We start from the raw sequence: 140,674 nt of genomic DNA, 5'->3' as shown, positions 1-140,674 counted from the left end.
CTTCAAATAACAGCAGGGGACGGTGCTCAGAATTTCAGGACCCTGGACAGAGGCCCCGGCCAACCAGATTGGGGCTATACAAGGTTCCCTTAAAATGGAGAACCAAATTCCTCTCCTCCTAAATTCTCTCTCCTACCTCCTCCTTTTTTAAAACTAAATCCTACAAATCCACCACATCCTCCATCTCCTTTGATTCCATTTCCTTCCAAAGCACACTCTAGCTCCTGACCACACTACTTCCACCATTAATTCAGTAATAGACTCCCCACCCCCACCCCCCAGCAGCCTCTTGGTTTGACAAATTGCTCAGAAAGACATTCTTCTCTTTCTTTTGCCCCCCCTCCATCTCCTCCCTTCCCCCCTCCCCTGGGGACCTTTAACATGGGTATGATTTCCATCCTGAATAATTAACAACAGACAAAAGATCTGGGTGCAAAGGACCAGAAAACTCAAGGGGACAGCTAATTCCGATTATCCACAGCACGTGCTTGTCTCCATTTCAACCAATCAAACTGACAGATCTATTTCTTCGTCTTGGATAGCCACATTCGTCGCCTGCCAAATAGGACAGGACAGACTCGGGACCTTATAATAAACACTACAAAGAAGAATCTTACTCTAGTCATTGCTCCTGTAAAAGTAGGAACAGATCAGCAGTATTTCAACTTGAGGCACTTGGCTTCCTTTTAACTTCTCTCAGCATCTCCTCCATCCCTAAATTCTGTCTAGGGTCAAAGGAGGCTGTGGATGAAGGCTATGATCTGTCTCTCAGCACCTATCACTTGACTTGCTCTCTATCTGCATTGATGGCAGATGCTGCTGATCCATTGATTGATTGATTTTTGCAAATGTGATTGTATTTATATGCTACATCCTGTTTCATATAAAAAAACACACCTCCCAGACAAATTCAAAGCCAATAAATAAATAATGAAACAGGATTTATTTCCTGAGAGCTCCATTGTTGATGCTTCCAAATACAGGTAGTCCTTGACTTACAGCAGTTTGTTTAATGATCAGTCAAAGTTACAACAGTACTAAAAAATGTGACTTATGGCCATTTTTGTCACTTTGAAAAGCAAACATACAAGGAAGATGGCATAGAACAAGACAGGAGCACCAAAGCCCATGCTGAAGTTGTAGCAGCTGCCCCCTTTTGCAGTCAGTTCCACTTGGTTCTCTCAATTTGATATTTCTAGGGCAGTGATGGTGAACCTTTTAGAGACCGAGTGCCCAAACTGCAACCCCAAACCCACTTATGTATCATTGGGTGCCAGGTGGGTGTGGCCCATTGGGGGGACGTGGCCTATTGGGTGGGTTTGTGTGTGGCCCATTGGGTGGGTTTGGCCCATTGGGTGGACGTGGCCTATTGGGTGGGTTTGGCCCATTGGGTGGACGTGGCCTATTGGGTGGGCATGGCTGTGGTGGTAACGGCAGACAGGGTGGGACTAAAAAGTTCAAACCATCAATTCCAACTTTGCGAGATCTTTTTTCCCCTGCAAGAACTTGAAATTGATTGATTGATTGAACCTTTTTTTTTTGCACATGGCAGCGGAGGCCTAAAGCGAAAAGGTTTTGTAAAACCCAGCTGAAGGCCTAGAACTGGGGCGATGGCGCATGTGCCCACAGAGAGGGCTCTGTGTGCCACCTGTGGCACACGTGCCATAGGTTCGCCACCATGGTCCCATGGGCATAATGGTGGCCATAGAACTACTACCAGTTTGTAGTAGTTATGAACTATTAGATGAAATAAAACCAGACTGCTTGTTGGAAACAAAGTTAAAGCATAGTAGCAGAGTGAGCGCCTGTTACTCTTCCCAGCTTCTGCCAACCTAGCAGTTCAAAAGCACGTAAAAAAAATGCAAGTAGAAAAATAGGGACCACTACGGTGGGAAGGTAACAGCGTTCCGTGCGCCTTTGGCGTCTAGTCATGCCGGCCACATGACCACGGAGACGTCCTCGGACAAGCGCTGGCTCTTCGGCTTTGAAACGGAGATGAGCACCGGCCCCTAGAGTCGGAAACGACTAGCACGCATGTGCGGGGGAACTTTTACCTTTACCTTTAAATGTTTTAGACACACAATGTGAAGGCAAAAATAATACTGGAAAAGCTTAATACAGTACTTGGAAACGTCAGTATAAGAATGGTGTCTCAGTATTCTTTGAAACTCTTTGAATTTGGTACTATTTGGTATTTGGTACACATTTTGACATGAACATTTTGTCCCAGCGTTCATTGTTTGTTTTGGTACTAAAAACACAAGCTAGAACTTGTCAGTGTTGGCTGCCTCTGACTCATTAGTCTTTCCAAACAAAACAAAGGGTCATGTGTTAGTCATGTGGTTTGTTTGGTACTCATTTTTAGTATTCACACCTCCTGGAACCAATTAATGATGAGTTCTGAAAAATACATTGAAAAATACATCATTGATGACACAAACAGAAAAGGCAACTAGGGACAAACTTAGCAAAATGATGACGAAGGGTCAGAAGTGACAATTATAAATTTGCTATTCCATATTCACAGGATCGGTGTATTATTGTAAAGTTAAACTAAGCTACAACAAGACATAATTAGACTTTGCGGTCAAGCTAAATCACAATGTGTTCTATGTTTAAACTGCTCTTTGGGCTTGAATGAATACAGATAGTCCTCATTTGTTTAGCCACTGTTCAAAGTTACAACAGCACTGAAAAAAGTGACTTATGACCGGTCCTTGTACTTCGGACCATTGCAGCCTCCCCATAGTCGTGCGATCAAAATTCAGTGTTTGGCAATTGCCATATATTTATGACAGTTCCACCATCCCAGGGTCATGTGATCAAACATTTCTGACCTTCCCAGCTGATTTCCAACAAGCAAAGTCAAGTTGGGAAGGCTGTATTTGCTTAGCAACCATGTGATTCACTTAACAACTGCAGTGATTAACAACCCTGGCAAAGAAGGTCATAAAATCAGGCATGACATACTTAACAAGCGCCTTGCTTACCAACAGAAATTCTGGTCCCAATTGTGGCTGTAAGTCAAGGATTACCTGTAATGAGCTGAACTAAAATTTAGCTTATTGTGTCAAGTAAATATACTCATAGTGGCAGTATCTCTACCTGAGAATCAAACTTTTTCCTATGAAGAACGATTGGGTCAGAAGAGAAATGAGGTTTCTGGGAATCTCTAGGGAAGAATAAAATCTTAGGTGAGGACCTGTAAGATTGAGTGACAGTCTCCCTCCCTCACCTTGGGGGAAGTGGGTTGATGAGACATTAAATCAAATCAGTATTTCCTATTACAGAATGAAAGTTTCTTAGAATAGCCATTCATTTATTGCAGGGCAGACAGTGTTGTAACCAGAAATAAACATCCTTTAAGGTACTGCTGGACAGTAATCTTTAACTGATTTTTTTTTCTTTATTTATAATCTTCCAATTCTTTCCATCTTTTGTAATTTCAAAGAAGGAGGAAAAAAAGCAACTTTGTATAGAAATTTGAACAGGAACAGCTTTTAAAAATCAAAGCGTACTTGTTAGTTCACCTCATTGATGCATGCTGTTTTGTGAGTGCCACTGTTAATAAGACAATTGTCATCATTTATTCTTTCCACACTTTATTTCCCTTTGAGCTCATGGTTAACTGTTGTCCTCCCACTCAACGATGGATGGATGGATGGGTGGATGGATACATACGTTCCATCTAAGTAGTAGGCTATAGTCTGTTAAGGCTTATGCACTGTAAATATATTTATCACCACAGGTTTTCTTGCTGCTTGTTGCAAATTAGCCCATCTATCATTCTGTATTCTGAAAGGTTATATAAATATCCTTCTGATCATGCCTCAGCAGTTCACAGAATATGATGGCTCTTGCTACACAGAGTTTAGACGTATGCAGGATTAAATTTAGGTCTTACATGCATGGGAGATTACCAGATCTGTAGGCTAGAATGGGAAGTCAGAAAATCATCCCTGAAAAAACAACAGCATACGGCTTCATACCGTTGCATGCCTCTGAAGTCACTGAGACTAGAAGACTTTAAGCAAGTATTCAATCTTCTCACCCTATTAGAACTGCAACATCTACCAGGGGTAGGTGCTGGTTCAGGAATTCTGGGAGTTGAAGTCCACGAGTCATAAAAGAGCCAAGGTTGCCTACCCCTGACCTAGACTATCTGTCTTTTGTGAACAGATGAAGTGGCTCCGAAATAGATACAAATCTTAGCAAATATTGCAACGGGCTTTGGGGAGAAAGCCCCAGAGGTTGGTGCAGCAGGAGTTGGTACAACTCTCTGCCTAACTGGCTTTTTCTGACTGATGAAGCTGCTTGAATAAGCAGCAAAACATCTCAAGCTTACAACAAAAATTAGTTTGAGTGCAACGACTCAGCCTTCAGACAACTCTACCTGGATGACTGGAGAATCTTCATTGACATAATAGAATAGAATAACAGAGTTGGAAGGCACCTTGGAGGTCATCTAGTCCAACCCCCTGCTCAGGCAGGAAACCTTATACCATTTCAGACAAACGGTTGTCCAATCTATTCTTAAAAACTTCCAGTGTCGAAGCATTCACAACTTCTGGAGGCAGGTTGTTCCACTGATTAATTGTTCTAACAGGAAGTTTCTCCTTAGCTCTAGGTTGCTTCTCTCCTTGATTAGTTTCCATCCGTTGCTTCTTGTCCTGCCTCCAGGTACTTTGGAGAACAGCTTGACTCCCTCTTCTTTGGGGCAGCCCTTGAGATATTGGAACACTGCTATCATGTCACCCCTAAGTCCTTCTCTTCATTAAACTAGACATACCCAATTCCAGCCACGATCCTTTATACGTTTTAGCCTCCAGTCCCCTGATCATCTTTGTTGCTCTTCTCTGCACTCTTTCTGAAAACTTCTATTCTTAGGAATTAATTAGTGTCTATGCTTATTCTACCTGGACATCATTCGTATTTATAGTTTGGTTTGGTTGGTTAAATAGCTTTCAAAGTTGATAACATAAAACTGACGACTGCTCATTACAATACTGAGGCTGCACCCAGACATATGATTGTATTGTTTCAGATGGAAAGAAGAAGAAAAAGTCTTAAGGTTTTCCATGAAACCAAGGAAAATTTTAGTTCAGCCTGCTGATTAATGTCCTCATGTTCTATTCATAGAATTATTTTTTTTAATTGATCCAGAGGAATGCTTGCAAGTTACATTGCAAAAGTACAGCCTGAACTAGCACATGAAGATTAGGCTTAGAATGTTTATTTTATTAATTGATGGTACATTTACTATATCAATAATACAGTCATAGTCTACAGTCATAGATCTGGAAGGTGTTAGCCTACAATGTTGGGTTGAAAATATATTAACCATAATGCTATGGCTTTAAGAAGTTAATTGGCCAATGGGTGTGTAAGTGTTCTCATGGCCATAAGAGGAAGCTAGGAAAGTAGCTTCTCTCTCTCTCTGAATTCACTGCTTTCTACTGTTACTGTTTTTGCTCTGCTGTTGGTTTACTACTGTTGTAAGCTGAACTGTGTATTGACCTCTGGACCGGTAAGAAGACTTTGTAGCTTGGACTGTTGCTATTGTTTATGACCTGGACTGTTTATTTTTGACTGTGCATTTTTGTTCTTACACCACCTCAAAGTAAAATACTTTTTGCTTTTAGATCTCAGTGTATTTCTGTGTGTGACTTTTACTGCTCTCAGTGCCCTTCCTTGTCTGTGCAACTCTTTGGTAGCACAAGGAGACCTCTGCACAACAAATTCCTTAACACTGGTTATGGGCCCAGGCCTGTACTGAGAGTAAGTACACACAGTATTCCTAGCTGAGTTTGTATTTGGTGTAAAATGGCACAGGAACTGTTGTCAGGCAGCTCCTGGATAACCCGGTTGGATGGGACAAACTATGTTTCCTGGTCCACAAAATGCTGCTTGCTTTTGCGCAAGGAAGGACTATGGGCTGTTGTAAATAACCCACCAGATACTACTGCTTGGGATCCAGATGATGAAGAGGATGCAAAGAAGTTAGACGACTTTAAACGAAGCAACGAGAAAGCTCTTTGCATTATTGGACTAACACTGAATGACCAGCAGCTTGTCCATATTCGTGGTGAGGAGTCTGCTGCTAGGTGTTGGGATGTTTTGCGAAGGCTTTATGTTCGTGACAGTGTGGGTGCACATATACACCTTACACGTAAGCTGTTTAGGGCTCGTCTGCAGAAGAATGGAGATATGCTGACCCATTTAAATTACATGAAGGCAACTTTTCAAGAGCTTCATGAAAAGGAGCTGATTTTTTCAGAGTTGCATCAGGTCTACATTATTCTGTCATCTTTGGATGAGAGTTATGATGAGTATGTTTCTTCTTTGGAAGTCCTGACCAGAGAGGAACTGACATTGACTAACATTACTGGGAGACTGCTGGAAGAGTCCAGAAGGAGGCGTGACAGAGACCAGCTGAGAGAGACACAGCCACAAGAGGAGCAGCAATTCACCACTGCTTACAACGTCAAGAAATGTTATTCTTGTGGGGCTAGAGGGCATATAGCCAAATTCTGTAGAAAGGGTAAAAAACAGAATGTGAATAGCAGTGGGAAGGCTAAGAAGGGCATTGGTTTGGCTATTTCTGGTGAACCAACATCCAGAAACAATGAATTGTGGGTTGTTGATAGTGGGGCTTCACAATGCATTACTAAAGTGAAAGAGAGGTTTATTAATATGAAAAACAGCAACCAATATGTTTCACTGGCCAATGGTTGGAAGATGAAGGCCTCTGGTGAAGGTAATTCCTATTGTCCATGCATTGATGAACAGTTACCTATGTTATATATACCTAAACTAAGATTCAACTTGTTATCTGTAAGGGAATTGGTTAAGGTTGGGTTTGTGGTAACATTCAGAGGGGAGCAATGCACTATTGAGAGGAATGGAACCTGTGTAACTGCTAATTTGAAAAATGGTTTATTCGTTCTCACAAGTAACCAGGTTAGTACAGTTAAAGCTAACTCAATATGTGAGAATAAGAAGCCACATGATGAATGTATACATTTATTGCATAGGCGGTTAGGGCATGTAAACTTTAACTCACTACGTAAAACAGTGGAATTAGTAGAAGGAGTTAAACTGAAGCCATGTAGTAAGTATTTGAATTGCAATGCCTGTAATCAGGAAAAGAGCAAGGCAACTCCTGCAAACAGGATAAACAGCTTCAAAACAACTGTACCTTTGGAAGTTGTGTTTGCTGATTTAATTGGACCCATGAAACCAAGTTTAGGAGGGTCATGTTATATTTTAAGTATATTGGACCACTACTCTAGATATGGTTTTTGTTATCTGCTTAAGTCAAAGGCAGATACTTTCCAACAATTTGCAAACTGGCTGAAGTTCGTGGAGAGAAAAACAAAGAGAAAGGTTCAGTGCATAATTACTGATAATGGTACTGAATTTACAAATAAGCGTTTTGTTGATATGTTACAATCAGCTGGTATTGAGCATAAACGTTCAGCCCCATATAGGCCTCAACATAATGCTTTTGTTGAGAGACGTGGGCAAACGTTACAAGCCATGATGAGAACTATGTTAAGAGATTCTGGCTTAACAGATAGACTGTGGGGGGAGGCAGCAAAATGTGCAAACCATGTTCTGAATTTAGTTGTTAATACTTCTACTGGTAAAATACCATATACAATATGGCATGGTAGAAGACCAAACCTTGATTACCTGCACACGTTTGGCACCCCAGCTTGGGTCCACATTCCTGCACAACTCAGGAGTAAAGGCCAACATAGGGCTAGGCAATTATACTTCGTAGGTTACGAAGCTAACCACAGATCCTAACGTTTCTGGGAACGAGGCACAACTAATGTATATAACAGTGCTAGTGCAAAATTCCTTGAGCACGTTGGTTGGGATAGGTTAGAGCAAGTAACTGTTAATACTGATCCTCTAGTGTTTGAGGACTCCTCTGATAACGTAACTAGTAATGATAATACATCTCCTGTAAATATAAAAGATGAAGAGGAGATAGGGGAGATAAAAGAGGAATCAGAGGAAGGAAAGGAGACAGAAACTCAAAGCCCTGTAATTCCTTGGCGTTCAATGCGTATCAGACATCCACCTGATCGCTATGAAGCTAGTATAATATGTCAAGTTAGTGTAGAGCCATCTAACTATGATGAGATCAGGATGTATCCTGAAAAGGAACAGGCATCATGGAAAGCTGCAATGAACAGGGAGTTGAATTCTTTGCAGGATCTTAAGGTTTATGTGAAAGCAAAACTGCCACCTGGTGAGCAAGCTATAGGTTGTAAATGGATATATAAAATAAAGAAGGGTGTAGACGGGACTGTAACCCATAAGGCACGTTTGGTTGCACAAGGTTTTGCCCAAACTACTGAGGATTATGACGAGGTGTTTGCACCCAGTCTAAGGGCAACTACTTTAAGAGCAGCTTTAGTATGGGCAGCTAAAAACCAACATATGGTTACCCATGTAGATGTTGAAACTGCATATCTACATGCTCCATTGCAACATACTATTTATTTAAGAATACCACCAGGATTGACCAGTGATAGAGACCATGATTGTTGGGAATTAAAGAAAAGCCTCTATGGATTGAAACAATCAGGCTATGAGTGGAACAAATGTATAGTAAATGAGTTAAGTGCATTAGGTTTTGTAGCCAGTAATGCTGATCCTTGTTTGTTTAGAAGAGAACACAACGGAGCATTATCTTTTATTTTATTATTCACAGATGATATTGCAATAATAACAAAAACTGAGTTAGAAGCACAAACTATCATTTCAAGATTGCAAAATAAATTCACAATTAGAAATCTTGGAGAAATTAGCCACTATTTGGGGTTAGATATTGTGAAAACGAATAGGGGTTTTAAGGTGTCGCAAGCCAGTAAAATATCTCAGTTATTAAAGAGATACAATATGGAAATGTGTAAACCAGCAAAAACTCCGATGGCTATGGATTTTAAGGACACTAATGTGGAGAGTCCTGTATTTGATAAGACTATGTACCAATCTTTGATAGGAAGTCTTATGTATCTGAGTAATTGGACTAGACCTGATATTTCTTACTGTGTAAATCAATTAGCTAGGTACAACAATAATCCAACTGTTAGACACTGGCAATCAGCTAAACGAGTATTAAGGTATTTGAAACAGACTATTCACTACTCGTTATATCTAGAGCCAAATCGTGAGTTAATCCTTACTGCATATGCAGATGCGAGTTTTGCCTCTGATACAAACACTCGTAAATCTACCTCAGGGTTGGCTATAATGTTGGGTGATTCTTTGATTGGATGGAAGTCCATTAGGCAAAAACACATAAGCTTGTCTACAATGGAGGCTGAATTTTCATGTCTATCAGTGTTATGTACAGAACTGCTAGTGTACAAACAACTATTGTTAGATATGGGTTTAAATGTAAATGATCCATTTATTGTGTATGAGGACAATCAAGCTGCGATAAAGATGGCTAATAATGCTGCAGTAAGAACAAGATCTAAACATACTGATCTTCGTTATTTAAATGTCAGACAATGTGTCAAAGATAAATTAATACAGTTAGAGTATTGTCCATCTGATGTAAATATTGCAGACCATTTTACGAAGGTACAAAGTGCTGTGAAACACAATGTTAATTGTGAAAGAATGTGCATAAGATTGTAAGAGTTATATATTATTCTACCCAAAGGGGAGAATGTTAGGCATATGGTGTTAGCCTACAATGTTGGGTTGAAAATATATTAACCATAATGCTATGGCTTTAAGAAGTTAATTGGCCAATGGGTGTGTAAGTGTTCTCATGGCCATAAGAGGAAGCTAGGAAAGTAGCTTCTCTCTCTCTCTGAATTCACTGCTTTCTACTGTTACTGTTTTTGCTCTGCTGTTGGTTTACTACTGTTGTAAGCTGAACTGTGTATTGACCTCTGGACCGGTAAGAAGACTTTGTAGCTTGGACTGTTGCTATTGTTTATGACCTGGACTGTTTATTTTTGACTGTGCATTTTTGTTCTTACACCACCTCAAAGTAAAATACTTTTTGCTTTTAGATCTCAGTGTATTTCTGTGTGTGACTTTTACTGCTCTCAGTGCCCTTCCTTGTCTGTGCAACTCTTTGGTAGCACAAGGAGACCTCTGCACAACAAATTCCTTAACATTACTGAGGCCATTTGAATCCACGAAGTTGAAAAGAGCAATGTTAGGCCACCCCGAGGGCAACATTTTGTTAGATTCATCTCTTGCTGGGGACAACTTTCCTTTCCCTAACACCAGCTTAAAGAGCCAAATCTGCCAAATTAGAGGTAGTCCTCATCTTACAACAGTTCATTTAGTGACCCATTCGAAGTTATCACGGCTCTGAAAAAAGTGACAGATGACTGTTTTTCACACGACCGTTGCAACATCCCCGTGGTCACATGATCAAAATTCAGATGCTTGACAACTGACTCGTATTTGTGACGGTTGCAGTGTCCCTGGGCTCATACGATCCCCTTTTGCGACCTTCTGACAAGCATTGTCAATGAGGAAGCCAGATTCACTTAACAACCGTGTTATTAAGTTAACAACTGCACTTAACAGCTGTGGCGAAAAAGGTTGTACAATGGGGCAAAACTCACTTAACAAATGCCTCATTTAGCAACAGAAATTTGGGGCTCAAATGTGGTCATAAGTCGAGGCCTACTACTTGTACCGAACCGAGATTTTTAAAACCACTGTAACTTGTCCTTGACTTCAAACCATTCTTTTTAGCAACCATTCAAAGTTATTCCCGGCACTGAAAAAAAAGTGACTTACATCTGGATCTTGCCTTTAACAACCATTGCAATACACCCATGATCGCATGATCAAAATTTGGGTGCTTGGCAACTGGAATGTATTTACAATGGATGCAACATCCCAGGGTCATGTGATTGCCATTTCCAACTTTCCCCCCAGTCAGTGGGGGAAGCCAGCTTTGCTTAACAACTGCATGATTCACTTAACAACTGCGCTGGTTTGCTTAACAACCAGGGCAAAAAAAGGTTGTGACTCACTTAATAACCGCCATACTGACCAATGGAAATTCAAGTCCCAATTGTAGACATTAAGTTAAGGACCAACTGTACGAAGATTTCCAAGTCCTCTGTGATTGGTGCTATGTCCCAAAATCACCCTTTCCCCCTGGACACATTTCCCCCCTCCCCGCTCTGGTTTCCTAGATGAATGCACAGTGACACCATCCATTTTCCTACAGTTTCCAGAGATGCCTTTTCAACCCTGGGGTCTATTTCTGTCAGCATAACCTCTGTGCCTCCCTTCCCATTGGCTCAGCTGTTATTTAAGCATTGTCAGTGTGGAGACAAACAGAAGGGTGCAAAAACCTCCTTGGATGGCGATAGAAGTGAAAAACCGAGCATTCGTTGTAGCATCCGTTCATTTGGGAAGGACAGAATAACAGAACAGAATAACAGATTTGGAAGGGACCTTGGAGGTTTTGTAGTCCAACCCCACTGCTCAGGCTAGAAACAATTCAGACAAACGGTTGTCCAATCTCTTCTTAAAAACATCCAGTGTAGGAGCATTCACAAACTCTAGAGGCAAGTTGTTCTAACTGTCAGGAAATTTCTCCTTAGATCTAGGTTGCTTCCCTTCTTGATTAGTTTCCATCTCTTGCTTCTTGTCCTGATATTATTATTATTATTATTATTATTATTATTATTATTATTATTATTATTATTATTATTATTATTATTATTATTATTATTATTATTATTATTATTATTTAGATTTCTATACCGCCCTATTCCCGAAGGACTCAGGGCGGTTTACAGGGCAAGGTTAAAAACAGTTAAAACAGTACAAAAATTAAGATAAAATTAAGATTAAAATAGGATTAAATAACAATAGCCCAAATATAAAATTTAAATTTAAAAATTTAAAACCCCTCAGTCCAGGCCAGATAAATCAAACAACCAGGTTTTTAGGTCCCGGTGAAACGAACGAAGGTCGGGGGCGGTCCGGAGTTCCACAGGCAGGTCGTTCCACAGGGCAGGCACGCCCACAGAGAATGCCCTACCCCTAGGGATCACCCGCCGGCACTCAGTGACCGGTGGCACCCTAAGGAGGCCCTCCCTGTGGGAGCGCACAGGACGATGGGAGATTGATGCTGGCAGCAGGTGCTCCCTAAGATAACCCGGACCCATGCCATTTAGGGCTTTATAGGTCATCACCAGCACCTTGAATCTCACCCGGAGGGCAACCGGAAGCCAATGCAGCTTGCGGAGAAGAGGTGTTACATGGGAGTATTGGGAAACTCCCATCACAACTTGCGCGGCCGCATTCTGCACCAGCTGAAGCCTCCGAGTGGTCCTCAAGGGCAGCCCCATGTAGAGAGCATTGCAGTAGTCTAACCGGGAGGTCACGAGCACATGAGTGACTGTGCGTAAGGCATCTCGGTCCAGATAGGGCCGCAACTGGCAGACCAGGCGAACCTGGGCAAAAGCCCCCTTGGTCACGGCTCCTACATGATCCTCCAAAGTGAGCCGTGAATCCAGGAGGACGCCCAAGTTGCGAGCCCTATCAACGGGGGGTAACACCTCACCCCCCATAGTTAAAGATGGACAAAACTGGTTCATCCGAGATGCCGGTATGCACAGCCACTCAGTCTTGGCAGGATTGAGTCGAAGTTTGTTTCTCCCATCCAAACCCGGACCGCCTCTAGGCAACGGGACATCACGTCGAGGGCATCGCTGGGTTGACTCGGGGTGGAAAGAAAAAGTTGGGTATCATCAGCGTACTGATGATACCCCACCCCAAAACCATGAATGAGCTCGCCCAGCGGCTTCATATAGATGTTGAACAGGAGGGGGGAGAGGACTGACCCCTGAGGAACTCCACAAACAAGAGACCTCGGGGCCAACCTCTGCCCTCCTGTCAACACCAACTGCGAGCGGCCCAGGAGGTAGGAGGAGAACCACTGTATAACAGTGCCCCCCACTCCCAACCCCCTGAGACGCCACAGTAGGATACCATGGTCGATGGTATGAAAAGCCGCCGAGAGATCTAACAGGACTAGGACAGAGGAGCAACCCCTGTCCCGAGCCCGCCAGAGATCATTCACCAGCACGACCAATGCTGTATCCGTGCTGTACCGGGGCCTAAAGCCCGATTGGTACGGGTCTAGATAATCAGTTTCCTCCAGGAACAGGGGAAGCTTGTGCGCCACCACGCTCTCAACAACCTTCGCTAAAAAGCGAAGGTTGGAGACCGGACGATAGTTATTTAAAATAGCCGGGTCCAGGACAGGCTTCTTGAGGAGGGGCCTCACCACCACCTCCTTCAAGCCGGCGGGGAAGATACCCTCCCTCAAAGAAGTAGTTATTACTGCCTGGAACCAGCCTCGTGTCTCCTCCCGAGCTGCATACACCAGCCAGGAGGGGCACGGGTCCAATAAACACGTGGTGGAACTCAGTCTCCTCATGAACCTGTCCACTTCATCTGGGGTCACAGGATCGAATTCAGTCCAAATGGCATTCTCAAGACTGCTCAATTCCTCCCTGTCAGTCTCTGCCCAGTCAGAGTCCAAACTGGCCCGAATCTGAGCGATCTTGTCCACAAGATGATGACTAAATTCCTTGGCCCGCCCCTGCAAGGGCTCCCCCCTCACCTCCTGATTAAGGAGGGAGCGGGTCACCCTAAACAGGGCGGCCGGGCGATTATCTGCAGACACGATGAGGGCAGCGAAGTAATTAGACTTCGCTGTCCTCATTGCCGCGAGGTAAAGCCTCGTAGCGGTTCTCAACCGCAATCGGTCAGATTCAGACCGGCTCGATCTCCAACTGCTCTCCAGACCCCGTCTCCGACGCTTCATCTCCCGGAGCTCCACAGAAAACCATGGGGCCCAACAGGATCTGCGCCGGATCAGGAGTTGCAAGGGTACAACACGGTCGAGCGCTTCGGTGGCAGCCCTTTCCCAGGCATCCACCAAGGCGTCGGCCGAGCTGTGAGTGGGGGAGATAGGTATAGACCCAAGCACTGTCTGGAACCGTTCCGGATCCATCAGGCGCCTGGGGCGGAACCACCTGGTCGGTTTCGCAGCCCAGCAGCAAGGGGCGGCAAACCGGAAGACCAACCGTAGGAGATGATGATCGGACCATGACAGGGGAGTATATAAAGATTTGTCCCATGTTTGGGGCCTAGCATGGTATTCTAAAATACTTAACAAACACTTAACATAGATAGATAGATAGATAGATAGATAGATAGATAGATAGATAGATAGATAGATAGATAGATAGATAGATAGATAGATAGATAGATAGATAGATAGATAGATAGATAGATAGATAGATAGACAGACAAACAGATAGATAGACAGATAGACAGATAGACATAGATATAGATATAGATATAGATATAGATATAGGTATAGGTATAGGTATAGGTATAGATATAGATATAGATATAGATATAGATATAGATATAGATATAGATATAGATATAGATATAGATATAGATATATAGTGTTAAGTGTTTGTTAAGTATTTTAGAATACCTTGCTAGGCCCCAAACACGGGACAAAACTTATTGCCTGTTTCAGCACTAACCCAAGACCATCCACAGGCTGTAGTCGCAACAGTGACAGCTCATATTTTGTAAATTTTTGGATTGCTAACAATGTCCCTTTAATTCTTTGTTATCAATCCAAAAATTTACACACACACACACACACACACACACAGATATATATATATATATATATATATATATATATATATATATATATATATATATATATATATATATATATATATAGAGAGAGAGAGAGAGAGAGAGAGAGAGAGAGAGAGAGAGAGAGAGATTATAGATATAGATATAGAGATAGATAGATAGATATAGATGATAGATAGATAGATATAGATATAGATATAGATATAGATATAGATATAGATATAGATATAGATATAGATATATAGATATATAGAGATAGAGATAGATAGATAGATAGATAGATAGATAGATAGATAGATAGATAGATAGATAGATAGATAGATAGAGATAGATAGATAGATAGAGATAGAGATAGAGATAGAGATAGAGATAGAGATAGAGATAGAGATAGAGATAGAGATAGAGATAGAGATAGAGATAGAGATAGAGATATATATAAGCATGTCGAGACCCTAGAAAATGTGAGAAAAGAGCAAGAAGATGATAAAAGGTCTGGAGGCTAAATTGTGTGACAAGTGGTTGATGGCACTAAATATGGCGCTAAATATGTCTAGCCTATCAAAGAGAAAGATTAGGGGGGACATGATAGCTGTCTACCAGTACTTGAGGGGCTGTCACAAAGAAGAGACTCATTTTCCAAGGCACCAGAGGGCAGGAGAAGAAGCCATGGGTGGAAGCTTGTCAAAGAGAGACCCAACCTAGAAGTAAGGAGACATTTTCTGACTGTGAGAGCAATTAATCAGTGGAATATCTTGCCTCCTGGGGTTGTGGGGGCTCCATCACTGGAGGTTTTCAAAAATAGACTGGACAGCCATTTGAGAGTGTAAGGTCTCCTGCCTGGAGCAAGGGGTTGGACTAGAAGACCTCTGAGGTCCCTTCCAGCCCTATGGTTCTAGCTTTTGCACCTTCGTGATTAGATCAAACTTTGTGTCTACATATTGTTATCCCGAGTGCTGCGTAACAAAGTGAGCGCCTGTTACTCGTCCCAGCTTCTGCCAACCTAGCAGTTCGAAAGCACGTAAAAAAAATGCAAGTAGAAAAATAGGGACCACTCCCGTGGGAAGGTAACAGCGTTCCGTGCGCCTTTGGCATCTAGTCATGCCGGCCACATGACCACAGAGACGTCCCCGGACAAGTGCTGGCTCTTCAGCTTTGAAACGGAGATGAGCACCGGCCCCTAGAGTTGGAAACGACTAGGACGCATGTGCAGGGGAATCTTTACCTTTACCTTTATTATTATGCAGAATATCACCTGGGGACTCTTTAAGCTGCTTAACTCCTCTTGGGCATTCTTTCTGCCTAGAAAGCCTCATTGCATTTTATAAATTACTTCCTTCACTGTACAATGTATTGTCCCCACACAAGGGAAAAAAAAATCAGTAACGTGACTTTCTTTAAAAAGAGGAAGTGCTAAGACGGCCAGCTTCCATGGCTCATAAAGGCATTGTCTACAAACTTCTATTCATATGCATATTTTAATAATCATTTAATCAGTTAAAATACAGTCACGTACAGGTAGTCCTCCCCTTGCAACCATTCATTTAGCGACCACTCAGAGAGATGACGGCACTGAAAAAAGTGACTTACAACTGATCCTTGTACTTACAACCACTGCAGCATCCTCATGGTCACATGATCAAAGATTTGGGCGCTTGGCAACTGGCGTGTATTCCAACATGCCAGGGTCATGTGATCCCCATTTGTGACCTTCCTAGCTGGCTTCCAATAAGCAAGATCAAAGGGGGGGGGTTGGGGAAGCTGGATTCGCTTAATGACCACCGATCTGGGATTTGGAAGCAGTTGGTTTCTCCTACGTGTGATTCTTTTCAGAATTCTGAAAGTTGATTTTTCATAGTAGAAATGTCACAACAAATTTGCTTATTAGTCACGACAAATTTGTTTACATTGTGAGCTTAACAAATGCTGCTTTAGGAATGCTTTGCTCACCGGACCCCAGTAGGGGCATGAAAGAGAATAAACATAAAAACCAAACAGGGAAGAGTCACTCAGGTGAAATGGGCAGTATAAAAATGTGACGAATAATAATAATAAAAAAATATAGTAAATAGCCTCCTGTATCTCTCCAAAAATACTCTCCAAATTTTCTGGGTTCCCAAGATAGGTAGAGAAAATGTAAAGGGCACGACAGGCTTTTGCCCAACAACAGAAACATGAATTTCATTACACTGATGAAAAATTTGATTTGACTGGGCATATAGCCAAATTATGATAGCAGTGCTAAAAAATGAAACAGAAACGTAGGAGAAATGCCTTAACCATAATCTGTATTTAGGCCTTGATTTGGTTAGCTTACTTTAACCGTGGTTGATTCAACCCTAATGGCTAACTTAGGGATACTTCTGCTTGTTCAGAGACAAACAAATCTTTTTCCAGGAATGATCTACCATGTCTTTTACGGCATGGACCTCTGGTAAAACTTTTCTCCGTGACGAACACTAAGCATGCCTTAATGTGTGGTACAAAAGGGATGCAGGTAGTCCTCGACTTACAACCACGATTGAGCCCAAAATTTATGTTGTTGAGTGAGAGATCTGTTAAGTCAGCTTCGTCCCATTTTGCGACTTTTCTTGCCACAGTGAATAAGTTAGTAACTCAGTTGTTAAGCGAGTCCGGTTTCCTCATTGACTTGTGAGAAGGCCACTAGTGAGAAGGCCGCAAAAGGGGATCACATGACCCTGGGACACAGCAGCGGTCGAAAGTACGAACCAGTTGCCAAGCGTCTGAATTTTTAGCACGTGATCGGGGGAAGCTGCAAAGGTTTTAACTGGGAAAACCAGTCATAAGTCACATTTTTGAGTGGGCATTATAACTTTAAACGGGTCACCAAATGAATTGTTGTAAGTTGAGGACTACCTGTAATTCAGTGTGATTAATTTTGAAATGGAAGAAAAGGGGATTGAGGCTAGCCAAACTCTCTCTGTGTGTGTGTGTGTGTGTGTGTGTATGTGTGTGTATTGAGAGAAATAGTCGAGCACCAGGATAAATATAAAACAAACAACTGCTTAGTAAACTAAGCTTTTGTCAGCCAACTCCCGACCTCGACAGAGTGGAATGCTGGAGGTTCGAAAGCCTGCTTATAAGACCGGATGTTTTTATCCTGGTTTTCGACTATTTCTCTCAATATGAATGTACCCTGGTAAGCAGGTCATCACGTCACTGAACCCAATTTTACACACTTTTTGTGGTGGTTTTTAAGCAAATTAAATGAATCCAGCAAAAAAACAGCAAAAATAGTGGTCCCATGACTGTGGGAAGCTACAAATGGGTTGTAAATACATCAAAATCTCTATTCTATGTAGTGTTCCACTTTGGGAAGCACCTCGTGAAGCCCTACATAGAACAGAGATGGCATCGGAATGTAAATGGATGACCGATAGGGACTTATTGATCTTTGGAAAAGAGGGGCTCAGGATAAAGACAAGAGAACAACTAGTAAGTGAAGGATTTGTTTGTGATTGGTTTAACTATTGCAGGATTTTTGAAAGATTTAAACTTGATTAAAAAAAATTGTTGTTTTCGCAGGAGCTAATTCTCAACCGGATGTCAACATACGTTCTGGAGTTGTCAGAATTTCAAAAGCAGGCTCTGAGTAGCTCTGGGGTGGTCCATCGTAACTTCAAATGGTTGCTGAGTAACTGGTTGTAACTCGAGGACCAAATGTATAATCAAACAGTGATACATGATCTAAGCAAAAGTTGCAGGAAAGCTGACAACATTCAACAAACCTATTGCTGTCTGGGAGACAATTCCATTGATCACTGTGGGAAACCTTTGTTTTTCTGCAAAAACTGAAGCAAACCTTAGGGATGAATGCAATACATTGATTTTTTCATATATGAATTTAGTGAGGAGCCACTAACCGAGGTTATGCAAGTTGTTTCCTTCCCAGCAAAATCCAAGAGCATAGCCACAAATAGCATAGCAATAGGATGTAGTCTTATATATCACCCCATAATGCTTTTACAGCACTCCTGGGTGGTTTACAATGTAGAAGCATTATTTGCATATTGCCCCCAACAATCTGTCCTCATTTTACTGACCTTGGAAGGATGGAAGGCTGAGTCAACCTTGAGCCAGTCAGAATCGAACTTCAGGCTGTGGGCAGAGTTAGCCTGCAATACTGCACTTTAACCACTGCACCACCAGAGGAAACCTGAAACAGCCATTTTCCTAATACTTAGTAAATCTTAGCCTGGAGAATCCCATTTCCACTTCAAATATGGAAGGAATATTGAATATAGAAAAAAAAGCAAAAGTTCATATGGACATTATTCTAGTTTCACTTGTATGAATACTGAAGGTTAAAAAAAACCAATTTCCTTCATGCCGGTGAACTGAATTCATTGGCATGAAGTATCTATATTCTCTGTAATAAAATTACCGCTTTTTATGAACTTGGGAAACCTTTCCGACTACAACTGCCAAAAATTAGCCACATGGTTTCCTGCCATTTTAAGGTAGAGACTTCCAAACATTGAAGTTTAAACCCCAATAAAGATTTGTTTGTTTATCAAATTTATTTGCCACCTATCTCACAGTTCAGGATGACTCAGAGGCTTACAAGAGAAAACACACAAACATTATTACAATTTAAAAACTTAACACAATCTAAAAATGCCACTTTCCCAAACAGATAATTCCCATTCCACCTACTTCCTTCTTCACACCCCCTCCAAGTATTTAACTGTGACCTTAGCCATTAAAACATTCGCTCGCCTGTAGATTAAAATAATCCATATCCACTTCTTATTTAACACTATGAGAAGTTTTATGTCAAAATATTTTAATATTTTATTAAATATTATTTTATTATTAAATAATATTTTATTCCTTATACTGTTTCCATTTTCCCTTAAAACATTAACAGAATGCATCATGGACTAAGAATCAGTGTCTCAATTGAATAATTGACAGTCAAGCTGAAACTAAGTTCATCAAATAAAAATAGCAAATGGAGGAAAATCTTTTACTCAAACTTCCTCAAATCCCCAACTAAATTACCCAGACCTAATCCACGTATCAAAAGTTAAGGTCTGTAAACCCAGATAGGGTTAATTAAATTAGGTCTCCCAGTGGAACTGCATGTTCACAGGCATAAACATCATATATGACATATCTACACACACACACACACACACACACACACACCCCTGAAGTGTCACCCTAGAACAGTGATGGCGAACCTTTTAGAGACCGAGTGCCCAAAGTACAACCCAAAACCCATTTATGTATCGTTGGGTGCCGGGTGGGCGTGGCCCATTGGGTGGCTGTGGCCCATTGGGTGGGCGTGGTTGCAGTGGTAACGGCAGACTGGGTGGGACTAAAAAGTTCAATCAATCAATTCCAACTTTTCAAGATCTTTTTTTTTCCTGCGAGAAGTTGAAATTGATTGATTGAACCTCTTTTTTTTTTCCACACGGCAGCGGAGGCCTAAAGCAAAAAGGTTTTATAAAACCCAGCTGAAGGCCTAGGACTGGGACGATGTCATACGTGCCCACAGAGAGGGCTCTGCGTGCCACCTGTGGCATGCGTGCCATAGGTTTGCCACCACGGCCCTAGAATCAGCACATAAACACTTCCACCCCCACGACAAGCTCCCCTGTAAAACTGTCACTGCATCCCATTTCTCTGTGGCTGCCCCCAAAGCAAACCCCTCTGCTTTGGGGAATAAATATTTCTCCTTTCCTCACAGCCGTCTGGATCTCATTTTTTTTTTACTCTTGTGCAACCCCAAATTATTCTTCTGGCAACTCTCTCTTACACACTTTCACATTGGAAGAGGAGAGCTACATTAGTCCGTGGGAGCCAAAAATAAAAAAATAAAAAATCAGGAGGAGATTGATAGCACCTTTTTCATCCAACAGATCTTACTAGAAAGCACAAGCTTTTATGAGCAACCGCTGAGTTTTTGTCTTTTAATAAAATCTGTGAATTGGAATAGGCGCCACCAGACTCTTTGTGACACTTACTTAGACGTAAGCTACGTTGACTCCGGTGGATGTTACTTCTACATTGACGTAGAAAATGTTACTCTCCTAAGTTAATCATATATTGCAATGCATGTCTTCAGATTTTTTTTAGCAGCTTCCAGAGAGGTAAGAATATTATTTTACTGCACAAGGAGAACAACCAGAAAAGGTGGGCCCAAGAAAAATTGTGCTGCCATTAGCCTGCTGGTGCCCAAACTAGAAAACTTCCAGTGTCTTGGATCAACCTTCTTTTTGGCCAGGATCATGATACAGGTATGAAATAATGGTCGAAGCAGGCTGAGCACAAAGTCTCTAATTCAGAAATCCTTTCCTAATCCACAATCCTCTGTGCATGACTCGCCTTCTTTTTCGGCAACCTCATTTAGAAGGAAGATGAAGTGTGTATAAGGGAGTGCTTTAAACTCCTAGACGCCCCATGCATGCACATGATTATGGTTGAGAACATGATTAAATACATAATCCCCAAAGATCCTTAAAAACAACTGCTTGGATGGGAGTTAAGCTCATGTTAACCTTCCCTCTGCCATTTCTTCCTCCAGCAAGCAATTGAAGAATTCAGTGTAAACGTCAATCTCCTCTCTCTACTCTAATCCAGTCAGCTCCTGTGTAACAGGCCCAGTTGTCAGATACATTTATTGAGAGAGAGAGAGAGAGAGAGAGAGAGAGAGAGAGAGAGAGAGAGAGAGAGAGAGAGGGAGGGAGGGAGGGAGGGAGGGAGGGAGAGAGAGAGAGAGAGAGAGAGAGAGAGAGAGAGAGAGAGAGAATTTACACCCCAATTTTATTTATAGCACTCAAGGAGCCTCTGAACTGTGGTCTGTTTAAATTCATCTGTAAACTGCCCGGGTGCATTTTACTACTGAATAATAATAATAATAATAATAATAATAATAATAATAATAATAATAATAATAATAATAATAATAATAATAATAATAATAATAATAGAAGAAGAAGAAGAAGAAGAAGAAGAAGAAGAAGAAGAAGAAGAAGAAGAAGAAGAAGAAGAAGAAATACTGTGTGAACATTTGGATAGGCAGAACACAACTGACATAACCAAATAGCTCTGTCACTTAACACATAAATGAAAATGTTTCTATCTGTGCCTCTATTTCTATCTCTACTAATTTTTATCTCCATCTATCTCTATCTCTCTATCATCTCTCTCCAATCTTTCTGTCATCTATCAATCTCTATCTCTGTCTCCCTGTCTCTGTATCTATCTGTCTGTCTGTCTGTCATCTATCTATCTCTTCTATCTGATTATATATCTATCATCTATCCTTGCATTTATTAATGATAATTTTCAACCAGTTGTAGAAATTGCGGTTTTAATTCTTTATAGCCTTACTTCTAATTCTAGATGTTCTGCATCGGAACAGAGAGAGAGAGGGAAAAAAACCCTCTATATGCATACGTAGGGGCAATGCACAGGCTTCTTTTACTGCAGTCTCAGCATAAATACAGATTAAAAACTGGATTTTTGATTGCATTTAGATGAATTCCGGATTAAATTCAAACTATCTTGAGGGGGGAAAAAACAACAACAACGGTCCCTCAAAGCCTAAAAGCTTGCTCAGAAATTAAGCTGGGTCACAGGAGTCACTTCCTGTGAAAGAACTGAGATGCCTGTCTGACTTCACCCTTTCTTTAGATTCACACAATGGTGCACTTTTGTGGAAGCCGCTTTGGAGATGAAGCCTGATTTTGAAACCAGGGCTACTGCTGCAGGATCCAATTGATGGCTGGCTATTAAGTCATTGGCTGTTGTTTCTTTGTGCCACACACAACAGCCATCGTATAAATACCACATGCAAAACAGCCCAGAGCACACAGAGAAGTCCCCTTATATGCTCCAGCATAAGTCCGAGAGCTTGGAAGACAAATCCTCTGATCCCGGTGACCCACCCAGATTGGATCCTGCAACATTATCCTGGGACATGTATCCTAGGGCCTAGGGCTGCCCTTCATTCCTTGTTAGTTGCGAAGTCGTGTCCGACCCATCGTGACCCCATGGACAACGTTCCTCCAGGGCCTTCCTGTCCTCTACCATCTTCTGGAGTCCATTTAGGCTCATGCCTACTGCTTCAGTGACTCCACCCAGCCACCTCATTCTCTGTCCTCCCCTTCTTCTCTTGCCCTCAACCTTTCCCAGCATTGACCCATTCCTAGGGCTACTGTATTTGGGCTGCAAAAATTCAGATAGCCACTAGAAGGCAGCAAAGGCTAGGTTTGCCTCTCTCTAGTGGTCACTTGGGATTTCTGCAGCTCAGATTTGGTCAGTTTAATTAAGCATAAAGTACAGTCTTCCAAAAATGGCCACTAGTGGGTAGACACTGACCATCTGGACAGAATCCAGAATCTAAGCAAACTACAGCAGTGAGAGACATGAATGGTCTCTCTCTTTCTCTCTAAATGCCTAAACAGGCATGGGTAGGCTGACTTGATGACGTAGGCGCACTCACACAACGCTACCCATCTCCTTAGGAAAACCATGGCAACCGATCCAAGCCTCACATAGCCAGGCAGGAGGAAGAAGGAAATCCACAGACTTAGCACGCTTCAATCTGCTCTTTGCCAAAGCAGTGTCTGTATTTCTCCATCCAACCCTCTTTGGAAGATATCTCGAAAGTGGAAGGGAGCAGGTACATCCAGCAGATACTACTCCATGCAGGATGCAGTGGGGGTGGGGGTGGGGCTTGCTTTTGAGGAATTTTGCATGGAGGTATTTATAGAAGGTATTTAAATACGATCAAAATGTATTACCTTTATCAAGTGATGGGCTAAGACAGGGGTAGGCAACCTTGGCTCTTTTATGACTCGTGGACTTCAACTCCCAGAATTCCTGAGCCAAGGTTGCCTACCGCTGGAGTTCAGTATGATCACACCCACGTGTGCTTGTTGTCCATTTTACAGAGCAGGAGCCAAGCGACAAACTCTTTTCTCACTGGGTCATTCTGAGGCTCCCACTCAGACAGAAGGTTGCTGCTGAGTTGCTGTCTCCAAAAATCAACTCATTCCATAATAAGAAAAAGTCTGTACGGGTAGTCCTCAACTTACAACCACAACTGAGCCCCACATTTCTGTGGCTATGCAAAACGGGGCAACAGTTAAGTTAGTAACACCGTTGTCAAGTGAATCTGGTTTCCCCCTTGACTTTGCTAGTGAGAAGGTCGCAAAAGGTGGTCACGTGACCCCGGGACCCTGCAACCATCATAAATATGAACCACTTGATAAGCCTCCGAACCACATGACCGTGGGGATACTGCAATGGTTATACAGTAAGTGTGAAAAATGGTCATATGTCACTTTTTTCAGTGCCCTTGTAACTTCAAATGGCCACTAAATAAACTGTTGTAAGTTGAGGACTGCTTGCAGTTGACTTCTGGGTAGCAAACCTCTTAAGTAACAAAATCCTTGGAGCCTTTTCTTGATATCAACCTAGCAGAGGGGTTGGTGGTGATGAAATGCTTCTGTGTGAGTGGCAGGTGTGCATGCCAGCGCACACAGCTCCATTTGTGCAAGCGGCGGGTGCTTGTGCGGCCCGGTTCTGAGCGGGCCATGGTCTGGAGGGTTGGGGACCCATGCTTTATACAAAAGGATTTCCTAAATTGCTTTATCAGCTTGACTGGAAATGATTCGCCTGCTTAATTTCTGCATATCGTACCATTAAAGGCTACAGAGGAAAGCCAGACTGACGAAGAAGCAAGTGATAAACTAGACCCTCCATTACCTTCGTAGCCCTTCTCACCCTTTAGCAGCAGAACCTAAGGCACAAAGTAAAACTTTTCCTAACGTGCAGACCCAATGCAACGATGGCAGAGGATTCACCTACTGAATTTCTACGTGCAATAGAGGAGCTCAGCCTTCAGGTCCCCTACGAAACATTCAGCATTGAAACAAAGATTGGGAAATCCTGTTCTCTTTTTAAAAAATATTATATATTATGTTTCCCTCCCCTGGTCAGGAAGAGTCATTCCACAGAGCCAGTGCAGTGGAGAGATTAAGAAATTGAGCTTAGATCTCCTGGTCAATCCCTTGAATTTGGGCCAGTGACTTCACAAACCCTTCAGAGGATGTTGGTGAGGATCAAATGAGGGAGACTTTCCAGAAAGTTGCATAGCGCTCTTAAAGGAGGTAGGATCGGCATACAATAAATATCTTTACAATATTGACCCACGGATTGTGGTAAAACATGGTTTGTTTAAACGGGTTTATTAAGTAACCCGTAATCAGCAGGGTTCACCTGATGTGCCAAGCAGTAAGACCATAATTTCTGAGCTTCCCCAGCAAGATAAGCCAAAAGGAAGCAAACACAGCCACAACGATTCCAAAAGTATCTTTTAGTGAAATCCTGGAGACGTCATCTCTTTAAATTAAATTCTCCTAACCATCCTTTGTAGAATGCTGATTATACTTGGAGGTGTGCCAAAAAATATACAGGAAGTATATGACCATTCATTTAGCAACCGTTTGAAGTTATGCTGCTACTGCAAAAAAAAAGTTTAGTCCTTGCATGTATGACTGGTCTTCACACTTAGGACTGTCGTAGCGTCCCTGCAATCATGCAATCAAAATTTGGGTGCTTGTTAATTGGCATGTATTTACGACAGCATCCCAGGTCACGTGATTGCCATTTGCAACCTTTCCAGCTGGCTTCCAACAAGCAAAGTCAATGAGGAAAGTCAAATTTGCTTAATCTGTGTGATTTACAGATTAATGACCATGGTGATTAGCTTAACAGCCATCACAAAAAAAAACTTTTAAAAATGGGCGCAATTCACTCATCTTACTTAGCAATTTAGGTTCTGGACACAATTGTGCTCATCGGTTGAGAACGACCTGTACATGTGGAAGAGAGCTCTGACTTAATATTAAATTCTACACCAGGGGTCTTCAGACTTAGCCCTTTTATGACTTGTGGACTTCAACTCCCAGAATTCCTCAGCCAGCATGCCTGGCTGAGGAATTCTGGGAGTTGAAGTCCACAAGTCATAAAAGGGCTAAGCCTGAAGACCCCTGGTCTACACCGAACTCTAAAGTCTTAAAGTTTTAAATGCTTAAGTGCTAGAAAGAGAAACGGGGATCACAAACCAATCACAGATCCTTTTTTGGGCTAGCTGCAGTTAGAAGGCCAGTGTGGTGTTGTGGTTACAGGTAGTCTTCCACTGACAGTCGTTTCTTTAATGACCGTTCAAAGTTACAACAGCATTGAAAAAAGTGACTTATGACCGTTTTTCATACTGACGATGGTTGCAGCATCCCCATTTGGTCCTGTGATCTAAATTCAGATGCTTGGCAAACTGGTCCCTATTTATGACAGTTGCAGTGTGTCCCGGGGTCGTGTGATCCCCTTTTGCGACCTTCCGACAAGCAAAGTCAATGGGGAACCCAGATTCGCTTAACTACACCCCCCCCCCCCCGTGCGAACTAACTTAACAACTGCAGTGATTCACTGAACAACCGCGGCAAGAAAGGTCATCAGAGGGGGAAAAATTCACTTTGAACGAATGTCTCACTTAGCAACAGAAATGCTGCACGTTGAGGACTAATCTGTACTCTGTTCAGCTGAATTCAGATGCGATCTCCATCCCCAAAGTCAGCGGGCCTTGCCTTTCGCTTCTCCAGGTTCACTCCGGTCGCAGTGTAAAAAGAGAAGGGATGCACCCCGTGCTTTCTCGAATCTCTCGGAGAAAGGGGATGGGGGGGCGAATAAAATCGTTCATGACCCCCCCAAAAAAACCCTGCCTGGTGACGAGGTGAGGCATTCAAGTTCAAGCTATTCAAATGCACTTTGTGGAGTTCCACTGAAACCTGCCCATCCAAACCGAGTCCCAGCCTTAAGCCTGGCCTGCTTAGAGAGGAAGGCAAAGGGTTGGCTGCCTTCATTAGCTTGAGAGAGGAAGAGAGAAGTTACGCCCCACCCTCGAAGCCACAATTTGCTTCCATCTGAATTATTGATGGCTGAGAAGGGACAACTCCCTTCAGTTTCAGGCTTCGCCATGGCAAAATAAATAAATAAATAAAAAAAATAAAAAAATCCTAAATAAACTCCTCCTGTTTTATAGGGGCGCCCACGCGTAGAGCCGAACAAGCGCTCTAAATCGGTCCTTTACAGGCGGCTGGCTTCCTTTCTGAATCCAGGGAAGCCACATCCCTGCGTAGAGTACATTACAAAAGACAAGACAAGAGAAGAAAAGAAAATAAAGAATTTAAAGGAAACCAGAGCTGCGGCAGAGAAAGAAAAGAAACGGGATTCAGATAGTTATTCCGATTGAAGAACCTGACTCGGGCGCTGCCAATTCTCCGTTGTGCCCCTCCGCCACCCACCCCCCCTTCAGTGCAAGCCTGATTCCACCTGGGGCACCAAAATGATGCACCTTTGAGGTGCCCTTTCCACTAGGCACCGCTTGTGCAAGAGAAGCAGCAGACACGCGACCAACACTCACAAGTTAAAAAGCCCACCCGGGATTATTATTTCTTTTTTCTTTTTTTCCCCCTCCTCCTTCTTGAAGCTTTGTACGACGGAGCAGAAGACCTGCCTTTGTTTCCTGAGCTCCCAGGGATCGTCCTCCCCTGCAAGGGAAGGGGGTCCGGCGATCTCCCGGTCTTCCCTTTCTTCCTCCCAAGCCAACAAACGCATCGGTTCTATCCCGCAACGCAAAAAACGTGGAGGTTGAATACCCAAGTCAACCCTGGCAAACCCACCCATTTGCTCGCGGCAGATCTTTCCCCCCCTCCCCAAAAAAAAATCCGAAGTCCCCAAAGGGCGCTTCTTACCCATTTTTCCCCCCTTCCCAGAAGGAGTGGCGATTGTCCTGGACAGATCAAAAAGCAGGGCGAGACGAAAGCGAAATCAAAGAGGAGCAGCGGGCGAGAAACAAGAATGTTGGCTTATTTTTATTGTCGTTGCCTTTAAAAAAAAAAAAGCTCTCCGACGGAGCTGTCCACGGTTCGTGGTTCTGAAATGTTGCTGGCTGAGGGGTGGAGCTAGGAAGGAAAAGGTGGGGTTAGAGAGAAAGCAAAAGAAAGGCAGGGGTGGAGGGGTGTGTGTCTGTGTCTCTGTTGTGTGGAGATGTGGGGGGAAAAGGTCTATGAATTGCAAGTTAGGTTGAAGACACCTCCATCCTGGAAGAGGGCATGGAAGTCATGTAAAGCTTTGTACACAGAGGCATGACTTAACGGAACATCTCTGCATCTTTCTCTTTGTCCGTCTTAAAGAAAGGTGGGCTGCATGTACTATCTTGATGCATTCTGTATTTCCCTTCCTGCAACACCGTTGAGTACTAATATCTGCATAACTCCCACACACTTATCTATGTCCTTATCACAAGGGTCAAAGGTCTCACAGCCTCACAAGCATTCATACTGCATGTCTGTGATTACAAAGCACGATCTTCCCTTGATAGGGATGCTCTAAGAAATTGAGGGCTTGGGGTTATATATTCTTTTGGCCAACCCAATCTAGATCTCAGTGACAAAAGAGCGAACAGGAAAAAATGGTGACCTTGCTAGGGAAAAGAAGCAAATCCACCCAGAGCCCAAACTTCCAATAATTTCAATTTCCATTCTCAATCACTTGGCTTCTTCCAGACGGTGGTCTTGAGAATCTCATTGGAGAATTGTGGATATCTGCCATCTCCCAAAAATGTATCCTGTAGGAGAACTCCTTATGTAGAGAAAGCAAGGACACTAAAACTGGCAAAAATTATGTGTGCATGATAGTGGTGGGAGAGCTGCATGGACCACAGTCATGCTATATAGACCGACTGTCCAAACACTTGGAATTCAATGACAGCAATCCAGAACCCCACAAAACTGAATGAGGAACGGATATATTATACCCACTTATCAGACTTGCACGGTGCACTTGTGTGAGTGAACAAATCTGCATGCTTGTCTGTGGTTAAGTGTGTGAATATTAGAGAGGAAAGAATGTATGTATAAGAGTTCATATATGAAACTCTTGATCCAGTTTTCATAATTGGCCGAGCAGTCAGAAGTACTGGAAATGAGAGCCAGAGTAACAGAATAGGAGAATAACCGAGTTGGAAGGGACTCTGGAGGTCTTCTAGTCCCACCCCCTGCTGAAGCAGGAAACCCTATACCATTGCAGACAAATGGTTGTCCAATCTCTTCTTAAAAACCTCCAGTGATGAAGCACCCACAGCTTCTGGAAGCAAGTTGTTCCACTGAATAATTGTTCTACCTGTCAGGGAATTTCTCCTTAGTTCTAGGTTGCTTCTCTCCTTGATTAGTTTCCATCCGTTGCTTCTTGTCCTGCCTTCAGGTGCTTTGGAGCAGGGGTCCCCAACCCCCAGGCCGCGGCATGCCAACAACCGGTCCACACAAACAAGCAAAGCCCCATCTGTGGGATGCAGGCAGCACATAAAACCACGCACTCTCTGGTCCGTGGAAAAACCTTTCTCCACGGAACCAGTCCCTGGTGCCCAAAAGGTTGGGGACCTCTACTTTGGAGAAGAGGTTGATTCCCTCTTCTTTCTGGCAGCCCCTTAGACATTGGAACACTGCTGTCATGTCACCCCTAGTCCTTCTTTTCACTAGACTAGGCATGCCCAATTCCAGTCAAGCACTATTTGCTGGTCATAGGCTGTCAAACACTGAAAACAGAGAGCAATTGCCTCATTGAATCAGCATTTGTAGTTATGACAGTGATGAAAAACTAACTTTATAGCCAATGCTTTACAGATCTGTGAATGTCTGTAAAGCATTGGCTATAAAAGGTCTGCAAAGCAAAGGAAAGCTGAAGTAAGATCCTAAGCACAGTCACAGCTTCACTTAGCAACCCCTTTGCTTAACAATGGAGCTCCCGGTCCCAATTCTGGTTGCTAAACAAGGACTACCTTTATACAAAAACAACGGAGGGGATGTTCCCCACCTCTGCACTCTATGTATTCTTTGAAGCATTTTTTTGATGTTTTGGAATCTACTTCCAGCAGATTTTGGATTCCTCTGTCTGTCTTCCTTTGCTTTTTGTGCTTTTAAGATTCTGATCTTTGCAGCAGATGTACAGTATTAATGCAAAGTACCAGAAGACGGAACAGGTGACACTTTATGGGGCGTTCTCAGCAAGGCAATTAGAAAAGAAGATGTTGTCACAAATGCATGAAATGTATAGAGCAGGGCTTTTCAACCAGTGGTACGGGTACCACCTGTGGTACATTGGCCCCTGGCAGGTGGTACGCAGCCATCCTAGAAAAGTGGTAGAGGGGGAGGGGAATGAGCTGAACCGGTGGCAGCACCGCACAAGCCTGAGCGAGAGACGGCTGGAGCTGCAGGGCTGTCAGGGCTCAGCAGAAGCGCCAGGATCAGCGCCAGGCTCCAGTTGGAGCTCGGCGCTGATCCTGGCGCTTCTGTTGAGCCCAGAAGAAGCGCCAATCAGCTGGAATGTGGCAGGATCTCCAGGGTCTTGTGATTTACATTCAGATGCTTGGCAACTGATTCATATTTATGACGGTCACAGTGTCCCAGGGTCATGTGAAGTGACCAAAACCTGCTGCAACCACCCAGCAGGGGGGGGAAATAAAAAGCAAACACCCCACCCCACCCCCGCTTCCAATCCTCAACAGAAATGCTCACAACAATGAAAACCTCGGACAGGAGGAAGAGCACCGCCGGGCGGGCAGGCAGGTGTCTTATTCAGCTGTGGCTCGGGGGACACTTTTTTCAATGCCATTGTAACTTCGAACAGTCACTAAGCAAACTGTTGTAAGTCGAGGACTATCTGTACTTCCTCACTTTTTTCCTTTTTTTCTTTTTTTGGTCATCAAGTTTTTGATACCTTGCTAGGCGACTGGTGGTACTCGGATGTTGCCCTATCCTAAAAGTGGTACAATGGATGAAAAGGTTGAAAAGCCCTGGTATAGAGGAGGCAAGTGAATGAATGTAAGGCATTTAGAACAAGCTGAATGACCGAAATAAGATTTTGTGGGTTTTTTTGTAGAATGGTGGGAAGGCTCATCTCAAGTCTGGTGGGTGTATGCTTTCACAATAGAATGGATTGTGTGCTAGTGAAGAGGAAAGGTACAGGTATTCACACCTGTAGAAATAAAAAGAAGTGTGGGTCATTCTGTGCAAGAGGCAGAACATTAAGGAGAAGAGGGTGTCTTTTGAACTGGATGGGAATGATAACTTATGAGGAAGAATGGTGTGTACTGTTGCTAATGGGCTTGTGCAGCAGCGGGAGACGGAGCCAAGATGGACACAATTGCGGGGTGGGCTAAAAGAGGGCTGCATGTATCTATCTATGTTGTGGGTGGGTGTGAGTGAGTGAGTGAGTGAGAGAGACAGAGAGAGGCATTGCTGCCCTCCTGTGGAGTAAGGAACTCCTCCAGCAAATATTTCTGTCTCGCTGCATAATAAAATTAAAGTTAGGTGGGTTTTTGGCATTTAGTTTTGTCCGCAGCATACACACAGAGACCCATCTTTCTAGTAAACCGCTAAACCGCATTTCCTTTCGAAAACCCAGAAGGAAAATGCAGAAGAATATGGCTCTGCCCTTCACGCATGTACAGTGTAAGTCTGTGTAAGGGAACCTTGGATTCCTCAGCCAGTTCCCCCCTCCCTTTCGAAGCTTGTCGTTCAGTCATCTCCACCCATTCATCATTTGGGTTAGGGCTGATGAAAATGGAAGTTTAATACCATCTGAAAACGGACAGCTCTCTATTATTCATTTATAAGGGTGAGAGCCTGGCATCCCGATAGATGAATGCCACCGTTCTCCCAAAGAACCCAATGCTTAGGGCTACCTTCCAGCCTTCTACTTTCTCATCTCTTGAGCACATCTAAGAAGTCTGGATCCCAAGCAGAAACTGCCATAGTGCGGAAATAACACTAGTGAGGAGGAGGAGGATGAGAAGGAGGGGGAGGAGGGGGATGAAGAATCAGGGCTTTTTTTGTCATAGAACGCTCAGAACGGAGTTCCGGCACCTCTTTTGGATGGAACCTTGTAGGGTAAGCAAGGCGGGTTGTATGACATGTGTGAGTTCTGGCACCTTTTTTTTTTAACAAAAAAAAGCACTGAGAAGAAGGAAGAAGAATCCTGAATCCCAGCACCAAACTCAAGGGCATCCAGACCTCTTTGATTTATCAGCACTGGGATCTAAATTCATCTCAGTTTCTTTCCTGTCCCACCATTCTTACCTGCAGTTTACCCTCCTTTCAACGGCAAGGCCTCAGTAGCTTTCTCTCCTCTCCTCCCAAAAAGAGCATCTTGGACTTCATCCCACCCACCCGTGTTCCAGAATCCATCCAGTCTTAATCTCTTTTAGGGCCCAACTTTCACACAGCACCCGCAGCTTCTGGAAGCAAGTTGTTCCACTGAATTATTGTTCTACCTGTCAGGGAATTTCTCCTTATTTCCAGGTTGATTCTCTCCTTGATTAGTTTCCATCCTAGTTTCCATCTGTTGCTTCTTGTCCTGCCTTCAGGTGCTTTGGAGCAGGGGTCCCCAACCCCCAGGCTGCCAACAACAAAAAAGGTGCCGGAACTCCGTTCTGAGCGTTCTATGAGAAAAAAAGCCCTGTATATATGTATGCATTTATATATGTATCTATGTACACACATACACGTACACACATGCATTCAAATCTGCCTTTTAGAACTGTCAAGAAGCTATCACTACACACACACACACACACATATGCATGCATGCATGCATGCATATATATGAATGCAGTAGGCATATATGCTGATATATGAATGCAGCATGTAATATATTCACATGCATATATACTGTATATATAGGAGGGAGATTATTTATTATATATAGATTTGTGTATGTGTGTTTGTGGGTGTGGAAGAAAGGAAGGAAGGCAAGCTTTTCTTCTGTCTATACACTTCCATACATTCACACCTGAATGTAAGTGCATATGTGTGTATGTCTGTGTGTTTGTGGTGTGTGTATATACATACACACATACACACGTGTGTGTGTGTGTGTGTGTATGTGTGTGTATAGGTATAGGTATGTATATACATATACGTATATGTATATAGTGTGTGTGTGTGAGTTCTCCATGGCAACATTGTGGAGCTGACACTCAGGTTGCTGAGGCAACCAAATAATTCAGCCAGGCTGTGTGCTTCAGTCTTAATCTCTTTTAGGGCCCAACTTTCACACAGTATATAATTGGAGGAAGAACTCTGCTGTTGTGCCACAATTGCTACCCTCCCCCCTCCTCCCCTCCCAATTCCCAGAACAGTGGTGTGAGAGAAGAGGATGGCTGGGGCAAAGGAGTAGACAAACTGTTGTGTACATCAAGAACGTGAATTCATTGTCAACAGGAAAGAATGTTTCTTGCGCACAACTTGGTAAAGTAAGACATTCATACTTCGGTTCTCTGTGATTCAAAGGTTACTTAGTGTGTTTGATTCAGTTTTGTATCATGGCTTTGCCTTAGTCATCTTGTATGCCAACAATTTTTTTTAAAGGCGGTCATGTTTACTTAATTAATTGACGAAACGATTATTTGAGGCTAAAAGGGAGGCTCTGAATCACTGGGAATCTTTTTATTTCGATAATTAATTATTTCAGAGAAGAAAACTACCTATACAGTCTGGGAAGTTTGCTTCTGCAAATTTACTCCATTTAAAACATGGAAGTTAAATTCGGTGAGGGGGGCGAAATGCCTCAATCTTTTTTTGGGAGGGGCAATTGTTTTGCAAAAAATAGAACAGGGCTTTTCAACCTTTTCACCCATTGTGCCACTTTTAGGATAGGGCAACATCCGAGTACCACCAGTCGCCTAGCAAGGTGTCAAAACCTTGATGACCCCCCCCCAAAAAAGAAAAAAGTGATGAAGTACAGGTAGTCCTCAACTTACAACAGTTCGCTTAGTGACTGTTCGAAGTTACAATGGCACTGGAAAAAAGTGCCCCCCAAGCCACAGCCGAGCAAGACAACTGCCTGCCCGCCCAGCGGCGCTCTTCCTCCTGTCCGAGGTTTTCATTGTTGTGAGCATTTCTGTTGAGGATTGGCAGCGGGTGGGGGGGTAGGGTGGAGGAGTGTTTGGTTTTTATTCCCCCCATCTGCTGGGTGGTTGCAGCAGGGTTTGGTCACTTCACAAGACCCTGGGACACTGTGACCATCATAAATATGAATCAGTTGCCAAGCATTTGAATGTAAATTACAAGACCCTGGAGATGCTGCAACTTTCCAGCTGATCGGTGCTTCTTCTAAGCTCAGCAGAAGTGCCAGGATCAGTGCTGAGCTCCAGCTGGAGCCTGGCGCTGATCCTGGCGCTTCCACTCAGCCCTGACAGCCCTGCAGCTCCAGCCATCTCTCACTCAGGCTTGTGCGGTGCTGCCACTGGTTCAGCTCATTCCCCTCCCCCGCTACCACTTCTCTAGGATGGTCATGTACCACCTGCCAGGTGCCAATGTACCACAAGTGGTACCCGTACTACTGGTTGAAAAGCCCTGCTATAGAGGGATCTTCTTGCCTGGGCAAAAGCCAAGCCTCTCACACTCGGGAGACCTCATAGGTTTGCATAGCCATAATGTTTTCATAGACAGCAGGATGTTCCTGGATCACCCGGGCATTCGTTGGGGCAGACTGGATCCCATCCAGCAGACACTGGTGCAAAAAGACATACTGATCCTGTGGAAAGAGAGAGAGAGGAGCAGGGGAGGGTTAGATAGCTGAACATGGCATAAACAATTGATTTGAGTTGCCCCACAGGGACATCAGCGGTGGTCAGAGGTATTGGCCAATTCGTTAAACACACACACACACACACACGCACGCACACCCAAAACCCAGTGATGCAGAAATCATACTGGGAAATGTGGCTGTTTGTATAGCTATATGCACGTGGCAAGCTCAGTTGGGAGTTGATTCAAACGTACCCCAGTTCCTTCCAGAGCATATACCCAGGGCTTTTTTTCTCATAGAACGCTCAGAACGGAGTTCCGGCACCTTTTTTGGATGGAACCTTGTAGGGTAGGCAAGGCAGGTTGTATGAGATATGTGAGTTCCGGCACCTTTTTCTTTTACAAAAAAAAGCACTGCAGATACCCATTTGCCCAGCTTTGGGGTGGGGGTGGGGGGAATGCCCAGCTGACTTGGCCTGATTTCAGAAAGCTAAGCTAGATCAGACCTGGAAGTAGTAATTGGTCCTGGAAGATCACCAGAAAAATCCATGGCTGTAACTTAGCTTGGGAGGTCAAAACAAAAACTCTTGGCACCGGGAGATCGACAGGGAATTGCAGGGCAGCAGGCGTAGCCTTTGAGGGTTGAAAAATTAATACTGCAGGAAGACAATGGCAAACGGTTTCCTTCCTGTTGCCAGGAAAACTAAATAGATGTATTGATTGCAGTCGCCAGGACTAGAGCTCAACTCCAAGGCAGCTTTATCTTTTTCACAGTAAGTGTGAGCACCAACTGAGTGGCTTGGGAGTTAAAAAAAAAAGACTAATCCTATCAATCAGAATAGAGATGGAAGGGACTTGGAGGTCATCTAGTCCAACCCCTTGCTCAAACAGGAGACCCTATACCAGTGATGGTGAACCTTTTAGAGACCGAGTGCCCAAACTCCAACCCAAAACACACTTATGTATTGTCAGGTGCCGGGTGGGCGTGGTCCATTGGGTGGGCGTTGCCCATTGGGTGGGCGTGGCTGCGGTGGTAACAGCAGACTGGGTGGAACTAAAAGGTTCAATCAATCAATTCCAACTTTCCGAGATCTTTTTTTTTCCTGCAAGAAATTGAAATTGATTGATTGAACCTTTTTTTTTTTGCACACGTCGGAGGCCTAAAGCGAAAAGGTTTTATAAAACCCAGCTGAAGGCCTAGGACTGGGGCGATGGCGCGGGTTCCCACAGAGAGGGCTCTGCATGCCACCTATGGCATGCGTGCCATAGGTTCGCCACCATGGCCCTATACCATTTCAGACAATTGGCTCTCCAGTGTCTTCTTAAAAACCTTCAGTGATGGAGCACCTACAACTCCTGAAGGCAGGCCTGGTTTATTGTTCTAACTGTCAGGAAGTTTCTCCTTAGTTCCAGGTTGCTTCTCTCCTTGATTAGTTTCCATCCATTGCTTCTTGTCCTGCCCTCTGGAGCTTTGGAAAATAAGTTGACCCCCTTCTCTTTGTGGCAACCTCTCAAATACTGGAATACTGCTATCATGTTCCCCTTAGTTCTTCTTTTCTCTAGATTGGCCGTACCCAGATCCTACAACTGTCCTTCGTATGTTTTAGTCTCCAGGCCTTTAATCATCTTAGTTGCTCTTCTTTGCACTTTTTCCCCAAAGTCTCAACATCTTTTTCGTAATGTGGTGACCAAAACTGAATGCAGTATTCCAGGTGTTAAAGCCTTAGTTAATAGTTAGACAGAAAATGACCAGGAAGCTCTTGATGGAAAATAAAAGCACCCCATAGAAAAAAAGACAATAGCAGTCCCTCGGGTACCGTCCCAAAAATGCTTTTCTAAAAGGCAATTGGACTTTCTGGTGTGTGCGGTTTTTTCCCCTCGAAAAATGTTTCACTTCTCATTCAAAACGTTTCTTCAGTTCTAACTGACTGGTGGGGAACGGAAGGATTTATATTCTTTGCAGTCATCCTGTCGTTAGCACTCTGAAGGTCAGTCCTTAGTTCTGAAGATCGTTGAGGCCAGTTGCGGATTTATCTGTGCCCTCAGGGTCACCTGAATCAAAGTGCAAGCGGGTGTGGAAGCTTCATGGGACGAAGGACTGTGTTGTGGACGGGAGAGAGGTGGGCTCCTATCCTTCCCTTTCTGTTGAGGCCTGCAGGGTTGTTCAATTTAACGTAGATGGCCTCTTTGACTCCCCCTTCTTCAAATACCTTTGGACCATTTTTCACACTGACAACCATTGCCGCATCCCCGGGGTCACATGATCAGGGTCCGGAGTACCTCAGGGATCACCTGTTGCCGGCATCAACTTCCCTCCGCCCTGTGCATTCCCACAGAGAGGGCCTCCTCAGGGTGCCACCGGTCAGAGAATGTCGTCTGGTGGCCCCCAGGGGGAGGGCCTTCTCTGTGGGCGCCCCGGATTTATGGAATCGGTTGCCGGTTGAGCTCCGGATGGCGCCCGACCTTCGCTCCTTCCGACGCGATCTGAAGACTCACTTATTCGAACAAGCCGGCCTGGCCTGATGGGGGATGGGTTGGGATTTTACTGTTGTTTTTAATATATGTATTTATTGTTTTAGCTTGGGCATTGTGTTTAATTCTTTTTTAACTTTTGTATTTTTGTATTTTTATATGTTTGCCCTGTTCACCGCCCTGAGTCCTTCGGGAGAAGGGCGGTATATAAATAAAAAATTTTTTAAAAAATTCAGGCGCTTGGCAGCTGACTCGTATTTATGATGGTTGCCGTGTTCCCCGAGTCACATGGTCACTTTTTTTGCAACCTTCTGACCAACACAGTCAGGTGGAAAAACCTGACTCACTTGACAACCCTGTGGCTAATTTCACAACTGCCGCGATTCGCTTAACAACTGTGGCAAGAAAGGTCGTACAGTGGGACGAAACTCACTTAACAAATGTCCTGCTTAGCAACAGAAATTCTGGGCTCAGTGGTAGTCGTAAGTTGAGGACTACTTGTACCTGCCAACTGTACAACCTGAGAAGGGATATGGGTCAAATCCAGAGGAACTCTCAAAATGAGCGGTGGAGCATGTATGTAATTCTTCCCCCGCCACTTCTCCCTGACAAATTCTCTAAATAATTCAGAGATGTTTGCCCATAGACCAGATCTGCTTCTCCATGTCACTGTTTTCCATTCTCTCACCTCATTCTGGATCATGAGTGGACGGTTCCTTCTCAGTTTCTCAACAAATGAAAAGACACCAATCTCTCCTCGGTCCTGGGCTTCACACAGGAGTGAATCTAGAGAAATAAACGTGCCTGTCCGGCCCACCCCAGCACTGGAAAGGTGGAAAAATGAAGAAGAAGAAGAAAAAAAAAGAGGCAATCAGGCATGGAGAACCTCAACTATGCTCTAGATCAGGGGTCCTCAACCTTGGCAACTCTAAGATTTGTGGACTTCAACTCCCAGCTTTGCTGGCTGAGGAATTCTGGGAGTTGAAGCCTACAAGTCTTAAAGTTGCCAAGGGTTGAGGACTCCTGCTCTAGATGTATGTTATGACTAAGGAAGACGACTTTGACAGAAATAGGCAAGAACGTTACATAAGCAGAGAGGGCTAAAATAGTCCTGGGAAGCAAAATAGTCTTTGGAAGTCACTCAGGCTGATTTGTTCCCGATTCATTGGAGCATAAGAAGAAGGTAAAGTAAAGCACACACAAGCTTGCAAGATTCTGTTATCATAGCCTATGAGGGTGAAAGTTCCTTCTCCAAGCTTGTGGGTTGGTTTCCAAACGTTTCGTTACCAGGCTAGGTAACACCTTTAGCGGAGTTTAGGGGACGTCAGTGTCAATGTTCTCCTGTTTATAAGGGCTTCAGGTGTGGGTGTGTCAAGTGAGGGTCTTCTGATGGGTCTTGTGATGGGTCAGGTGTGAGTCATCAGTGAGAGGCTTGTGATGGGTCTTGTTATGGGGAGGTTACCTCAGGCCAGGGTCATTAGGAGGTGAACTGCTGGTGGGGGGGAGGAGGGGGGTTTGCGTGGGTCGTTTGAGGGTCGGTGCTGTCTCTGGTTGGCTGTGTGGTTGATTTGGATCCTGAGGGGTTCGTAGGCTGGCTGTAGGTCAAGGTGTCTGCTGATGGAATTGCTTGCGATTGGCCGGGCTTCGATGAACTCACGAGCCTGGCAGGTGGTAGCATGGCCGATGATTTCGGTGTTGCTCCAATGGAACTGGTGTTGTTTGGTGTCAGTAGGGGTAGAGATTATAGCCTATCTCAATAAAGTATAGCTCTAGTTTTGGGTGGCGTTGATTTCCCAGCCTGGTCTATCTAGTGAGGCAGACACCATGGGAGATATTCTAGATCAGCCTTATTCAGCCTGGGGCCCTCTAGATATCTTGAACTTCAACATCCATCATCCCCAACCAGCATGACCTATATGACTTTCTCGGTGCTTGATTTATTGGAAAGTGAAGGGAGACTGAAGCCCTCAGCGGAGAAGATCCTAATCAATAGTGCCACCTTGCTTAGAAAGAAGAGTCACTCTGAGCAGATCCATTGGAGAAGATCTCAGTAATGAGTGTCCCACCTTCCCTTGGTTTTTTTCTTGCCCCGGACCTTCTCACTCCCACTTGATGTACCTGCAGTGAACCAGAACTGGCCCATTATCCTTCATTTTGTCCAAGTCCTGCCTGACAAGATCTCGGAAACGAAGAATGGTGTCTGTGGTTTGGGGCACACCATGATCTGGCCATGATGTGTAGTGATAATGCCTAGCATGGCGAACTTCAAACGTGCTCACCTGTTAATAATAATAATAATAATAATAATAATAATAATAATAATAATAATAATAATAATAATAATAATAATAATAATAATAATAAAGTTGGAAGGGATCTTGGAGGTCACCTAGTCCTGACCTTCCTTCTCAGGCAGGAAACCCTAAGTATACCATTTCAGACAACTGGCTGTCCAGTCTCTTCTTAAAAACTTCCAGCTTCTGGAGGCAGGTTGTTCCACTGGTTAATTGTTCTAACTGTCAGGAAGTTTCTCCTTAGTTCTAGGTTGCTTCTCTCCTTGACTAGTTTCCATCCGTTGCTTCTTGTCCTGCCTTCAGGCGCTTTGGAGAATAGCTTGACTCCCTCTTCTTTGTGGCAGCCCCTGAGATATTGGAACACTGCTATCATGTCACCCCTCGCCCTTCTCTTCGTTAAACTAGACATATCCAATTCCAGCAACCATTCCTGGAATTATGTGTTGAGAAACACATAATTCAGATATTCCCCAAACCAAGACACAAATTTGGGGGAGTACGATTTTCCCCCCCTTGTACTTGGGAACTCTTGATATTCACCCATGCCTACTCCCCTTTCTTTTTCCCCTACATCCCTTTTTGGCTCCCATAGGTACCTGAGCATGGGAAATGATGGTGTATTTTTCCCTTGGGCTGTCAAGGTGGAAGTCACTTGAAAAGGATTGAGCCAGGTAGCACTTCTTGCGGCATGTTAAGCTCAGAAGGAGAAGGCAGCTTTGAGTCTCAATCACTCACCTGCTTGATGCAGAAGTCACGGACAGACCAATCAGGGAGTATGGTTTCTGTCATAACAGACACAGTAATGTTATCATAGGTGCAGGGGGTGTAGTCCAAGGGCCAATAGTGTTCACATTTCACCTGGTCAGGAGAAAAATTGGAAGGACATTTGATGGGATTTGTAGCACTGGGGACAAGTGGTAAAGTTATGAGATGCCTGTCAAATTGGGTGTCAACCACCCCACTCAGTCATCTAGCACAGGGCTTTTCAACCAGCGGTATGGGTACCACCTGTGGTACATTGGCACCTGGCAGGTGGTATGCAACCATCCTAGAAAAGTGGTAGCGGGGGAGAGGAATGAGCTGAAGCGGTGGCAGCACAGCACAAGCCTGAGCGAGAGACGACTGGAGCTGCAGGGCTGTCAGGGCTCAGCAGAAGCGCCAGGATCAGCACCAGGCTCCAGCTGAAGCTCGGCGCTGATCCTGGCGCTTCTGCTGAGCCCAGAAGAAGCACCAATCAGCTGGAATGTTGCAGCATCTCCAGGGTTTTGTGATTTACATTCAGATGCTTGGCAACTGATTCATATTTATGACGGTCACGGTGTCCCAGGGTCATGTGAAGTGACCGAAACATGCTGCAACCACCCAGCAGACGGGGGGGGGGGTAAAAACCGAACATACCCCCACCCCACCCCCGCTGCCAATCCTCAACAGAAATGCTCACAACAATGAAAATCTCGGACAGGAGGAAGAGTGCCGCTGGGTGGGCAGGCAGGTGTCTTGCTCGGCTGTGGCTTGGGGGGCACTTTTTTCCAGTGCCATTGTAACTTCGAACAGTCACTAAGCGAACTGTTGTAAGTTGAGGACTACCTGTACTTCATCACTTTTTTCCTTTTTTTTTTTTGGTCATCAAGTTTTTGACACCTTGCTAGGCGACTGGTGGTACTCGGATGTTGCCCTATCCTAAAAGTGGCACAATGGGTGAAAAGGTTGAAAAGCCCTGCTCTAGCAAAGAAACACTCCTGGCCATTTGTTTTACCGAGACTGTACTTTAAATGATTGCAGAAGTGGTGTAAGCTAAACCTGAGGAAAGGAAAGTTCATTTTCACTCCCCCCACCCCCTCTGGCCATCCCCCACCCCCCCAGTTATCTGCAAATGTCCAATCAGTTGCTTGCAGGGCTTTTTATGTCATAGAACGCTCAGAACGGAGTTCCGGCACCTTTTTTGGACGGAACCTTGTAGGGTAGGCAAGGCGGGTTGTATGACGTGTGTGTTCTGGCACCTTTTTCTTTTACAAAAAAGCACTGGTTGCTTGTATATTGTTTAGGAAACAGGTGCTGGGTTTCCAGCTCTGCATATCCTTACTTGACCTTGGCTGGCTGGAGCTTCTCACGTGACTCAGCTGAGCTTCCATTCTCACCTTCTCCCTTTCATTCCAAAATTTCCCTTCCCATCCCCTCCCCCCCCAACAATGGCTGCCAGCTCATGAAGCCTGGATGGCTGAGATGTAGCCATGGCATTTGGATTCTGAGATTAAAAAGAGCAAAACCTTTCAAAGCCCAGCACTGCATCCCTCCAGCACATGCTTGGTGCTGAAGCAAAGGGCCATCCTCACCCTTCCGTTCTCAACGCAATTTGTGAGCATGACTATGGTGGTGATCCGCTGCTCCCATATCATGCGCCAGAAGTCACGGAGCGTGGCAGGCAGCGGTCCCTGTGCTGCGATGAACTCCTTCTCCTTCTTGCAGCCCTTGGGAGGGGAGAGGTGTTACATCAGTTTATATCTACATACACACAAAAACATTTGCTCATTTTTTTAAAAAAATCATTGTTGTATTTCTAAAAAAGCGTTGCATGTTGTGCTCAAGGCTGCCTTGGTCAAAACGAAGCGTTGCTCTGAGACTCGGGAGAAGTCAACAAAACAATTGTTTCCGAAAGGCAGAGCGATGTCTCCTTATGCCCCTGCACGTGGACTGAAATTGCATTACTTTCCATTAAGTCATTAGGAGCACATAGGCTCCCAGACTAATAGATCCCAAAGAGGAGAACACAATTTAGAGATGACCGTCTACGGGAGCTGGCCTAAAAGCAAGCACTTTGATATGTGGTGCTCATTTATGACGGGCGAAGCCGAAGCAGACTCTCAAAGTGGCCTTTGTTAAGTGAAGATGAAAGGTTTGGAGGGGGAAAAAAATAGAGTCCAAATTACATTAGACGTCAAAGGGCAAACATATATTGCATCAAATGGAAATAATACTTCCAGTTAGCTGTATCAGTGGCAGAAGATGGGGAGAGGCAACCATTTTCAGGGTGGAGATCATATTTGGCTTTTGGGCTGCGGGGCTGAAATCCAAAAAAAAAAAAGGTGTATCAAAATAACAGGATCCAGGACACCCGCATTTGTTGTCATTAGCACCGTATGTTCAAATGTAGTGAAATGTATGATCAAATATGGTGAAATTGCTGCAGCTGCCAAAAAAGCCTACACGGTCCTAGGTTGCATTAATAGAGGGATAGAATTAAGATCACGTGAAGTGTTAATACCACTTTACAATGCCTTGGTAAGGCCACACTTGGAATACTGCATCCAGTTTTGGTCGCCACGATGTAAAAAAGATGTTGAGACTCTAGAAAGAGTGTAGAGAAGAGCAAGAAAGACGATGAGGGGGCTGGAGGCTAAAATATATGGAGAACGTTTGCTGGAATTGGATATGCCTAGTCTAGTGAAAAGGACTAGGGGATGATGACATGATACACGTGTTCCAATATCTCAGGGGCTGCCACAAGGAAGACGGAGTCAAGCTCTTCTCCAAAGCAACTGAAGTCAGGACAAGAAGCAACGGATGGAAACTAACCAAGGAGAGAAGCAACCTGGAACTAAGGAGAAATTTTCCTGATACTTAGAACAATTAATCAGTGGAATCAGAAGTTGTAGGTGCTCCAACACCGGAGGTTTTTAAGAATGGATTGGACAACAATTTATCTGAAATAGTATAGGGTTTCCTGCCTGAGAAGGGGGTTTGACTAGAAGACCTCCAAGGTCCCTTCCGTTGTTCTGTTCTGTTCTGAATATGGCTATGATCCATTACTTAATCATTTCTCTCTTCTGTTGCACTAAAAATAGCAATTCACTAGCAACTATGAAAGGCTTCTGGATATAACATCCAGTATCAGGGTTGCACATTATTCATCTTGGCATTTGGAATTAATTTGGAATGCTTTAAACATGTCCCAGCATGAGCAGTTCAGGGAGTCAAACTGGCTTCCATCTACTTTTTCAGCACTCTTAGCCAACATCGCATCCCAAAAAGGCAGTAGCGAAGACATACAGGCATGTAGCTAGCATTGATGTAGTCTGAATAGGGATCTTCTTGCTTGAGGGTGAGATGGACTCGTGCATGGTCATCTGTGGAGAAAGAACCAAAAATGGCACTCAGGAGAAGATTGAGAGCAAAAGAATAGTAGTGAAGATAAGAAACACATAGGACCTCAGTCTTTCTGGTTGAAATCCAGCATTGTCTCCATTATATTACATTGACCCAGAATTCTAGATAAAAATTCTAGTGATTCTCAAGCACTAGTGTAGAGCATTAAAGTGTCCTCTGTGGAATGGTGACTGTTGAGTTGCACCAAAACCAATTAGACTTGAATCAGACTTCTACAGTGGGATGTTCAAAGTTCAAGCAGGATCTTTTACATTGAGTGTAATGGGTGAAATTCTGGAACAAAAATATAGGCAAAGCTTGCCAAACACAGCTTTTGGAATGCTATTCAATTCTTTTACCATTACTGGCCATAAGAGGCACTTGTATTTTCTTCTAGGTAATGACACAACATGTCCTCTGTCCAGTTGGTGAAAAAGAAAACTCATAGGACATTATTTTACCAAGAGTATAAACTTTACTGAATATACCATATTGGCACAATCAAAGCGAAACCAGCTCTGGGTTTCCCATGCAAAAGCTAGCATAGTTAATTCCCCCTTTTCCCTATGGGCCACCCATAATCCATTACATCCACCAATCACTTCTTTCCACATTGTTATGGGTACCAGCGGCCATGCTAATCCACCTGCTCAAAATGTCCTTGGGTTGGAGCACTGTCTGACGGGAACTGGTGATGCCCAGATGCAATTCCCTCTGCCCATGCATTTCATCCCACCCTCCTCCCTTTTCTTTGTCAAGCTGCGAGCAAAGCAGAATATAGGTGAGAGTGCAAATTAGTCTTGACAGTGTGTATATGTCAGAGATGTCCACAGGGTGGTCAAAAATATCGGGCTGGGGGAAAGGGCTTGGATCACACAACTGCCAGTTTGACTTTTTGACCCTTTTGCAGATGCTCCTGGAGTGTGTTGAGTTTCTGTCTTCCCCCTTTTTGTGTGTGTGTCTATGTGTTTTTGTGTGTGTCTATGTGTCTATGTGTGGTAGGGATACGGTGGCTCAGTGCTTCCCAGAGGACAAAGAATCAGTGGAGCTTGGAATATCTAATAGGTAGGAAGTGGGCAAAGATGGGGCCTCCCTATCAGTTTACAGAGTATATCTATATTTATGCATAATTGTTTTAATCTGGCAAGATTCTGTCTGTTGGGTAACAACAATAAATCGCGATAGCGCTTAGATTTACATACTTCTCCATAGTGCTTTCCACCAGTCTCTGAGCGATTTATAATGTCAGCCTATTGGCCCCAACAATCTGGGTCCTCATTTGGCCGATCTCAGAAGAATGAAAGGCTGAGTCAACCTTGAGCTCATTCAAGATCAAACTCTGGACTGTGGGCAGAGTTAGCCCGCAATACTGCATTCTAGCCACTGCCCCACCAGGGTTTTATATGCCACCAGTATAAAGGTAGTCCTCAAAAGCAACTCAATGTGTCATTATTTGTTCATGGGGCCTGACGTTGTTGTGATTCAGCATCAGCCTGTGGTTTCGGCAGCTGAGTCGGACAATTCTGAAGAGGAGGAGGAGGAGGGGTTTGGAGAGCCTTTGGTGTCAGAGGAAAGTTCTGATGCACCACAGAACTCTCAGCCAGGCCCCTCCATCTTGTTCCTCCTCAGACCCAGCTGTGTGAGCCTGAAAGATTGGAAGAAGACGATCTACAGCTGGCTCTGTTCAGGGATGCTAGGAGCAGGAGGCAATCTAGCAGAACTGAGCAAAGGAAAGCAATGAGGCAACTCGGGAGAAGGCAATGAGAAGCCATGCCTTGAGACTGCTGTTTAAAAGGGGAATGTGTGGGAGGTGCTGGTTGCTGAAGGCAACCGTTTGAAAAGCTTCTGATAAAGTCTTGGTCTGTATTTGTTTAACTTTTGTTTGAACTTTTTCGTTTAGCTTTTGCAAATAAATTTGGGTGGATTAGTTCCAGCCTATTGAATATAAAAAGGGGTTGTCCCTGACATTCCAACAGGGCCGGTCGTAGGCTGGAACAGAACAATTGTGTTTGTGTAGTAGTGCACAGGGAAGCATAGGGCACACTGCATATACCCTATTCTGGGTCTTCTAAGCTGGAGGCAGGAGGGTGTAGAATGGAACTATGCATCCGTTCAATTGGAGGCCATTGGGCAGCTCGCGATTCACAGTTCAAGAGGCTGCTTGACTGTATCTGCCCTAAAGATGCTTTCAGTAGTCCAATGGCCTCTTCAAGCCCAGTTTTAAAGTCAACCCTTCTTTTGCTGACTTCATCCTCCACCCCAGACTGGATCTCATTCTGGTTATTTTCCTGCAGATGGACAGAGAGAGAGAGAGCCCCTTCCGAAGGGGTTCATTCCGATGGGATGGAAAAAAAATAAAATAATGAAAAGGCTTGCGAGGTAAGGGAACGGAACTTACATGGCAGAACGTTGCTATAGCGATTCTTAGCTTGATTTTCATGCTGCTGGGCGACACTCTGGAGCTGAGCTGTCCCCGTGTCCTGCAGTTGCTTTTATGCAGACAAGGAAAGAAGAAATATTGACTCAGTAAAGCAGGGCACAGAGGGCTTCCAAAATAAGACAAAGCAAAAGCAAATGGCGAAAACAAGCTGTCAAGCAAGAGTGTTACTATATTGGAAATCGTCTTCCTTTCAATAACGGAATAACAGAGTTGGAAGGGACCTTGGAGGTCTTCTAGACCAAGGCTTTTCAACCTTTTCACCCATTGTGCCACTTTTAGGATAGGGCAACATCCGAGTACCACCAGCCGCCTAGCAAGGTGTCAAAAACTTGATGACCAAAAAAAAAAAAGAAAAAGAAAAAAGTAAAAAAGTGATGAAGTACAGGTAGTCCTCGACTTACAACAGTTCGCTTAGTGACTGTTCGAAGTTACAATGGCACTGAAAAAAGTGTCCCCCAAGCCACAGCCGAGCAAGACAACTGCCTGCCCGCTTGGCAGCGCTCTTCCTGCTGTCCGAGGTTTTCATTGTTGTGAGCATTTCTGTTGAGGATTGGCATCGGGTGTGTGTGTGTGTGTGTGTTTGGTTTTTATTCCCTCCGTCTGCTGGGTGGTTGCAGCAGGTTTTGGTCACTTCACATGACACTGGGACACTGTGACCGTCATAAATATGAATCAGTTGCCAAGCATCTGAATGTAAATCATAAGATCCTGGAGATGCTGCAACATTCCAGCTGATCGGTGCTTCTTCTGGGCTCAGCAGAAGCGCCAGGATCAACGCGAGCTCCAGCTGGAGCCAGGCGCTGATTCTGGTGCTTCCGCTGAGCCCTGACAGCCAATGAAGAAGATCATGGCGCTTCCACTAAGCCCTGACAACCCTGCAGCTCCAGCCATCTCTCGCTCAGGCTTGTGCAGTGCCACCGGTTCAGCTCATTCCCCTCCCCAGCTACCACTTTTCTAGGATGGTCGTGTACCACCTGCCAGGTGCCAATGTACCACAGGTGGTACCCGTACCATTGGTTGAAAAGTCCTGCTCTAGTCCAACCCCTTGAGCAAGCAGGAGACCTGTCCAATCCCTTCTTAAAAGCCTCCAGTGTTGGAGCACCTACAACTTCTGGAGGCAAGTTGTTTCACTGGTTGATTGTTCTTACTGTCAGGAAGTTTCTCCTTAGTTCTAGGTGGCTTCTCTTTTTGTTCAGTTTCCATCTGTTGCTTCTTCTTGTCCTGCCTTCAGGTGCTTTGGAGAATAGCTTGACTCCCTCTTCTTTGTGGCAGCCCCTCAAATATTGGAACACTGCTATCATGTCACCCCAGTTCTTCTTTTCACTAGGCTAGACATACACCATTCCTGCAAACATTCTTCACATGTTTTAGCCTCCAGCTCCCCCGCCCCCCAATCATCTTTATTGCTCTTGTCCACACTTTTTCCAGCATCTCAACATTTTTTTTGATATTGTGGTGACCAAAACTGGATGCAGTATTCCAAGTGTGGTCTTACCAAGGTGTTATAAAGCAGTAGTATCACTTCTTGTGATCTTGATTCTGTCCACACCTTCGCTCCTTGTTCTCAACCTTTTTCTGATGTGTCAGTTTAGAATAAGTCCCACGAAGTCTATTGACATTTAATGCTAACAGGATGAGGATAGACATCCTCCCAACCAGTTGCTTCGCAGTTGTGCTAGGTTACAAATCCCAACATCCTCAGCCATCATGCCTTGGGATTGATGGTCGCCTCAATTGTTGAAGATGCAGAGATTTCTTAAAAATTGGAGAGGTCTGAGGCGATTTTATCTGAAATCCACCCACAACAACTCTGTTCCTTTGCATCCTAGATCAAAGGAATTGTAGGAAGTCCTCGTCTTACAAGAGTTCCTTTAGTGACCATTCAGAGTGTTATGTACTGGGTTCGTTGCTTGATGACGAAGACGAGGCGAGTGAGTTCAGCAAAGATCATTGTTTATTGCTTGCAGGATCTGAACTGAGGAACAGGGCTGCGAATGCAGCAATTTATACCCTGGACTCTAGGCGGTGGCCAATAGGTTTACAGCAACCTATTGCCGCCCTAGAGGCAACCAATAGCAGCGCTGGAGACGGGTTGTCTGAGGAGCTGGGAGCCGTTAGCCAGCTTCCTTGCTCAAGCAACCTTCCAGCAATTACCCACGTGGTGTTCCCTTAACAAAACAAGCCCAATACATTACACAAAGTTACAAGAGCACTGAAAAGTGTGACTTATGACCGTTTTTCATAGTTACAACCTTTGCAGCATCCCCATGGCCACGTGATCAAAATTCAGACACTGGGCAACTGGAATGAATTTTGCCCCAGGGTTATGTGATCATCACCTAACAACAGTGGCAAGAAAAATTGTAAACTGGGGCAAATGCCACACTTAACAAATAAAATTTTGGCCTCAATTGCAGTCGTAGGTCTACATGTGCTTTTTGTCCACCGAAGCCAATGATTCCATGCATGAAAATTGGGGGAGAAAGACAAAATACTGAAAAGTGATTTCCTTGAATGAAATTCTGAACCATATTTTGACTGGATCCAGCTCGGGTGTGGAGTTGGACAATTGTTTCCCTTCCTCACCCCACAACCCATGCTCCCCCTGGGGGAAAAAAAGGCCTTCCTTAAGTGAACGCGGTGGCTCAGTGGGTTAGGACGCTGAGCTTGTCGATCAGATGGTCGGCAGTTTGGCGGGTCAAATCCCGAGTGCCGCGTAACAGAGTGAGCGCCTGTTACTTGTCCCAGCTTCTGCCAACCTAGCAGTTTAAAAGCACGTAAAAATGCAAGTAAAAAAATAGGGACCACTACGGTGGGAAGGTAACAGCGTTCCATGCGCCTTTGGCGTCTAGTCATGCCGGCCACACGACCACGGAGACATCCTCGGACAAGCGCTGGCTCTTCGGCTTTGAAACGGAGATGAGCACTGGCCCCTAGAGTTGGAAACGACTAGCACGCATGTGCGGGGGAACCTTTACCTTTACCTTTTTAAGTGAACCTATTAAGTGAAGCCAGACTGATAATATCTGGGAATCCATGATTCATACCTGGTGCCAGACAAACCAGACATTTCAGCAGATACGGTGAAAAAGTCATACAAGAATACAACACACTACAGAGGACCACTGAGCTCTGATGCTGTTGCCAAATCTTCCCCATGGCAGCCACAAGATGTGTGGGCTTAAACTGCAAGAAATCCCAGGAAGCATTGCTATTGCTGAGGATTCCTAAAATCCATAAATGTGAAAGGTACTGGGAGAAGGCTAACGGGTGTTTTCATCTGGATAGGTGAGAAAATCTGTTGCTTAGTGTCTGTTTATTTAAAATGTGCCTTTCTGAAGCTTCTGAGGTCTTAAAAAAAACAAACCAACAGCTATTACGCCAGAATTTTTAACAACCCTCAAAAATGGAAAGCGACTCTTTCCCAAACATTATTGTTGCAGACTTCTCTTTCATAAGATGTATTGAGATGAATAAGATGAAATTATAAACATTCCAGCAATCTGAATTGCTGATAATGGGGATATTTGCAGTGGGTTGCTTATATAACAAACTCCTGAGTTGTCATCAGTCTGGAAACTCTTATACCCAGCCATAACAGAGGTGCTAACAAATGGAAGAAAACTGAGGACATATTAATATAAAAAGCTGAATACGATGCAGGGTAGTTGAGATATGGAGCACTCCTTTTTAACAAATATATTTCAAGGTAGGACGAGGAAAGGGATCAATCAGATTAGAGCTTACTATGACAATTGATGTTTACTTGTTCATATTTGCAATGCGTGCCCCCAATCCAATTGAACCAAGTGGAAATTCAAGCTTTGCAGAAGTAAAATTGAAAACCACAATAGCTTCTAAGAACAGTGAACGCGGTGGTTGCAAGTTAATTTAGGAAGTATCAACAACTCAGGTGCTAACACTTGCTTTGCCTACTCTTTCTGCATAACTGATGTTTGCACTGTTGGAAACAATGTATTTATAGATATTTCACAAAAATATGAAGACAAACAAGAGATAGCTAGGTGGGGATCTGCAAACTGCCCCTCCCTCCAAGGAAAGCAGATTGCTGGTGTAATCAAAGAATGCTTCCAACTGGGAACATATATAAATAAGTATACAGGTAGTCCTTGACTTACGACCACAATACAGCCACTGATTTTGTTTGTCAGAAGGTTGCAAAAGGTGATCACATGACCCTGGGACACTGCAAACATCATAAATATGAGCCAGTTGCCAAGGGCCTGAATTGTGATCACATGACTATGGGGATGCTGCAAGGGTCACAAGTGTGAAAAAAGGTCACAAGTCACTTTTGTTTTTGTGCCGTTGTAACTTTGAACGGTGACTAAATGAAGTGTTGTAAGTCGAGGACAACCTGTACAATTCAAACATTAGATCATACTGGGCTAGCTTTCCCTCATCTTGCCCCTTCCCTGCTTGGTCTACCTCAGGACTTGAGATTCCCAAAAGGCATAGTCCCGTGGTGGCGAACCTATGGCACGCATGCCACAGGTGGCACGCAGAGCCCTCCCTGTGGGCACGCATGCCATCGCCCCAGTCCTAGGCCTTCAAGCTGGGTTTTATAAAACCTTTTCGCTTTAGGCCATTGCTGCCATGTGAAAAAAAAAAGTTTCAATCAATCAATTTCAACTTATCACGGGGAAAAAAAAGATCTCGCAAAGTGGGAATTGATTGATTGAACCTTTTAGTCCCACCCGGTCTGCCATTATCACCGCAGGCACGCCCACCCAATAGGCCACGCCTACCCAGTGGGCCACACCCACCCGGCACCCGACGATACACAAGTGGGTTTGGGGTTGCAGTTTGGGCATTCAGTCTCTAAAAGGTTCGCCATCACTGGCATAGTCATTCTTTTGGGGAACTCTAGGAGTTGCAGACTCTATCCTCCTGGGGAATGTCAGGTTAATAGTACTCCAGGCAGTGCTTTCTTACCATTGTCTTGAGGGAGACCATAGAAGTCTAAATCTATTATTTGAAGACCCATGGGGGAAGTTTAGATCTTGTGGAGATTCTCAGTCATCCTGGTCGTAATTGTCTCGAAGGTGGTTTTGTTTTTTCCTTCAAAAGGCAACTGGACTTTTTTTTTCCTGAGGAAGAAGAAGAATGCAAGTCCTTGCAGCAGTCCCAAGAAGATTCCACATCCATTTGCACTCTATTTCAAGTGATCCTGGGGGCACAGATCAACCCCCAAGTGGCCTCAATAACTCTCAGAGAGAGTGTGCTAATGACCAGATTACTGCAAAGGAAAAAATATATTTCTATTTCCACCACCCTTATCCTATCAGAACCTATCCTTCCATCCCCACCACCGCCATCATCAGAACTGATGAAGCTTCTTGGATGAGAAGTGAAATGTTTCCTCCTTCTTCCTCCTCAAGGAAAATAATGGAATAACAGAACAACAGAGTTGGAAGGGACCGTGGAGGTCTTCTAGTCCACCTCAGGCAGAAAACTCTGTATCATTTCAAAGAAATGGTTGTCCAATCTCTTCTTAAAAACCTCCAGTGTTGGAGCACCTACAACTCCGGTCGTTCCATTCTTTTAATTGTTCTCACTCTCCTTAGTTCTAGGTTGCTTCTTTCCTTGATTCGTTTCCATCCATTGCTTTTGGTCCTGCCTTCAGGCGCTTTGGAGAATAGCTTGACCTACTCTTTGATATTGGAACAGTGCAAACAACAACAACAACAACCCCAGTCCAGTTGCCTTTTAAAGGAAAAAAAAGCACCTTCCTTTCAGATAAGTTTAGATGTTTTATTTTATTTTTTATTTTAATTCCATTTATATCCCGCCCTTCTCCGAAGACTCGGCTTACAAGCTTAGCAGTAGCCTTCATTCTATGTATATGCCTGCTTATTAGGGCTTTCATACACCCCCCAAGTGGCATTATTACAAAGTCAGCTTATTGCCCCCAACAATCTGGGTCCTCATTTTACCTACCTTGGAAGGATGGAAGGCTGAGTCAACCTTGAGCCTGGTGGGACTCGAACCTGCGCTAATTGCAGGCAGCTGGTGTTACTTAAGGAGGCATTAGCCCACTGCTCCACCAAGGCTCTTGTTCTTCTGTGGGACATCCCAGTGAGTATTTGAAGAATGTAATTAGAGCTTCTGTTCCAATTTCTTTGATTCCTGGGCCCCTAAAGTGCGGGGTTCAGAACTTGACACCATAGGCAGAGTGGAGTCTAACCAATGTAGACCACACTGGAACATACAATCCTTTTATAGAGAACTCGCACATTCATGCAGAATAAAAGGATGACTTAAAATGGAAAACATCGGGATTCTCCCTTGGGCAACATTTTCACTGAAGGGAAAACTATCACCGTGACATGACATTTTCTGTCCAAAGTCCCAGGGCAAGAACTAAAGCACACATTTTTTTTTAAAAAAAAAAGAGAAAATGAGAGGGGGGGGGAACCTCTAATGGTAAATATCACTGATTCAATGTCAGTGCACTTTATTTTTCTAATGTTTTGCAATAGCACAACAGCGAGCAACAGGAATTGAATCCATTTTTTTATATTGCATCCATTTATATGCATTAAGATATATGGAGCATAGAGCAATAGCAGCATTCGTGGTGGCCCTTGGAGGTCATCTAGTCCAACCCCTTGCTCAACCAGGAAACCCTATACCAGGGATGGCAAACCTTTTAGAGACTGAGTGCCCAAACTGCAACCCAAAACCCACTTATGTATTGTTGGGTGCCAGGGGGCGTGGCCAATTGGGTGGGCGTGGCCCATTCAGTGGGCGTGGCTGTGGTGGTAACAGCAGACTGGGGGAGGGACTAAAAAGTTCAATCAATCAATTCCAACTTTGTGAGATCTTTTTTCCCCCCGTGATAAGTCGAAATTGATTGTTTGAACTTTTTTTTTTTGCACAGAGCAGTGGAGGCCTAAAGCAAAAAGGTTTTATAAAACCCAGCTGAAGGCCTAGGACTGGGGCAATGGCGCATGTGCCGACAGAGAGGGCTCTGCGTGCCACCTATGGCACGTGTGCCATAGTTCGCCACCACAGCCCTATACCATTTGAGACAAATGGTTGTCCAATCTCTTAAAAACTTCCGGTATTGGAGCATTCACAGCTTCTGGAAGCAGGTTGTTCCACTGATTAATTGTTCTCACTGTCAGGAAATTTCTCCTCAGTTCTAGCTTGCTTCTCTCTTGGATTCGTTTCCATCCTTTGCTTCTTGTTCTGCCTTCAGCTTTTCTCCAGAAATGTTCGATCGAAAGGAATGTCTGATCCATTGAAACTCACCCATATACAAAGAGAAAGCTCAGTGGAGCAAAATCCTTGTTTCCCAGGATGCTTTGTCCTGGGGCAAACCAGGAGCCCAGGAGCCTCTGACTGTCAATGCTGGGAATCGTTGGATTTGGGGCACTGCAGACAGAGTGGTTTCTAAGCTCTGCCTAGAGACACAGGATTTGCATGATAGGTTCTTCTCTATGACATTCGTGTGTTTCTCAACCAACCCTGCCTGCAACATCTTACCTGGTATTCAACAGCAAAGCCGAAGGCGCTGTCTGACAGCTTCTCGTAGCAATGGCCTGGGAAAGCCGACACAGGCACTGTACCAAGGACTCTATGACAGATAAAAAGTAGAGAAATTGGATCGTTTCGATACCAAAGGGTGCAGGTCAGGTGAGGCTACTCCAAGTAGTTTGGTGGGAATCCTTCAAGGCAGGCCAGAGTAGGAAACCAATGACCTGTAGGCCGCTACTCCTTTTATTGTAAAGCTACAATAACAGAATCTTGCAAGTCTGGATGGGCTTCTCTGCACCCACTTTATTTTCACCTGAACTAAGGAGGGGCTTGACTGAGACCATTTTTTTTCCTTGGCCCAGGCTCAAGCCCCTCTTATCTGCCCATTGCCTTAGTAGCAACTGTTCTCCTGTCCTTCAAGGCCATTCCATCATCTCCCTACATCTGGCCTACATTGCACCTCTCTCTCCCTCTCTCCGTCCCGCTTCTCTCCCTCCCTCCCTCTCCCATTCTCTTTCTCCTTCTCCACATCCCTCCCTCTTTGCCTCTCTCTCTCTTCCCTCTCTCCCTCACCCTCTCCCTCCCTCCTTCCCCTTCCTTCCCTCTCTGTCTCTCTCTCACCCTCTCCTTTCCTTCTTCCCTCTCCCTTTCTCCCTCCCTCTCTGTCCTTCCCTCCCTCTCTCCCTCTCTCCTCCCCTCCCTCCCTCTCCCTTTCTCCCTCCTCTCTCTCTGTCCTTCCCTCCCTCTCTCCCTCTCCACTTCCCTCCCTCCCTCTCCCTTTCTCCCTCCCTCCCTCTCTCTGTCCTTCCCTCCCTCTCTCCCCCTCTCTCTCTCCCTCACTCCCTCCCTCTCTCTCCCTCTCTCCTTCCCTCCTTCTCTCCCTCTCCCATTCTCTTTCTCCTTCTCCACTTCCCTCCCTCTCTCTCTCTCTCTTCCCTCTCTCCCTCACCCTCTCCCTCCCTCCTTCCCCTTCCTTCCCTCTCTCTCTCTCACTCTCCCTCTCTCCTTCCCTCCCTCCCTCTCCCTTTCTCCCTCCTCTCTCTGTCCTTCCCTCCCTCTCTCCCCCTCTCTCCGTCTCCCTCTCCCTTTCTCCCTCCCTCCCTCTCTCTGTCCTTCCCTCCCTCTCTCCCCCTCTCTCTCCCTCTCTCTCCTTCTCTCCTTCCCTCCTTCTCTCCCTCTCCCTCCCATTCTCTTTCTCCTTCTCCACTTCCCTCCCTCTCTGTCTCTCTCTCTTCCCTCTCTCCCTCACCCTCTCCCTCCCTCCTTCCCCTTCCTTCCCTCTCTCTGTCTCTCTCTCCCTCTCCTTCCCTCCCTCCCTCTCCCTTTCTCCCTTTTCTCTCTCTCTGTCCTTCCCTCCCTCTCTCCCCTTCTCTCTCCCTGTCTCCCTCCCTCTCTCCTTCCCTCCTTCTCTCCCCCCTCTTATCTCCCTCCCTCCCTTCTACTTCTAATCCTAGGGAGCGCTTGCCTTCACCACTGCTCGGCCTCAAACAAGATAATATGGTGCTTCTCTTCTAAAAATCTCAAAATTTATTCTCACCCAGACAATCCCACGTCTGGATTCTGCTCCTCCGAGGCATCTGTCCTTCTGAAAGCAAAGGAGGAAAATTGGAAGTGACACTTGGGCAGCATTTGTTAGTGCTCCCATCCTCCTCGGTACAGAGAATGCCAAACAGGACCCTGCTGAACCAAAGTCAACAACGCAAGACCCATTTCCAGGAACTCTGGAACTCAGTGGTCCTTCAGCATGACCTGTGCATTACTCAGATTCCAAGATGCTCTCCGTGCCTGGTTGTTTTCTTACAGACATTTCATTACTCAACTAGGTAACGTCATCTGTACTAGTGGTGCTAGCTAGCTCAGGATGTTACCTAGTTGGATATTGGAATGCCTGCAGAGCACCAAAGACCCCTCAGAGAACAATCCCAAGGTTCAATCCTGAGCTACCAATCTTCTCTTCTATTGGTGCTCACAATCTCAAACATGCTTACCTTGGTCTCCTGAAGTAAAAGAACAGGAAGCCAAGGATGACCAATAGAAGCAGCGCCGCAAAAAGGGATCCAAGCAGAGCCACTGAACACAGAAAGAAAACATAAGATCTTTGGACAAACAGTCGGGGCCAAAAATGTGTGAAACAATTGGTACCGTCCCAATGGAATGGGCTTTTTCAGAAACCATGACTTCATTTGCTATGGCCCAATTAACACCTAATTTACACCGAGATGGTCTTAGATCTCACCTGTAGTACTGATGGAGCACTCCACAGTGTCTGAGACTGCGTATTGGTTGTACCAAAAAGTTTTTATTTTAATTTGGTAGACTTTGGCAGGCTGAAGTTCTTGAATCACCACTGATTCGCTGCAGTTCGGCTCATTTTTCCAGGCTTGATCTGACACGAGGACCACAATTTTACTAACAGCGCTCGCTGGACATGTCCAGGATAATTTCAGACTCCAGCTATCTTGCAAAGGGAGGCATATCAAATCACTTACTTGTTCCGGCTCTGTACAAGCAAGAAGGAAAGAGGATTAGGCAGGCGCCTTCTCACAATCTCGCCAGCTCATTCTACCAACCTTACCCACCCCAGTGTGTCTAGAGGGCTGCTCACATCAGAGAAAATGAAGCAGTCACCTTGAGAAAATGGCAAAAAAAGGAACCAAGCTCCCACCAGGTCCCCTTTTGATTAGAGCTACATTTGGGTTGTGAAACTCTATTTGACTATTATGCTAGTCGTTTCCAACTCTAGGGGCTGGTGGTCATCTCCGTTTCAAAGCCGAAGAGCCAGCGCTTGTCCGAGGACGTCTCCGTGGTCACGTGGCCGGCATGACTAGACGCCAAAGGCGCACGGAACGCTGTTACCTTCTCACCGTAGTGGTCCCTATTTTTCTATTTGCATTTTTACGTGCTTTCGAACTGCTAGGTTGGCAGAAGCTGGGACGAGTAACAGACGCTCACTCTGCTATGCTGCACTCAGGATTCGACCCGCCAAACTGCCGACCTTCTGATTGACAAGCTCAGCGTCCTAACCCACTGAGACACATGGCAGCTAATATGTCTCTGCTGCCAACTGGTGGACATCAGGAGTTTCCAAGCAAGCTATCATATCATATCAACCATGTCCCCTTGGGCTGCTCCTGGGTGCCCGCTTTCCTTAAACATCTCTGCCCCTTCTCCTCTATGCAAGCACCTAGCTTTCCGGGGAAGGCTCCAATGTTGGGAAAGGTGGAAGGAAAGAGGCCAGGATGATGAACAACAAGGTGGATGGACTCTGTTGTAGTGGTGAGGGGTGCACTGTTGGAAGACCTGAAAGACTAGGTGAGGGATAGACATCACGGACAAAATCTGTCTAGGTCAGGGATAGGCAACCTTGGCTCTTTTATGACTCATGGACTTCAACTCCCAGAATTCCTGAGCTAGCCATGCTGAGGGGAAAGGGAGAGGTTTCCAAGCTGAGCCATGCTGGCTCAGGAATTCTGGGAGTTGAAGTCCACGAGTCATAAAAGAGCCAAGGTTGCCTACCTCTGATCTAGGTGATCACTAGGAGTCAAAAACTTGATGGTACAAAATCAATCAATCCTTTGTTGGGCTAGCTAGCTAGCCCTCCCATTTGTTTCCTTTCTACCTAATGTTGCTTCCTATTCTACATGCAGCCTTCTGTAGGTTGGTAGCTCTCAAGTGTACTTTAAGCTTAATGGACAGTTCAGATAAAGGGTGGAACAATTGTCCTCTTCCAGTTATAATCTGAGAACAACCAGAAAAAGTCTTCTACACCGATGCAGAATGGCAGGATATGCCCAGCCATAACGGTGAGCTTCCCCCATTCAGGCAGGGGTTACCATTGCTTAGCGGTCAAGCTTTTCTTGCATGTCGAACATTCCTGCTTCAAATTCCCAAGCATCTAGTTCTCTCTCAAATTTTGCTCTTTTCTGCACTTCACCAGTGGGGGTGGGGATGGGGGGGGAGAGAAATGGGAGGTGGACAGTTCAAGGCTGGCTTTAGTATCAGGCAAAATGGAGGAGGATCTGAGGAGGCAGGTGCAGAGAAACTCCAGTGACAGAGGAGAGAATTATATCACAGGTCTTGCCCACCCACTGATGTCTGAGACTTCATATTGGGTGCACCCAAAAGTTTTTGTTTTAATTTGCTACTTTGGTAGGCTGATGTTCTTGAATCACCACTGATTCGCTGCCATTCGGCTCATTTTTCCAGGCTTGATCTGACCCGAGGACCACAATTTTACTAACAGAGCTCGCCGGACATGTCCGCCGACTGTGCTAAATTAAAATTCAATCACCAGCCTACAGTAGTTTGCTTATGCTCAGGAACTGGTCTTATCATTCTAGCTCAGGGTTTGAGGCAAGACATTGTGGGCCAGCTCTGAAGTCAGATTGTCATAGGCAAAATCTATCTATGTACAGGTACTCTTTGACTTATGAGCACAGCTGAGTCCCAAAATTTTGTTGCTAGCTGAGACGGCTGTTAAAGTGAATTTTGCCCCATTTTACAACTGAATCACTGCAGTTGTTAAGTTACTAACAGGGTAAGTGAATCTGGCTTCCCCATTGACTTTGCCTGTCAGAAAGTCACAAAAGGAGATCACGTGGCCCCAGGACGCTGCAACCATCATAAATATGAACCAGTTGCCAAGCATCTGAATTTTGATCACATGACTGTGGGGACGCTGCAACAGTCGTTTAAGTGTGAAAAATGGTCATAAGTCACTTTTTTCCAGGGACGTAACTTCGAACGGTCATTGTTGTAAGTTGAGGGCTATCTGTAGTAGGAGTAAAAAAAATAACTTGATGGCACATAGTCAACTGATCATTCATAGCCTAATTCTTTCCATAAATCTATTATTCTTTATAAAGGTTGGTTTCTCCCCCGCCCCCACTTCTCTAGCTCTTGTTTTCTCTGTAAAATGAGGATTAAGTACCTGTGGCCTCGTGCTGCTGTAGGCCAATGCTGTCTCTGGACAGGGAACCATTTCCAGCTGTGCTGAAGAGAGTGAAGGTATAATTGGTGCTGGGAGTGAGACCATGCAGAACAGCTTGGTTCAAAGGCTTGGGGTATGTTTCGTTTCCTCTGGATCCACCTGAAGGGCTCCACTGGAGTCGGATGGCACTGAATGGCGAGTTCGGGTTCACCCAGGCAAAATGAGCCGTGGTTTGATTGATCATCCGGATGTGGAAATGGGTCGGGGACAGTGGGGCTGAAAGAGAGAGGTAGAGTGATAGAACAGCAACCCCAGAAAGCAACAACCCTGGTTGTGTTTGAGAGGCAGTTTGGTCTAGTGGTTAAAGCACCAGGCTAAAAACCAGGAGACTGGGAGTTCCAATCCCTCTTTAGGCATCAAAGCCAGCTGGATGATTTTGGGCCAATCACCAGGAGACTGTGAGTTCTAGTCCCGCCTTAGGCATGAAGGCTGCCTGGGTAACTGGGCCTATCACCAGGAAACTGTGAGTTCTAGTCCCGCTTTAGGCATGAAGGCTGCCTGGGTAACTTTGGGCCTATCACCAGGAGACTGTGAGTTCTAGTCCCGCCTTAGGCATGAGAGCTGACAGGGTGACTTTGGGCCAATCACTTTCTCTCAGCACATTGCACATGACAGGTTGATGTGGGGGAAAAGGAGGAGGAAAGGGTATAAGTTAAGTTTGCTATCTTGAATTATATATAGAAAAAAATAATAAAGGCAGGATTAAAAAGGAACAAAATAAAATATAAAAGGGAGAGCTCTCTTTTAAAGGCATTTTTGGCTTCCTGATTTCTTTATGCATGAGGAGACAGCTCCCATCACTCCCAACCACTGGTTCCACATGCTGGGGATGATGGCAGTTGCATCTGACATAACTTGCAGCCAGCTAGAAAAGGCCTGTTGATATGAAGGACTTGGAAATGAGAAGCAGATCTGAACTGAAGGCTGGGAAGCCTCTAGGATTCCTTCATTTATATACAAAATCACATTTTGTGTAGTGCTTGAGCATCCACAACAACCCTGTGAGAAAAGCCAGATAGAGCAAGGTTTCTCAGAAAGATTCACAGCTAAGCAAGGATTGGAAATCTAGCTCTCTTCAGTGCTAGGATAACAATCAAACAAGGTTCTTGAACCCTTTTCAGAGTTGCACTCACATGTTAGAGTCCACAGCTTTGTGGCTTCACTCAAAATCTCATTAAAATCTGAGATCACCTTCACCAGGTACACAAGTCCTGGCTTCAAACTGGAAATGGTGTAATTGAAACCCAGAATGGAGGAGCTGCCCACTTGTGTCCCGTCTTCTCGCCACCAACTGATTCTGTATAAATAATCCGTTGCATTCGGGTCTTTGGGAGGGTTCCAGGCAATGGAAAGGTAATAAGGACTGTAACTTTCCACAGTGATATTCTCAGGACTGTTGGGAGCTGAGGGAAGAGCAGATTTCGTTAGCCTGGTGTCCCAATACCAGGTGGTCAAATATCCTTACAACTCAGAAAAGATTTGGGCTCATTCAAGTCTCTGTTCGAGTTGGTCAAAAGAATTCTGGGAGTTGAAGTCCACACATCTTACAAGTTGCCAAGGTTGAGAAACTCTGCTCTGGCCTGTTCTGTAAATATAGGGGGAAATTGGAACATTTTTCTCTGCAATGAGCAGGGTTGCCACCAATATTTCTCATGCTATGGCAACCACCAGGGCCCCAGTATCTGGGAAGGACCCATCAAAGCCCTCCTCTGATATTTTGTTTCTGGCCTAGAGCTTTGAGCGTCAACCAGCAGCCATTTTGAATTTATCCTGTGTTGTTACATAAACCCCAGTGACAAATCAAATTGGTAGCTAAAATCCATTGCTGGTAGTCCTCACTTAACAAACGCAAATGGGACTGGCAACTCCATCTTTAAGCAAATCAGTCACTAAGAGGGAAATCATATGATCGCAAAGGGCTTGCAGCCTCACTTTGTACATGGCTGCTAAGCAAATCACTTGCGGTCATTAAGTGAGATATCGAATGACTGTAATGGACTTATGATTTCACTTCTGCTGTCATGTGACCACGACTTGCAAGTTTACTATCTGCTTCTCCCTGACTCTGCTTGTTGGAAGTGTGCAAATGGCAACCACACGAACACGGGATGCTGTGGTCATAGCTTTTGGTTTTGCGTCACAGCGAAACGGATGTAAAAAGGCAGGGCTCTGCCTTCCACACCCGATTTCACCCTGCTGGTGGTCCTAAAAAGGGCCTAAAGTCGCCACAAAGAGGTGATGAACAAGGAGGGGTGCCTCGTCAATCACAGAGAAAGGCGGTCTTTCCTTTCGATCTGAGAAAAGCCCTCCAAACCAGCAGGGAAAAAACTGGCTACATTCCTGTGGTCAGCCATTATCTCTGACAACAGAAGAAGAAAAGCACCAATTAACACATTGTAAACAGCATGTTTGGAACTGGGTGAGAACATTGAACCTTTCTTTACTATTTTACAATTGAATTTCCCGGGAAAGGCTCCCAAGAAGCTAAAAACTTCCGAATGTGAACAGAAGCGGCATTTTAATTTCTATGGGGGACAGAAATACACAGTATTGAAGTGGAAGTAACATAAAGCTACAGTTTTGATAAATTTGAGAACTGAGATAATTGTTAAGATTTTCTCTTTGGGGGAAAAAACATTGAGGTGAAATATAAGAAATCAATCCTTTGTCTACCTTTGTCTACCTAAATTGTCTTCCTCATGCCAAGCAACTTTCACAAAAGTAGAAAGAAAATTCCTGGGCGATTCAATTGCCTTGGCTTGGAAAGCTACTTGGCAAAGAAAGAAAATGAGAGTTAGATTTTTAAAAAAATAGAAGATTTGACCTATTAGAGGGGGCCTTATATGTTTAAATACTTGTTTGAATATGATTAAAAGAATGGATGACCCTTAAATAAAATTAGACTTTTATAATGAAATATATGATTTAGAATTAAGATAGCAGGTTTTTTTTTCTTTTTTTGATATAGGAAATATGAAAATAAGAGGAGGATGGATAGGAATAAAATTTTTAGCAATATAAATGTAATTAATACTGAGAAAGTCATAACTGACAAAGATACTTCAAATATTGATGGGAAGTCAAACTTTAACAAGAGCACGAAAAACAGGAGATTGATTTAGGAATTGATACTATTGTTATTTGTATAATAGTAAAATATGATGAAGCTGTTTATATCCAACTTTGTATACATCAACAGTACCAAGAATTGTAATTGTGTAATGATGGGGAAATGGAAAAAATATGGGGAAGAAAGCAGGATTAGGGAAAAAATACTGGATTGTGCAGTATTGAACAGATTTATATTGAAGAAGTTAATGTTAAATATGTGAACTCAGACAACATGTTGCTTACTAAGCACTAAATATTGTAATTCTTAAAAATTAATAAAACATTTTCTTTAAAAAAAGAACTGGTCATAAAGTTACTTTCCCAGTGCTGTCATAACTTCAAATGGTCATTAAACAGAGCAGTCATTAAGCAAGGACTGCCTCTGATGGCCCACAAGACACATTGACTTATTTTATGGATCCTTAGCCATCATTTTAATTACCTTTCCCCCCCACTCCCCAGTCACTAAATCCATGGTACCTGTGATGACATTTATGGTCATTGTGTCACCATAAATGTTGCTCTTCGTGACGGCCCTGACTTCAATTGTGTACATTGTTCCTCCTTTCAATCCTTTTGCAAGAAATGGGCTTTCATTGGCAGTGGCGCAGTCAATCAAGCAGACACAATAGGTGTAGGTGTAGTTTTGAGGGTCTCTGGGTGGCTTCCATCCAATCTGAAGGGAATCTACTGTACGATTTTCTATTGTAAGGTTCTGGACTGACGAAGGCCCTGAAACAAACAGAAGACATTTTTCACAGCTTTCTATACTGAGTAGCTCAGCTTAATGGGACAACTCATCACAATCAACTCGCCACGGCCAATACACCGTGAGACCACTCTCTGTGGGACAATTTAACACAGGGGTCTTCAGACTTGGCTCTTTTATGACTTGTGGACTTCAACTCCCAGAATTCCTTAGCCAGCATGCCTGGCTGAGGAATTAAGTCCACAAGTCATAAAAGGGCCAAGTTTGAAGACCCCTGATTTAACAATTCAATTATTTAAAATAAATTTAAAAATATTTAAAAATTTTTGTCATTCACATTTCATTCTAATAATAATAATAATAATAAGTTGGAAGGGACCTTGGAGGTCATCTAGTCCAACCCCCTGCTCAGGCAGGAAACCCTATTATTTCTGTCCCTCCTTTTTCAACCTTTCTTAATGATTCTATTCCACCATTTCTTTGATATTAGTGTAACTCTTGTCCTGCAATGAATTAGCCGTGGTGAGTTGTCCCACAGCGAGTGGGCTGTGGTGAGTTGGCTGTGGCAAATTGTCATAGACCCTAACCAATCCTTGTTGATTTGGCATCACCGCTAAGCACTGCAACCAAATGGTACAACATGGATGTCCTGATGTCCAGGATGTAGAAATTGAAATAATAAATAAAGAACCAAGCCAGCTGTTCTGCTTCCCTTCCCTCTCATTTGTTCCACTTTAATCTTTTCCCAGAATAATCAGCTAAGCATTCCTTGGCACACAGCTAAAGGTTTAGTAGGCTATTTAACTACCCCTAATTAGATTTATTGTTTAAAACTATATATTTCAAATTGTTGGAATTGGGTTTCTTTTTGCAAACTTTGGACTACCCTTAAGTCTCCTCGTTCATTGCTCTTGAGCATGACGGCGCCATTTTGCCAAGTTAAAGATGAATATTCAGAAAACAAAGCTGGGCCCTGTATTAGAAAACAGTATTGGTTCTCAGTTTGGAACTTTGCTCAGAAATTTAATAGGGTTCATTATGCAAATTATTGATTCATCAGTGTGTAAATACTTGCACACAACTTTGTATATCACTGTCTTTATCCTTTCAGCATGTTTGTACTCCTGTGCCAGCATCTTCACTGATGCCTTTTGTCTTCCTATTGGCCAATGGGGAGATGTCCAAAATGGCAACCAACCAATCCCTCTTTCCCTGTCTTCATTCTCACCTCTTTGCCTGTGGCTTTTAAAACAAAGCATAACGGTGGCCATTGCAAGGGAAGAGTAGCAAAACTGATAAATGGACTTCGCTAAGATGTCATAGAAGGAGGAAAAGAAATCCCTAAAGCTGAGGTGAGACGAGCAGGGAATTCCTGATATTGACAAACTGTCCACTGCACAACTCCAGATGTTTCCTCTGGAGCAGGGGTCCCCAACACCCAGGCTGTGGCCCACTACAGACCGTGTCCCATTTGAAACTGGGCCGCACAAGAGGTGGGCCAATGTGTGCATGAGGTTCCACTTGTGCAAGCGGCACCCGAGGCTTCTCTTCTCTCTTGCATAAGTGGAGCTGGCCACCCATGCGCACTGGCCTACCAGTCTCATGGCCCGGTTCACCTCTCACTCACTGCAGCCGGGCTGCCAAGCTGCCTGCTCCCAATGCTCCAAAAGCGGTGAGAACAGAGGGCTGAGTGGAATACGAGTGCCATGCTCAGTTTTGCTGACTCACCAAGGCTGACTGTGCAGGACCCTGGATCTGCTTTTGGAGTGTCAGGCAGCCTCGGTGAGTCTGAAGGAGCACGAGACCATGCCCCCAAAGGCTTCTCTTCTCCATGCCAAAAGCTTTTGCAAAAGGACGAAAGGCTTTGGGGGAACAATCTCGTGCTGCTTCAGGCCTTCTGTTCCTTTGCAAAAGATTTTGGCGCAGAGAAGCCTGAAGGAATGCACAACTGTGCCCCAAAGGCTTCTCTTCTCTCGCGTGTGAGTGAGGCTGTACATGTATGCGCACATGTGCCAGCCCACTGCTCACATGACCCGGTTCCCCTCTTTGCCCCTCAGACAGGCTGTCAAATCATGAAGGTTGGGGACCGCTGCTCTAAAGCATGTAGGAGAAAGACTGGCAGAACCTGAGGGTGGAGTTAAAAGAAGGATCAACTTAGAATCCCTACGTAGCCACAAGTGAACTAAATCCAATCGGCCTTGAATTCCGTTCAGGTAGGTACTGTTAGTTGAGAATATTCCTGTGCAGTAGACATAAGTAGCAATAAATCAGTTTAATTGGACCTTCACATGTAGACCTGACAGAGGAGGAGCTGAGTTTCAGGCTCCCAAGATTCATGCAAGTTCCACAGCATTATGGCTCAGCCGAGATCTCAGACTGATCCAGCCCTTGAGAATAGAAAGAACCTCAGTTCTGCTGCATCAGAACTGAGACAACACCAGAAGCCCTAGTGGTGCAGTGGTTAGAATGCAGTTCTGCAGGGAGACTCTGCCCACAGCTGGAGTTCGATCCCGATGGAGCTCAAGGTTGACTCAGCCTTCCATCCTTCTGAGGTTGGTAAACCCAGCACACAGTTTGTTGGGGCTGTATGCTGATTCTGTAAACCACCCAGAGAGTGTTGTAAAGCACTATGGAGAGGTATACTACCTTAGTTTAAGTCAGGGGTAGGCAACCTTGGCTCTTTTATGACTGGTGGACTTCAACTCAATTCCTGAGCCAGCTATGCTGAGGGGAAAGACAGAGGTTTCCAAGCTGAGCCATGCTGGCTCAGGAATTCTGGGAGTTGAAGTCCACCAGTCATAAAAGAGCCAAGTGGTCTAAGTGCTATTGCTATTGCTATGTTGACGTTTCTGCTGCTGCAAGCAAGTAGCAATTGTGAGACTCACTAGTAGTCACGTTGATGGATGCTTCTTGACTACAACTTCCATTCAGGATTCTATACACCATCACATTATATTCCTGCCCGGGAGACAACTTTGCCACGACTGGGCATGCATTTGTCCAGCTGCTTTTAGAGGTCATTACAGAGGAGTCTCTGGAGGCTTCATGACAGCAGTTGATTACGTCTTGCCAGTTAAGAGTTAAAGAACAGTTGAGTTCCTCCAGTGAAACCAGACCCTCCGTGGGATTCAGCTCTGTGCACAAAATGAAACAAATGAATCAGAAATAAAGAGAGGACGTCGTTCTCATTTCCCAGGTAAACATATTCAAATTCACCAGCTCTTTCCCCCTAGGCTGCAGCTCTGGGTTCTTCAAGCTGGTGTTCCAGGGAATCAGTGTATCTGACAACACTTCCTGCTCTACCTGACAACAACAACAACAACAACAACAACAACAACAACAACAACAACAATAATAATAATAATAATAATAATAATAATAATAATAATAATAATATAATGCAAGATGATCATGCAGATTGATTACAACAATTTGGCAAAGTAGCAACAATGGTGCATTGGAATATCTGCAAGAAATACCATTTGCCTGCCAGCAAGAACTGGTGAGATCATAAAATAAACAAAGAGAAATGAAGAAACCAAAGTGCACTGGGACTTTAGAATTCAAACAGATAACCATCTGCCACACAACACTCCAGACTTAACCACTGTTGAGAAGAAAGACAAAACAATCTGGCTAGTGCAGTACCTGCAGACAGTAGAATACAAGAGAAAGAACTCGAGAAAATAACCAAATATCAGGGGTCTACAAATGGAACAACTGAGGCAAAAGAACACAAAGATAAAACCTGTTCTGTACCAGCCTACTACCGGCCCTGCAGAAAAGGTAGGGACAACTCCTTTACAAAAAGGCAAGAGGCTGGAACTAAGCCTGCCAAATTTATTGACACAAAACAGAGCAAACAGAGCAAAACAAAAACACGAACCATGAAACAGGAGCTATTCAAACGGTTGCCTTCAGCAAACCAGCCCTCCCACGCATTCCCCTTTTAAACAGTTCAAGGCGTGGCTTCTCTCTGCCTCCTTCCGAGGTGCCCCATTGCCTTCCTCTGTTTACTCCTGATTGACTGCCTCCTGCGTCGGGCGTCCTTGAACAGGGTCAGCTGTGGGTCATCTTCATCCACGCTGTCAGGCTCACACAGCTGGGTCTGCGTCGTAACCAGATGGGAGGGGCCTGGCTGAGGGCTCTGCGAAGCCTCAGGGCTGTTCTCTGCAGGCTCTCCAACACCCCCCTCCTCCTCCTCTGAATCGTCCGACCCAACTGCCGAACCCACAGGCTGACCCTGAATCACAACAAAACCCACAGAAATAAAGTACCTTGAGAGCAATCCTAAACATCTGGAGCATCACTTGAACATCCTCAGCATTGACAAAATCACCATCAGTCAGTTGCAAAAGGCAGCTTTCCTTGTGATGATACATTTGATATTATTAAACCACAACATTTGCCTGTCTCAGGTCCTTAGGAAGGACTCGAGAGAAGGACAAAAATGCCAAATCTAGGCTAAACATCTGGCTGACTGCACGACCAACCACAATAATAAGCTTCCAACACTGCCTTTGTTTCCATGAATTTATCAGGGTTGTCCCTGTCCAGGAAAAGATGGGGAGCTGCTTTGCTCGGAAATCTGTCCTCTTTCCCAAACCCAAAAAGAGACAGGCCTCTGTTTTGCTGGGATGTTCCTAATGGCAGCCATTCATGGCACAAGCAAGTTTTCCCCATGGGCAGCAGTTACCTTTGAGTGTCTATGATAAGTTCTCAAGGATGAAAAAGTGTCCCCTTTGAACCAGTACATGTCAGTCAGAGGCAGTACAGTACAGGTAGTCCTCAACTTACAACATTGCATTTAGCGACCATTTGAAATTACAGTGGCACTGAAAAAAGTGACTTATCTTCGTTTTTCACATTTCCAACTGTTGCAGCATCCCCGTGGTCACGTGCCCAAAATTTAGACGCTTGGAAACTGGCTCATATTCATGATGGTGGCAGTGTCTTGGGGTCACGTGATCCCCTTTTGCGACCTTCCGAGAAGCAAAATCAACGGGGAAGCTGGCTTCGTTTAACCACACCGTTACTAAGTGAACAACCGCAGCAATTCACTTAACAACTGTAGAAAAGAAAGATTGTAAAATGGGACAAAAACTCACTTAGCAATTGTCTCACTTGGCAATCTAAATTTTGGGCTCCGTTGTGCTCCTAAGTCGAGGATTACCTGTAGTGGACCAAACAGGGACAGCTAGAAAAAAATAAGAGTGTCAAGAGGACCAGGAAGAAAAGCTTAGCCAGGTTTTTAGTGACGCTGACCCCTGACCCAAGACTCATCTTTGGTTACTTACTACTAATGCCACGTATGTTGACCCTGGGGATTTGGGGACACTTTTAAGGGAGGGCTTTTCTCTCTCCTTTGCCTCTATCCACTCCCAGGCCAAACTGTCCAAAGCTTGTTCACAGAAGCCCGTACAGCAGTGGTGGCAAACCTATGGCACACGTGTCAGAGGGGACACTCGGAGTCCTCTCTGTGGGCATGCACGCCTCGCTCTTCGGCTAAGTTTTTGCAGGAAAAATCCATTTCTCAAGCCCCTTCGTAGCCAAAACAAGCCTCCGGAGTGGGCCTGCTGTTTTCAGCTTTGAATTATATAAATTTGACACCAGAAACAGACTAACAGATGACCTGAGTGCTGCATGTGTTGCCCTCAAACTTACAAAGTATAAGCCAAAGTTAGACAAATTATCAGCATACATACAACAGCAAAAATCACATTAATTGTTCAAAAGCATGCCAAATGCAAACTTTTACCTTTCAGTAAAAAGTTGTTTGCATCATTGAAAGCTTTGTTACTATGTTTTTCTTTTAAGACAAAAGATGTTAATGTATGAGTTGTTTTTTCTAAACTAAAACCTCAGTATTCAGATTAAATTCCTGTGTTGGTACTTTGCGATAAATAAGTGGGTTTTGGGTTGCAGTTTGGGCACTCGGTCTCTAAAAAGTTCACCATCACTGCCGTATAGTATTGCAGCTGCTTGTATCTTGGAAACAGAGGAACATTTTCAGGAGCCAAGTTGGTCTCCATTGCTTATGCAGCACATGGTCCTCTACTTGTAGCATCCGGGTTTTCTCCAGTGGAGAACCCAGATAGGACTGTGTGAACCTTTGGCCTTACTTGCACAGGTGGAGATGGAGCAGTTGGGTAGGACATCACAAACGTTCGCCTCAAACTCATCCCTTTGGCATCCTGAAGGTGGATTTGTAGTATTGAGACAATCTGCATCCCATTCTCTCATCTCCCATCCTCCCTGAATTAAAGGACAGTAGAGGACCACAATTTTGCCTTCAAGGTGACCAGGATCTTGGCAGCAATCTGTAAGAGCAGAAACGAAAGAGTTAGTCTTACTTAGTTACAAAAGAAGGAGCCCAAACTAGCTCTCTGGTTCACAATGATAACAGCCCAGGAATCAATGTTTTGGTCTAACGTGATATAGGACAAGACCGAACAATCCAGCTGCATACCAACCTATGCTTGAACTGACCGTACTGAAAACATCTTGCTTGAACCTGATTGGTCATTGTGTGTTTCTGTGTGTGTGTGTGTGTGTGTGTGTGTGTGTGTGTGTGTGTGTGTGTGAGTGATGGGAGTCAGTTAAGGGAGGGAAAAGTTGAACTTAGGGATTTTGGCGCACTTCTCACTTCTGGCTATGCATAAGTGCAATACACTTGATTAAAAACTGTCCTTTCTCATGGCTTTCTTTTTTTTATTTTTATTTAAAAGTTTTACAATACATTTTTAAATACAAAAAAACCTCCCTCCTCCCCCTCCCCTCTCCCCAACCCTCCCCTCCCCTTCCCTCCCCCCTCCCCGACTTCCCAGAGCTGAATACAGGGTATAATAATACAAACATAAACTAAAATATGCTAATAACAAAAATAACATATTAAGTTCTATTGGACTTTAACTCTCCATAGTCATAATATTAATAAAGTAACAAATAACTAATCATACATCATAAAAATCAACTACTTATTCAAATGCTAAATGAAACTTTTTAGTCCCATATTTATTCTGAATATATTCAATCCATCTTCTCCATTCCACAATATATCTCTGTTGTGATTGATCTTTCAAATATGCCGAAATCTTTGCCATTTCTGCCAAATTGGAAACTTTCAAAGTCCATTCTTCTATAGTTGGCAATTCCTCCTTCTTCCAGTATTGCGCAACTAAAAGTCTTGCCGCCGTAATTAAATTCAACATCAATTTAGTGTCTATTACAGTAGTATCTGTAATAATACCCAATAAAAACAATTGCGGGGAAAACTTTATCCTTTTCTTAAATATCTTTTGCATATTCCACCAAATTTTAATCCAAAAAGCTTTAACCTTTTTACAAGTCCACCATATATGAAAATATGTTGCATCCTCACAACCACACCTCCAACATTTGGGCTGGCAGTTCGGATACATACTTGCTAATTTTTTAGGGTCTAAGTGCCACCTATAACTTTCTCATGGCTTTCTTATGGCAGTGAAAGTTGGACCATAAGAAAGGCTGAGCGCCAAAGAATTGAAGCCTTTGAACTATGGTGCTGGAGAAGACTCCTGTGAGTCCCTTGGACTGCAAGGCGATCAAACCGGTCAGTCCTAGAGGAGATCAACCCCGACTGCTCTTTAGAAGGCCAGATCCTGAAGTTGAAACTCAAATACTTTGGCCACCTAATGAGAAGGAAGGACTCACTGGAGAAGAGCCTAATGCTGGGAAAGGTTGAGGGCAAGAGAAGAAGGGGACGACAGAGAATGAGGTGGCTGGATGGAGTCACTGAAGCAGTAGGCGTGAGCCTAAATGGACTCCAGAAGATGGCAGAGGACAGGAAGGCCTGGAGGAACATTGTCCATGGGGTCACGATGGGTCGGACACGACTTCGCAACTAACAACAACAACAACAATCTTTTCTCAACAAATGAAGCCAAGGATTCTTTCTAATTAGGTTTTTAAATTGTGGCAGGTCACTTTTCTTAGTGGAAGAGACAACAGCTTCAGGATGTGTGGGTCAACAGCTGCCAAGGGAACAGTGTTTCAGAGGCAAAGCTGACACTTTGCATGTAGAAAGACTAAGGTTCAATTCCTGGCATCTCCAGGGGTTCGGTAAATCCTGAAGAGCAGCTCAAGTGCAGAGGATCCTTCCCCAACCGATCCCCTTCAAAATACCATGTTTTCCAGCAAGTAACAGAAATGGATCCCAGGACCTGCGAATTTAAATATCTGGGGAGCACTACATTTTGGTAGACAGTGCTGAGTTACAAAAATCCATGGTCTAACTTGACGTAGGACAAGATCAAACGTTCCCGCATAGAAAGTGGAAGCATTGCTAAAGGTCCAATCTCTGACATTTTCCCCATAAATGCTAACAACGCATCTCCTGTGCCAAATTGCACATCTTGTTCAACCTTTATTTGGGAAGATTCCTAAGCTTCTAAAGGGCCTTCGTTTACTTACCAATACTTTTCAGGGATTGCTGATGAGCTGGGATTTCTTCATTTTGTCCTTCTGAGAGAGGAGGGGGGAAAAAAACCACAGAGCGAAATAGTTAAACAGTCCTATATGTGGAATCTCTTTGAAGCTTTGCAGTGTGCATCAAACAAAAAGATTAAACAAAAACTTCTTAGTTCACACCAACACAAAGGGTTTTGATTCAACTTGTGGGATCAAACTAAAAAGAACCAAAAACCTTGATGAAAGAGGCAACCTATGTCTCTTTTCTGTTCACATAAAGGAATATGCATTAACCTGCTGCCCTTAATCTTCAGGGTTTTGTTAAATTTCACCATTAATACCCTTCCAGATCAAAGCCTTCGGAGGTCTATTCCATCAATCCTTCTTGTTTTTCAAAAAAAATTTTTTTTTCATCCTGACTGAATTTTAGATACTATTCAGTGATACGATTTTATTAATCTATTACTGTGACCTCTGCATTACTTCAGTCTGAGTCCTAAAACGGAACTAGAACTCGCAGTCTCCTGGTTTCTAGGCCAACATCATAACCGCTACGCAAAAGAGGAAGATTAAGTGCTTCAGATAATAGGAAAGTATTAATTTGGAAAACCTATATTTCCTTGGGATCGGTCTGGACATGTCTATCCATGTTCCTGCCACATCTGTACAGCAATTGGATCATAGCTTTTGCTTGTATTAATTTATTTATGTATCTTTAGTGTATAGGTATATTTATTTTCTAGGATTGTAAACCGCTCAGATTTACCCTGGGGTAAGATGGGCGGCCAATTAATTAATTAAATACGATGATATTCAGAATATCAGGGAAGAGAAAGCAGCCTGCAGTGGCTTCTCTGCTTCTTCCTGTTAAACTCATTCCTTTCCTTATTCGGGGTTAAAGTACATCGGCGAACATGCAAGCAGCAAATGAAGCTTTTTTCCCCCCTTTTTTTTAAAGTGACAACTATAATGGACAAGCTCTTTTATGAGGTGGCAAATGGGACCGGAGAAGGAGGCTGGCCTGAGTAATTCTCGACTGGAGTGATTTATAGCCCCAATAAAATAAAGAACAGCTCACACTTCTCCTATCTCACACCTCTACCTGCAACAGTCCTTGCACACGTGGCAAGGTTTCACGCAGGCTCTGGCTGATATATTTTGAAAGGGCCTGGAAAAATGGTCTATCTGTGTAGTGCGTGTGTGGGGGTGCATGTATAGTGTGAAGCAGAGAAACTAGGATTGTAGTTGTCCCCAGAGCTTTTTAAACCTCAACCAGAATCTCTTCAAAATAGACTCCCTAAACCAGAGGTAGGCAACCTTGGCTCTTTTATGACTCGTGGACTTCAATTCCCAGACTTCCTGAGCCAGCTATGCTGAGGAGAAATGGAGAGGTTTCCATACTGAGCCATGCTGGCTCAGGAATTCTGGGAGTTGAAGTCCACGAGTCATAAAAGAGCCAAGGTTGCCTACCAATGCCCTAAATGAAGTAGCCGAAGGACCGCTCGGGACGACAGGCTAGTTAACAACAAGTTTATTTAGAGCAAGACAACATTGAATAACTTGTTCGGCTTTTATAGCCGGCAGCTGGCCGCGAGGACCAATCAGAAGTGTTTGTTTTGGCGCCGTGTCAGACGGGGACCAATCAGCGTCGTCTTCTTCTGACAGCTCCGGCTTCCGCGTGGTGTGGTGTTTTGACAGCCGCGAGCTGTCAGTGGTTGCGCCTGCGCTGTGCGGTGGACGCTTTGACAGCTCAGGCTTCTTCACGGTCCGGAGTTTGACAGCCGCGAGCTGTCAGTGGAGGCGCCTGCGTAGTGCGGGGAACTTTGACAGCTGTCAAAGTTCCCGCGTGTATTCCTGTCAAGCGGCTTTACTTTGACGATGCCTTAATATTTGTACTGTTAACATATATACACTTCCATTGAAAGAATGTTTACATATACAATACACCCCTTACCCCTCCCCTGGTGCGTTTCTTTCCTCTTGGATGTTTGAACCTGCCCACTGATAGTCTTTTAGATAGGTGGGTGGTTTCCGATTCCTGGTTGATCGGCGAAGGGGCGGTGGGTGGTCTGGTTCTAGTTCTTCATTTTGATGTTCAACTTCCTGGTTTGGGATAGGCAGCATTTCCGGTGGGGGTTGTACGTCGGCACTGGTTGGTTGCTCAGCATTGTGTGGTGGTTGTCTGGGTCTGAGCTGGTCAATATGGCGGCGTATGTTGCCCTGTGCCTGCGTAGCTATAAGGTATGAGATGGGCCCTGTTTGTTTTATTACAGTCCCTTGGACCCACTTGTTTTTATCTGTGTATGATCTTGCCCATATTAGTTGACCAGGGTTAAGTGTGCGGCCGGGGTGGGGGTGTTGTTTTTCTTCTGGGTATGTGTCGGGGTGCAGTCTGTCGAGACGTGTTATTAGCCTCCTTCCCCATCTTAATTCCGCTGGTGATTTGCCAGTTGTGGAGCATGGCGTTGTGTGTTGTGCTAAGAGGAACTGGCTGAGTCGCCTCTGCCAGTTCCCTTTAACGAATTTTTTTAACGCTTCTTTCGTGGATCGTACCATAATTTCAGCCATTCCGTTCGACGATGGGTGGAACGGCGCCGACGTGACCAGCCTAATACAATTCCTCGTAGCGAAGATCTGAAATTCACGAGAGGTGAATTGAGGTCCATTGTCGGAAACTATGGTGTCAGGTAGGCCGTGTGTTGCGAATATTTTTCGTAAGGCTTGAATAGTGGCTGCGGACGTTGTTTTCCTAAGGGGCGTGACTTCCAGCCATTTGGAATAGCTGTCCACTGCTATTAAGAAACTTTGGCCCTGGATAGGCCCTGCAAAATCTATATGTATACGTGACCAAGGGTTCCTTGTAGTCTCCCATTTATGGATCGGGGCCTGGGGGGGTTCATTCCTGGTCTCCTGACAGGTATAACACCCACCCACATACTTTTCAATTTGTTTATCTATGCTAGGCCACCACACGTAACTTCTAGCCATTGCTTTCATTTTTACAATTCCAGGGTGCCCTTCATGTAAAATGTGTAATGTTTGGTCTATGTTTTCCTCTGGTATGATGACCCTATTTCCCCATAGCAGGCATCCTCTATGTGTTGAAATCTCGTTTTTCCTATTATAATAAGGTTGGAATTGGGGTTGTGGGTTTTGAGCTGGCCACCCTGTTGTGGCCCATTTGAGGACTCTGGCAAGTATTTTATCTTTTGCTGAATTATTAGCTATAATGTTTGCAGTCAGGGGGCATTCAGGAAGTTGAGAGATTGCTAAAATTTGGCTGGCTGGGGCTGGATCTGAGTCCCTGGTTTGTATGGGCAGTCTGCTGAGGCAGTCAGCATGTCCCAATTCCTTACCTGGTTTATGTATTAGTTGATAAGAATAGGCTGCTAAGAATGTTGACCATCTTAAGATTCTCGGAGAGAGAATTTGTGGTGTAATTTTATTCCAAGTAAATATGCCTAGCAGGGGTTTGTGATCTGTAAATATAGTAAATGGTCTTCCATACAGATAATCATGAAATTTTTTGACCCCTGCTACTATCGCTAGGGCTTCCCTGTCAATTTGTGCATAGTTTCTTTCAGCTTTGGTCAGAGTGCGAGAATAGAAGGCTATGGGTCTTTGTGTGCCATCCTTGAATAGGTGACTTAAGACTGCCCCAATTCCATAGGGAGAGGCATCGCAAGCGATGCATATTGGGGTGTCTTCTCTGAAAAGGGTGATAGTTGAGCTTTGACAGATAATCTTTTTTAACGATTGGAAACTATTTTCATGTTCCTTGGTCCAGGACCAAGTTGTACCCTTGTCAAGGAGCCTATGGAGAGGCTCTGCAATAGTGGCTTTGTGGGGAATGAAGGCATGGTAAAAGTTTAACAGTCCCAAAAAGGATTGAAGCTCTTGCTTATTCCTAGGGCTGGGTGCGGTTTGAATAGCCCTTAGTTTCTCAGAGGTGGGGTGGATGCCCTGGCTATCGATTTTATACCCTAGGAATTCTGTAGAAGTGACTCCAATGGAGCACTTTTCCCGCTTAAGTTTGAGACCGGCTTCTCTGAGCCGGCTCAGCACAGCTGACAACCTGTCAGCTAAACTAGCTTCATTTTCTCCGGCGATGAGAACATCGTCGAAATAGGGGCAGACCCCGGGTATTCCCTTCAGGGTCTTTTCCATGATACCCTGGAAGATACCCGGGGCTGCAGATATGCCGAATTGAAGCCTCTTTACTTTAAAAGCACCGCGGTGGGTGACAATAGTTTGAGCTTCCGCGGTGTCGTCTGTGACAGGCAGTTGTAAATACGCCTGCGTGAGGTCAAGCTTGGCGAAAATGGTGCCAGAGCGGATGGAAGCAAATACGTCCTTTACCGCTGGCACCGGGTAAGCATGGGGGCTGAGGGCTAGGTTGACTGTCGCCTTATAGTCAGCGCACACTCTCACTTCGCCATTAGGTTTGATTGGGGTGACAATAGGGGTCTCCCAGGTTCCCCCATCTGTTGGCTCAAGCACCCCTAGACTCACGAGTCGGTCAAGCTCGTTTTCAATTTTTTCTTTGAGGGCAAAGGGTACCCTCCTAGCTCTTATTTTAATTGGTTGGATTGCTGGATTTAATTGCAGGGAAATGGGGGAACCTGTATATTTCCCTAAAGTGCCATCGAAAACGTCGGCGTACTTTCCGCAAACGGCTTCCAGGCTGGGTGTTTGAATGGTATTAACCCCTGATAAGGCGATGCCTAGTGGAGTGAACCAGTTAAGCCCTATCAAGTTGGTACGGTTCCCTGGCGTAACTAAAACCTCCAGGGGACCTTTGAACCCCTTATACTGTACAAGGACCTTGGCTTTCCCTTCCAACGGAATAGGGGTTTTCTGGAAGTCTGCAAGGTGGACCTGAGTTTGTTTCAGGGGAATTTGTCTTCGGCCTTTCTGACAGATCTCCTGATAGGTTGTCAGCGAAATTAAGGAGACCGCTGACCCTGAATCCACCTCCATGTGGCAAGGCACCCCCTGAATTCTGACCCAGACCTTAACCTTGGAACTTATGCAGTTTACCCTATCAATTGTCTCAACCCGGGTGCCTGGTGGGGTTTCCCTGTTGGCCTGGGCAGCCGGCCTACCTGGGGGGTTTGCCTCCACCTCATTGACGTTGTCCCGGCCCTTGCTGCGGCACACCGGCTTGATGTGGCCAGTCTTCCCGCAGTTGTGGCATTTTGCGTTCCTAAAGCGGCAGCTTCCTCGGGCATGGTTGCCCCCGCAGCTGGCACAGGCGGCTCGTTGCTCGTAACGCGGTGGTGGCGGTGGAGGGTCCCTGAATCCTCGGCGGTCCGACGTTTTGCCCCTCCTCGGCTGTCGGTGCTCCATCCTGCGCTGTAGGGCTTCTCCATCGGTGAAATCTACCGACTCTCCGCTGTCGCTGAAGGTTGCGCTTTCCTGGTAGACGGTCGCAGGGGTCTCTGGGGTCGTGTTCGTCGGCTTCTTTTTGTGGCTGTGTTCGTATGCCATGATCTCCCTGGTCAGCTCAGCCAGATTCATGTCGGGTTTGGACGTCAGTTTTTTTTGTAGCTTCTCGTCCCTCAGACCGATCACCACCTGGTCTCTGATGCGGTCTTCCAGGTCGGGGAAGCAGCAGTTCCGCGCGGCGTGTCTGACCCCGGCGATGAACTCGTTGGTGGGCTCGTCCTGCCGTTGTTTCTTTTGTGCGAATTGCACCCGCCAGTACAGTTCCGAGCGAGCCGGCATGTAGTACTTGTTCAGCTGGTCCACCAGGTCCGCGTAGGAGACTTCCGTGATGGGCACTGGGCTGAACAGCCCGACGGCTGCGTCGTACACCGGGGGCCCGCTGATGTACAGCAGGGCGGCGGCCTTTGCTCGGTCGTCAGTGATTTTACTGACGAGGAGAAATCCTTCAACTTGGCCGAGGTGTGATTGCCATCTCTCGGGATGGCGGGTATCAAACTCCCTCACACGGCCGAAGTTTGCCATGTCGTCCGGTCCTGGGTTGCTCCGATGGAAGTTAAAACTTCCGTGTCAGCTCTTGCCGGGAACTCTCTTCCTCGGCCGTGACTTCAGCTCCGGAGCGATCCCACCTTCGTCGCCAGTGAAGTAGCCGAAGGACCGCTCGGGACGACAGGCTAGTTAACAACAAGTTTATTTAGAGCAAGACAACATTGAATAACTTGTTCGGCTTTTATAGCCGGCAGCTGGCCGCGAGGACCAATCAGAAGTGTTTGTTTTGGCGCCGTGTCAGACGGGGACCAATCAGCGTCGTCTTCTTCTGACAGCTCCGGCTTCCGCGTGGTGTGGTGTTTTGACAGCCGCGAGCTGTCAGTGGTTGCGCCTGCGCTGTGCGGTGGACGCTTTGACAGCTCAGGCTTCTTCACGGTCCGGAGTTTGACAGCCGCGAGCTGTCAGTGGAGGCGCCTGCGTAGTGCGGGGAACTTTGACAGCTGTCAAAGTTCCCGCGTGTATTCCTGTCAAGCGGCTTTACTTTGACGATGCCTTAATATTTGTACTGTTAACATATATACACTTCCATTGAAAGAATGTTTACATATACAATACACTAAACCCTCCCTAAAATGGGGGCTTGGACTACGTTGAGGAAAGCTGCACCTGTTGAACCAGTTTGCCAGCTCTTTTGAAAAGGCAAAGAAGCCTCCTGGTTGTGGGATTGTGTTGGAGGGTGAAGCTAAGGAACAAAACAAGTAAGACAAGGAAGCCTTGCAACTTTAAGATGGAGGGACTTCAATCCCTCAAATTGTAGAGAATATTTGTAGCTCAGGGTTGAACTGTGGGGTCTTTTGTCCTCTTTGAACTTCCTTGTTTGCTTGCAGACATTTCATTACCCAAACTAGGTAATATCATCAATACAAATTCTGCTCCCTTCTACCGTAGCACTGATGATATTACCTACTTGGTTAGTGAAACATCTGCAAGCTCAGAGAACACCAGGGCCCCCCATATGCCTAGTATTCACCCAGCCAGTATGCATTTGGCACACTGCTGGCTGAGGGATTCTGGGAGTTGAAGTCCACACATCTTAAAGTTGCCAAGGTTGAGAAATACTGCCCTAGACCAGGGTTTTTCAACCTTTTCACCCATTGTGCCACTTTTAGGATAGGGCAACATCCGAGTACCACCAGTCGCCTAGCAAGGTGTCAAAAACTTGATGACCAAAAAAAAAAAAGGAAACAAGTGATGAAGTACAGGTAGTGCTCGACTTACAACAGTTTGCTTAGTGACTGAAAAAAGTGCCCCCCAAGCCACAGCCAAGCAAGACACCTGCCTTCTGGGCTCAGAAGCGCCAGGATCAGTGCCAAGTTCTAGCTGGAGCCTGGCGCTGATCCTGGCGCTTCCGCTGAGCCCTGCAGCTCCAGCCATCTCTGGCTCAGGCCTGTGCGGTGCTGCCACCGGTTCAGCTCATTCCCCTCCCCCGCTACCACTTTTCTAGGATGGTCGCATACCGCCTGCCAGGTGCCAATGTACCACCGGTGGTACCCGTACCACTGGTTGAAAAGCCCTGCCCTAGACCTTGAGAAGCAGCATTTTAATTTAGTACAACTTACCATGTTGGCCAAGCTGAAGGAACAGCAACAGACCCTGCAAAGGAAAGGTAGAAGGTGAAAGGTGGGCATTATAGGCTTTGTTATCACCCAGTAAGAGGGTGGGTCCAAGGGCACGGCTGCTGTATTTTCCCTGAAGATCTGCAAATGTGAAGTGGCTGCTTGTGGGAGCAGCCTTTCATGCAAATTGAATTTTCTTTCTTTAATGCCGTGAATGGGAGCTCGGTCTGGCTTTCCATTATGCTTTATCTTACAGCGTTCATTTCCAGCATTGCTAATAATACAGCTGGGTTATTGTTCCTGCCTTGCCCAGAAGAAAAGGATATAATTTTAATGCTCTGAAATATATTATTATCATCGGCCCAAATCAATTCACTGCCGGATGAAGAACCTCTTTTGTGAACATCAAGGACCGCAATCTGCCAGGCTGCCTTGTGTGGGTTGGGGGCACGGATGTTTTCTGAATTCCCAGGCTGGAGCAGAGAGAGAGAGAGAATGACTAGATCCAAGTCACCCCATTGGCTCCCTGGGTCTCCCCGCTCTTAGTCCTTGACTTACAACTACATTGGAGTCCAAATTTTCCGTTGTTAAGGGAGACACTTGTTAAGTGACTTTTGCCCCTTTCTGTGACCTTTCTTGCCACAGTTGTTAAGTGAATCACTGCAGTTGATAAGCGAGTAGCCCGGTTGTTAAGTGAATCTGGCTTCCCCATTGACTTTGCTTGTCAGGAGGTCATAAAAGGGGATCACTGAACCTTGGGACACAGCAACAGTCATAAATAGGAGCCAGTTGCCGAGCATCTGAATTTTGATCACATGATTATGGGGATGCTGCAACGGTCATAACTATGAAAAGTGGTCAGAAGTCACTTGTTTGAGTGCCGTTGTAACTTTGAACGGTCACTAAATGAAGCGTTGTTAAGTCGAGGACTACCTGTACCTTAACCCACTATAATGATATCTGGGAAAGTCACTAGGCAAAAAGAGGCAGCTAAGAGAACAGTCAGACAAGAGACAGCATAGCCCACAAGTGGATAATGGGTGAGGCAAGAATTTCAGAAGTGACCGTCTCTCGTTTTGGGGGTTGTAAAGGAGGTGGAAAGAAGGCTGTACTGTCAGACTTGCAAGATTGATCTTGGCCTTGCAGGATAAACCAGTGTACTGTATAAACAAGTACAAATCTTTTGCCCACCCTCTCCTTTACCGCCTGACAAATTAGGGAGGGTCTCTTCTGCATCTCTTGCCCTGCCCACTGTCCAGCTGTGGGCTAAACTGTCCCTATCTGATCATTCTCTTGACAGGATCTCTTTGGCTGGTCTCCTAAGGACTTTCTCACATACCACACCGCCCATGGCTCTCATAGGTCCCAAGCAAGATAGAGATGGAATGATGACATGAGATGCAGATTGAAGTGGAAATTGGATGGATTTCAAAACAGTTTAGTTTTGATTAAGCATCTTTTCTCAGGATTCCCACTCCCTATTTCCTAGGCTGCTGCTGCCTTCTTCTTCTTCTTCTTCCTCTTCTTCTTCCTCTTCTTCTTTCTTCTCCTTCTCCTTCTTCTTCTTCTTCTCCTACTACTCCTACTACTCCTAGTACTCCTACTTCTCCTCCATGTCAAAATTGCACAGCCCTCTCTAAGCAGAGGGGGAGGGATATGACATCACCTATCTCCTATCTAAGGGATGCGGTGGCTCAGTGGGTTAGGACGCTGAGCTTGTTGATCAGAGGGTCGGCAGTTTGGCGGGTCAAATCCCGAGTGCCGTGTAACAGAGTGAGCGCCTGTTACTCGTCCCAGCTTCTGCCAACCTAGCAGTTCGAAAGCATGTAAAAATGCAAGTAGAAAAATAGGGACCACTACGGTGGGAAGCTAACAGCGTTCCATGCGCCTTTGGCGTCTAGTCATGCCGGCCACATGACCACGGAGTCATCCTTGGACAAGCGCTGGCTCTTCGGCTTTGAAACGGAGATGAGCACCGGCCCCTAGAGTTGGAAACGACTAGCACGCATGTGCGGGGGAAACTTTACCTTTACCTTTTTATCTCCAGTCTACAACACAGTCCTTTCAGCAGTTCCAAGAAGGCTCCACACCCATTTGCACTACTCAGGTGACCCTGAAGACACAGCTAAGCCTCCAGGTAGCATTAACGACTCCTTAAAAGAATGCAAATGAACAGCTGTCTGTAAGGAGTATAAATCTTTCCATTCCCCACCATCCAGAGCTGAAGAAGCTTCTTGGATGAGAAGCGAAAGGTCTTTAAACTAAAACAGGAAAGTCCAGTTGCCTCGTGAAAAAGCATCTTTGGGATAACTTTAGTTCTAAGTTGCTTCTCTCCTTGATTAGTTTCCATCCATTGCTTCTTGTCCTGGCTTCAGGTGCTTTGGAGAATAGCATGACCACCCCTCCCTCTTCTTTTTGGCAGCCCCTGAGATATCGGAACACTGCTATCATGTTCCCCCCTAGTTCTTATTTTCATTAAACTGGACATACCCAATTCCTGCAACCATTTTTCACATTTGTTGCTCTTCTCTGCACTTTTTCTAGAGGCTCAACGTCCATACCAAAACTGAGAAAAACCCACTGGAGTTTATTTGCATTCACGTGACAGAGAGAACCAGGAACCATATCTGGGTGTGTAGTGTTATAAAACCAAAATTCTGGTGTCAGATCAGTGTCCAAACAATAGTTGCTTTCAGTAGAAAGAGGATAAGAATTCCCTGTTAAGTACACACTGTAGGTAGAAGAGCAGGCAGAGCCAGGAGGTGGGGTTCAATGCGTCATCAGTTTAGAGTCACTGCTTTTCTACAAGGGCTTGAAGTCCAACCCCTCCTGAATTCTGTTGCTGTTGTGTAGTGTTGAACTTCTGTAGTGTTGAACTTTAGTTGACCATATTCTTGTGCATAGGCCTGAGTAAACCTTCTACAGGTAGTCCTCGACAGGTAGTCCTTACAACAGTTCCTTTCGTGACCGTTGAAAGTTACAATGACTGAAAAAGTGACTTCTGGCCATTTTTCACACTTACAAATGTTGCAGCATCCTCAAGGTCATGCGATCAAAATTCAGATGCTTGGCAACTGATTTGTAATGATGACGGTTGCGGTGTCCCGGGCTCGTGTGATCACTTTTTTTTGCAACCTTCTGACGAGCAAAGAATCTAGGGAAGCCAGATTCATTTAAGGCCGTGTTACTACATTAACAACGGCAGTGATTCATTTAACAACTTGGACAAGTACAGTCGTAAAATGGGGCAAAATTCACTTAACAACTGTCTTGCTTAGCAACAGAAATGTTGGGCTCAGTTGTGGTCATAAGTGGAGGACTATCTGTATTCTGCAACCTTATGAACGGTCCTGATTCTTTGCACCTGACATATACTGGAGAAGAAAACGGTTTTCGCATTTGTTCCCCCTAACCATCCCTATTAGCAATTACACAAACCAGTATTTCTCAAACATGGCAGCTTTAAGGCAATGTGGACTTCATCTCCCAGAATTCTCCAGGCAGCCTGTTGACATAGAGTAGACGGGCCTTCTCCAGGATGAACTGTCCCCAACCTGACTCACTGTTGTAATCAGGTCCAGCCTAGAGGTAAGAAAAATATCACCCACCCTCTCAAACCAATGTTCCCACTTCCCTACAGCTTCCCTTCCGGGCAATGCTGAGTGATAAAAATTCCTAAGAGTGAAACAATTTTTTTTTAAAAAAATTCTAACAATGAGGACAATTAGCCAGTGGAACAGCTTGCCTTCAGACGTTGTAGGTGGAGGTTTTTAAGAAGAGACTGGACAGCCACTCAAGCGGGGGGTGGACTAGAAGACCTCCAAGGTCCCCTTCAGCTCTATTCTGATTCTTGAATGAATGAACCTTTATTGTCAAAGTACAACCATGTATACATTGAGATTAGCTGAGCCTCCCTTCGTGCTCCCACCCCCCAACTCAGAGTGACAACAAACCCTCCATCTTATTACACCACGTGAACTGATTGCACCACACACCGGCCTCGCAAGTCAATTCTGCATAAAGTTTATAAAAATTATTTCCCGTTCGAAAGCCTAACAGCCCACGGATAAAAGCTGTTTTTCTGCCTGTTGGTGTGGCTGGCTATACTCCTATATCTCCTACCCGATGGTAGGAGAGTAAAGAGATACCGTCCAGGGTGTGAGTCATCCCTGAGAATCTTCCTCACTCTTCCAAGGCAACGAGCCCTGGCGATGTCATCCAGTGGTGTCAGGGGACAGCCCACAATGTCTTGTGCTGTGCTCACTACCCTCTGTAATACTTTCCTGTCCGCGGCTGTCAGACCAGCATACCAAACCACAATACCATACGAGAGGACACTCTATAGTAGACCGGTAAAAGAGGGTCATTAGCCGTTGTTCTACCCTGTTCTTCCGCAAGACCCTGAGAAAGTGAAGCCTCTGTTGGGCCTTTTTAGCCACCTGGGTTGTATTAACTTTCCAGGTCAGATCTTCACAGAGGTAGACTCCCAGAAATTTAAAGGAGGAAACTCTCTCCACACAGTCCTCCCCGATGTAAAGTGGGGCAGGTTCCTCCTTTTTTCTCCAGAAGTCTAGCACCATCTCTTTCGTCTTGCCGATGTTCAGGTGCAAGTTGTTGTTACTACACCACATGGATAGTTTTTGTACCTCCGCCCTGTATGCTGTCTCATCCTCACCTGTAATAAGACCCACCACAGTCATATCATCTGCGAACTTAAATTATCGCAGTGGATGGGTCAGATGATACACAGTCATATGTGTATAAAGAGTACAGGTAGGGGCTAAGCACGCAGCCCTGTGGCGAGCCGGTGCAAAGCTTCAGGGGGGTGGACAAAGCAGACCCGACCCTCACTGTTTGTAACCGGTCCCTAAGAAAGTCTTGAATCCAATCGCAGATGGTGGGGGGGGAAAATTTTCATTTCTTCTTCTCCCACACCAAGCCGACCTATTTGTGATGCAATTTTATTTTCATTTTCTCTTTTGGGGGGAGGGTTCAAGGGGGACAATACAGGCAGTCCTCAACGTACGACCACAATGGAGCCCAAAATTTCTGTTGCTAAGCGAGACTGTTGTTAAGTGAATTTTGCCCCGTTTTACAACCTTTCTTGGCACAGTTGTTAAGTGAAACACTGCAGTGGTTAAGTTAATAACACGGCTGTTTGCTTGTCAATAGGTCACAAGAGGATCACAGGATGCAGCAACTGTCATAAATACATGCCAGTTAAAAAGCGTCTGAATTTTGATCACATGACCATGATTTGGCTACATTGTTGACAGGCTTCTCTCTCTCTCTCTCTCTCTCTCTCTCTCTCTCTCTCTCTCTCTCTCTCTCTGAAGTAGCCGAAGGACCGCTCGGGACGACAGGCTAGTTAACAACAAGTTTATTTAGAGCAAGACAACATTGAATAACTTGTTCGGCTTTTATAGCCGGCAGCTGGCCGCGAGGACCAATCAGAAGTGTTTGTTTTGGCGCCGTGTCAGACGGGGACCAATCAGCGTCGTCTTCTTCTGACAGCTCCGGCTTCCGCGTGGTGTGGTGTTTTGACAGCCGCGAGCTGTCAGTGGTTGCGCCTGCGCTGTGCGGTGGACGCTTTGACAGCTCAGGCTTCTTCACGGTCCGGAGTTTGACAGCCGCGAGCTGTCAGTGGAGGCGCCTGCGCAGTGCGGGGAACTTTGACAGCTGTCAAAGTTCCCGCGTGTATTCCTGTCAAGCGGCTTTACTTATATACTTTGACGATGCCTTAATATTTGTACTGTTAACATATATACACTTCCATTGAAAGAATGTTTACATATACAATACACCCCTTACCCCTCCCCTGGTGCGTTTCTTTCCTCTTGGATGTTTGAACCTGCCCACTGATAGTCTTTTAGATAGGTGGGTGGTTTCCGATTCCTGGTTGATCGGCGAAGGGGCGGTGGGTGGTCTGGTTCTAGTTCTTCATTTTGATGTTCAACTTCCTGGTTTGGGATAGGCAGCATTTCCGGTGGGGGTTGTACGTCGGCACTGGTTGGTTGCTCAGCATTGTGTGGTGGTTGTCTGGGTCTGAGCTGGTCAATATGGCGGCGTATGTTGCCCTGTGCCTGCGTAGCTATAAGGTATGAGATGGGCCCTGTTTGTTTTATTACAGTCCCTTGGACCCACTTGTTTTTATCTGTGTATGATCTTGCCCATATTAGTTGACCAGGGTTAAGTGTGCGGCCGGGGTGGGGGTGTTGTTTTTCTTCTGGGTATGTGTCGGGGTGCAGTCTGTCGAGACGTGTTATTAGCCTCCTTCCCCATCTTAATTCCGCTGGTGATTTGCCAGTTGTGGAGCATGGCGTTGTGTGTTGTGCTAAGAGGAACTGGCTGAGTCGCCTCTGCCAGTTCCCTTTAACGAATTTTTTTAACGCTTCTTTCGTGGATCGTACCATAATTTCAGCCATTCCGTTCGACGATGGGTGGAACGGCGCCGACGTGACCAGCCTAATACAATTCCTCGTAGCGAAGATCTGAAATTCACGAGAGGTGAATTGAGGTCCATTGTCGGAAACTATGGTGTCAGGTAGGCCGTGTGTTGCGAATATTTTTCGTAAGGCTTGAATAGTGGCTGCGGACGTTGTTTTCCTAAGGGGCGTGACTTCCAGCCATTTGGAATAGCTGTCCACTGCTATTAAGAAACTTTGGCCCTGGATAGGCCCTGCAAAATCTATATGTATACGTGACCAAGGGTTCCTTGTAGTCTCCCATTTATGGATCGGGGCCTGGGGGGGTTCATTCCTGGTCTCCTGACAGGTATAACACCCACCCACATACTTTTCAATTTGTTTATCTATGCTAGGCCACCACACGTAACTTCTAGCCATTGCTTTCATTTTTACAATTCCAGGGTGCCCTTCATGTAAAATGTGTAATGTTTGGTCTATGTTTTCCTCTGGTATGATGACCCTATTTCCCCATAGCAGGCATCCTCTATGTGTTGAAATCTCGTTTTTCCTATTATAATAAGGTTGGAATTGGGGTTGTGGGTTTTGCGCTGGCCACCCTGTTGTGGCCCATTTGAGGACTCTGGCAAGTATTTTATCTTTTGCTGAATTATTAGCTATAATGTTTGCAGTCAGGGGGCATTCAGGAAGTTGAGAGATTGCTAAAATTTGGCTGGCTGGGGCTGGATCTGAGTCCCTGGTTTGTATGGGCAGTCTGCTGAGGCAGTCAGCATGTCCCAATTCCTTACCTGGTTTATGTATTAGTTGATAAGAATAGGCTGCTAAGAATGTTGACCATCTTAAGATTCTCGGAGAGAGAATTTGTGGTGTAATTTTATTCCAAGTAAATATGCCTAGCAGGGGTTTGTGATCTGTAAATATAGTAAATGGTCTTCCATACAGATAATCATGAAATTTTTTGACCCCTGCTACTATCGCTAGGGCTTCCCTGTCAATTTGTGCATAGTTTCTTTCAGCTTTGGTCAGAGTGCGAGAATAGAAGGCTATGGGTCTTTGTGTGCCATCCTTGAATAGGTGACTTAAGACTGCCCCAATTCCATAGGGAGAGGCATCGCAAGCGATGCATATAGGGGTGTCTTCTCTGAAAAGGGTGATAGTTGAGCTTTGACAAATAATCTTTTTTAACGATTGGAAACTATTTTCATGTTCCTTGGTCCAGGACCAAGTTGTACCCTTGTCAAGGAGCCTATGGAGAGGCTCTGCAATAGTGGCTTTGTGGGGAATGAAAGCATGGTAAAAGTTTAACAGTCCCAAAAAGGATTGAAGCTCTTGCTTATTCCTAGGGCTGGGTGCGGTTTGAATAGCCCTTAGTTTCTCAGAGGTGGGGTGGATGCCCTGGCTATCGATTTTATACCCTAGGAATTCTGTAGAAGTGACTCCAATGGAGCACTTTTCCCGCTTAAGTTTGAGACCGGCTTCTCTGAGCCGGCTCAGCACAGCTGACAACCTGTCAGCTAAACTAGCTTCATTTTCTCCGGCGATGAGAACATCGTCGAAATAGGGGCAGACCCCGGGTATTCCCTTCAGGGTCTTTTCCATGATACCCTGGAAGATACCCGGGGCTGCAGATATGCCGAATTGAAGCCTCTTTACTTTAAAAGCACCGCGGTGGGTGACAATAGTTTGAGCTTCCGCGGTGTCGTCTGTGACAGGCAGTTGTAAATACGCCTGCGTGAGGTCAAGCTTGGCGAAAATGGTGCCAGAGCGGATGGAAGCAAATACGTCCTTTACCGCTGGCACCGGGTAAGCATGGGGGCTGAGGGCTAGGTTGACTGTCGCCTTATAGTCAGCGCACACTCTCACTTCGCCATTAGGTTTGATTGGGGTGACAATAGGGGTCTCCCAGGTTCCCCCATCTGTTGGCTCAAGCACCCCTAGACTCACGAGTCGGTCAAGCTCGTTTTCAATTTTTTCTTTGAGGGCAAAGGGTACCCTCCTAGCTCTTATTTTAATTGGTTGGATTGCTGGATTTAATTGCAGGGAAATGGGGGAACCTGTATATTTCCCTAAAGTGCCATCGAAAACGTCGGCGTACTTTCCGCAAACGGCTTCCAGGCTGGGTGTTTGAATGGTATTAACCCCTGATAAGGCGATGCCTAGTGGAGTGAACCAGTTAAGCCCTATCAAGTTGGTACGGTTCCCTGGCGTAACTAAAACCTCCAGGGGACCCTTGAACCCCTTATACTGTACAAGGACCTTGGCTTTCCCTTCCAACGGAATAGGGGTTTTCTGGAAGTCTGCAAGGTGGACCTGAGTTTGTTTCAGGGGAATTTGTCTTCGGCCTTTCTGACAGATCTCCTGATAGGTTGTCAGCGAAATTAAGGAGACCGCTGACCCTGAATCCACCTCCATGTGGCAAGGCACCCCCTGAATTCTGACCCAGACCTTAACCTTGGAACTTATGCAGTTTACCCTATCAATTGTCTCAACCCGGGTGCCTGGTGGGGTTTCCCTGTTGGCCTGGGCAGCCGGCCTACCTGGGGGGTTTGCCTCCACCTCATTGACGTTGTCCCGGCCCTTGCTGCGGCACACCGGCTTGATGTGGCCAGTCTTCCCGCAGTTGTGGCATTTTGCGTTCCTAAAGCGGCAGCTTCCTCGGGCATGGTTGCCCCCGCAGCTGGCACAGGCGGCTCGTTGCTCGTAACGCGGTGGTGGCGGTGGAGGGTCCCTGAATCCTCGGCGGTCCGACGTTTTGCCCCTCCTCGGCTGTCGGTGCTCCATCCTGCGCTGTAGGGCTTCTCCATCGGTGAAATCTACCGACTCTCCGCTGTCGCTGAAGGTTGCGCTTTCCTGGTAGACGGTCGCAGGGGTCTCTGGGGTCGTGTTCGTCGGCTTCTTTTTGTGGCTGTGTTCGTATGCCATGATCTCCCTGGTCAGCTCAGCCAGATTCATGTCGGGTTTGGACGTCAGTTTTTTTTGTAGCTTCTCGTCCCTCAGACCGATCACCACCTGGTCTCTGATGCGGTCTTCCAGGTCGGGGAAGCAGCAGTTCCGCGCGGCGTGTCTGACCCCGGCGATGAACTCGTTGGCGGGCTCGTCCTGCCGTTGTTTCTTTTGTGCGAATTGCACCCGCCAGTACAGTTCCGAGCGAGCCGGCATGTAGTACTTGTTCAGCTGGTCCACCAGGTCCGCGTAGGAGACTTCCGTGATGGGCACTGGGCTGAACAGCCCGACGGCTGCGTCGTACACCGGGGGCCCGCTGATGTACAGCAGGGCGGCGGCCTTTGCTCGGTCGTCAGTGATTTTACTGACGAGGAGAAATCCTTCAACTTGGCCGAGGTGTGATTGCCATCTCTCGGGATGGCGGGTATCAAACTCCCTCACACGGCCGAAGTTTGCCATGTCGTCCGGTCCTGGGTTGCTCCGATGGAAGTTAAAACTTCCGTGTCAGCTCTTGCCGGGAACTCTCTTCCTCGGCCGTGACTTCAGCTCCGGAGCGATCCCATCCTCGTCGCCAGTGAAGTAGCCGAAGGACCGCTCGGGACGACAGGCTAGTTAACAACAAGTTTATTTAGAGCAAGACAACATTGAATAACTTGTTCGGCTTTTATAGCCGGCAGCTGGCCGCGAGGACCAATCAGAAGTGTTTGTTTTGGCGCCGTGTCAGACGGGGACCAATCAGCGTCGTCTTCTTCTGACAGCTCCGGCTTCCGCGTGGTGTGGTGTTTTGACAGCCGCGAGCTGTCAGTGGTTGCGCCTGCGCTGTGCGGTGGACGCTTTGACAGCTCAGGCTTCTTCACGGTCCGGAGTTTGACAGCCGCGAGCTGTCAGTGGAGGCGCCTGCGCAGTGCGGGGAACTTTGACAGCTGTCAAAGTTCCCGCGTGTATTCCTGTCAAGCGGCTTTACTTATATACTTTGACGATGCCTTAATATTTGTACTGTTAACATATATACACTTCCATTGAAAGAATGTTTACATATACAATACACCCTCTCTCTCTCTCCCTATGAACTATGGAATAGAGCAGGGGTAGGCAACCTCAGCTCTTTTATGACTCATGGACTTCAACTCCCAGAATTCCTGAGTCAGCATAGCTGACTCAGGAATTCTGGGAGTTGATAAAAGAGCCAAGTATGCCTACCCCTGGAATAGAGTAACCTCATGTAGGCTGAAGGACTTTAGCAGGGAGGCTGTCCTGTTTATACCAAATTACAGGTAGTCCTCAACTTACAACAGTTCATTTAATGACCATTCAAAGTTACAACAGCACTGAAAACATTGATTTAGAACCCGTTTTGACACGACTGTAGCAGCATCCCCACGATTAAGTGATCAAAATTCAGATGCTTGACAACTGACTCATATTTATGACAGTTGTGGTGTCCCTTTTGCAACCTTCTGACAAGCAAAGCCAATGGGAAAGCCAGATTCACGTAACAACAGTTTGACTAATTTAATGACTACATGATTCACTTAATGACTGTGGCAAGAAAAGTTGAAAATGGGGCAAACTCACTTAACAAATGTTTCACTTAGCAACAGAAATTTTGGACTCAATTGTTGTAAGTTGAGGACTATTTGTACCTTTTCGTTTTTAAAAAAGAGATCATCTCTTTATCAGTATGATTGAGCAAAGCTTGTCCAGGGTTGATCAATACATTTAGAATTCTTTTTCCTGGTTGCTGCTGTGTAAAATTTACACACACACATACACAAATCTTTTCCACAACAACAACCCACACCTGTTAACAGCTTCTCCAGGTGTATTTGACCATCTGGTGGTTTGCTGAATGAGAACTGTTTTCATAAAACAATAACCACCTAACGGACAGGAGGGAAGGCTTATAATACAAATACAGGTGAAACTCGAAAAATTAGAATATCGTGCAAAAGTTCTAGCTGATTAGAGTGGGACACTTTGAGCCTAGAATATTGCACCTTTTCACAATATTCTAATTTTCTGAGATTGTGGATTTGGGGTTTTCATGAGCTGTAAGCCATAATCATCACAATTATGACAAATCACGGCTTGAACTATCTTGCTTTGCATGTAACGAGTCTATCTCATATATTAGTTTCCCCTTTTAAGTTGCATTACTGAAATAAATGAACTTTTGCACGATATTCTAATTTTTCGAGTTTCACCTGTAGATATGTACAGTAAACTCTACCCAAGAATTCTGCATTTCCTGTAATTGCCTCTTTCTACTCTGTGTCTGTTCTGTTAGGAAGTCCCCAAACAAATACAAGGAATAAAACCCAGAGGAGAGTTAAAACTTTCTCAGAAGTGTCTACCATGGATTAATGAAAACAACTCTTTTGTTTTCTGGTTGTTGAGGTTTTTCTCTTGAAGCTAGAAAACATGCAGATAATACAGGTCGTCCTCAACATACAGCAGTTCATTTAGTGACCATTCAAAGTTACAACAGCATCTGGAAGTTTGACATACAACTGCCTGAAGCCTCAGCTCCTCAGTAGTTGAGAGAGGCTGGCAGTTGTTGTACGGCAATTTTCAGGGTACTGCAGGTTTATCTATTTATCATTGATTACATTTATATGCTGCCCATCTTCTTATTCAGAGCACCCCTGGGTGGCTTACAAGGCAAGTTGCCTGTCCCTCCCCTGCCTCTCTGCTCATTGCAACTTGCCTTTTTTTATTCATCCAATCTTCTGCAGAGGAAATTATTCTCCCTGTGTATCATTGTTACAACAGAGTTTTGGTGGGAAATTCTCACTGCTTTGTCAGAAGTCAGGTGAGTTGTGTCCAGGACAGAAAAACAAGAGGGTCGGGCACTAAAGATTTGCATTCCTTCCCATCCACCTTGAATTATTTGTTTGATCACATACCTGCCAAGGGCATTTGTGTTGCTTCTGGGAGTTTTAATCCCAGGTGCATTGTGTGTAAATCCATTCAAAACAAATTAGGAGGTGAGGAGGACAAGAGGCCACACATTCTGGAAATGCCTTTAGCCTTGCAGAGTGTTTGCAGTTGCATCACCTTGAAAGGGGTGTTAAAGGAAGCACCATTTAACTTAATTCAAACAAAGGCTTCCTTTGAAACTTAAATTACTTCTTTCTAGAAAAGATTTTTTTTTTGTCCGGATGAGGGGGTAAGGGCACACACACACAGAGAGCAATCTAATTTACACAACATACTAGTACAGGTAGTCCTTGATTTACGACCACATTTGAGCCCAAAATTTCTGTTGCTAAATGAGACATTTGTTAAGTGAGTTTTGCCCCATTTTATGACCTTTCTTGCCACAGCTGTTAAGTGAATCCCTGCAATTGTGAAATTAGTAACACGGTCGTTAAGTGAATCTGGCTTCTCCATTGACTTTGCTTGTCAGAAGCTTGCATAAGGTGATCACATGACCCTGGGACACTGCAACTGTCATAAATATGAGTCAGTTCCCAAGTGTCTGAATTTTGATCATGTGAGCCTGGGGATGCTGCAACGGTTGTACTGTAAGTGAAAAATGGTCATGTCACTTTTTTCAGTGCCGTTGTAACTTTGAATGGTCACTAAACAAGCTGTTGTAAGTTGAGGACTACCTGTAATACCACACACGGGTTAGATTTGTTTTAGCATGACCTGCATTCTTAGCCCATGGATATGATGGATAAACTTTGGCTTATGGTTTGGCTAGCTAAAGACCAGAATAAATTACACTGAATTAGAATGACCTCTCGCATAAATGAAGACAACGTAACATAATCCAGTTGCAGAGTTAAGATATTCCTTCTCCCTAGCCCAGACATGTTAAACACAAGGCCCGGGGGCCGGATCCGGCCCACAAAGTGGTTTCATGTGGCCCGCGAAGCCATCCTGGAAACAGTGAGGGAATGGCCCCCGCTGCCTTGGCCCCAGCCCAGGTCGGCTGGGACCCAATGTATAATTTCATGGTGGTCATCTTTGCTGAAATACATTCAGTCTTAGCTCCACAAGTCCGTCTGGAAACAGCGAGGGACTGGTCCGTGCCATGTCGGCACTGCCCCAGGGCGCACGCTGGGGAGGTATCACCCTTTGTGCCATACGCACTCCAGCCACGCCCACCCTGGCCACACACACCTGCCCCCCCCCAGGCCAACCGCAATGCTGATGTGGCCCTCAATGAAATTGAGTTTGACACCCCTGCCCTAGCCTATGATCTCTGGTTTCCTCTTGATTTGAGGCACTATTATTTCCTCCGAACCCTAACTCAAATGATGAAATTTTGCTTCTCAGAGGTAACATCATGCTAGACAAGGTCTTTAAATTAACAGTCCCAGTAAACCACCAGCCATTTCTCAATCTGAACAAGAATGAAGCATCTTCCAGATAGAAGCAAATACAAAATAAAAATCCTTCCACCCAGAAATAAATCGCAACCACAGTAGGGTGCAGGGATGTGTGGGCAGACAAGCGAGCTGCTCAACATTATAAATGTAGTCATTCTTCAAGAAATGGACTGAGGGACTGAATCAAGATCAGGTACTAATACCACTCTATAAAGCCTTAGTAAGACCACACCTGGAATACGGCATCCAGTTTTGGTCACCACACAATAAAAAAGATGTTGAGACTCTAGAAAAGGTGCAGAGAAGAGCAGCAAAGATGATTAGGGGACTGGAGGCTAAAACATATGAAGAACAGTTACAGGAACCAGGCATGGCTAGTCTAGTGAAGAGGAGGACCAGGGGAGACATGATAGCAGTATTCCAATATTTGAGGGGCTGTTAGGACGCTGAGCTTGTCGATCAGAAGATCGGCAGTTTGGCGGGTCGAATCCCGAGTGCCGTGTAGCAGAGTGAGCGCCTGTTACTCGTCCCAGCTTCTGCCCACCTAGCAGTTCGAAAGCACGTAAAAATGCAAGTAGAAAAATAGGGACCACTACGGTGGGAAGGTAACAGCGTTCCATGCGCCTTTGACATCTAGTCATGCCGGCCACATGACCACGGAGATGTCCTCAGACAAGCGCTGGCTCTTTGGCTTTGAAACGGAGATGAGCACCGGCCCCTAGAGTTGGAAACGACTAGCACGCATGTGCGGGGGAACCTTTACCTTTACCTTTACACAGAGAGGAGGGGATCAGCCTCTTTTCCAAAGCATCTGATGGCCAGACAAGGAAAAACGGATGGAAGCTGATCAAGGAGAGATTCAAGCTAGAGATAAGGAGAAATTTTCTGACAGTGAGAACAATCAACCAAGGAAGCAGTTTGCTTTCAGAAGTTGTGGGAGCTTCATGACTGGAAGCTTTCAAGAAGAGACTGGGCAGCAGGGGTAGGCAACCTTGTCTCTTTTATGACTTGTGGACTTCAAATCCCAGAATTCCTGAGCCAGCCAGGAATTCTGGGAGTTGAAGTCCACAAGTCATAAAAGAGACAAGGTTGCCTACCCCCTGGTCTAGGGTCTCCTGCTTGAGCAGGGGTTGGACTAGATGACCTACAAGGTCCCTTCCAACTCTGTTATTCTGTATTCTAAATTAGGCATTTCAATTAGTCCAATGGTTCTCTGCAAAATATCAGGATTTGGCCCTCCTCCCCCATCAGACAACAATGTACTATCACTTGCCATACAAGAGGGAGAAAGCCTCTTAGTTTAGCTTTTCCTGAAAATTTAGTTAACTTGACGTTCTTAAACAAATACAGTCGGTTGCCCTTCAAAATTCACACTTTTGCTGAATGTTGCAATGCAGTTTCTTGCTAGTTGAACAAGAATTAATGCAAGCCTATACAAGCAGTCCTCGTCTTATGACCACAACTGAACCCAACATTTCTGTTGCTCACTGAAACATTTGTTAAGTGAATTTTGTTTCAATTTACGACCTTTCTTGTCACAGTTGCTGCAGTTGTTAAATTGGTAACATGGTTGTTGAGTGAAGCTAGTTCTCCCGTTGACTTTGCTTGTCAGAAGGTTGCCAAAGGGGATCACATGGCCCTGGGACACTAAAACAGTCATAAATGTGAACCAGTTCCCAAGCGTCTGAATTTTGATCATGTGACCATGGGGATGCTGCAATGGTCATAAGGGTGAAAAACATCTTGTCACTTTTTCCAGGGCTGTTGTAACTTTGAACAGTCATTAAGTGAACTTTGTAAGCCGAGGACTACCTGCATACATTGGAAAAATGGACACCCACAAATGTGTTTACATGTAAAAAAATCACATTAAATCTTTTTTTAATTATTTGCAAAATCATCAGCATCGTTATCATCATCATCATCAAATATTCACACAGAAAAACCTGTTAGGAAAGCATGAAAGCAGAATTGTAAATTGTCAAGGCCCTGAGGGCGGGGTGGGTGGGAGTCAAACCAATGAGAAATAGGAAAGAATTAGATTGAAGAACTGCAGAAACAGGAAACGGAGGACAACTCCCTAAATGATAGATTGGTTGGGACCTAAACTTTCTTCTTCCCCCCCCCCCTACCTTTTAGAAGAATCAGTATGAGATAAGATAGAACAGATAGGCTGGGTCCACACATGAATCCACGAGCCACCAAAATGGGGTCCTAAGAACAAACAAAGCTGGCTCCATCCACAGAATGCGCCGTTCCAAAACAAATCACATCATTGCTACTTGGAATAAGCAACAGTGTGATTCACCCTGGAACAACACACTCTGTGGAAAAAACCAACCCAGTCCATTCATTGGGACCACACCTTGGCAACTCATGGATTCATGCGCGAACCCAGCCCATCTGTTCTATCTTTTTTTTGTGTACAAGTTTTATTAATTTTTTAATTTTACATTCAGGTGTTTATGAAGCAATACGGAGGTTGGGTAGTCAAAAGTAAACAATAGCAAATAACAAATTATTTGTATATAGCTCAAGTTACGTCAACAAAGATTCCCTCTCCGATTCCCTTAGCTATAACATAATCAAATTAGTCAAATCAATACATTTCTAATTGTGACAGAATCAATTAGAAAAATTTTCAATATATGTTCACTTATACATATCCATGTCCTGTTTTTAAGCTTTACCTAATTGCAATAGAATATTCCAGAATACCCTATAATATATAAAAGAAAATTTAATTTTTAGGTAACCCACATTTCCCTATTTCATTAAAAAGTAATTATCCTGTCTACAGTACTTACATTGTTCATTTCAATACATTCTTATTTTTTGCAAGTAAATTCTATTTATCATCTTAATAGTTCACCAATTATTAAAAAAATATATCTTTCTTCTTAAAGGCTGGCTGGGTATCCCTTTAAGGAAGAATTCACAGGCTCTTCTGCTGTACTTTTTTTAACCTTTGCTCGGAATGTCCCCAACGGAAGAGGATGACTACTCCAGGTGGAAGATGTCCAATGGGAATGTGGATGTGGGAGAATGCCCAGTGTTTCCCAACTCTTGTTGCTGTCTTAAATGTAGAGATCCAGGGTTTTTTTTTAGGTGTGAAGTAGATTACGTTTAATGCAGTGATCCAAAATATTGGCATAGCAAAGAGCAGGTGGTTTCGAGTTGTTGTTTTTTTAATTCACTTACCAGCATCAGGGAGTGCCAACTTCTTCCTGGATGAAGAAGACTAGATGCCATCAGATAGGTAATTCCCAAGGTAGAAAGCTCCCAGAGCCCACATCCCGACAACCTGCAACTTCTAGGTGATCTTCCTAACTGCTAAGCTCTTCACAGCTTTAGGTCCTGTGTCCTTCCTTTTCTCCCACCCACAACCCAGGAGGAAATTGTCTGCCTGGAAAACAAACCCACACGTACAGTTGGCCAAATGAAGTCCCACCCCCTTTGGTTGGAAACAGCACCAACGGAAGCATTTGTGTCCAATGCAAATTGGAGCTGTGGGCAGGATCTGAGTCTAGGTGGGACCTCAGGGACAAAGAAGACCTATTCTCTTGATACACAGTGAACAGGACGGTGGTGATGAGGATGAGAAAAGGCATCAACCTTGCTACTCACCTCACCTGCCACCTCAGTGTATGTTGGGGGAAAGGCAAATGCTGGATGAAAGGATGGGACTCCTCCTGTGTGACGTGAGCCTAATACCTTCACCCAATTTATGATCTATCCCACTTGTTATGTACTGGGTTCGTTGCTTCAATGACGAGACGAGGCGAGTGAGTTCAACAAAGATCATTGTTTATTGCTTGCAGGAACTGAACTGAGAAACCGGGCTGCGAATGCAGCAATTTATACCCTGACCTCTAGGCGGCGGCCAATAGGTTTAAAGCAACCTATTGCCGCCCTAGAGGCAGCCAATGGCGGCGCTGGAGATAGGTTGTCTGAGGAGCTGGGAGCCATTAGACAGCTTTCTGGCTTAAGCAACCTTTCAGTAATTAACCCATGTGATGTTCCCTTAACAAGACAAAGCCCAATACATTACACCACTCGTGCCTTCTTTCAAGGGTTTCATGCAGACCACAACCTCCCCATTCCAAATAATGTCGTCTTCTCCTAATTCCTACAACTGGTTGTCCTTTCGTTTGGGAGTAGAATAGTCCTGCTCTTCTGAGGCCGGTCAACTGAGAATGAAGGGAACTGGGATCACATCTGTCAGAGAACCTTTTGACTGGAGAAGCTTGCTTTGGAGTCCTAAGCAGGTTCTCCTGCTTTGAGGGTTATTTTTAAAAAAACATTTATGGGACTGTACATTTCAAAAAAAGACTTTTTGAGAAAAGAACGGGCCTGATAAGTTAACTCAAGATTGGAGAGGATCAATCTTAATGTACCTCCACCCAAACTCCAATTTTTCTTGGTGCTCTTGAATTAAAGAAAGCCTTTTGTTAAAACCTGAAATTGTACCCCAGGTTTCTTCAAAGTTCGTCCAGCCAGTTTTTCTTATTGCGGAAGTTCTCAGCTAGCATGGCTAACAGCTAGGAATTCTGGGTGATGTTGCTTCAACACATCCAGAGGACACCAGGTTGGATAAAGCTACTGTATGTTAAAGGCTCAGCAAAGGGAAACTGAACAGTCACAATCCGCATTTATGATTCCTACTCCCTGGCAGCTATCTGTCTAGCTCTGTACACATGAGAAGGAACAAAGACATCCATTGTGCTGCACAATTATGTACTAGCCTTGTTTGTCCTTTGTAAACAGGACTTACCTTCCATGAAGCAAAATTAACTGAGTTTGTTTACAACAGCTACTATATAAAAGCTAAAACATATGAAGAACAGTTGCAGGAATTGGTTAGGTCTAGTTTAATGAAAAGAAGGACTAGGGATGACATGATAGCAGTGTTCCAATATCTCAGGGGCTGCCACAAAGAGGAGGGAGCCAAGCTATTCTCCAAAGCACCTGAAAGCAGGACAAGAAGCAACGGATGGAAACTAGTCAAGGAGAGAAGCAACCTAGAACTAAGGAGAAATTTCAGGACAGTTAGAACAATTAATCAGTGGAACGACTTGCCTCAGGAAATTTTGGATGCTCTGACACTGGAGATTTTAAAGAAGAGATTGGTCAGAGATTTGACTGAAATGGTACAGGATTTCCTGCTTGAGCAGAGGTTGGACTAGACTAGAAGACCTCCAAGGTCCCTTTCAACTCTGTTATTCTGTTATATATATTACTTGTAGTCTTTAGTCTCCTTTATTTTAGTATAAAATTCTTTTTTCCAATTAACTCCTGTTCCCATTCTTTCTGATTCTTTCTTGCCATATAAAGCCCTTCCATTTACTAATATAGAGTTGCATTTAACTATTTTTGCATCTGCATCTCCTTTCTCTTTCTCCCCCCCCCCCCAACTTGGTATGCTTGAAATATACTTGAAAGGAAATCCACAGCTTAGCATGAACTTTTACTGTGTAAAAATTCCCCTGATTCCATTGTCCAATCTTTCTGCGCATAAAGACAGCCACATTTGCACCTGCTCTACTCTCTAGGACTCGCTCACAATTAGGTTTTATATATATTAGGGACGTGGTGGCTCAGTGGGCTAGGACGCTGAGCTTGTCGATCAGAAGGTCGGCAGTTTGGCGGGTCGAATCCCGAGTGCCGCGTAACAGAGTGAGCGCCTGTTACTCGTCCCAGCTTCTGCCAACCTAGCAGTTCGAAAGCACCTAAAAATGCAAGTAGAAAAATAGGGACCACTACGGTGGGAAGGTAACAACGTTCTGCGCGCCTTTGGCGTCTAGTCACGCCGCCCACATGACCACGGAGACGTCCTCGGACAAGTGCTGGCTCTTCGGCTTTGAAACAGAGATGAGCACCGGCCCCTAGAGTCGGAAACAACTAGCACGCATGTGCGGGGAACCTTTACCTTTACATATATATATATATATATGAACACACACAAACACAATACTGATTTGCTCTCCTTAAACCTGCTACACTTTTTGACTAGATGGAAAAATGAGAATAAACCAATTAAGAGACAAAAAGATAGAGATATCGGGAAAGAAGAGAAAAAAACAACAAATTCTTCTCCCCTCCCTAATTTGACATTTTAAAAACATGAGCAAACCTCAGAGAGCTGAGGACTGAAATAACGATCTGTGTGAGTGTATTGGCTCCAAAACGCATTGAATTACATTCCCATTGAAATGCAAATGAAATTAATTTTTCCCCTTGTGTAGCAGGAGGAGAAAGGATGAGTCAAAGAAGAAGGAGGGGGGTGGGGGGAAATGGAAGAAAAATTAAGTAGAATATCCACAAGAAAAATCCCTCAGAAAGGGAGGTCAGTTCCAGCTTCTTTGTTTTCAGCCTTTTTTATTGGGGGGGGGCTTTTCTTTTTTGCAGCCTTTTCTATTAAAAGAAAAGGCTGTCACAGAGAAAGAAGGGATCAACCTATTTTTCCAAACTACCTGAGGGCAGGACAAGAAGTAACGGATGGAAACTAATCAAGGAGAGACTCAGCAACCTAGAATTAAGGAGAAGTTTCCTGACAATGAGAACAATTAGTCAGTGGAAAGTCTTGCCTTCAGAAGTTGTGGGTGCTCCATTCCAGGAGGTTTTTAAGAAGAGATTGGACAACCATTTGTCTGGAATGGTATAGGGCAGGGGAAGGCAACCATGGCTCTTTTATGACTCGTGGACTTCAACTCCCAGAATTCCTGAGCCAGCATGGCTCAGCTTAGAATCGTCTCCGTTTTCCCTCAGCATAGCTGGCTCAGGAATTCTGGGAGTTGAAGTCCACGAGTCATAAAAGAGCCAAGGTTGCCTACCCCTGGTATAGGGCCTCCTGTTTGCGCAGGGGGGTTGGATTGGAAGACCTCCAGGATTCCTTCCAATGGTTTTACTCTATGCTCTACAGGTGAAACTCGAAAAATTAGAATATCGTGCAAAAGTTCATTTATTTCAGTAATGCAACTTAAAAGGGGAAACTAATGTATGAGATAGACTCATTACATGCAAAGCAAGATAGTTCAAGCCGTGATTTGTCATAATTGTGATGATTATGGCGTAGAGCTCATGAATACCCCAAATCCACAATCTCAGAAAATTAGAATATTACATGCAATCAATAAAACAAGGAGTGTGCATAGAACAATATCGGACCTCTGAAAAGTATAAGCATGCATATGTACTGAGTACTTGGTTTGGGCCCCTTTTGCAGCAATTACTGCCTCAATGCTGCGTGGCATGGAAGCTACCAGCCTGTGGCACTGCTGAGGTGTTATGGAAGACCAGGATGCTTCAATAGCGGCCTTCAGCTCTTCTGCATTGTTCAGTCTTGTGTCTCTCATCTTTCTCTTGGCAATGTCCCATAGATTCTCTTTGCGGTTCAGGTCAGGTGAGTTTCCTGGCCAATCAAGCACAGTAATCTCATGGTCATTGAACCAGGTTTTGGTGCTTTTGGCAGTGTGGGCAGGTGCCACGTCCTGCTGGAAAATGAAGTCAGCATCTCCATAAAGCTCGTCTGCGGAAGGAAGCATGAAGTGCTCCAAAATCTCCTGGTAGACGGCTGCGTTGACCCTGGACTTAATGAAGCACAGTGGACCAACACCAGCAGATGACATGGCTCCCCAAATCAACACAGACTGTGGAAACTTCACACTGGACTTCAAGCATCTTGCAGTGTGTGCATCTCCATTCTTCCTCCAGACTCTGGGTCCTTGGTTTCCAAATGAGATGCAAAAGTTGCTCTCATCAAAAAAGAGGACTTTGGACCACTGAGCAACAGACCAGGTCTGTTTTTCTTTAGCCCAGGTAAGACGCTTCTGACGTTTGTTGTTCAGGAGCGGCTTGACAAGAGGAATACGACATTTGAAGCCCATGTCCAGGATCTGTCTGTGTGTGGTGGCTCTTGATGCACTGACTCCAGCCTCAGTCCACTCCTTGTGAAAGTCCCCAACACTTTGGAATGGCCTTTTCCTGACAATCCTCTCCAGGCTGCGGTCATCCCTGCTGCTTGTGCACCTTTTTCTTCCACACTTTTCCCTTCCACATAACTTTCTATTCATGTGCTTTGATACAGCACTTTGGGAACATCCAACTTTTTTTGCAATTACCTTTTGAGGCTTTCCCTCCTTATGGAGGGTGTCAGTGATGGTTTTCTGCACAACTGTCAGGTCAGCAGTCTTCCCCATGATTGTGATTCCTACTGAATCAGACTGAGAGACCATTTAAAGGCTCAGGAACCCTTTGCAGGTGTTATGGCTTAATTAGCTGATTAGAGTGGGACACTTTGAGCCTAGAATATTGCACCTTTTCACAATATTCTAATTTTCTGAGATTGTGGATTTGGGGTTTTCATGAGCTGTAAGCCATAATCATCACAATTATGACAAATCACAGCTTGAACTATCTTGCTTTGCATGTAATGAGTCTATCTCATATATTAGTTTCCCCTTTTAAGTTGCATTACTGAAATAAATGAACTTTTGCACGATATTCTAATTTTTCTAGTTTCACCTGTATAAAAGGTAAAGATTCAAAGTAAGATCAACTCTTGGCGAAAACACAAGTGCTCCATCTAGTTCTCTTGACAAAAAGTGCTGGTTTTCACCTTCTAAAGGCTGCGTCCCTTTATATTCTGCTTGGTACTCAGGCAATTGCAAGGCAACCTCCTTTAGAAAGAGCTCGTCCTTCTGGTACATGAAACTCAGGAGGGTTATTTTATCAAAGGAGCGGAGCTGGAGATGTAGTTTCTACAAATCAGTCTCCTGCCCTCATCATGGTGGCACCTCTTGTCCCAGAAAACATCCAAGAACTATTTCAATTCATGTAGGAAGTACAGTAGCATGCTCTGACAACAGTTCTGGATTTTTGCTTGATTTTTTTAAAAAAAACAAATGCTTTTATGGATTTCACATGTTGCTAACTGCCCTGAATCAGTTGGAGTAGCAGTCTATAATGATGACGGATGGATGGATGGATGGATAGATGGATGGATGGGAGTGGGCTTGCCTTTGTCATCTTCTGGGAGGCTTTTGCAACTTTCCAGTTGAGCTTACATCCTGGATTTCCTAGTAGTCTACCATCAAAGTACTAATAGAGCCCATGCTGCTTTAGCTTCTCTTCGGTCTGCCAAGATTGGTTAGATGCAGTTACCTGCGTTGGAAAGTAGCTTTCTATCTATGCCACCCTTCTAACTGTAATATTTTCTTCTTTTTCTATCACTTTCCTAACCCCATTCTGTCTTCTGCCACTGCATGCCATCCCCCATCAATCCAAATGGCTTGCTGGTGGAGTCTGTCTTGTAAAAGTGAAGGAGGCAGTACGGACAGCTCGGTTTGACGCCTGAGGAGAAGAGGGTCCATGTGGCAGAGAGACCGTATGAAATGGAGAAACCCACCTGATTTCTCCATTCCATTCTTGGATCCCCAAGCAAAATGCAAAGGTTTTCAAGAAATAATTTCACAGAAAAGGACAAAGGATGGTTTGAGAGGTACTTGAATGGATAATAGTAGGATAGGAAGAAAGGTGCAAGCATGAAGAAGACAGTCCTCAAAGTTAGTTTTGACCAGGAGATGGAAGCACACAATTAAACCTATCTTCCATTCACACAATGCAGCCAGCTAACTAGGCTGCTTTAATTAGGCAACAAAACAGGATGTTTATTTATTTATTTATTTATTTATTAGCAAACATGTCATTTAAATAAATGCTTCATAAATTCTTTTTATCACTGGCCCTTTTATTGTAAGATCATCAACATCACTCCCAGGAAGAAAATTTGGGAATAACAAGATAATGAGAACTGTGGAGGTATTCAGGATCAAGCTGATGTATTGATTCTGGATCAAGCTGATGTATTGTGATTAATCCCCTTGTTAAGACCTCTGCGCTTGGTCTGTATAAACAGATGCTATCACTGTCAACAGCCCTTTTCCAGATAGCAGAACTCGTGGAAACACCTTTTATCATCTAGAAATACCTTTATTTGCATGCAGAGTAGATTACAGCAGATGAGGTGCATTAAGATGATATTTGGACGGTATTCCCAAGGTCAAAAGACGGTAATGACTCACAGTCTGCACGTGAAATGAAGCAGCATGTGAATCTGCCGGTTATGGAGGAGATCAGGCATGGAGACAAGAAGAAGAAGCAAGTTAGCTCAGAAAGAGGGAAATACATCACAAAGAGGGAGGGATTGACTGGCCCATTAGCATAATGTATAATTTCCCAAACAGCCACGTGGTGGCAGCACAGGAGGACATGGCACCGGAGTCGTTCTTAGTACCATCTGCACTCAGAACCTGAACTTCTAAAAGGAATCTGACCAGAGCTTCTTCTGACGTGGTGTCTTCCATGAATATAGGCCTACAATTTTGAGAAACCACAGAGTCCACACTGGCTGGGGGGTTATGGATATAGCTGCTGCTGATTACTCACAGTTGTTGGCCCACACTAGCTGGGAATCCCAGGAGTTGTAGTTCCAACACATCCAGAAGTTAGTTGAACTTGAGAAGTGTGAATTTGAGAGGCAGAAGGCCTGTGGATTTTTTGATGCTGAAGAACAACCCAGAAGTCCAATTCAAGACTCAGTTCTCCTTTGGGGAAAATTTTGGAGAATCTACTGAGAGGGCAATCAAGGTTTGGGCGAGGTAGTAAGTGCTCATGTACAGGATGCGGGTAAGAGGATGGGAGGTGCAGAATTTGTCATAGCCAACCAGCAAATCAGACACAAGGAAGATCAAGCTGCCCACTGAAGCCAGCCCTTTGGAGCAAGACAGTGCGCGCCAGGCCATAACACCGAGGAGGCCCGAGTAAAACAGCACTGCCCATACGTAGAAACCTGACAAACAGGGCAGCAGGATCACCACGTAACCCACAGCCCCGAGTCCCTCGATGACCAGGAAGATGAGAGGTTGAAGGGGAGTCAGGCCAAAGGCTGTGATGTAGCAGATGTGGCAGATGGCAAAGGCACCCATTCCTGTAAGGGGAGAAAAGGCAAGCGAATGAAAAACAGCCACATGGGCTGCATTGCTCCCTCAAGATCTGCCACCGCCAGTTCAGTCACTCTGGCAGCCTCCGCTGGCTTGTTACCTCAGATGCACAGGATTATTCTGTAATTGCTGCTTGCTAAGCCAAGAAAAGGCACTCTGAATATGACCTACTAAATTGCTTCATTCAGTCTTGGACTATTATCTACCTTCTGTCCCCAATTTGATGCCTAAGTGCTCTTTTCAACTGGGAAAGAAAAGATACAGGCACAGCAGGGCTAAAAGGTAGTTATGTTTATTCCGGATAAATATTGAATGCCTTACTTTCTAATGCATGCTCCAAAAAGGAAGAACGTGACCCAGGCTGCCTGTTTCTTGAAGACTGTATTATTGTGTTTTGGGGTCTCACTTTCTCCTTTCCCCCTTAACTGAAAGCTCCCTGACAAAAATGGTCTTTCTTTTGCATTCCTTTTTTCACCAACAAACATATTGCCGAAGCTGTTTATGGCCTCCTCAAATCCTCAATTTATCTTGTTAATATTTTAGGGGTGGGGGCTGGCCAGGGGGCACATTTCCCAAAAACTAGATTGCAGACCAGCTTCCATATTTATTTCTAAGACTGTTCAGAGATATTCTTGGAAATAAAGACAATATTTTAGGTGGGTGAATGCTTTGAACAGTACCGGTAGTCCTCGACGTAAGATCATCCATTTAACAACTGTTAATGGGCACTGAAAAAAGTGACTTACAACAAGGCCTCACACTTAAAACCGGTACTTACACTTACAACCATCATAGCATACCTGCAGTCATGTGATTACGATTTTGGGGATTTGCAACTGGCATGTATTTATGACAGTTGCAGTCTCCCAGGGCCACCTGATCACCATTTGTGATACTCCCAAGGGGCTTTTATCAAGCAAAATCAATCTGGATATGCTTAAGGACTAGAGGCATTTGCTTAACAATGGTAGTACAAAAAGTTGTAAAATCAGGTGCAACTGAATGACTGCCTTGCTTAGTGATGGAAGTTCACAGCTGTAGTCCTAAGCTGAGGACTACCTATATCCATTTAACATCGGATGGGGCAGACAACCAAGAGATGTATCTATGACACCAGGTTGAAACCCCTAAACTGCCTTTGACAGAGTTAAAAGTGTCCATCAAAAAGTACCCTTGATGTCCCCCTCAATCTATTAACATAACAAACTACCCCAACCAGCTACTATTGAAAGTTTACCTCAGAACTTTCCCTTCCATGCATTAGTTACCTATTCATCTCTAAAGGTAAAGCAGCCTAGTTTTACCACACTTTTAATTTTAAGAGGTGCAATTTATATACATTATTTGTTTCAATGGTATGTGCATAATTTTATTTTTAATTTTTTTAAAAAACTTGGATAGGTGAACATTTCTTGTTTTATCTTAATCTACAGATTGGGATTTCTCAAGGTTTAAGGCAGGCTGAATTCCCCTGCCTGTTTGGGCAAGAATGAGACCAATCTTTCCCAGTCTGGTACCTTCCAGCTGTGCCAGATCCCAGGGCCCATAATTGTCAGCCACTCCAAAGACAATCAAGTCTTCAACTGTGACACCTGGAGCGGATGTGCTATTAACATTGTCTTTCTATTTACATGACTGTAAGGAACAACTAGTTCAGGGGTCTTCAAACTTGGCCCTTTTATGACTTGTGGACTTCAACTCCCAGAATTCCTCAGCCAGCAAAGCTGAATTAGGAGATATACAACTCTTCAAACCAGTTCTGTGCATTGTCCTCCTCCATATTTCCTCCCAGATTTTTTTTTTGGGAAAATTTATATAGCCGCCTCTATCTTGCAATAAATATATCTTTAGATTTTTATTTCTTCTCATGGCGCTTGTGATATGCATTTAGCTGGCTCCCTCATGTGGTAGGAATTGGTATTAGACACGACAAAGCAAATTACAAGTACAGTAGTTCTTGACTTACAACCGCAACTGAGCCCAAAATTTCCACTGCTAAACAAGGCAGCTGTTAATTTTGCCCCATTTTGCGACCCTACTCACCCCAGTTGTTAAGTGAACCCCAGCAGGTGTTAAGTTAGTACCACGGTTGCTAAGTAAATCTGGCTTCCCCATTGACCTTGCTTGTCAGAAGGTCGGAAAATGGCGATCACATGACCCCGGGAAACTGCAGCCATCATAAATATGAGCCTGTTGCCAAGTGACTGAACTTTGATCACGTGACCCTGGGGATGCTTCAATGGTCATGTGAAAAACGGCCATAGGTCAGCTTTCTCAGTGCCGCTGTAACTTCAAATGGTCGCTAAATGAATGGTTGTAAGTCAAGGACTATCTGTATTGGCTTTTCTGCTTCTCAGATGGTGGCATGATGCTTTGTTTTTATGCCAGGTCTTCCCAGCCTTGCTCTCGTTTCATCCCTAGCCCATCTCTGAGCTATTTGCAGCCATCTTTAGCTTTCTGGTTTTAAAGTGGTATTTCTCATCTTCTTCCTACACAGTTGTTGCTCTGGAAATTGTCTAGGCATGCTTCCCTAAGGATGTTGTTAAAGATGTGTTCAACAGTTGGGCTCCTGCCCCTGCGCACTGCCCTCCTCATGACCACGTTGGTTTAGCTTGCAGGAGGGACCAGAAATCTTGGCTCCCCAGAGACATCTGCCCCCATAAGGCCTGGCTGCCATGTCATTCTGGGCACCTTAAATATCCTTGTTTAGAAGACTCAACATGTTGAAATCTGTGTTTAGAAATCAGCATTTATGCTTTTGAGAGAGCATTGGTCCTGTGCTGCATGGAAAGTCACTTCAAGCTGGAAAAGAAATGTGCCTTCTGCTATTTCTGGATTTCTGTCCCCAGTGAGTGCATTAGATTTTTTTTTCCCCTCTTCAGTCAGGACCTTCACTGAGGCACACTAGTCCTTTTTTTTCTTTTCATCACTTTGTATGTGTGTGTGTGTGGTACTGTTGTGTCTAAGCACAGCTACTTGCAGGTTCTGCCAACATACAGACAGACACTGATAGCCCTGTATTTGTGGGCAATAGTTAATGATGATGCTCATTGTTCATTGACTGCTTCCTCCTCCAGGTCTATGACCTGCTAATCAGGCTGCTTTAGGACCTGTGTTTAATGCACTCTGAGAAAAGCACTCAAGCCATGTTCAGAAATGGCCCAGGTAATGAGGTGGAACATCTCCCCACCTGCAATCTGTTAGTTGGGGAATTTGACCGGTAGTTAAGTTGGCTAAGCATTCCAATAAATTCATCTAGCCCAGGGGTGTCAAACTGCTGGCCCGCGGGCTAGATGCGTCATGCGGAAGCCGCACCTACCCCATTGACGGCAATGGCAAAGCCGTCCCGATATGTTCCGCGACGTCACATGATGTCGCGGGTTTGACATGTCTGATTAGTAGTTTTCCCTTTAAGCAGGGAAGTGAAACCAGGGAAATCCTACAATTCCTTTGCTTAACTTTTCCTGCATTAAAACAGTACCATTTGCTGTCCTAATTACCAAGACAAAATTGGCAATGCAGCATAATTTATTAGTAGATTTTTATCCTGCCCTTGTAATATATAACTCAAGGCAGCAATCATACCTACTATTCCTTCCTCCTGTTTTTCCCACCATAACTCTTGAGAGGGGTTGGATTGAGTAAGTGAGTGACTGGCCCAAAGCCCCCAGCCATCTGGCTTTCATGCCTAAAATAGGACTAGAATTCTCAGAATCCTGGCTTCTTGGCCAGCACCTTAACCATTAGACTAAATTGACTCTGTTTATGTCAGTATATTTTTTCCTGCCAGATCATGGATTGGAGAAAAGCACTTTATTGTGTGTCTGACTGTTCCCTCAGTAGATCCAGGCTTTGAGGCTGAACAGTTATTCTCCGGGTTGTCTTTGACAACAATGATCACATACGTAAATTATGTACAAGCACCCACGTAGACACATCTAAAATAAACACCAGCATCAATCAGCATACAGGAATTATGGTTCTCCAGATGTTATTGAATTGCAGTTCCCATTGATCAATATGGACTATGGGGAAAGGTGCTGGAATCTGTAGGTCAGCAATAGTGTAGGTACAGGACCATGGATGTCCATCTCTGAGGGAGATTGTTCAAACAACAGGTAGGATGAAAAATAGCAGACAATAATTGCTAGCGAGGTAATAGATGCAACAACAATAGGTGAACAAAATACCAAATCCAGCCTAAACATCTGGCTCATGAACTACAATGCAATACTATAAGTGTGCTTACTTTTCATCTACAACTGTTGGGAGATAAGGAATCGTACCCATGCAAAGTAATGGCCCTTTCGATTTGGTGATTAAGCCACTGAAATCATTGAAACCAATCCCAAATTCTAGCCCAGATGTTTCCCCAACAGTGTCATAAACCTTCAAACACCGTACCTTGAAGGAAGAACTTTGGCCATACCAAACAGGCATCTCCCACACATGCAAACAAGAGACCATAGAAAATCCACCGGGAATACGGTTTGAAGACACTTCCATGTTTGGACTGACTGGCCACAAAGAACACCAGGGAGAAGGTGGGGAAGCATTTTATGACAGTGCTCTGCAAGCTGGGCTCAGGAAGCAAAAGAACGAAATAGATGGTGCTGGAGACAAAAAATGGCAGGAGCCTAAGCAGCATGGTTCTCCTCTAAGATAGGACAAGGAGGAAGAGGGAGAAAGAAGAAAAAAGAAATGTAATACATATATATATATATATATATACATATTGTTGCATTCTCAGTTTGCTTCCCTGGAATGAGGAGTGTCTGCAGCGCATGGTTAAAAAAAGCATCAAGATGGCAGCTACAACAGTGCAATCAGAGTTTCACCTGTTTGTAATGCATATTGCGACACACATCCAAGTGGCTGGCACTTTGATCATACCGTCCTGCTGCCATCTTGACTCTTATCTATCATTCCCTGTGGACACGAAAGAGATCAACACTAAGCAATGCCAAAACTGATACTCCAAGACTGGGATTTTTGTGAGTGGAGGGTTCAGTCCTACATGGAATATTGTGGACATCATTATATTTCATAATGCTTTATGAAGATGGTTCTCATCATTACTTAACAATCAATCTTATTCATTATTCCCTCTCTTGTCTTTTTCTCTCCCACTGTTTTTCCGCAGCTGGAATCTCTGCCAGCTGTGTGGAATCTCAACATGCCTTGCCCTAAATTATGCCACACCCATTATTCTGGGTGTTCACAACTTCTAAAGAAAAATCATAGGAATGGGCCAGTTCTACTGGTTCATCTACTTCCTAGCATTTGGAAGCTTCTACTCAGAAATGCTAATAAGCAAGCATTACATATAGTGTTATTTATCTTAATCAGGCTTACAATTGAGATAATTATAGGATTTGTACCCATTGTTTTTAGAATCATTTGGATAACTAGTAAAACTAAATATAAGTTTTAATTAGTGTAGGCTGCTAGATGAACAAAAATTAGCAATGTGAGAAAAAATGTTGCATTAATCACACTAATTCAGTTAATCCAAAATAAAAACATTCACATCTGACTAACTTGCCCAAACAAATTCCATCTTGGGTGCCATTACAGAGAAAGCCTTGTCAATTGTAGCTACCTAATTTGCTTCTTAATAAGCATCTAGAAAAGGATGATGATTTTATCTCATGACCTAAGTTTATTTATTTAATTATACTTCACATTTCTTAACCTCCCATCTTCCTTGGATAGAATTCTGATCATCACCATTCAGAAGGAAAAGTTAGTTCTGTGTCGGTAAATATTCCTAAACAAATACTGCATCCAGTTTTGGTCACCACGATGTAAAAAAGATGTTGAGAATCTAGTTTAGAAAGAGTACAGAGAAGAGCAACAAAGATGATTAGGGGACTGGAGACTAAAACATATAAGGAACGGTTGCTGGAATTGGGTATGTCTAGTTTAATGAAGAGAAGGACGAGGGGGGACATGATAGCAGTGTTGCAATATCTCAGGGGCTGCCACAAAGAAGAGGCAGTCAAGCTATTCTCCAAAGCGCCTGAAGGCAGGACAAGAAGCAACGGATGGAAACTAACTAAAGAGAGAAGCAACCTAGAACTAAGGAGAAACTTCCTGACAGTTAGAACAATTAACCAGTGGAACAACCTTCCTCCAGAAGTGGTGAATGCTCCAACACTGGAAGTTTTTAAGAAGAGACTGGACAGCCATTTGTCTGGAATGATATAGGGTTTCCTGCCTGAGCAGGGAGTTGGACTAGATGACCTCCAAGGTAGCTTCCAACTTTATATTATTATTACTATTATTATTATTATTATTATTATTATTATTATTATTATTATTATTATTATTATTATCATCATCGTCATCGTCATCGTCATCATCATCATCATCATCATCTATTATTATTATTATTATTATTATTATTATTATTATTATTATTATTATTATTATCATTATCATTATTATTATTATTATTATTATTATTATTATTATTGGCAAATATATGTGTTCCAGGATAATGTTGCAGGATTCAATCTGGGTTGATTGACCCAAATTGGATCCTGAAATATTTCTAAACTTTACCAATTGCCCAAATAATTCTAAATAAATTTCTAGCTTAGTAGATCAGGAGAAGGTTGTGGAGGGAATCCGTATGGGCCTCAGTAAAGCTTTTGAAAGAGTACCTCATGACATTCTCCTTAATTTATTTATTTTTTTTATTTTTATCCCATTTATATCCCGCCCTTCTCCGAAGACTCAGGGCGGCTTACAAGTTTAGCAATAGCCTTCATTCTATGTATATGCCTACTTATTAGGGCTTTTGGGCCCCCCCAAGCGGCATTATTACAAAGTCAGCTTATTGCCCCCAACAATCTGGGTCCTCAGATTGTTAAAATAGAATAAAATAGAATTTTATAATTCTATTTTATAATTTTATAATTAATAAAATAGAATTTTAAAATATGGCTAGATGATACCATCACAGTTAGTTGGATGTCCACAGCCAAAGGATGTTCCTTAATGGCTCCACTTCAATGGAGGGTGGTGTCGGGCAGAGTTTATGTTCAACATTTTTATCAATAACTTGAATGAGGGAGTTCAGGGGACATTTTCCATTGTAGCTGATATTTTGCTAAATAAGCTAGAAACTCTAAGAAGGTTAGCCTGCACAGTTTGTTTCTGAAAATGGTGGCTCCTGTTCATTGTAGCATGCCTCCTCAAGTGCTCATAAACATGCCACTTTAACCATCCCTTTGAGAACCTCACTTTGTCTACTCTAGCCTTCAAGCTACAGGGCTGTGGTTTTCCCCTTTTTTGAAGGAGATGACCCTTGACCTTCCCAAATCTTCTGGGGCTTCACCTCATCAATCCTTCAGGAACTCTCAAAGATTACCAAAAGGATTCTTTGATGATCTCCATGAGTTGTTTCTGAGTTGTAATCCATCTGGCCCAGGAGATTTAAATTAACTAAATTCTTACCCCCTTCTTGTAAGTCCTAAGCTGCAGTTCCTTTTATTCTCCCACGGGCATACTGATAACTGGTTTGGGGGGGTTCCATTTGTTTTCAGAGAAGTCCAACCCAAAAGAAGAGTTAAGAAATTCTGCTTTCTCACCATCAGTCTGATTCACCATTTTCTCCTTGGAAAGGAACAATACGGGAGTTTAATCTACTTTTAAGTCGTTGTCCTTACTATATTATTATAAAGTTTTGTTTCTGTTTAAACTTGATTTAAGGAGTTTGAGTATGTATATTGCTTGGAGACAATGATTGGGATGGTCTGTCTATCCCATGAAATAAATAAAATTCAAATCTTATATGAACAAGGGGCAGTTTCGTAGTTCTGCTCAAGCATCCCAACTGTGGAACAGTTGACTTGCACCCAGGTCAAATAGATGAGAACCCATAGTAAAGTTAATTGGGCGATCCTTAGAGATATGACACTGAACTTTGTGGAATTTCAGACAGAATTGCCCTCTCAAGAAACAGTACAGATTAGGACCTCTTGAACTTTTCCACACTCTTCATTTGAGCTATGATCCATTCAGAACAGAATAACAGAGCTGGAAGGGACCTTGGAGGTCATCTAGTCCAACCCCCTGCTCAAGCACGAGACCCTATACCATTCCAGACAAGTGGCTGTCTAGTGTCTTCTTAAAAACCTCCAGTGATGGAGCACCCACAACTTCTGAAGGCAAGTCGTTCCACTGGTTAATTGTTCTCACTATTAAGAAATTTCTTCTCAGTTCTAGGTTGCTTCTCTCCTTGACTAGTTTCCATCCATTGTTTCTTGTCTTGCCTACAGGTGCTTTGGAAAATAAAGTGACACCCCCTGTTCTTTGTGGCAGCCCCTCAAATATTGGAACATTGCTACTGTGTTTCCCAAAAAATAAGACCAGAGCTTATATTAATTTTTGCTCCAAAAGGCGCATTAGAGCTTATTTTTTGTTAGGTCTCATTTTCGGGAAAATATACTAAATGCGTCTGCTTGGCTGACAATCTTAACTGGGGTTTATTTTGGGGGTGGGGCTTATATTCCGAGTGTCCTGAAAATTCATGCTATTTTTGGGCAAACACGGTATTATGTCACACCTAGTCCTTATTTTCACTAGACTACACTGGAGGTTTTTAAGAAGAGACTGGACAGCCATTTGCCTGAAATGGTATAAGGTTTCCTGCCTGAGCAGGGGGTTGGACTAGAGGACCTTCAAGGTCCCTTCCAACTTCTTCTTCTTCTTCTTCTTCTTCTTCTTCTTCTTCTTCTTCTTCTTCTTCTTCTTCTTCTTCTTCTTCTTCTTCTTCCTCCTCCTCCTCCTCCTCCTCCTCCTCCTCCTCCTCCTCCTCATTATTATTATTATTATTATTATTATTATTATTATTATTATTATTATTATTATTATTATTATTATTATTATTATTCCTACAACTATTCTCCATACATTTTAGTCTCTGGCACTTTAACCATCTTTGATGATTAGGGGGATGGATGATGAGTCATCATCTGGAGTCAATGGGTATGAGTTGTGTGGCTATATACCGGTAAATTTGTTAAATAAAATGAATTAAATAAATAAATAAGTCTCTTCTTTGGGAAAATAGCTCTGAGATTCATACAAACTTCAACCTCTCCGCTTGGGCGGAACTGATAACCAGGTTATATATTAAAGAATGATGTTTTTTTACTTAGATTATTCAGAGGCAATAATATTACACCAGCACATGATATGGACACCCCACAGGCCCTGTTCAGTATAGAATGCTAATTATTCATCCATCCATCCCAATATAATTCATTAATTCATTACATTGGATAGAGCACGTGCTATCTATTATTCTGGGCATAGACTACCGGTATTTAGCAATAAATCAGTTTGGACTAATTTGTGTAGACCCGGTCTTTCACGCCTGACATTATTGTCAGAGATGTGGAATATTCTGTTCAAAGGATAAAAAATAGGAATGGATACTTCTGAACTGATGTTGTGAGAATAGGACTCTGGGATGAAACTATGGGCTCTGTTTTTCAGAAGGGAGCAGAATCTCTGCTCTAGATGTGACAGAGCTGGTTTCATCATATTTTGAAGAACAGGATTTCATTAAAAAAAATTTATTCCTAAAGCCAAATGACCCTGGGTGGAATACATCATACAATACAAAATAAATAAATAGATACAGTCATTGAATAAAACTATTACTATGAATGTTAATATAACCAAGAAACAAGGCCCTTAAGACACTCGGGACTCTGAGTTTATTTCTGAAAGGAATAAAAGTATTATTCAGAAATTTCTAATGAGTCTAAAGTTTGAAGCAGAAGCCAACTGAAGATCAGAAATAATATTTTATCTAAGTATTGACAGGTACAAATGTGAAAAGCAGAAGTTACACATGCATTTCCATGCATGTTATTCCATCCAAGGATTCCAGAAGAAGCTGTGGACCTCTGCATTCTACAAACTTCTTCATAATGTATAGGTTCTGTGACTGCAATTGTGTCACTGAATGTTGTTGTTCTAATCACTGTTGGGATTGTGGACCAGTCTGTCCCTGTGAAGTAACTTGTGACATAGTAATAGTGGAGGATTGGTTAAAAATATGTAAAGGTCTGACTGACATCAACAGACTCTTTAGTCCACATATCCAATTATAGGAGAAATTGAAATTTAGGCAGCAGAAACACAACCTAACTTAAATTCAGTTATATTGGGAGATAGTGATATTCAAATTCCATGGAATATAGAATGGATAGATTTAAGGTGTATACAGGCTAATAAAACATAAGAGGACCGGTACAGAGATTAATAGAGACTGCCATTACTAAAAGAATGTCTTTAAGAGAACCCCCATCATATAAAAATGAGGAAATGATGTGTTTGAGGGATAACGAGGAGAAAGAACAACATTCCAGAGAAGTAGAACAAGAACTACCAGAATGGATGTGAATTTTTTTTATAACTAGGATCCTTATAGCTTAAGCTTGCTTGCAAACATATAAGTATATAACGTAGCTCATATATGCAAAGTGTATTTTTTTGTTTGTTTATAAATTTCTGAAAGGATGAAGAAAAGAAAGGGTGGATTGAAAGGAATAAAAGTATTATTCAGCAATTTCCAATGAGTCTAAAGGTTGAGGCAGAAGCCAACTGAAGATCAGAAATAATATTTTATCTAAGTATTGACAGGTACAAATGTGAAAAGCAGAAGTTACAAATTGTAAGAGGAAATATCGAAACAACTATAGGAGACGGACTATGGTAACAGAAAATTAGATGGTGGAAGATAGGATATGGACAAAGGGGGTTCCTGGAACATGGGAAGGACAGTGGTTTTAGGAGGTCCAGAAAGTTTATCGGATGATTAGGGAAGGAGCGTTGAGTGCGATAGGGGAGGTGGAATCTGCGTCGGGGATAGGATATAAAAATGTGTCAAACAGCTCTGTAAGGTGTGGCTGAACTCCTGTGTGTGTTTCAGTCCACCAAGCCTTTGCAAACGCTTCTTTTGAAATAAAACATTGTTGCTGGAATTCCAAGTGAGTTTGTTTTGTTTTGGATCTTGAGCCACGTTCCAAACAGGTCTATAGCCAGTTCTTCATAAGCTTACAAAAAGCCAATAGGGTCAGGGTCATCCTATACATTATTATTGAGAAGATTGGGAAAACAGGGGAACATCTGCAGAAAACTAGGAAATCTAAAAAACAATATTACCTTCAAATTGCAAAACAGTGTAATGTTTTAAAAATCTAATTCTCTACTTGCTTGCATTGTTTTGCACCCATTTTCTGAAAAATGCCTTTAATAACAGGAAACGTTGTTCCTCCCGGACAAATAGAAAACACACAGCAAGCATCCAAGTCTCCCCAGCATTAAGACAGCTAGAAGGCTGAGACCTCCATATCAACTTTTCATGGGAAATAAAATTGGATCAAGGACATTCCGAGAAATCCACACTCATTCTCTCAGTGTGGAGTTCAGATGGATGCAAAGTGTTTGGGGCAGATTCTTCTTATCCAAACCAAGAGAGAGCAGTGACCAAATTCTCCTTGAACAAAAGGTATGGAGCAGAAGAAAAGCTACCTGAGATGGGAAAGGATTCCCAGCCTTCTCACAATTCCATGCAGATAACTGCCTGGCATCGTGTACCCCAGTTCCCCTTTCCTCCATTGTGAGAGACACAAAAACAGCTTCTTACATTGCCAGCAACTTTCCTCTTGTATTGGGCATCTAACTCCAGGATATCCATGGCCTCCTTGATGTTCAGAAATGCTGCTGACTTTCAGAGGCCAATTACAGTTGCACCTTGCACTGGTGGACTTTCATCCTCCACCCTGCAAGGCCCCAAACTGATAGCAAGACACTTGATTCTCCTCGCCCTTCTCTGTGCTTGGTGCCACATGGGCCAGGTGGCTCTTTCTTTGGTATAGTGCGAACTTGGTGTTCTTTTTTTTTTTGAGAAACTAAGGGGGATAAAAGGAGTTGGCTTGAATGAAACTGGGGTGTCCTCAGCATTTTCTCTAGCTACAAGCAGAAGGGGGGGTTGTGTCTTGGCAAATGATATTTTGATGGTGTTTGGGCTCACCACTCTGTAGGTATCTGAAAAGCAGACAGGCACAAGTGATTCCAGGGGAAGACAGACAGGCAGGCAGGCAGGCAGGCAGGCAGACAGACAGACAGACAGATAGATAGATAGTTAAAAGATATAAATACAAAAATTAAAAGAGGATTAAACAATATAAGAAATAAGAACAATTTAAACCAATTAAAAACCAAATTTAAAAACTATGACCAGTCCAGGCCCGCTTGTTGGAATAACCAGGTCTTTAGGTCACGGCGAAAGGACCGAAGGTCAGGGGCCAACCGGAGCTCCGGGGGCAGTTCGTTCTAGAGGGTCGGTGCGCCCACAGAGAAGGCTCTCCCCCTGGGCGTCCCCAGCCGGCATTGCCTGGCCGACGGCACCCTGAGGAGGCCAACTCTGTGGGAGTGAACTGGGCGATGGGAGGTTGACATTGGCAGCAGGTGGTCTCACAAGTACCCCGGACCTAAGCCATGTAGGGCTTAGGTGATTATCAGCACCTTGAATCGCACCTGGAGGGCAACCGGAAGCCAACGCAGCTCGCGCAGGAGTGGTGTAACATGAGCATAAGCACCCGTGCGGCTGCATTTTGCACCAGTTGAAGCCTCCGGGCACACTTCAAGGGCAGCCCCATGTAGAGAGCATTGCAGTAATCCAGGTGAGAGGTGACAAGGGCATGGGTGCATAAGGCATCTCAGTCCAAAAAGGGGCGCAACTGATGTACCAGGTGAACCTGTGCAAAAACCCCACTGGTCATGGCAGTTAGATGATCTTCCAAATTAAGCCATGAATCCAGGAGGACACCCAAGTTGCGGGCCCTTTCTGAGGGGGGCAATAGCTCCCCCCCATCAGAAGAGATGGAACCTGTTGGACAGTACGAGTTGCTGATATCCACAGCCACTTGGTCTTGGAGGGGTTCAGCCTGAGCCTGTTCCTTCCCATCCAGACCCGCACTGCCTCCAGGCACCAGGACATCACGTCAAGGGCATCACTGTGTTGGCTCGGGGTGGAGATAAACAACTGGGTATCATCGGCATATTGGTGATACCTCACCCCAAAGCCACGGATGATCTTACCCAGCGGCTTCATATAGATGTTGAACAGGAGGGGGGAGAGAACCGACCCCTGAGGTACCCCACAAGAAAGGGGCCTCGGGGTAGATCTCTGCCTCCCTGCCACTACAAACTGCGAACGGCCAGAGAGGTAGGAGGAGAACCACCGTAAAACAGTGCCTCCCACTCCCAACCCCTTGAGCTGTCGCAGCAGGATACCATGGTTGATGGTATCAAAAGCCGCTGAGAGGTCAAGTAGGACTAGGACAGAGGAGCAACCCCTGTCCTGGGCCCGCCAGAGATCATCTACCAGTGCAACCAATGCCGTTTCCGTGCTGTAACTGGGTCTGAAACCGGACTGGTATGGGTCCAGATAGTCCGCTTCATCCAGGAATTGCGGAAGCTGACGTGCCACAACACTCTCGACAACCTTCGCTAGAAAGCGAAGGTTGGAGACAGGATGATAGTTATTCAACGAGGCCGGGTCCAGAGCAGGCTTCTTGAGGAGGGGCCTTACCACCGCCTCTTTTAAGTCAGAGGGGAAGACACCCTCTGTCAATGAAGCATTGACAACTGCCTAGAGCCAGCCCCCTGTCACCTCCTCGGCGGCCGAAACCAGCCAGGAGGGACATGGGTCCAATAAACAAGTTGCAGCACTCAGCCTATGCATAATCCTGTCCACATCATCCAAAGTCACAGGGTCAAACTCACCCCAAATGGTATGACCAAGACCTGCCCTCTCCACTCCATCGGATTCCTCCCAGTCGGAGTCCAAACCAGTCCGGATCTGAGCGATTTTGTCCTGCAGATACTGAACAAATTCCTCAGCCCTACCCTGCAAGGGGTCATCCCTCGGTCGCTGGTTAAGCAGTGAGCGGGTCACTGTAAACAGGGCGGCTGGGCGATTATCTGCGGACGCAATGACAGCGGAAAAGTAAACATGCTTTGCCGCTTTCATCGCCACTAGGTAAGACTTAAGATAAGTTCTTAGCCGTGTTCGATCAGATTCGGATCTGCTGGACCTCCAACAGCTCTCTAGGCATCTTTTCCAGCGCTTCATTTCTCGGAGTCCCTCGGTAAACCAGGGGGCCACCCGGGATCTGTGCTGGGTAAGAGGCCGCAAAGGCACAACTCAATCCAAGGCCCCAGCAGCAGCCCTCTCCCAGGCTACCACTAGGGCCTCGGCAGAGTCGTGGGCAAGGGAAGCAGGAAATGTCCCAAGCTCCATCTGGAACCTCTCAGGGTCCATCAGGTGCCTGGGGCGGAACCACCTGGTCGGTTCCACCTCCCAGCGGCAGGGGGTGGCGTACTGAAAGTCTAGCCGGAGAAGGAAATGATTGGACCATGACAGGGGTTGGATGATTAAATCCCCCCTACCCAGATCATTAATCCACTGCCCAGAGATAAAAACCAGGTCGAGTGTGTGCCCTCCATTATGGGTCAGGTCTTGAATTATTTGAGTCAGGTCCATGGCCATCATGGAAGCCATGAACTCCGGGGCCAACTCAGACGCCTCACCCACGGAAGGCAGATTGAAATCCCCCAGAACTATAAGCCTGGGGAACTCAATCGCCAACCCGGGCAAGACGTCGAGGAGTGGGGTTTGTAATCAGTTTATATATTAGTGGATTGCCCTGTCAGTGGCAGTGTTGGAAAGTGGTCTTGATTAGACTTTAATTAACCAAGGAACTACCAGCGTAGATAAACAAGGTAACAACATACAACAGCCTAATCAAGGAAACACTAAGACTCCTCACATCAACACTGACAGGGCAAACCACTAGTGCATAAAAGGAGAGCAAATCCCACTCCTTTCTAGCACCGACGATGTTACCTAGTTTGATAACGAAACATCTGCAAGAAAACAACCAAGCTCAGAGAGCATCAAGAGAGCACCCACACCGTCTTAGCTAGAACAGGGCACGGGACTTACATTTTTTCCCCACTCTTGGTCATCCAGGACACCTTGAAACTCTGCACTTCGCCTGGCACCAATGCTTTGCTAAATCCCTGCATCCTTGCACCTGTCAAGAAGCACTGAAACTTTGCCTGAAATTGGGACCCTGCTGTCAGGACCCACCCCAACCCACATCTTAGGAAATAAGAACTCCTGGATCCAAGTTTGTCCAGAAGGAAAAGTTTACTAGGATGAGATCGGTTGTGGCAATACAAGACGGGATCTGACATTGAGTTACATTTCAATATTATATAAAGCATTCCCGTTTCAAACACACACACCCCTCGAGTCCATTTGGTCAGGCTCACATCAGTTACTTAGGTGTCAGGCCCTTTCGTGGGAAAGGGAAAACTTCTTGTGTTTTATTGTTATTGTCTTCTTCCTTTCAGTTTCAAATGGAGATACAAACTAGATCTCTCTCTCCCCCTCTGTTCCCCCCCAGATCAAAAGCTTTCCTGGTCTTTGAAAACAGCCTACGGCAATCTGAATAAACATCCTCTCCCCTCACCCCACCCCCGCCTCGGAGAGATGGCAGAATCCCTAGGATAGGCCCAGTATACATTTATGAAATGTGATATAAATGGATTCTGACACCTGCTCAAAAAGGAAAGGGTGCTTTTAAGTTCCCGCCATACCAAAGGTAAGAGAAAGAAATAACAAACAGTGGAAAGACATTAGAAGGGGCTCTCTAACGAAAGGTTAGTAGATGCATCTTGGGACGTACCTTGAGCATTCTCCTGTTTGGAGTAGCGAGGGCATTTCTCCCATGGAAGTGGTCTCTTGGAAACATTATATTCAATAGGGGGAAATGGCTCTTTCTGTCCTTTTTCAATATGCTGCAAGTGAGAAGATTGCCTGAATGGAGACACTGTTCAAAGCAGGATGCTAGTAGATCCCATTAGATTGAGGTAACCTGGAGCATCTGGTCACAGCTAAGACTTGGTTATTCAGATTGCAAGAGGTGTTATTTCTATTTCTTGCTGGAGCGGTTTATGACATGTTTCTGGTCAGGTTCCCATATAATTCAAACACTTCTGAAGATGCCGATCTGCTGAGCAGGATAGGCAAAATATTGTTTTGTTTCACCACATATAGGAATGTGACTTGGGCTCTACCTATAATTTTCAAACCTGGGGAGGATGCTAGAGTGTTTTGGGGTACAGAATGGACCAGAGAAGTCCTAAATGAGAACAACTAAGATAATAACAATCACATTGACGTTCTAAATCATACTGTATGGGTTAGCCAACAAATCATTGGCCTCCATCTTTTATTAAAGAAACAGTTTACATCAAACTGGTAGTAAAGGATTGCCTTTGTCCTGCCAAAGAGGAAAAAAACCCCCACTCATTGAGAAGAAGGCTAATGACCTCAGTCAATAGAGCAGGCTGATTTCTGCTAAGGCAAGCTTAGAAGATCCACTGAAAAACCTACTGTGTGTTTTATTTGCATTTAAAGGCTAAGTCACAACTTTCCTTCAGCTTTTCAAATGTTCAAAGTGCCAGTGCTTTTCATCAAAATCTTTGGATTCTACCCTTTCCCAAACTAGGCCTTCTCCACCTTCATTGACCAACCTTCACAATTCTCCCCAAAACTAGATTTGTCCGGGGAATATTAAATATTTATTTAAAGTAATTCTGCAAGCTCTGTCTTGGTTTATCACCCAGCTCTAAAAATAAATTAACTAAGGACAAACATTCTAATGAAAAAACTTACCACAATCCAAGTGGGTCCTCCTGGATAATGAAGAAACAATTATACTCCTCACCGGTCTCCAATACTTTGGTTGGTGTCTTGAAAAAAAGCAGGCTTCAGAACCAATGCTGTACATTTCAAAATCCTGTGTTTGGCACTAACACAACTCTATAAAGTTGAATGTGGTTGAGAAATGTTTGTCAAAACTTAGGTAATTCAAGCAGAGTGGTATTGAAATGTTGTTACAAGTTAAGTTCCAACAGAAATCCAGGCACGACATATTGAGATGAATGTTGATCCAAGACACACCTCAATTTAAACTTTATTTAAAAAGTACTTTAAGCATCTTAAGGGTGAAATATATTTCAATCAATTGGTAGTCTGTTTTGTAAAGGAAGCATGCATCTTCAGCAAAACTACTTGAGCCCCAACTCTCTTGGAAGAGGGGTGCCTTTGTTGATTTTGCTTTATGCCCATTCTGATGTTTCTCATTTCCTCTGCTTCAATCTGTCCATCTCTTCTAAATAAACAGTTCGGAAATTCACATGTATTTTAATACCGCATGCATGCGCTACCAAGTGCACTTTCCTAGCATATACAGGTAGTCCTCGACTTACGACCACAACTGAGCCCAACATTTCTGTTGTTAAGTAGGATATTAGTTAAGTGAGCTCTGCCCTATTTTACGACCTTTCTTGCCTCAGTGTTAAATGAATTACTGCATTTGATAGGTTAGTAACAGGGTTGTTAAGTGGATCTGGCTCCGCTCCCCCCATTAACTTTACCTGTCAGACGGTCGCAAAAGGTGATCACACCTAAAGACTCAGCAATGGTCATAAATATGAACCAGTTGCCAAGCATCTGAATTTTGATCACAGGACTGTGGGTTTGCTACAAAGGGTCTGTGAAAAACGGTCAGAAGCCATCTTTTTCCTTGCCATTGTAACTTTGATCAGACGCTAAATGGACTGTTGTAAGTCGAGGACTACCTGTACTGTTCCCAAGTGTTTTCTCCTTTAGTATAAAGCACGGGTGTCAAAATCGGCACGTCGCGTGATGTGTCACAATGCATCATGGCTTTTTTCGCATTGTCGGAGTGGGCGCGGCCTCCTCATGATGCAACTGATCTGCGGGCCGGCAGTTTGAGACCCCTGGTATGAAGCATTTACACCTGGTGCTGCTGCAAAGCAGCTCAGATCTTGGGGCTACAATGTTCATGAAGCTAATCATGGAATATAAATTAAATACATTTTCTTAAAAATGCAAGCTAAATGATTCCCTCCATATCCTACTTCCTAGTTAATCTATTCTTTTACCTGCCAGGCTGTTATTCTTGTCCGGATTAAATTTCAGTTTATTGGTAGTGAACCACTGTAGTAATTTCAAATATCAACATTTCCATTATTCAATTTGCAATATCAAAACATAGATGACATCGTATCTTAAATTCCAAGATTCTTTCATTTGATAATTTAATGTTGACTCTAAATAATATGAAAGCTTCATGGGGTATCAACTGCCATGGGGAAAAGCATAGTTTTCTGAAAATTGCTGTCCAGATAGGTGTAGAACCATTGAAGCACTATAAATTTGATGATCAAATTAGACAGATGAAACTATGTGGCACACCAGTCGTCTCCAACCATGCACTTTTGAGATTTGGTAGGACTACGGCAAACAGGGACTCTCAAGATAGGATTTCCTAAAACCATGTTGTCCAGGAATACGGCCTTTAAGACATCCGGAGAGCCAATGGTTGGGAAAGGAACAGTGAACAATATTACAGTAGAAAACCACCATTCTGTACAATTCTAGGAACAGTCATCTCAATGTTGCATTGAACTGCATCCAGTTGCAGAAATCTGGCCAGTTGCAGAACTGGAAGGCTGCGCTCTTTGGAGATTAAGGGATTAAGGTAGTCCTCGACTTAACACTTAGCAATGGTTCAAAGTTATGACCAACCCAAAAATGGGGATTTCCAACCCAGATTCTAAGGTCCAGTGGTCACTCTACCTCAGGGGTGTCAAACTCAATTTCATTGAGGGCCACATCAGCATTGCGGTTGCCCTCAGGGGGTCGGGTGGGTGTGGCCTGGGTGGGCGTGGCCTACTGGGCAGGCGTGGCTAAAGTGCGTATGGCCTACTGCGTGGGCGTGGCCAGCTCTACATCGTTCGCATCAAGGGTGCCTATGGGGGCCTGGGCAGGAGTGGGACAGATCTGAGGGTCTCTGGCAGAAGGAGGGTCTCTGGGCCAGGGCCAAGGTAGTGGGGGCCGTTCCCTCACTGTTTCCAGGATGGCTTCATGGGCCGCATGAAACCACTTCACGGGCCGGATCTGGCCCCCGGACCTTGTGTTTGACATGTCTGCTCTACCTCATCCCGCAACCATGGGACTGCACAGCCACTTTTACAACCATTGCTTTGCTCAACCATAGCGTTCACTTAACAACTTTGGCAGCCACATTGCTACCACTGCGTTTAATGACTGCTGCATAAAAGGTTGTAAAACTGACTGATCCATTTTATGACCGTTGGAACGTACGACCGATTTACTATTTACAACTTAAGGACTACTTGTACAAGGATAGCTGGGGGGGAAACTTGCTGACTAAACTGAAAACTGCAGACAACGGGTGTCTACAAGCGCCCAGATACTAACTGTTCAAGTACTTTGAAAGTTCCTTTTCCGTTTTCATTCCAGTTACTTACAAGTTTCATATACAATGAACTCTCGATTTTCTGGACTTCTACTGAACAGACTTCGTATGCAACAGAATAAATTCCACTATGATTTGTGTCACTTGCACAAAGATATCGTCCTGCACAACGATAAAGGCATAATTATTACTCTTAGGTCTTTCAGAGTAAGGAAATAGCAGCCTCACTGTTAGTTCATTAAGAGGTTTCTCTATATTTCTGACCGAGTTCAGTCTCTAAGCTCTGAATCTAGGGAAGCCTATTTCAAGAATCAGGTTCATAACTGCCTCCCTTGCAACAACTCGAAGCATTTGTTCTTACAAAGGATAGGCTCATGAATCTGTCTTAGCCTTTTACCAAAGTATAATGAGATGGAAAGATAAAGACCAATCCAATAAATTAAGGGGGACAAGGGTTAAATTGCACAATCCTCTATCACAGGTATTTACTTCAAAAGCCACAGGGTTTGATTCTGATAATACTGGCAAATAAGCTATGTTGCATCACTAAGTTTCTGTTGCAAGCGCAGGAGAATTATTTATCTCATAAATGTTCTCAGTAATAAAAACAATGACACCCAGCCAATAGATCTTAAGAACTGGAGGAATACGATAGATCCATGATCATACAGAACAAGAAAAAGATGCAAAGCTTTCTGTACATTTAGGACAGGTGCACAATCTAGAAAGACCTTTTTGAGAGAGAGGAAAATGCTGAAAACATATATATGGATGGAACTTCATTCCCCGTTAGCTATAGATTGCATCTCTAAGCCCAGCCTTCAACCCACTCAAGTAATTTTAAATTCTTTCAACCTCCATCTTGGATCACAGTAAAATGACTTCCACTGAGCTGAAGTTTATAACTAAGCTGGCTTTCCAACAGATCTTGCCATTTATCTTTGCCTCCAGAAGGAAAGTCAAATTACTTACAAGGCATTTTTGTATCTTTTATAATGGGATTTAAAAATCGTGATTGACTGAAAAAAGGACGCAGGGTTGAAACTCTGGCAAAATGTGCTCAAGCGTATCAAACCATCATTGGGTCAAAATACCAGGGAAGAATGTATCCAAGGTAAAATTAAAAACCTTCCAACTGATACAAGATAAATACTTGCTCTAATTTTGCTGTTGTAAATGGTTTTTTTTTTAAAAAAAGCAAGCCTTTGTATTCTGCTGCATTTGTTAGCTGCGAAGTTGTGTCCAACCCATCGTGACCCTATGGACAATGTTCCTCCAGGCCTTTCTGTCCTCTACCATCTTCTGGAGTCCATTTAAGCTCACGCCTACTGCTGTCCAGCCACCTCATTCTCTGTTGTCCCCTTCTTCTACTGCCCTCAATCTTTCCCAGCATTAGGCTCTTCTCCAGTGAGTCCTTCCTTCTCATTAGGTGGCCAAAGTATTTGAGTTTTAGCTTCAGGACCTGGCCTTCTAAAGAGCAGTCAGGGTTGATCTCCTCTAGGACTGACCGGTTTGATCGCCTTTGTTGTGATTCAGGGCCAGCCTGTGGGTCCGGCAGCCGGCTCGGATGTCTCGGATGACTCAGACGAGGGGGAGGAGGAGGGTGTTGAAGACGAACGTGCTGATGATGGCTTGGAGGCTTCGCAGAGCCCTCAGCCAGGCCCCTCTTCTCAGCTGCGCGAGCCCGACAGTGCAGATGAAGAGGACCCACAGCTGGCCCTGTTCAAGGACGCCCGACGCAGGAGGCAGACCAGTAGAAGCAAGCAGAGAAAGGCTGTGGGACTCCTCGGAAGGAGGCACAGGGAGGCCACGCCCTGAACTCTAATAAAGGGAGTGTTTGGGGAAGGGCTGGTTGCTGAAAGCAACCGCTCCGTTTGAGGATCAAAGTTCCGGTATTTTGTTTCTTGTTCTGTTGTTTTGCTTGTGAATTAAACTTGGCAGACGCCTTCCAGCCTCAGTTGTTTTCCAGTCTCTACCGTTTGTACAGGGGTTGCCTTTCTGCAAGGCCGGTAGCAGGCTGGTACAGAACAGCCTTGCAGTCCAAGGGACTCGCAGGAGTCTTCTCCAGCACCACAGTTCAAACGCCTCAATTCTTTGGCGCTCAGCCTTTTTTATGGTCCAACTTTCACTGCCGTACATTGCAGCTGGGAAGACCATAGCCTTGACTATACGCACTTTTGTTGACAGGGTGATGTCTCTGCTTTTTAGTGTGCTGTCTAGATTTGCCATGGCTTTCCTCCCCAGGAGCAAGCGTCTTTTAATTTCTTGGCTACAGTCCCCATCTGCAGTGATCTTGGAGCCCAAGAAAATAAAATCTGTCACTTCCTCCATTTCTTCCCCATCTATTTGCCAGGAACTGAGAGGGCCGGATGCCATGATCTTGGTTTTCTTAATGTTAAGTTTCAACCCAAGTTTTGCACTCTCCTTCTTCACCTGCAACAATTTAATTTAATAATTTTAATAATTTAATTTGTATACCGCCCTTCTCCCGAAGGACTCAGGAGGCTCTTTAGTTCTTCTTCACTTTCTGCCATTAGAGTGGTATCATCTGCATATCTTAGGTTGTTGATATTTCTTCCGGCAATCTTAATTCCAACTTTTGATTCATCTAGCCCTGCCTTTCTCATGATGTGCTCTGCATATAAGTTAAATAGGCAGGGCGACAGTATACAGCCTTGCCGGACTCCTTTCCCAATTTTGAACCAATCAGTGGTTCCGTGTCCAGTTCTCACTGTTGCTTCTTGGCCCACATATAGGTTTCTCAACAGACAGATAAGATGGTCTGGTACGCCCATCTCTTTAAGAACTTGCCACAGTTTGTTATGATCCACACAATCAAAGGCTTTTAGCATAGTCAATGAAGCAGAAGTAGATGTTTTTCTGGAATTCCCTAGCTTTCTCCATGATCCAGGGTATGTTGGCAATTTGATCTCTAGTTCCTCTGCCTCTTCGAAATCCTGCCTGGACTTTTGGTAGTTCTTGATCCACATACTGCTGGAGTCTAGCTTGCAGAATTTTAAGCATAACTTTACTGGCATGAGAAATGAGTGCAATGGTGCGATAGTTTGAACATTCTTTGGCACTGCCTTTTTTTGGAATTGGAATGTAAACTGATGTTTTCCAATCCTGTGGCCACTGTTGAGTTTTCCAAATTTGCTGGCAAATTGAGTGTAGCACTTTTACTGCGTCTTTTAAGAATTTGAATAGCTCAGCTGGAATACTGTCACCTCCACTAGCTTTGTTGTTGCTCAGTTTCTCTAAGGCCCACTTCATTTCACATTCTAGGATGTCTGGCTCAAGGTCAGTGACCACCTCATTGTGATTATCAGGGACATTAAGCTCATTCTTGTATAGCTCTTCTGTGTAATTTTGCCACCTCTTCTTAATCTCTTCTGCCTCTGTTAGGTCCCTGCCATTTTAGTCCTTTATCATGCCCATTTTTGCATCTCTCCAATTTTCTTGAAAAGATCTCTAGTCCTCCCTATTCTATTGTTTTCTTCTATTTCTTTGCACTGTTCGTTTAAGAAGGCATTCTTATCTCTTCTAGCTATTCTCTGGAATTCTGCATTCAATTGGGCGTATCTTTCTTTTTCTCCCTTGCCTTTCGCTTCCCTCCTTTCCTCAGCTATTTGCAAAGCTTCCTCAGACAGCCATTTTGCTTTCTTGCATTTCTTTTTCTTTGGGATGGTTTTGGTTGCTACCTGTTGTACAATGTTGCAAACCTCTGTCCATAGTTCTTCAGGCTCTCTATCAGATCTAATTCCTTAAATCTATTTGTCACCTCTACTGTATATTCAACAGGGATATGATTTAATTCATACCTGAGTGGCCTAGTGATTTTCCCTACTTTCTTCAGTTTAAGCCTAAACTTTGCAACAAGAAGCTCATGGTCTGAGCCACAGTCAGCTCCTGGTCTTGTTTTTACTGACTGTATAGAGCTTCTCCATCTTTGGCTGCAGAGCATATAGTCAATCTGATTTCTGTGTTGACCATCTGGTGATGTCCATGTGTAGAGCCGTCTCTTGGCTTGTTGGAAGAGTGTTTGCTATGACCATCGTATTCTCTTGACAAAATTCTATCAGCCTGTGCCCTGCTTCATTTTGTATTCCAAGGCCAAACTTGCCTGTTATTCCAGTTATCTTTTGGCTTCCTACTTTAGCATTCCAATCCCCCATGATGATAAGGACATCATTTTTTGGTGTTAGTTCTATAAGGTGCTGTAGGGCTTCATAGAACCGGTCAATTTCATCCTCTTCAGCACTGGTGGTTGGGGCATAGACTTGGACTACTGTGATATTGAATGCTTTGCCTTGGATTCGAACTGAGATCATTCTGTCATTTTGAGGATTGTATCCCAGTATTGCGTTTCCTACTCTTTTATTGACTATGAAGGCTACTCCATTTCTTCTGAGGGATTCTTGCCCGCAGTAGTATACCTGATGGTCATCTGAATTAAATTCACCCATTCCTGTCCATTTTAGTTCGCTGATACCTAAGATGTCGATGTTCAGTCTTGTCATCTTGTTTGACCACGTCCAGCTTTCCTTGATTCATGGATCTTACATTCCAGGTTCCTATGGAGAAAAAATCTTTACAGCATCGGACTTTCTTTTCACCACCAGACACATCCACAGCTGAGCGTCCTTTCAGCTTTGGCCCAGTCGCTTCATTCTTTCTGGCGCTACTAGTACTAGCCCTCTGCTCTTCCCCAGTAGCATATTGGACCCCTTCCGACCTGAGGGGCTCATTTTCCAGTGTCATATCGTTTTGCCTTTTGGTACTGTCCATGGGGTTTTCATGGCAAAGATACTGGAGTGGGTTGCCATTTCCTTCTCCAGTGGATCACGTTTTGTCAGAACTCTCTGCTATGACCTTTCCGTCTTGGGTGGCCCTGCACGGCATAGCTCATAGTTTCATTGAATTATGCAAGCCCCTTTGCCACAAGGCAGTAATCCATGAAGGGGATTCTGCTGCATAATTTAATGCTATTTGGATTTTAAACATGGTTAAGAAAATGCATCTTTTATATTTGGATTTTTAAATTATTTTCAGAGTTGTATTATTTTTGTTGTTGTTGCTGCTTCTGCTGTTATGCCCAAGCCCGTGTAGTCCTTAGCAGAAGTATGGTCTAAATCTAAAACAGCAAGCAAGAATATTCTGGAGTGGAAAGGCATAAATGTCTGAATTCATTTCCATTAAATATTTCAAATTTAAACTTAGATCAAAAACAACTGCCTGGCAGAAATTGCCATTTTGTTCTCAATTATATGGAAATTAGACTATTGTTGTCACTTACCTTGCTATGACATGTAAATACATTATTAATAATGTGATCCATAAATTTCCTACAATCTTCTGCCCCCAGTTTAAGACCTTAATTTCACCATACTTGCTCTTTCACTACTTTCTGAAAATTATTCATATGGACGAAGTAAATAAGAGTCAATTTCATTTGTAAATGAAAGCTTTCCCACAGATTGGCAATAGCAAACACTTGAATCTGTGGCTAAAACATAAGCAGAGTTGTAGTGAGGGTACACACTAGACCCATATTATTCATTTAAGGTTAAACTTCTTTTACTTCAGTTATTAAGCAAATTGTTATTTCTGTTTCAGGATGAATTGGAAAAGCGGGGGGGGGGGAAGAGAAGTTTGATTATGCAACAAAATGGGAAGAAACCAATTTATCGTATTTGTCACTTACTTGGGGATAATGAAGCCTGAAGGCTCGGCAGTTCATTCCCGCCCCCACCTTCCCAGCAGCTAAAATCAGCTTTAATAGTTGCTTACTGGTCGATAGTATTTTCTTTGTCTCCCTCACTTCTTTCAATGTTGAAGTTCAGACTTATCATGTCCCCAAATTGGAGAAAGTTGATGTTAACACAAACCCCATCCTATTCTTTTCGGCAGAATTGGCACAACCATATCCATCTTACAGTATATCCACTTCACACCCAGAAATAGCTCCAGTTGACTGAGATGGACCTGGAATGGGTAACATGGAAGAATAGCTAGCTCCAAATCTCAGCATTTTCTACTAGTAAATGTTCCCTCCAGACTGTAAAAACTCTTGAAATTGGCTCAATACACTCTCCATCTATTTCAGGACTCTTCCAAATTTAAGTCTGGCTCCAATTCTGTTTCTAGCAACCATAGATTTTTAAAATAGTTTTTTTTTAAAAAAGCATATTTGATGTTTGTGCACTACACATGACTCCTTACCACTACACCCTGTTGGGGAAAACAATCTTCTCATTAAGAACAATCTTTTCTTTTCCCCAGATCGGATCTTTGGGGAAAGGCTGCATACTGTGGGTAAAGACTTAGTAGTGGTACCTTGGTACTCAGCTGCTTCGAAACTCATCAAATTTGGTACTTAACACATTTTGATGTGAAAAATTTGTCCCAGTACTCGTTTGTTTGCTACTCCATGCACAAATTAGGATGTGGAGTCAGCTGCCTTGTGACTCACGTTTTTCCTTATGGGAAAAAATTATTTGCTACTCGGTTTTGGTACTCATTGTGCCTCCTGGAACCAATTAACGATGAGTACCGAGGTACCATTGTATTCCTCAGCCTTTCCAGATAGATGAAAGACTCTTGTCCAAACTCAGTAGTTACTGTTGAGCAGCTTTCCAGACTAGCCACCATCCAGATACACCATTGGGCTGCAATTCTTAAAATCCCAACACTTCCAGGGAGCATTATGCAGGGGAAGGTTGACCAAGCTCATATACTGTAGAATGGAACAAAATGGACCCTTTGCCAGTCTCTATATCACTTCTATCCTTGAGAAGCTACAATGTAACAAAAGCCAAGCTTTCACAGTACAACATGTGACACCTCCACTGAGTGCAAAGTGGGTACAGCCATCATGTCGTGGAACACATAAAAAAGCACACGAAAAATAAAGAGAGGAAAAACTCAAGATGAGACAGTAGACCCAGAAGCCAAACACGTGCTATGTAGAAAAAACAAAACGAAGAAACAATTATGGCCATAGAATCTCTTTATTCAAACAGAAACACATACATACATACATACATACGCACGCACGCACGCACATGGGGAAAAAGAAAACAAAATGGCATGACGTAGACAACGCGAAAGGCCACTTCTCTCCTTTTGTGATTTTAAGAGCTTCAAGAAATATTGCCACTTATATTGACAGGACGAGAGAAGAGGAAGACAGGTGGGGTACGAATCTACTGACCATCTGCAACTACAGAGGGCGGAAGGGGTGTGTGTGTGTTTACTTCTTATACAAGAATATTTCCCATCACGACTTCTCGTCCTACGCCAGATGTTCAGACACTGACCTCTGCATAACCACACTGACCTGGTTTTCAATCTTTGTCTTGCTTCCTTCCCCCCCCCATCAAGAGAACAGGCTGACATTAAACCCCCCTCCATTTCTTGGTTTGAGTTTTGCCATGCTCTTGCCCAACTTGGTAGATAGGGGGCAAAGATGGCATAGTGATTGTGGTTGCTTGGTTGCTTTCAAAAAAATTACAGAAAAGTCCAGACCAGAGGAGAGACAAAAAAAACCCCAACCCATTCTGGGATTGGGGGGTGGGTGGAAAAATTCTGTTTTCTAGGAGGCACATGAGAGAATAATAATTGAGTGGGTGAGGACTGTAAATGGAGACCCTTGATCGTTAAAAGAAAAAAAAGGTGGTGTAACGAGGACACTTTGGAGCAAATCTTACAGGAACGAGAGCCTGCAATTCAGGTCTTACAAGGGCAGTTTGAGTCTTGCGTGTTACAAATTGTAGAATTCTCAGAAGGAACTCAAGAAATGGCAGCATAGTTTTTCCAAGAGTGAAAAAACTGCACCCACACAACTTGGAACTTTCTTTTTTTTTTCTTAGTGCGAGAGGAAGAGGAGGAAATTTAAATTACGTTTTGGGAATACGCTGTAGATAAATAAGAAAACTCCTCTAATATGGATTCTGGTGGGGAGATATGGTAGGCAATTGCTGCAGGGTGGACACAGAGTAGGCCAACATTCAAAGATTAAGGCTTATCTGTTACAGCATGGCTGGTGATTTATCCACAATGCTGAAATGAGGGGGGGGGGGGGAGAAACTGTCAATAGGAAAACAGTGATACAGAATTCCCTACTATGTCTCTTTAAAAAATGGCTTCTCCAAGGACAGCTAAGGCTTAGGCTGACCCCCTAAGCTGTAGATTCTCCCACTTCTTAACTGAAAGGAAGTATTTTATTTTTATTTATTTTAATTCCATTTATATCCCGCCCTTCTCCGAAGACTCAGGGCGGCTTACAAGCTTACAAGTGATGATAGAATCTAGCTGTTTCTAATTCTACCAATGCAGCTGGTGCTCGGGCCTGTGAGAAAGATCTCCTCTTTCCACAGGTTGCAAAATGGTGTTTAAACACCCTAGGGAAAAATGGCTAGAAAGGGCAGAATCCAATGGGAAGAGAACGAGGAGAGACCTGACAACCAAGTGAGCGGTGACTGTGCACAGGGAGGGGATGGAATAAGAAGAATCAAGGAGAAAACTTTTAGAGGGGCCAATCCAGGATTCACGCTGGCATGTACCAAATTCTAATCAAGAGGTTTAAAGTCTTATTGAACAAATTGGTGGAAGATTCCAAATTAACCATGGGCGGTTCTGGCGAGGTGATGCAAACATGGATTGGCCAACGGATCGCAAAAGCCTTTTCTGCTTTTTCATGTGGACTACCCAGTTAGGTTCTCTTGAGGGGATTAGCTAAAAAAAGTCATTGGGGGGGGGAGGGCAGTAGATCCGGCACTTGATAAAATGCAAAACAGGGTTCCATCCCGACAGGGCAAAAAAAAAAAAAGAGAGAGAGAGAGAGAGAGACTGTGCATCTCACAAATTCCACCTCACATGCTCCTGTCCTAACCTTTACAGTTAGCAAAGCCCATGGTGCCTGTTTGAAGCAAGCCCATTTTAACCACCCTGTGCGATGCTTCTAGTAGTCACGTCTACCTCCCCGTGGATCAAACATGTGGATGGAGGGAAGGAGGGAAGCGTGCTTGCAAGTGGGAAATTCCATGGTCGTGAGAAAGGGTTCGCTCCCCTCCCACCTGGCACTCCCCCCCACCCTCCATCAGAAGACTTCTGATATGATTCAAGCATCAATTTTAATTGCATCAAAGACAGGTTTACTCAGTGCAGCAGTGTGTATGAATGCATATCGAGGAAGGGGAATGCAGGGGGAGAGGCCTTGAGCCAAAGGTTGCTGCCCCTTGCCAGAGTAAGGGGGGAAGGAGGGGGGGAAACACAGTTGCTGAGATTCCCAAACGATGTGCCAGAAGGGGGGTGACGTTGCGACCCTCGTACACACATCCGTTTCTCTCACAGGTGCTTGTTGGAACCAGACTCTTCTGTGATTGCTGGGGGGGGGGAGGGGAGAGAGGGCGGGGCCCTTTCGTTGCCCCTTGCTGCTTTCTCTTCTGCCCCCCCGCCTGCCCATAGGGGTGAAGGCACCGGAAGGACTGGGGACAGTCCCTGGCAAATAGACCGATCGAGCAAGCAGCCATGGTTCTTTCCCAGTGACGAGACCCACCGAGTGCCTTTATCTGGGGAGGAATGAAAAGAGAGAACGGTTAGGGGTTTTTTGCCTCTCGTTTCATAGCATGTCGTGCAGGTATTGGGCAAACAAAATGGGGAGGGTGCGACATAATCCAAACGTTTTGCATCTGAATGTCAACTTGCATTCTACAAAACAAGCTTCTAGCCCGAGTGACTTCAGCATCTTTTTGTAAAGCCAGCAGCCCCTAGGTCAGTGGTGGCGAACCTATGGCACGCGTGCCGGGGGAGGCACTCAGAGCCCTCTTTGTGGGCACGCGCACCTTGCTCTTTGGCTAAGTTTTCGCAGGAAAAAGCCATTTCTCAAGCCCCTTCCTAGCCAAAACAAGCTTCCGGAGCGGGCCTGCTGTCTTCAGCTTTGAATTATATCAAATCTGACACCAGAAACAGACTAATAAATGACCTGAGTGCTGCATGTGTTGCTTTCAAACTTGCAAAGTATAAGCCAAGGTTAGACAAATTATCAGCATGCATACAACAGCAAAAATCACATTAACTGTTCAAAAGCATGCCAAGTGCAAACTTTTACCTTTCAGTAAAAAGTTGTTGGTATTATTCAAAGCTTTGTTATTGTGTTTTTCTTTTAAGACAAAAGATGTTAATGTATGAGTTTTTTTTCTAAACTAAAACCTCAGTATTCAGATTAAATTGCCATGTTGGCACTTTGCGATAAAGAAGTGGGTTTTGGGTTGCAGTTTGGGCACTCGGTCTTTAAAAGGTTCGCCATCACTGCCCTAGGTGCAGACAAGATGGGTGAACTAAGAGGCCTGCTGATCAGCACAAAAGATGGCTGACATCACGCAAGGTTGGAAAACAGAATCAAACGGCACAGACAGCGTTTTGCTTCAATTATTAGAAAGTAAGATAAAAGAGTTATGTAGGGCAATGGAAGTCCCATCCTGATTAATGGGGTCTTCGTGGAATTTTCCTCTTTGACTTCAAAGACCCTGCTAAGCATGGCAACCTAGGTAACTCCCAGTTGTTCTTTATAACCTTTAATGGCTACATTTTTTCCCTTTTAAAGTCAAGTTAACCAACTATTAAAGAAGACACTTAAACTAGTAGTAATTTCTCTAACAACATGGAAGCTGTAAAATACTGCATAGGTAGTCCTCAACTAGACCATTCATGTAGCAACTGTTTGAAGTTATGATAGTGCCAAAAAGTGACTTACAATCAGTCCTTGTACTAATGACAGTCACACCATTCCAGGGTCAATGGGATCACCATTTATAATCTTTCCAGCTAGCTTCTGACAAGCAAAGTCAATGAGGGAAGCCAGATTCACTGAATAACTGGGGCAAAAAAGGTTATAAAACTGGGTACTGTCATGTGACAATAGTAGTTATTTCATAACTAAGCAATAGTGCTTAGTGACATGGGTTCTCATCCCAATTGTGGCCGTAAGGTGAGGACTGCACAACTATATAGAGTTGTGGAGGCAAGTCATAAAAGAACTATAATGACCAGGAAGGGAATATGTCTCTAACAGATTAAAAAAAAATCTTAATTTTGTAATTATTATTTTAAGAAAAATATAAACAAGTGAAAAGAGAAACATAACATTTTGGTTGTGAAGAGATCCAAAGCTTTGGAAGCATCATCCAATGAAATAATTTGCAGTGGGATTTTAAAAGACAGAAAGAAAAGCATTTGATTGTTACAACAGGTAGTTTCCAAAAGGAAAACGTAAATGACTAGTTTTACTGCTAGTAAAACACTGCTAGAAAAGAAATGCCGCTAAAAATTACCTATCTCAATTATATAAAAATGTGTTTATCCTCCTCAGACAACTTTTTATGACTAAATTATTTTCTGACCAAATAGCAATGACCCAATCTCCAGAAGAAGAAAAAAAGTTGGGCATGTCACTATGAGATGATACTAGACACAATCTGTTCGGCCTAATAGTAAGGATTCTTGTTATATATTGGTCATTTCCCCCTGCAAATGTCAATATTTGCATGCTTAGGTTGGTACTGAATAATACTTTGGTATGCATTCCTTTGTAATACTATTACTTTACGTTTGTCAAAATAAAAACCATTGGTTGCAGCTGTGTCCAATGGGTTAACTTTATTTTTTTTAAAAAGGTTCTACTGAGAAAATCCTATTTTCATCATTCTGCAGAACTATCAGGTTTGAGAATCTGGCTCCACTTATGTAAGTGATTCTGCAACTCATTGCGACATAATTAGACACTGCTCTCTCCAATCCTCCTAGTTCTACATTTCCCAATGTGATTACAGTGTCTCTGCAAGTGACTGGGAATACGATACTAAGAGCTTTGTATTTTTCAATTTCTTTATCCATTCGCTGATCTGAGATGCAATATGCAATGAATATTTCATGCAGAAAACTCTGTTCAGATGTCCCAGAGTTTGTTGATTATAGGGCATGTGAAAAGGCTGCTTTTCTCCTCATCACTTGCTATCTGCTGCAAAACCAGCACTAAAATAGGCAGAATTTCTGGTTCAGAATAATTACTGGGGTTTGTTTGTTTTTAAGCTTCAAAAGCAGAAGAAAAAAAAAATAGGAGGATTAGGGGGAAGAGACAGGAAATGGTTTGTGTCCACACTACAGTATTCTGTGATTGAAGATTTCCAAAAAACTTGCCTGATAGCCTGTTTCCAACTACAGCTAACTTCCACCCTTGCTGCTTCCTAATGAATAATTTGAGATTGCCTTCTTGCAACCATCAAATCCTTCTTCTGTGACATACTAATCCCTACAATGTTTTACCTGGCTGTCGATGGCTGCTGTTGCTCTATCTGTGGGTTGCTGTGCTCAGGTTGTGGAGTCTCTTTTGTCCCCTGAAGTGGCTGGGTCTGGCTGGAATCAGAGGTAGATGGGGGAGGGTTTTTTGTGCTGTTGAAGAAGGTGGGGGAAGGCAGGGAAAGAAAGACTCGTCTTAGCACTGTGGTATGGATTGCTTTTATATTCACAGTTCCAAACTATGATTATACAGTATTGGATTTATCCAAACAATGATTAAACAATGGATCTGCAGAAGGCACCCTAGAAAGAAGCGGCCATTTTTTCTTATTTTAGTTTTTTAATGGCTAAGTAAAGGTAAAGGTAAAGGTTCCCCCGCACATGCGTGCTAGTCGTTTCCGACTCTAGGGGCCGGTGCTCATCTCCGTTTCAAAGCCGAAGAGCCAGCGCTTGTCCAAGGACGTCTCCGTGGTCATGTGGCCGGCATGACTAGATGCCAAAGGCGCACGGAACGCTGTTACCTTCCCACCGTAGCGGTCCCTATTTTTCTACGTGCATTTTTTACGTGCTTTCGAACTGCTAGGTGGGCAGAAGCTGGGACGAGTAACAGGCGCTCACTCTGTTACGCGGCACTTGGGATTCGACCCGCCAAACTGCCGACCTTCTGATTGACAAGCTCAGCGTCCTAACCCACTGAGCCACCGCGTCCCTTTTTAATGGCTACGATTTCACATTTTACATTTTTATTTTTCAAATCAAGTCTCTCTCAAGTTGCCCATTCCCCAGCTCTTCATTTTGCCGCGGTCATTGGTTCTGCTTTTCAGGGCCGTTTTTGGTCTTCCGTTTTTTTTCCCCACCAGCAGGATTTCCTTTCTGATTCCAAGTATTCATCAAGTCTCTCTGCTTAGGTTTTTGAGTTCAGCCAAGGTTAGTCAGGTGCCCCCCACTAGTTGGGCCCTCTTCTTATTATACACCTGGCCATATCGGAAGGAGTTGTCATTACAGCCAGTGCATACTTGCAGACCAGATAATTCATCTTTTAACAATCCCTCAGACGAACACACACGTCAGTGGCATCACAGATTCACATTTCAGCATTTTACCTGGCTGCTGTTGTCATGGTAGAAGAGTTCGGTGGGTTCCCCTCTTCTGGAGGGCCTGTGTCTGGGGTGGGAGGATCCTGTGGAACACTACAGACTACTAGAAAAGAGGGGTGGGGGGGGGAAGACCAAGCAATCAGATCTAGATATGGGGTGGGAAACACATGATCTGTACAGAGGAAAATGACAGTTCTAGAGGGAAAGCTAAGACTTACCCAGCTACCATCTTTGCCAGGGGTAGGCAATCTTGGCTCTTTTATGACTGGTGGACTTCAACTCCCAGAATTCCTGAGCCAGCATGGCTCAGCTTGGAAACCTCTCCCTTTCCCCTCAGCTTGGCTGGCTCAGGAATTCTGGGAGTTGAAGTCCACCAGTCATAAAAAAGCCAAGGTTGCCTACCCCTGATCTATTACCAAACCTTCCTTTCCACAGTGTTATTATTTCTGAGGCATTGAGGACACAGTAACTGTCTGCCCAACCCCCACTTGCTCCCTCTCCTATTAATATGGTCAGCCCAGGGAAGGGGAGCCAGTGGCTCTTCAAAAGTGATCGGGTTCCAATTCCTGTCAGCTACAAAGATAGTGGATGCTGAATAGCAGTCCAGCATGGGGCATCCAGAACATCCAACATGGGGGTGGGAGGGAGGAGAGAACCAAGGATGATCTAAACATGCCCTAATCACAGGTGGATGGACTGTACAGGTTGACTATTCAAGGAAGCTTTTGGGAACACAAGGCAGGAGACTCCTCCCAGTCATGCTTGTGAACTCCACGGGGAAGTGGCCATGCAAAGATGTAGGAGAAGAGGTAAGTGGGAGAGGTGAGAGAGGCAGGTAATACAGGCTTTGTGTACAGGATCAGAATGATGGGCTTGAATAAAATAGGCTGAACTCCTTACCCAGATACAGAATGAACGGTATTCCACCGGATAGGTATGTTGCTCTTACAGCTTAACTAGCTGTTGCCCACAGACTCCCGAAGGCTCCAGGGTCCCCAGATTAACCACCTCAAAAATCAAAGTTCTCACATGGGTCGTAGGAGTTTCTACAAAATGGATCCACTACTCTCAAGCACTGTTCCTTTATTGCTGAATTGATTTTATTTTGATGTGGCATGTTGCTGCTCCCTTATAGTATTTGTGGAGACCGCTTTCAGAGGGGACAGACATCTGGCAGTGTTGAATGTAAATAAGTATGTGGGTCTGTATGTGTGCAGGAGTGAAAAGGGAAGAAGTGGTGGACCACAAAGTCCGGAAAAAGCCGAGACGGTCTTAGGGAAGACAAGACTATTGGCAAGGGCAAGATGGCCCTCCTGTGGTAGCTGCTGGAATGGAAGGACGAACAAGGCAAAGAGGAAAGAGGAAGAAACAGACCCCATGTTTTTGGGTCCGAGCCTTGACGGGGGGGAAAAAAAGTTCCTTCTGACAGGCTGCTATATGGCAACTGTTTGGGATGCCACACTACTCTGTACCACTGCCAGGAAGCAAGGATTCCACTCAGCACTGGGGAGTATCAGCCAGGAGGTACACAACCATTATGGTTGATAACACTTTTTTATCCACAGGATAGGAAATTATAGGAGTCGTTTTACATTAAGACATCGCCTCTGGGCTACCATACCTAGGACTTAGCAAATCTGATTCAGTTTCTATTATAATGTGTATTATGCTAATTACTGCATTAACTTGCAGAAATTATGTGTGCAATTTTCATTAGAGCACATAAAGAGCTATGCTGAATGAGAGTATTTAATCCAGGATTCAGTTTTCACAGCCCTCAATGGAAGCCCACAAGTAAGCCATAGACCAGAAAATCAACTCTAGGAAAGCTAAAGCTACTTTTACTGGGATCAATTATAACCACAAAATCTTGTGAGTCTGATTGTGCTGTACATCCCCCCTCTTTGTTGTATGTCAATAGGGAGGCATCTATCTGAGCCACTTCTGATTGTTAACTTGCTGTTCTAGACTTAAAAATTCTTTCAGCCTAGATAATAGTTCCTGAATATTTCTGACAAAGTCATTTTCCTTATTCTATTCTCTACACATTATATATATATATATATATATATATATATATATATATATATATATATATATATATATATATATATATATATATATATATAGAGAGAGAGAGAGAGAGAGAGAGAGAGAGAGAGAGAGAGAGAGAGAGAGAGAGAGAGAGAGTATGTATATGTATGTATGTATATATGTATACACACACACACACACACACACACACACACACACAAAGGTAAAGGTTCCCCCAGGCAGTGGTCACAGTAGTGACAGCTCGTATTTGTGTAATTTTTTTTTGATTGCTAACAAAGAATTAAAGGGAAACTGATATGATCATTTCAAACTTATTTGTTCTCATCAGCCAGCCATACCCTTCTGAGATTCGAACCTGGCTGACTGATGAGAACAAATAAGTTTGAAATGATCATATCAGTTTCCCTTTAATTCTTTGTTAGCAATCCCCCCAAAAAATTTACACAAATATATATATATATATATATTATATATTTATTAAATTTTTATACTGCCCTTCTCCCGAAGGACTCAGGGCGGTGTACAGGGCAATAAATATCAAAATACAAAATACAAAAGTTTAAAAAGATTAAATAATTATGCCCGGTATAATACAATAGTTAAAAGCTATGTTAAAACCCAAACCCAAACCCATCAGACCAGGCCGGCTTGTTCAAATAAATAGGTTTTTAGATCGTGTCGGAAGGAGCGAAGGTCGGGGGCCATCTGGAGCTCAACTGGCAAGCGGTTCCACAGGTGTGTGTGGCGCGCCCACAGAGAACGCCCTCCCCCTGGGGGCCACCAGTCGACATTCTCTGATCGGAGGCACCCTGAGGAGGCCCTCTAATTTGAGCTGTCACTGCTGTGACTACTGCCTGTGGATGGCCTTGGGTTAGGCTGAAACAGGAAATAAGATTTGTCCCATGTTTGGGGTCTAGCAAGGTATTCCAAATACTTAACACTTAACACACACACACACACACACACACACACACATCACTGTCCATTTTGAACACATAGTGGACATTTTTATCTTTCATCACAACTAATATGCAATATATAGTATTTGATGCTGGAGGTAATATTATGATTAGGAACTGTTGGGAACTTTATACACGGTAGCAGTCTAAATTGCCAACTAAGGCTACATTTGTGATAGCAAATTCCATACTGTCATTATGGTGCATGTGAAGACAATAATAATATTTGTTAATATTTGCTCAGATCTTCCCAACATTCACCTTTGTTGGATTATCCCATAGTTTTAGTATTATGGAAAACGACATCAATTTTCTCAATACACCTTTAGAATGCCCTCCCTGGAGACAATTTTTCATAAACTAAAAGTCTCCAAAATAAAATCTTCCTTAGTATTTCTCTATTTTTATTTTTTGTGTGTGTTTTCCAGCTCAGTTGACAGAAGGATAACAAAAACCCTGTAAACTGCTGATTTGTAGAAAAATAATACGATAGGTTGACTGAATGTCACTGTTGGTTTTGTTCAGATTCTTATTCTCCTGGGACTGTTAGCTTTGATCACTTCAACACCAGCCTTTATATTTATCCCTCCGGTGAAAATTCATATGCACTCATTTTTGCCCCAGTATGTACTTTTCCCTAGGGTATTCTATGACATAATTTTGTATGAATAAAGCACATTGATTTCTGGACACAATAAAACCGTTTCTGAAGAATCAGTGATGCTCACCTTCTGCTTGGGACCCATTGTTTTGTGCCACTTCCTGAGAGAGGATGGCTGGCTCTGTGAGCACTTTAGAACTAGCAAAACAAAATAATAATTGACAAAATTACCATCAGTCAATTTCAAAATGTTTTCCTTGGAACAGCTTATATATCCTAAGATGATGTCTTTAATATTATTAACCACAACATCTGCCTATCCGCTGTCCTTGAGAAGGACTTGATAGGTGGATATAAAAATGCCAGATCTAAATATCTAGCTGACTTTGCAACCAAACAAGAAGAAAAAAGTCCCCAAATTCCCTCTTTTGATGCTTTAAAATGACTGTGTAGGCTCTAGTGTGAGCCACTGAATTTGTTTCTCCTCCAAGCTCCTCTTCTCATCACATCCAATTCTGTTTGCCCGACACCCACTAGCAGAAATGAGCAAACTCTGATCAATGACATTCAGCTTCCAGCACACTTCTTGATTCTATCATAAAACTTGATGGCAAAATGATGTTGCCCAGCAATGCAACTATAGTGTGTGTGTGTGTGTGCTTGTGTGCGTGTGTGTGCATGTGTGTACGTGCAGGGCAGTGATGGCGAATCTTTTAGAGACCGAGTGCCCGAACTGCAACCCAAAACCCACTTATTTATTGCCGGGTGCCAGGTGGGCATGGCCCACTGGGTGGGCATGGCTGTGGTGGTCATGGCAGATTGGGTGGGTGTGTCCCAGGTGGGCGTGGTCACCTCAATGTTGCTCTTGGGGAGGGACACCTGTGGGGGGTGGGCAGGGATGGAGGAAATCCAGGGGGTCTCTGGCAGGCGGGATGGTAGGCAGGAGGCTCGTCCTGCGGGGTGCGGCGAGGTAGGGCAGGGGTGCCATGGCCACGGGGCAAGGCAAGGGCTGGGGTGGCTGCTGCCTGACACCATCGGCCCCCGCACACAAAGGCCAGCGAGCGCATAGGGGCCAACGGTGTCCATCAGCAGCCACATCCTGCCAGCCCCTCTACCAGCGCACTCTGGGGCTCCGCAGCCCGTCGCCAGCAGTTCAAAGAAGCCGCCTCTGAGATGGATGTCTGGCCAACAGCTGAGGAGGCGATGCAGTGAGTCGGGCCCAGGAAAAGGAGAGCATGCAAGGCCAGGAGGGACGGGATGGGGGGAGAGGGAAACCAGCCGTGCCGGGATGCATCCGGCCACGTGGGACCTTGGCAAGTTAGCAGGCGGCTGGTTGAAGAGGGATGGTTGCCATCTCCGGGGCATGGCGAGCGTGCCCACAGAGAGGGCTCCGAGTGCCGCCTCTGGCACGCGTGCCACAGGTTCGCCACCACTGGGTGTAGGGGGATAAGAAACAGGATAATTAAGCCCCTGTAAGATTTATCCATTTTACCCCTTAATATCCATTATGCTTCCAACACATGCACACAAAAGGGCCTGAAAGCCCCAGTCCCTGAA

General features: G+C 44.3%; 3 protein-coding genes across 7 annotated transcripts in view; all 3 read right to left on the bottom strand.

Annotated features, from left to right (window-relative positions):
• Positions 1-34,197: 34,197 nt before the first annotated feature.
• On the bottom strand, positions 34,198-102,060 carry LOC308678679 (receptor-type tyrosine-protein phosphatase H-like; the record flags this gene model as incomplete). The annotated part of the gene is made up of 18 exons (XM_081345909.1): positions 34,198-34,335; positions 37,489-37,624; positions 38,919-39,079; positions 39,830-39,952; positions 41,428-41,562; positions 43,142-43,218; positions 45,636-45,726; positions 53,190-53,280; positions 54,718-54,765; positions 55,169-55,250; positions 55,417-55,566; positions 58,111-58,386; positions 59,304-59,573; positions 61,762-62,013; positions 67,164-67,187; positions 68,113-68,310; positions 70,442-70,492; positions 101,973-102,060. 18 exons carry the CDS (start codon positions 102,058-102,060, stop codon positions 34,198-34,200), a joined length of 2,391 nt encoding a protein of 796 aa, XP_081202035.1.
• Positions 101,386-107,603, bottom strand: LOC308678678 (lysoplasmalogenase TMEM86A-like; the record flags this gene model as incomplete). The annotated part of the gene is made up of 3 exons (XM_081345908.1): positions 101,386-102,740; positions 107,101-107,309; positions 107,590-107,603. The coding sequence occupies 3 exons, from the start codon at positions 107,601-107,603 to the stop codon at positions 102,292-102,294; spliced, it is 672 nt and encodes a 223-aa protein (XP_081202034.1). The 3' UTR covers positions 101,386-102,291.
• Positions 107,604-131,223: 23,620 nt separating this feature from the next.
• The window catches only part of LOC308677515 (serine/threonine-protein phosphatase 6 regulatory subunit 1-like), a 62,153-nt gene continuing 52,702 nt past the window's right edge, over positions 131,224-140,674 (bottom strand). For 4 of the 5 annotated variants that reach the window (XM_081343981.1, XM_081343984.1, XM_081343982.1 and 1 more), the window contains 4 exons: positions 139,245-139,315; positions 135,509-135,605; positions 134,433-134,558; positions 131,224-131,680 (listed from right to left, as the gene is read on the bottom strand). In XM_081343981.1, coding sequence (XP_081200107.1) covers positions 131,677-131,680; positions 134,433-134,558; positions 135,509-135,605; positions 139,245-139,315 — 298 coding nt within the window. In that variant the 3' untranslated portion in view covers positions 131,224-131,676. The remainder of the gene's footprint in view (positions 131,681-134,432; positions 134,559-135,508; positions 135,606-139,244; positions 139,316-140,674) is intronic. The other variant, XM_081343980.1, reaches the window with a different exon arrangement.

The sequence above is a fragment of the Vipera berus genome (genome assembly GCF_964194415.1).
Source record: "Vipera berus genome assembly, chromosome: Z".
NCBI classification, from domain to species: domain Eukaryota; kingdom Metazoa; phylum Chordata; class Lepidosauria; order Squamata; family Viperidae; genus Vipera; species Vipera berus.
Note: the sequence above shows the minus strand (reverse complement) of the source record. Positions and strands in the feature narration are given on the sequence as shown.